At 36.1% G+C, this 144179-nt stretch overlaps 6 protein-coding genes and 1 pseudogene across 14 annotated transcripts; 3 read left to right on the forward strand and 4 right to left on the reverse strand.

Moving 5' to 3' along the window:
* Nucleotides 1-25397: 25397 nt before the first annotated feature.
* Nucleotides 25398-30273, reverse strand: LOC108985851 (ferredoxin, root R-B1-like). Its single transcript, XM_018958295.1, has 2 exons — nt 30165-30273; nt 25398-26195 (listed from the first exon to the last, which is right to left on the reverse strand). Exon 2 carries the CDS (start codon nt 26185-26187, stop codon nt 25714-25716), a length of 474 nt encoding a protein of 157 aa, XP_018813840.1. The 5' UTR covers nt 26188-26195; nt 30165-30273; the 3' UTR covers nt 25398-25713.
* Nucleotides 30274-32257: 1984 nt separating this feature from the next.
* On the reverse strand, nt 32258-38098 carry LOC108985850 (60S ribosomal protein L10a-like). Its single transcript, XM_018958293.2, has 6 exons — nt 37993-38098; nt 37691-37745; nt 36668-36887; nt 35536-35701; nt 32650-32855; nt 32258-32535 (listed from the first exon to the last, which is right to left on the reverse strand). The coding sequence occupies exons 2-6, from the start codon at nt 37693-37695 to the stop codon at nt 32482-32484; spliced, it is 651 nt and encodes a 216-aa protein (XP_018813838.1). The 5' UTR covers nt 37696-37745; nt 37993-38098; the 3' UTR covers nt 32258-32481.
* Nucleotides 38099-43549: 5451 nt separating this feature from the next.
* Nucleotides 43550-44800, forward strand: LOC108985843 (annotated as a pseudogene).
* A 13421-nt stretch (nt 44801-58221) lies between these two features.
* LOC108985836 (F-box/LRR-repeat protein At1g67190-like) lies at nt 58222-62268 on the forward strand. 4 transcript variants are annotated; one of them, XM_035685256.1, is made up of 4 exons: nt 58222-58441; nt 58710-60446; nt 61070-61272; nt 61712-62268. In XM_035685256.1, exon 2 carries the CDS (start codon nt 58940-58942, stop codon nt 60254-60256), a length of 1317 nt encoding a protein of 438 aa, XP_035541149.1. In that variant the 5' UTR covers nt 58222-58441; nt 58710-58939; the 3' UTR covers nt 60257-60446; nt 61070-61272; nt 61712-62268. The 4 variants fall into 4 exon arrangements, 3 of the variants coding, with proteins under 3 accessions (XP_035541149.1, XP_035541148.1, XP_035541150.1); XR_001995262.2 differs by lacking the exon at nt 58710-60446; XM_035685255.1 differs by having other exon boundaries at nt 58710-61272.
* A 13059-nt stretch (nt 62269-75327) lies between these two features.
* On the forward strand, nt 75328-83699 carry LOC108985859 (transcription factor TGA9-like). Of its 4 annotated transcripts, XM_018958309.2 has the most exons (13): nt 75328-75575; nt 75667-75825; nt 76001-76092; nt 76452-76534; nt 76828-77079; nt 77979-78032; nt 78115-78174; nt 78317-78394; nt 78502-78550; nt 79508-79779; nt 80077-80301; nt 82612-82754; nt 83407-83699. In XM_018958309.2, exons 2-13 carry the CDS (start codon nt 75710-75712, stop codon nt 83504-83506), a joined length of 1524 nt encoding a protein of 507 aa, XP_018813854.1. In that variant the 5' UTR covers nt 75328-75575; nt 75667-75709; the 3' UTR covers nt 83507-83699. The 4 variants fall into 4 exon arrangements, with proteins under 4 accessions (XP_018813854.1, XP_035541151.1, XP_035541152.1 ...); XM_035685258.1 differs by lacking the exon at nt 75328-75575 and having other exon boundaries at nt 75608-75825; XM_035685259.1 differs by lacking the exon at nt 75328-75575 and having other exon boundaries at nt 75608-75825; nt 76452-76531.
* Nucleotides 83700-91526: 7827 nt separating this feature from the next.
* LOC108985854 lies at nt 91527-109734 on the reverse strand. Of its 3 annotated transcripts, none has more exons than XM_018958300.2 (16): nt 109619-109734; nt 108425-108733; nt 101522-101759; nt 100774-101051; nt 98418-98585; nt 97495-98259; nt 97290-97384; nt 96742-96804; nt 96282-96370; nt 96119-96187; nt 95291-95917; nt 95043-95111; nt 94754-94824; nt 94581-94638; nt 92942-93206; nt 91527-92685 (listed from the first exon to the last, which is right to left on the reverse strand). In XM_018958300.2, exons 2-16 carry the CDS (start codon nt 108697-108699, stop codon nt 92003-92005), a joined length of 3813 nt encoding a protein of 1270 aa, XP_018813845.1. In that variant the 5' UTR covers nt 108700-108733; nt 109619-109734; the 3' UTR covers nt 91527-92002. The 3 variants fall into 3 exon arrangements, 2 of the variants coding, with proteins under 2 accessions (XP_018813845.1, XP_018813843.1); XM_018958298.2 differs by having other exon boundaries at nt 101516-101759; XR_004798307.1 differs by lacking the exon at nt 91527-92685 and adding an exon at nt 94287-94392 and having other exon boundaries at nt 93137-93206; nt 101516-101759.
* A 27714-nt stretch (nt 109735-137448) lies between these two features.
* LOC108985856 lies at nt 137449-140862 on the reverse strand. The gene is made up of 5 exons (XM_018958301.2): nt 140310-140862; nt 139949-140202; nt 138447-138658; nt 138081-138342; nt 137449-137919 (listed from the first exon to the last, which is right to left on the reverse strand). Exons 1-5 carry the CDS (start codon nt 140539-140541, stop codon nt 137584-137586), a joined length of 1296 nt encoding a protein of 431 aa, XP_018813846.1. The 5' UTR covers nt 140542-140862; the 3' UTR covers nt 137449-137583.
* Between the last annotated feature and the right edge of the window lie 3317 nt (nt 140863-144179).

The following is a 144179-nucleotide window of genomic DNA, read 5'->3' on the forward strand; positions in this document are numbered from 1 at the left end:
GTAGACGGGGAGCAGGACCAACTGGAAAATCGGAGACCACCATTCAGAGGGATCAAGCTGGAGTTCCCTCACTTTAATGGAGCATATTCGGTGGGATAGATTTTCAAGGCCTCACATTACTTTGATTTTCATCAAACACCTAGCCCTCAAAGACTCCTCATGGCTTTTTACCATATGAATGGTGAGACCCTTGTTTGGTATCAGGATGTTGCTGACACTGGCCAGTTCACATGCTGGCAAACTTTTATCCAAGCTCTTCAACTTAGATTTGGGCCTACAGCTTATGATGACCCCATGGAGGACATTACACGGCTCAAGCAAACTTCCACAGTAGCAAAGTATAAGGCCAGATTTGAAGCACTCTCCAACAAACTGAAAAGACTCCCAGATTCCCACAAGTTGAGATGCTTCCTCAGTGGTCTTAGAGATGAGATTCGACTCCCTCTTCGTATGTCAATCCAGTAAATCTAAAGAAAGCATTTGGCCTCGCACGTATCCAAAAAGAATATATTATCAGTTCAAGGAGATCAACAAAAACATGGGGGGACAAGGGCAGTACACCTTCTTTCAATAATAGTCATGGAGACTCATCCAGTGAACAATTTTCTAGATTTACCAGACTAGCAGTACCCACAAAGAAAATCTCATCTATGCAAATGAATGAAAAAAAAAAGGCCTATGTTATTTCTGTGAAGAGAAATGGAACCCATTGCATGTGTGTAAAACCCCTAAGTTCTACTTCCTACACGACTCAAAGGATGCACCAGAAGACATCACTAATGAAGTATTTTATGATTCAAAGGAACTTGAAGAGAAGGGCCCTAACTTACTACTGGAAAATAATCCAAAAATTTCCCTCAATGCCCCCATTGGTACTCCCTGCCCGAATACAATGAGGTTGTGGCAGAAGATTGGCACTTCTATGGTGGTCATTTTGGTGGACATAGGCAACACCCATAATTTCCTTGATCCTCTGATTGTGGTAAAAAATCAATTACTTATGGATGGAGTTGGACAGCTCAAGGTAAGAGTTGCGAATGGAGAGCTCTTGCAAAGTCAAGGTTGTTGCAGCAATGTTGTCACTAACATACAAGGTACCACTTTCTCTCCCTCATTTCATGTTTTATCCTTACCTGGATGTAGTGATGTGCTTGGAGTACAGTGGTTGAAGGTTCTTGGACGCATTACATGGGATTTTACCAGTTTAATAATGAAGTTTCAGTGGAGGGGTAAAATGGTGGGGTTGAAGGGCCTGCAGTTAAGTGGAACTACTTTTGTAAACGAAAAGGATAAGTTTATGTTGAATACTATTCACAAGGGGAAGGGACTTATTTTACAGTTAGTAGATACTAGAGTGGAACACCATTCTGAGAATTGATGCCCAAAAATTGTTCAGTTGTTAGAGCAATTTCACCAGGTCTTTCTAGCCTATAGGACTACCTCCTACAAGGTCTCATGACTATAGAATAGTGCTGAAGGAAGGAACCAGTCCAATCTCTACCAGACTCTATCGATATCCCCACTACCAAAATATTGAAATACAAAAAATCGTGTCTGAATTGCTTACAACTAGGGTTATTCGACCCACCTCCAGTCCCTTTTCATCTCCAATATTATTAGTCAGAAAACATGGTGGCAGTTGGCGTCTATGTGTAGAGTATAGAGCCCTCAACTAGGAAACTATCAAGGATAAATTCTCAATTCTAGTAATAGATGAATTACTGGATGATTTATATGGCTCAGTGGTATTTTCCAAGTTAGACCTAATGTTTGGCTATCATCATATTAGGGTGGTACCTGAGGATGTCCATAAGACAGTCTTCGCACCCACAAAGGCCACTATGAATTTTTGGTAATACCCTTTGGGCTTACCAATACGCCCTCCACATTCCAATGGCTGATGAACACAGTTTTCAAACCATTCTTGCGAAAATTTGTGTTGGTTTTTTTTTACGACATACTAATATACAGCATTAGCATGAAAAAGCACCTTGATCATTTACAACAGGTCTTAAGGACCCTAGCCTATCACTGTTTGTATGTCAAGAAGTCTAAATGCTTGTTTGGGGTACCTGAAGTTGAATATTTGGGGCATATTGTGACTGGTAGAGGGGTTAAAGCAAATCCAAAGAAAGTGGCAGCTATGCTCGACTAGCCAGTAGCTAAGAACACTAAATCCTTAGGCAGATTTTTGGGTCTCACAGGGTACTACTCTAAGTTCATTAAGCGATATGGACCCATTGCATCACCACTCACAGAGTTGTTAAAATTAACTCATTTGTATGGAGTGAAATGGCAGCCAAGGCATTTCTAGATCTTAAGGCAGCAGTGACTTCACCACCAGTATTGAGGCTACTAGACTTTTCACAACCTTTTACTCTTAAATGTGATGCCAGTGAGGGGGAGGCATAGGAGCTGTCCTAATGCAAGGGGGTCAACCAATAGCTTTTTTAAGCAAGGCTTTAAAGGGTAGAGCTCTAGCCCTATCTACTTATGAAAAGGAGTTCCTAGCACTTATCACAGCAATTCAAAAGTGGAGACCTTATCTACTAGGTCAGGGCTTCCCTTTCAAAACTGACCAACAAGCCTTAAAGTTCTTATTAGAATAGAAAGTGGGCATTGTGGCCTAGCATAAATAGATTATTAAACTTATGGGGTATGAATTTAACATTCAATACAAAAAGGGGAAAGAAAACAAAGTGGCAGATGCACTTAATGCAAGCATGGGTCTGAAAAAAGTCCCTAAAGGGTCGTTGGCTGTTATTTCCTTTCCTCCCCACTATGGATTGAGGAACTTAAGCACACTTATACCACCAACAGACTTGCAATAGCTGTTAGCCAGTTTTCACAATAATCAGGAGGTACCTAAGGGTTACACACTTCAGCAAGGCTTAATTTTAAAAAAATGGAGAATAGTGGTGGATCCTCACTCTGCTTTCAAAAGCAAAGTTCTAAAATTTATACATGAAGATCCTCAGGCTAGACACTCAGGATTTCTTAAAACTTACAAAAGGGCCAGAAGATATTTTTTTTTGGAAAGGTATGAAGAAGGATATAAAAAAGGCAGTCAGGGAGTGTGATGTTTGTCAAGTAAATAAAACTGAGTCAATTTTACCCCCAGGACTTCTGCAACCACTCCCTATTCCTGGATAGGCTTGGGAAGCAATTTCCTTGGACTTTGTGGAAGGTTTACCAGTTTCACAAGGTGTAAGTGTTATACTCATAGTAGTGGATGGATTCACTAAATATGACCATTTTATGGCCCTATCCCACACATACACAACTATTGGGGTGGCTCAAGTCTTTCTAAAGGAAGTTTTCAAGCTTCACAGGTTTCCTAAAACAATAGTCTCAGATCGAGATCCCATCTTCCTAAGTTCCTTTTGGAAGGCCCTATTCGAGCTACAAGGGTCTATCCTAAATTATAGTTCAGCCTGTCACCCTGAGACAGATGGGCAAACAGAAGCACTTAACAAAACCTTAGAGGGGTATTTAAGGTGCTAGGTGGGGGTTAAACCAAAAACTTGGATCCAATGGTTACCAATTGCAGAGTTATGGTACAATACCTCCTATCATACATCAACCAAAATTTCACCCATTGAAGCTCTCTACGGGTACAACCCTCCTAGACTCACCACATTCATACCAGGCACTTCATCAAATGTTGCAGTGGACAGTTTATTACACATAAGGGATCAGATCAAGGCATTGCTTGAACAAAATTTAGAGGCGTCACAAGCAAGGATGAAACTTTATGCAGATCGTAGAAGAACTGAAAGAGAATTTACTGAATGGGACTAGGTTTACCTCCAACCTTATAGAAAAAAGTCCATAACAGCTCATCGAAATCTCAAACTTTCTCCGCGATTTTATGGGCCCTTCAGAGTGATCCAACGTTTGGGAAAAGTGGCTTACCACCACTGAATGCTGAAGGTGAAATCTTACCAGAACCACAAGCTATTTTGGACCGTCATCTCAAGAAAATAGGCCACCGGGCTACCATGGAAGTGCTAATCAAATGGGTCAGCACCACCCATGAAAACAACAGCTGGGAATCACTCTGGAAACTTAGAGACCTTTACCCACACCTTGTGGGCAAGGAGCTTTAAGGGAGGGAGATTTCATACTAAAATGGAGACAGAGGGGCATCGATGAGGGATACAGAGATATGCGAAGTATCAAAGGGAGGAATGTTGAAGTAGAAGTGAAGTGATGAGTTAGGGCTTTAAGTCTGGGAACTCACAACGCTACATTTGGAGATGAAGATGAAGCTCACCGTTTCATGGGACGGAGAGCACGACGTCGTATAAAGACTAGAGACTTAAATAAGTGATGTCGTTTATGCTACGTGTCTTATAGTGTCATTTGAGTCTTAGCGTTGTCGTTTAGTACATTTGCATTTTGTTTTCAATTCTGTTATTACTTTACATGTGTTTTAATTTCCTTTGTTAAGTTTGTTATCCCTGTGTGGATATGTAGTGGAGGAAATGTCTGAAGAATCATCTAGTAAATTGGAGCTTAAGGGCCCTCAAAAAACCCTGTGGCAATCTGATTTCCTCAGTTGTTTTTTATCAAACAGTTGTCTTGTTATTTCTTCCATTACATTTTGTGCTATATGTCCTTCCATTCACACTGAAATTCATACATAATCCCAAAAGACTACATCCATAAACCCTAAAAACCCTTACATATATCTAATTGATTCTTGAAGTCACACCTACTATAATCCAATTTCTCTTCAAAGAATCACTTAAACAATAGAGTTAGATAAAAGTGCATTGCAATTTTGTAATTTTCAATAGAAATATACTCCACATTGTTGAGGACATATTTCGCACACCTCTCTTATATATGCTCGGTTTAACTTGTAACCAGAGAAAGGAAATTGGCTCGAATTTCGGTGAGAGATGTCTCTGATGCCTAAGTTAGTATAGTTTTACTATTCTCCAATGTTATATCAGCTTAAGTTCTTTGGATGCGTATCTTGGTCAATATTTATACAAGGTTTGCTGACTTAGCTTGATAATTCCTTTTTTTTTACGTTTGATTCTTCCTTCCTTTCCTGATGTGTGGGCTATTAGCATTTAATCTTTTCGTGAATAGTTTTCCCATGAGGTAGATATCTTTCAACATCCGTTACTACCCCCACAATATTCGTTTCCATTGTTGATGCGGTATCAATTTGGAAGGCCTTAAAAATGCCTACATGCGTAGATTTTCTCAACTCGCAAATCCTTTTTATCTTCAAGTCCTATTTTTCAAATGGTCCCTTGGGCTTAGCCAAAGCCACTCCTTACTATGTATGGCTCAATTTCCAATTTAGGAAGGGGAAAAGGAGCCTAACAATTATCATGCAAATTCCTATTGCGTGTGGGCAGCAGGAAATTCATGCTCATCATTTCATTTTTTTTTAAGCGACGTTTTGATAGTCCCTAGTTCATCCCATCTTCTTTTGCAATTGGGTTCCAACTGTAGAGTGACATCTATCGATTCGCATCCCCATGTTTGGTAATGTCGATTGGTCTATACGCATCCTTCGTGCAACGCGAATCGCTGTATTTGTCCATTTTGTCTTCATTGCCAGTGACACTTGTCACTTTCCTATTGGGAGTTGTCTAACTGTCAACGTTTCTTTTTTAACCATTTGTTATTTTTCCCATGCTTTGCTTTTTGTTCCATGTCGTTGCATCCTCCTCAAATCCTGGTTTTCTTTCTTTTCAACCCATGCCTGTTCTTTGTTTTCTCCCACTATGGCTTCTTTTTTTCTGACTTCTCCTTCCTTTCTCATCTTTTCATCGCCAATGGATCCTCATTATACCTCTCGTTTTGGTTCCCAAATCTCTCTCTACATTCTCGCAAGTGTCTAGACAGACCAAGTGATGATGGTCCCTCTCGACCAGAGAGATTCGAGGGACATTATTGGTCCGCCAGTACCACCCAGATGGATTTGGATTCGACGAGGAACTTGTATGGAGCTCTTGACTCCTTTGATTTGGATTTACCTGATGCTTAGCATGGTGTTGTTGATTCAAAGGGGTTTGATGAACAGGTGGCCTTATATATCATCATGTTTCCAATAGGACTTTGGCTCCCTTTTTGTAATCCCATTCACAATGTTCTAGACTCCCTAGGTTTAGCTCCTAGTCAACTCCATCCCAACGCCTAGAGGATCCTGTTATCATGTTGTGTGGCGTGGCGGTAGGCTTTGGAGCTGGAGTATCCTAACCTCATGGCCCGTGAGTTCGTTTATACTCATGGTAGTCGGTGCTAGGAGGGGAATTAGTGCAGTTTCTATTCTCAAACGAATTATAGGGTGGCTCGTTTGGAGTCTCGTTATTCTCACGTTAAGGACTAGCTAGTTGCCAAGAGTTTTCGATTTGAGCTTTGGGTAGTTTGCCATCAAGCCCATTTGGAAGAACAGATTCGTTCCTCTCATTCCTTCATGGATAGGACTTGGCAGACTATCTTCGAAGTAGTAGCGATGAGAGACAAATGGGAGGCGGCTTACTCGCAACTAGGTTCTCACTCTCGTATGCAAGAGAACAAGATAAACTCTATGTGTCTCTACGAGGCAAGGTAGCTGGCCTCCACCAAGAGTTAAGGAGATAGTCCAAGAGCATGGGGAACAACATACCTTTGATGTTGTGTCTTTTTAGGAGGAATGGGACACTGAACGCTCTCAGGGATATTGGTTTAGGAAGGAGTTGGAGGAGGCAAGGAAACATTGTGAAGAGTATGATGGCATGGTTGTTTAGGCGAAATAGTCTCGTTGGAATCTTCAGTTGGACTTCAAATCTGCTCGTAGCGAGATCGATCAAATGGAGGCTTGGCTCTGTGAGTGTGGACCACAAGGAGCACAACAAGCACTATTTACAACTCAATGTCGTTACTGAATCAATGAAGAAAAAGCTTGCCTTATTTGAAAGGCGAGTTGGCAAGCTGGAAGCTAAGCTGAGGTTTTCCAGGGAGGAGGTTGTCCACCTTTCCCCTAACTTGCGTTGGCCATTGGAGTATGCAACAGAGCCTGGGGAGCTGGGTACATTCTTGGATTGCGGAAATTGAGAGACTATCTGCTAAAGCATCCTGTGATAAACTTGAGAGCCTTAGATTTGAAAGAAGTCTGTCCTGACCCTATCACTTTCCACTTTCTTGACTCAGTGATGAGAACATGATGCCAGATGCCTTTCCTCCTCCTTCTGTTGGCAGTCTTTAGCCTGAGATTCAGATGTAGCTATTTTTTTTTTTCTTTTTTGTTGCTCTTCTTCTCTTAAGATATTGTAATGTTTTATTTCCAAAAAAGCTTTGCTTTTGATGACTTAGTTCTTTTTTTTACTTGGTCATTGTCCATTATCTTTGTTTGATGGGTGAGGCGCTTTGACTATGATGGAAGTCTAGCCTATATAAGTGTGGGTTGTCTTGATCGTCAGACATGATTATTAGCCTTGATTGCTGGCACAGCTTGTGAGACGAGGACTATTGCACTTGTGCAAGTGCTGCTAGATTTTGGTCACCGAGTGCAAGTGTTAGCTTTGACTGCATGCGCATTTTTAATACTCAACTTTGAGAGTGGCAAGAGAGATGCTCGACCATGCTAGCGAAAACTAACGCACTTGTACAAGTGATACTAGTCTTAGGTCATCAAGTGCGAGTGTTAGCTCAAGTCGCATGTGCATTGCTAACACTCGGCTTTAAGAGTGATAGGAGAGATGCTCAACCATGTTGGCGATGACTAACGCACTTGTGCAAGTGCTACTAGCCTTAGGTTGTCGAGTGCAAATGTTAGTCCCGGTCGCATGTGCGATGCTAACACTTTTCTTTGAGAGTGGCGGAAGAGATGCTCCACCGCGCTCTGGGTGAGGGCTAACCTCAATCATGCATGAGGTTAGTCATTTGGTCGCATGGTGGATCAAGATGCTGCATGAGATAATCAACAACTACAACAGCGAACCTGACACCTCCTTTGCCTGGCGGCATAGGACCCACTATGTCAACTACCCATTATGCAAAAGGCCACGATGCGACAATTGACGTTAGTTCCTCCGGTGCGTATAGTTGGCATTTTTTACATTTCTTGATGAATTCTTGTGCTTCCTTAACTACGTGCGGCCAATAGTATCCCGCCCTTAAGACTTTCCTCACCAACGCTCTTCCACCAGAATGATTTATGCACATTCTTTCATGTATCTCTACCATCACATACGGCACTTCTTCCAACAAAATACATATTGGGAGGGAGTTAGAGAAACCTTGCTTGTACAATATCACTTCCACGAGGGTGAACATTGCCACTCTATTCTTCACTTTCCTTGCCTCCCTCTTTTCGCAAGGAAGTTCTCCCATGGTCAAGCATTCCATCACATCATGTGCCCATTTGGGGGTTCTTGATCTTATCTCCGATATTCTAAGCCTAATTGAAGGAGCTTCCAACACTTTGGCCATTACGTCCCATGGTAGAAGTGAGTTGTCCATGCACGAGGCCGATCTTGCTAATTTGTCCATTACGTCCCATCGTGTGCCCATTTGGGGGTTATTGATATATGTTTGATGCTGAAGTATTGGAAGCGATCACATCATTCTCACACCTATTGCAAGTACATCTCAAGCTTCTCTCCCTTGGTCAAGTATTCTCCTATCAGCTAGTTTGCCATCAGTTGAGAATCAGCATGTATGTCTATTTCACTTGCCCCAAATCCTTCTACTATGGCAAGTCCTGCCAGTAGCGCCTCATATTCTGCTTTGTTATTGGTGACTTTAAAAGAGTGTTTTATTGCGTAATGGATTTATTTGCCGACATCGATTATAAGATATATGCCTAGCCCCCACTGGAGTGGTAGGAGGAGCCGTATACTCACCAGAGGTTACTCGTTGGTGTTGCTTGTATCTCTTCAGGGAAATTGGTGAATTTTGTGACAAAATTTGCCAATACCTGTCATTTTACAGTGGTCTGAGTTTACCAGGCTTTCGGACTTTGTAGTATCTTCTTCAAAGGTGTCTCTGTCAAGACTTTTATTGGGTGTGCTTGGGACTAGGGTCTCAATCGGTAGGCTACTATTACCAGAGAGAATTCCAATAAGTTGATTCGTGGGTAACGAGCCTCAGCTCCCCTCAATGCATGGCTCGTATAGAAAATCGGTCTCTATACTTTCTCTTCCTCCCTCACTAAAGCAACAGAGACTACTTCTGGTGTAACCGACAAATACAAGTATTGGATCTCTCCCTGATGGGTTTGGCTCAGGAGATAAGGGTTAGACAAGTATTCCTTCGATTCAGTGAATGCCCTATAGTACTCATTGTCCCAATCATGGACCTTTCGCATCACACAGAAGAATGGCAAGTACTTATCCATGGAGTTAGATACAAACCAATTAAGCACTACTATTCTACCAGTCAGCTTTTGCAATACATTCAAATTTTGGGAGGTTTCATATCTAGTTTGGCTTGGATCTTTTCAGGATTAGCCTCAATCTCTCTTTTTGAGACCATGAAATCTAAGAACTTGTCTGATCCCTAGCTAAATGCACACTTGGTCGGGTCGAGCTTCATCTTGTGTTTTCAGAGGATGGCGAAGGCTTCTCGTAAGTCCTCGATGTGTCTTTCTAGTCTTTTGCTTTTTACAAGTTGATCAAATACATAGATTTACATGCTTTTTTCGATTTGATATTTGAACATGTGGTCAGCCAGTCTCTAGTACGTTGCCCGACATTTTTCAACCCAAAGGGAATTACTTGATAGCAATACAAGCCCCAATCGATGATGAACGAGGTCTTCTCCTGGTCGCTCTGGTTCATTTAGGTCTGATTGTATCCTGAGTCAGCATCCATGAAACTCAATATTCGGTGGCCTAACTTAGAGTTAGCTATGAAATCGATGCAGTGCAGGGAAAGCTGTCCTTTGGACATGCTTGTTTTAGGTATGTGAAATTCACACACATTCTCTACTTGTCATTACCTTTCTTTACCAGGCCCACGTTGGAGAGACACTCCGGCTAATGTGCTTCTCGTATAAACCCTATAGCCAGAAGTTGTTCAACCTCTTATACAATCACAACGTACTTATCCATGTTAAAGCTCCTTCATTTTTTTCGAACCTTCTTAACCCATGGGTCACACACATGCGATGCTCCTTCACTTCAGCATCGATGTCAAGCATGTCTTCATGGCTCCAGGCAAACACATCATTGTGCTCAACTAGGAGTTGATTTAGTTCCTACCTGACCTTGGGTTCCATCCTAGTCCCAATTCTTACTGTCGCTTCTGCTCTATTCTAGTCCAAGGTTATCAACTCGAGGGGCTCGTCTACTTCTCCTTACTTCAGACAATGTTCATCTCGTGTCTCGATTCCTTGTTCGACAAGGAGGAAAAACGTCTCTCGGTTTCTTTGTTTTCGCTATGGACACATCTTTTCCTTTTTCTTGAGTTCTTTCACCTAAGATTCTGATCTCGTCAATACCTATTCACCTTTAACTTCCCCAATACCCGCCTCTATTGGAAACTTCATTTTTAATTTATGGGTGGAAGTGACAGCCCTCATACTGTTTAAAATTGGGCATCCAATGATTGCATTGTACGATAAATGGGCTTTTACTACTTAGAAATAGAAAGGTCAAGTTGATCGCGTCATGTAGGCGTCTTGGTGGTGGCGACGCATGGTCCCCTTTGGGTCGACACAAGTAATATAATGGTGCTCATAGGTTGGACTATTACTCCCGAGAAGCCCTTCAACAACATTGGTGATTGGCGCATTCGGTCTAGGTCGGTTCCCATTTTGGTAAAAGCATTCCAGAATAGGACGTTAACCGAATTGTCATTGTTTATCTGGTCGGGTGGTATAATTGAAGACAATAAATGTTAACACTAAAGTATCTTCATATGGGTATTGCACGCCTTCACAATCTTCATCGTCAAATGAGATTGGGGTTTTCTGGTTTCTCATTTAGTTGGGTGTCCTCCCCACTACAAAGATTTCTCCATATCTTGCCCTCCAGGCATATGTCTCTCTACTAGATGAGGTGGACCCCCCACTATTAAAGATTTCTCCATATCTTGCCCTCCAGGCATATGTCCTCCTATTAAAGTTTGGATTTTTCCAAGTGGTGCATTGCCTTCAGTTGAGTTGTGTCAAGAATTGCCCTAGCGTTGTCTCATGTAGTTTCTTCTTCACTTTGGGCTCTCACTCTTCTGTGGCGGCTCCCTAGATTGTTCTCTCCACCTATTCACCACCCACTTCGGTAGTGACTTATGTCGAGCAACCAGTCTCTCTAGCTCCCCACTTTCCTACATGGTCTCTATTCTTATTTTGAGATTATGACAATCTCTCGTTCTATGTCCCCACACTTTGTGGTAAGTGTAGTAAGGGCAAGCATATCTCCTTTATGTATCCTAGCAGCCGTTTCTTCATGGTCAATCTTCATTTAGCACGTGCACATTCAGGCTCAAATGTACTATCATTGAACTTGCGCCTCTAGAGTGGGCGTTCACATCTCCCTTTCTTTTGTATTGGCGATTTTTTGCCTCACCATCTTTTCCATGACTTTTGTCACCCCTTTTTTCCTTCGACTTTTTATCTACATGATCTACCTCGGTTGTTCTTAGTGCGGTTAATTCTTTTAAACTGTCTTCTACATTGAAGAAGTCGTCTACCCTGTCCATAAACTCTGGCATGGCAGGTGTTCTTCCCACTAGTTTGGCCATACCAGGGCTCTAGGGCCAAACTTATCCTAGGTGTTCTGCAAGTGTTATCTTCTTGTCTTGGTCTTCCATAGTCATATGTTCTTTGTTAAATCTCGCAAGAGATGCTTTCAAACTTTATCTTCCTATTGTTTTGCGGTTAAGAGGTAAGCAGTTGGTCACCTCCTTCTTTTGCTAGCCATGAGTTGAGTTAAGGATTGTCTTCCCAACTCTTTAAAGTTGTCAATAGAGCTTGGCTATAAATTCCCATACCACTCTCTAGTTATCCCTTTGAGGATCAAAGGAAAAGCCTGTCATGCAATTTCTATCAGAAAGCCATGCAACATCATGTGCACCTTAAACGTTTCTAGATGTTCAACAAGGTCTTTAGACTGGTCGTACAATTCTATTTGTGAGACCTTGAATTTTTGTGGGAGCAAGATTACCATGATAGATGTGTTGTATGGTAGATCCGTGCTACTGAGGCGGTTATCAATGGATGATGTTGTTCCTATCTTTCAGGCCATCTCCTCATATTTTCCATGAGATCGTGTCCTCGTGGCTTAGGTTTGGCTCCCCTTCACTCTGTGAGTTTCCCCTGTAGTGCTCATCTTGGTTCGGCACAGCATCTCCTCTAGACCCCAGGTATCTACGTCTCAAAGCCTCATCTTCTTTTTGTAGAATCTCCATCTCCAAGGTCATCTTCCTCAATCTTTCCTCCATTTATGCAAATCTCTTCTCCATCCCGTCGTTCATGTGTTCGTATGTAGTGGTAGTTCCCTAATCGCTAGTTGCTTGGGAGCGTGTTGTGCATGCATGCAAAATAAACGTTGAATTCTATCTGATCCCACAGACGATCCCAGCTGTTGAGAATGTGTTTCTCACACCTTTCTTATGCTCTGTTTAATATGCATGCAAAGAAAGGAAATTTTCTAGGGTTTGGGCGGGGGACGCCTCCAATACATAAGTCAGTAGAGTTTTACTGTGGTCTAATGATATATTAGCTTAAGTTCTTTGGATGCATACCTTGGTGAGTATTTATACAAGGTCTTCTAACTTAGCTTGGTAATTCCTTCTTTTAGGTTTGGTTCTTCCCTCCTTTCCTAAAGTGCATTTAATCTTCCCGTGAATGTTTCCCCCATGGGGTAAATACCTTTCAACATACATTACTACCCCAAATATCCGTTCCATTGTTAATGCAGTATCAATTTGAAAGGCCTTAATAACGCTTCCATGTGTGCCCTAGGTTTTCTCAACTGGCGAGTCACTTTTATCTTCAACTCATGTTTTTCGAATGGGCCCCATGGGCATAGTCGAAGTCTCTCCTTATTGTGTAGGGCTTATTTACCAGGTTAGGAAGGGGAAAGGCCCAACATGCATATATAATATTATTCTTTTCAATAATTCATATTTATTATTATGAGATCCTATGTGAAGTGAGAGAGTTCCTATAGATCAAGAAAATATATGTAGGATTTTGGGACATTTAAATTGACAAAGAATTCTATTAGTAAAATCAAAGTCAGTTAAAAAATCAAAAAAAGACCGGAGATATATCATTAGAAATATACACATAATATTTAAAGATCATTACCCTAGTTATAGAAAATAAAAAAATGAATTTTTTATCTCGAATATAAATCAAATAAAGAATAATAAATACAACGAAAAACAAGATAGAACAACCATATAGGCATCTTTATTTTTTGCGCATTGCATACAGTTCTACAATGGAACTTACCTTTTCCAAGTAGGAGTTGAATCTATGACCAGTCAATTAACAGCTGTCACTCTACAATTGAGCTACTAAGGAACAACAGGAGATTAGATCTTATAGAGTTCCATTCTCATTCTCATTCTCAACCCATGACCAATACGAGCTTGAAGTTTCTTCTATAACTCTAGAAACTTCTTTGTAGTGGTTTTGTTACATGTCTCATTTCACATAGTGCCCACAAAGAGATGAGCTTTAGTAAACTACATTTTATGTACCAATTTTTATGCAAGAAAAGGTCACCCCATGACTAGAGAATATTGCCTAACTTCTAACGTAGAAGCCATTTCTTCCCAATTTTTCCCAATTTAGTATTGACCGCCAACAAACATAGTCCACGGGCCACCTGATCAGCCTCAACACCGAACAATAAGCCACCCCATCAAACAAATTCAACAAAGCTACATGTGCATGTGGCATGATGTGCCGATGACGTTGGTGAGGCGCTTCGGCCACACACGTAGCCCAACTAGTGTTGTTTGGGCATGTTTTCTTCACTTTAAAGAAAAATTCCACTATTTTTGGATTTGAAGTGCAGTGCATCCCAACTCATCCAGGTCTCCAATCACGACGTCATAATTTTAGAAAAAGATGTTGAGAATCATAATTTTTTTATAAAAGCCTATATTTTGTGAAAAAAATTTCTAAGTCATGTTAAAAAGCAAAATATTAACATTGTCCAAAATAATAAAAATATATAAAAATGAAAAACTAAAATGCATGCAATCCACTACATATTACATTATTTTGTTATTTATGCATTACATTATAAAATACAAAATTACAAGATATAAATTACAAAATCATATGATCTGATATGAAAGATATTCCATCATATATCAAAGATAAGCTAGCATGGTCTTCCATCAATGATTTAATTCCACACCAAGTAGTAACTTCATGTGATCTGATTGAAAGAGATCCTGCAAAAAAAAAAACAAAAAACAAAAGTTTTGAATAACTTTTGCAGAGACTTTAGCTCAATTATAGATCTGAGAAAAAAGTAATTGAATGAAGGAAACACAATTCTTCTCTTTATGGAACAGCAAGATAAATTACATATCCAAGCTATGTTCCTCAGAGCTCATAACAAAAATATGTTATAAAAACTAATTTGAAAAGAACATGCAATCCATATGATCTCTAGTGTGAATGGCACTATGAAGGATACGCTTGAACCACACTCACTAGGAATCCATAAATACCGACCATAACAATAACTTCAGCGCTATCTTTTTTCTTAACACAGAATTCCTGCAATGTAGGAAAATGTTATAGAATTTATTCCTCCTCAAATGATTTGAATAGTATTCCTCCCCCATCGATGATGAACTTTTAGAGATGAGAAAAGAAGAAAAAAAAGACCCAAAAACAAAATCAAATGTCAAAAATAACACAAGAGTGGGAGCTTAAGATTTTATATATATATAGATATCCAAGATTTTAAATCCTGAACCCAGGTTGTTATACCCGAACCTGGACCGTGTAGGTCTGGGTTTTGCAATTTGGGTTCCAGCCCAAATTTCGATCCAAGCTGGAATCTGTAACCAGATTCCTTTTTTCAGACTCAGATGAACAGTACTACTAGTTTCTTTGAGAGTGCTACTTGAAAATTGTCCAGCTCACTTTCTATGGCCAAACCAAAATTTTCTATTACAAAAAAGTGGAAAAAAAAAATCATTTTTTGCAGATTCAATCTCAACTTCTATTTTGACCTTTTATGCATTTAATTTTTTTAAAATTTTTTTCTTTTATTTATTGATTAAAGAATTGACTATTAGTTTATTGATTTTTTTTATATTTTTAAAAAATATTTTAAAATATTAAAAAATATAAAAAAAATTAAAAAAGTGAATTTTGCCTGGGGGGCACGCCCAACAGTCACTGTTAGACGGCACCCAAGCAGCACTCTAATACGTATATAACTCTTTTTATAATCATGTTTTAAAATGAGAATATTATGTAAATTGATGTTATTTTTATAAGTTATTTTATAAAAATACACGTTATTTAAAATATAGTTGTATAAAATATTATAAAAAAAATAATATATCTATCATTTTTCTAAATTATTTATCTATCTCTCAGAAGTAGAAATCAGCTAATAGCTTTCCCCACTGATTTTGTAGAAGATTCTTTTCCAACAATCTATTTGGTCTCCCTATCTTACGGATAAATTATCTAATGGTTATTATAAACTTTTTTTATTTTTATGATTAAAAAATACATAACTGAATGGAAAAGTAAATTACTTTTAGTAGGAGTAATTCTAATCAAACCAATGATGTTTTCATTTTTTTTCTATTTTAACTTCTCCAAAAATGTTTATTGAGGTTATTCATAGAGCTTTTTCAGAATTTTTCTAGGATGGTTACGAGGGTCATGTAAAGCAAAAGTAGATTTGTTTCGAAGAAAATACTCTTACCTTTACAGAAAAGTAGTGGTGATATTCGAAACCCTTTTAATATTCTTCAATTTAAACAAGCATGGAAAAATATTCTTTTTAGATTCTTATCTGGAAGTCTATTTGTTATCTTCTCCTGTCGTTGTTCAAGAAAGCTAATGGTTGGTGCAAGATGGGTCAATTAACTTGGAACAGTTTCTCTAGCAAATGAGTCTTTTGGGCCTTGTTTGTTTTTATAATTATTCTCATTTAATCATTATAATTTTTTTAATTTTTTATATAAAATAAAATAAATAATTATACTTTTTTAATGAAAAATTTTTCTTATCAGTCACTATTCAACACTCCACCCTCTATAAAAAATACCCACATATCTTATAAAAAACACTCTCATATCCTATGAAAAAATTATAAATATAGAGTGTGAGAGTAAATAGTAGCTGATGTATAGTAAATCTCTTATCAAATTTTACAATAAAAATAATATTAAAAAAATATTTTATAATAATATTTTATTTAATTTTTCACTTTTATCTTAATTCATCTCATATCGCTATTACTATTTCCCCTTCATTAAAAGTTAAGACATATTCAAGGTCGGGTGGGAATGATACAAAGTTGCTTTCATTGGGAGAGAAATGTAGACACCCGTTGATGGTTCTTTCACAACAGTCGGCATGGAATAGCATCAGGCAATACCATCGATCTAGGAAAGGGGTATCAGACTTCAAGTTTGGGCTTATTTCTCTAACTATTTTGTTTGTAGCAAAATGGAGAATGATACAAAAATAGAGAATGGTTCTAGAGATGTAATCGGTCCAGTTTTGAACATTTTTTAAAATGAAAGTAGTATATATCAATTTTAAAAATTTATAAACTAATACCGGACTGATTTACTATCGAAATCAAAACTTCTGATTTCTTACGTAAATATATATAATCAAATGTGTAAAAATATATTTACAAAAAGAATATATATTATAATTTATTATACCATTGATATATATATTTATATTAATAACTTAATATTAATGTTTATGTTTAAAATTAAAATTTTATATTATAAGATTAGAATTTATATATTATTTCAAATATGGCAGAGGAGAGATATTGAGAAATGTGATGGATAATAGTATCAAACAATAAGATTAAAATTTCATATTATATAAATTAAAATTTTAATTTATAATATAAAAATTATGTTCATCATTGCGTCTTTTGTTCACTCTTATACTAACTGTTGCACAACTGTGCAAGAGGATTAAAATGGAGAGTGATACAAAAATGAAGAATGGTTCTAGGAGTATAATCAATTCGATTTTATACATTTTTTAGAATTGAACCGATGTAATACCGAATTGATTCATTACTAAAATTGAAACTTCTAATTTCTTATATGAATATATATAATCCAATGTGTAAAAATGTATTTACAAAAAGAATATATATTATAATTTCTTATGTCAAAAATATATATATATCATTGATATATATATATATATCTATATTCATAACTCAATATTAACATTTATGCTTAAAATTAAAATTTGTTATATTAATTTTATATTATAAGTTTGTCTTCTAGTTTATATTGAGAAGGGTTTCTGTTGTCAACTTTCAGACTTCATTTGGTTACGCAGTTCAGATGAAATGAGATAAGATATTTTGTTGAAAGTTGAATAAATATTATTATAATATAATTTTTTAGTATTATTTTTATTTTAAAATTTGAAAAAATTGAATTATTTATTATATTTTGTACAAGAGTTTGAAAAAATTATAATAATAATATGAAATAGTTTTGTTTATCCAAATCGGACCTCTGTCTTTTGCTTTTTTTGTAATACAGTTAAAGTGATACTCATGGCAGGGTAGATAATTGAGAAACGCGGCAATTTCAAGCTTACAGATGGAATTTTATGTTATATGAATTAAAAATTTAATATATAATATAAAAAAAATTATAAATATATATATACGGATCTGATCCGATTGATTTTTTTTTCATAATATGGATACGAAAAACTTCAGATGAGGAAAAAATGATGGTTCAGCTTGGACAAATCCATCGGGCCTTTATCGGGTCCGAGAGACACTGACCCGTTATCCTTCCACTGTCAAGAGCGGGGGGTAGTCGCTGCTCTGTTAAACCAGCCTGACGCTTTGCCCCTAACCTCTAGGAAACAAGTAACCCAAGAGCCTTCGCCCAAGCCACATGCCTCAGACTCTCGACTTGGACCGGGCGGGCCAGTAATAAGCCGACGGAGGCCCAACCCAGATAGAATATGCCAACGTCCCAACAAATTGATGCCCCCACTTGGGTTAAAGGCTCGCGTTACCAGGCCCGGCAAACAGCCCAATCTCATTGTAGCATTATAAAGTGCCAAATTTTGTTGCTTCTAATCGATGTGGGATTCAGTTTTGGACGGAGAAACAAGAAGTAGAAAGGCTGGGATCAGTGCAACTGCTCACAACGAAATATGGGGACCCTTTTTTCTCATCTGTCTTCCACTAATTGTGTCGCATAAACCTGTTAAGGTTAATTGAACAATCAAAATCTCGTTCAGTTTTAGTTCCAACTCTGCACAAAGAATCAAGATAGCAAACCTGTGTTTAAAAAGGAACAACAAGCAACAAGATCAGAAAAATGGAGCCCAACCTTTACCAGAATTTCAACACCCAAAACTTATTCAAAGTTTCCCTTTAAAATTTAACAGAAATTAGACAATAAAAGAAAGGAAAACTTGGGGCCATGTACAAGATTCTGACTCAACTTCAACAAGATATCAAACTAGCATTGTTTGGTCATACATAAGACATGACATGAGATAATTAGATAAAAGTTAAAAATTGAATAAAATATTATTATAATATTATTTTTATTTTAGAATTTAAAAAAATTAAATTCTTTATTATATTTTATATGAGAGTTTAAAAAAATTATAATGATTATATGAGATAAGATAGTTTGAACTGTGTAATCAAAGATTTCACCAATCAATAATGTAATTATTATATGAGATGATTTTCCAGTGCTGTTTTAAAATCGCTGCAAATAGATTTAATTCTGGCGGACTTGAAAGCGCCGCAATTTGAATGCAACAGCGTCGAAAATGGTGGCTCTGCCTTCATACGTATTTGTTTGGGAAAAACATATTTGCGGCGATTTCAATTTCGTCGTAATAATTGATTGTCGCCGAGAACATTGCTTGTCTACAATGGCGATGTAAAATTTCCTTCGCAAATTAGATTTTCAACCATTTATATTTGTCGAAAATGTTAAGTAAATCGCTGGGAAACAGAAAAAGCGGAACATTTAGCAGCGGCAAATAACTCCATGGTGCGCTGTAATTCCTCAAAGGTTGAGTGGCGAAATCAGACACTGTAGTTAACGTAATGCAATTAGCGACGGTTTAGTTAGTTGCCACAAAAAGAGCAGAGTTAATTTCCAGCACACGGTTATTGCCGCAAATAGACACGCTTTCAAGCTAGAATGCAAAGTTAATCACTTGCGTGTGTCACCCACGTATCGTCGCCGGTGAGGCGCTTTCCTTCCTTTCTGAGGAACATTCCCTTATTTCTCCTTCACCAAAGATCTGGAGGAAAGCAGGAAGTCTCTCTATCAAAGCATTAGCATTGGTCTATACATATGTATATGTAAAATCACCTCTTTTGCATATCCACTTTACCATTCAAGCAAAATTTTTACATTGACTTATGCATATTTGAGATAAAATAATAATAAAATATTATTATTTTATTATTATTAATTTTTTACTAAAATCAATTTTTTTATATATATTTTACAATTAGCATTCACTACATACATTTGACATTAATAATACAAATGCATTAATAAAAAATATTTTTTTTATATATTATATTAAAAATATAATAAAATGAAAAATATATATAATATATTATAATAATAAAATGAATGTGCAAGTGAAGGTTTGTTGTGTTGTTGAATGAGAGAGAAAATGAAAGGATTATGAGAGAGAGTGAGAGGAGAGAGAAATAATAATTAAAATATGATTTGTAGGGTGAATAGTGATTATCTAAATTTGGATAAGCATTGTTCATAGGTAGCTAAATATTTAAATATGCATAAGTCAATGTGGAAGATTTTAAGATCATATTATACAAATATGACTTTACATATACATATACATAGACCAATGCTAATGCTCTCAGTGCACCCCTTTTTAGTCGGGCTCTAGTTCTAGTTCCTGCCTTTCCAATAAAGATACTATAATTTTGAGTTTTGTATGACTTTGGTGGGTTTTAACTTTTTTCTGCCAAATCTGAAGGGAGCTCGATAAATCAAGTTGAAGAAGATCCTGGAATGTCACATCTGGGAGTTGTACCAAAGAAAGATTGTAATTTAATTTGTAGCCACTCTTGAATCATAGATTGATGGGTCATTCTTCAATTGAGCAATGTCTGCACATAAGACCTGTTCACATGAAAAGATCGTTTTGCAGTGGTGGGATGTTTTTGCCCTCCAAATATAACCGTTTCTTGATTTAAATTCTATCATTGTACGGTTTTCACCATTTTTTTGCATACAGCTTGAAGTTTGAGAGTTGAGATACCGGAATGTCGCAAATTAATGTACTATCAATAGGTTAGGGGTGTACCATTGCTGCTTCTGTCGCCATGTATAAACAAAGCCATAATGAAAGTTGACGAGGACATCTTTTTATTACTGTTATTTTAGTTATTTTTACTTATGTTCTCTTTATTTTAATGGGCTTGGGCTTGGGCTTTAGCCCATAACCTTTTAAAGGTTTACTTGGGTTTTGTTATTTTCTTATTTAAATACTTGTAATGAAATATTGAATATTAGTTGTTGAAGAAGTAAGAATTGTGTGCTTGTGCAGCCGCCTCCTTCCAATCTCCATTTCTCTTGCTTTCGTCTTCTTCTCTTCTCCTTCTGATTCTTCTTCTCTTCTCTTTTTGGTTCTTTCTTCTCTATTTGCTATTATTCTACTTCTATTTCTATTCTCATTTCTATCCTACATCATATTGGTATCAAGAGCCGGTTCTATTGTTTTCTCAAACAATACCGAACCACGCTGACAAAACACCCAGCGCTATTCGTTTCATCTCCTTCCTCCGAAAACCAGCGCCGAAAACCCACCCACCTGAGTTCCCTTCGATCCAAGCCAAAACACAACCAAGTGAAACCGCCGCACCTCCTGAGCAGACCATCCCGATGAAACAAACCACACTCTGTCTCGGTACCTCTGTCCATCTCATCATCTAGGTCTCGCTGCATCTCTTCACCGTAAATCTTTCGATCTCGGTTCCGTGAGTGCTACTGTCGCTACCTCTCCCGACCCTGAGCACACTGCCGGTAAGTCCTTCGGCTTCTCCAACTCTGTGTTACTCTGCCATTCATGCCAACCCGATACAGCCCCTGCTCGTTGCTTCCTCTGAAACCCAGTGCTGAAATGCTCTACCGAAATACTCAGTGACTTGTTGTGAGTTGAGACTTTGAGAAGTGCCGAAATACCCAGCGCTGGAAACAAAAAAAAAAAAAAAGACTTGAGGCAGACGACGTCGGACACGACATCTCAGCTCCGATTCTTCTCCCTCTACCAGACGTCTAACTCTCCCTCGGTTTCTCCTCTCACGCGACTTCCAGCGCAGAAATAGCCGAAATAAAAAGAAAGAAAGAAAGGGAGTCAGGGTGGCTTGTCCGCGTGACTTTTCAACGATTGTGCACAGTTCTCAAAGAGCAAAGGGAGTTTTACTATCTCTTTCTTTGGTTTTACACTATCGGTTTGTTTTGAAAATGTATTAATTGTTTCTCTGTGTTGCTATTACCATAGTGAATTTAGCCAAACCCGCATTTGCTACGGCCAGATTTATTCAACACTTGGATTTTGTTTACTTCCTACTTCTTGTGTTCCCATTCTCACTTCCATTGCCTAAAGCTTTACTCTCATTTTTGCATTGATTGTCTTTCCAAAAAAAAAAATTCTTAAAACAAAAATATCAGCATTGCTATGTGATTGGATCTATTTGATTGGCATTTGACCATTGCTTTGTTATTTTAAACATTAGCATTATTTTTTTGCCGTATTTTGGATTTACTTAATCCCAAAAAAAAAAAAAAACTTATTATTATTTGGCTCAGTTGATATTTTTCATTGCTTGCATTATTGTTCATTGATCTCTCCATTGCACTTCATTTAGCGGGTGTTGCATTGCATGCAGTTGCGTAGTGGTCGTCTTGTCACCTCTAGTTCCAGTACCTTTACCATGGATCCTTCCCAATTTGATGCCCTCACTCGACAATTAGCTCAACTAGCCAATAACCAGCAACATGTACAAACTCAATTAGCGACTGTCCAAACTGAGATGGCTGCTACTTGTGAGGAGAACAGGGACCTAGCTGCTAGGTTGAACAATTTTGAGGAACTCCCTCATTCGTCTGACAACTCTGAAGTGTCCCAAAATAGACGCTATCGTCGTCGACGAGGTGATCGACAACATGTCAGACATGATCGTGGGGATAGGGATTATGATCGTGAGCGAGAACCAGACCATTACCGCCAAGGTACTCAGTCCCCTACTCACCATGAAGAGCGTTTATTCAGAAACATTAAGCTAGAGGCCCCTACTTTTGATGGTTGCCTAGATCCTCGAGTTTTTACTCAATGGATTAGGGATATGGATCGTTTCCCTACCTGGTATAGAGTCCCTGAAGATCGAAGAGTTCAATTTGCTAGCCTGAAACTAACTGGCACTGCCCAACTCTTTTGGGAAAGTGTAGAGGATCTTCTTGAGAGGAGTCATGCGCCTCATATTGGGAGTTGGGAAGAAATGAAACGTCGTCTTCAAGAGAAATACCTGCCCCAATCTTAAAGGGGTAATTTGTTGGACCAATGGAATGCCCTTACACAGGGCAATCGGCCAGTGACTGAGTATGTCACTCAATTTGATGAATTCCGAATGAGATGTCATATTGTTGAGGATGAGGCCATGACTTTAAGTAGGTTTAGACAAGGCTTAAAAGATGATCTTAGGCACGAGTTTGTCCTTCGGGGTGTTGCTACACTTGACCATGCTTACTCTTTAGTCCGAGACTATGAGTCGATTATGAGGACTCCGTATGGAAGGCGTGGTGATAACCGCCCTTCCATCACCCCATAGCCCACCCTTTCCCCTAAGTCTCTCTTAGGACCTCCACCATCTAATGTTTCCCCCGCATGGGAAAATAAGGGTAAAAGTTCTGAAATTTCAAGTACTTCCTCCCACTTGCAGTGCTTCAAATGTAAAGGTTTTGGCCACATTTCTTCCAATTGTCCTAGTCGAATCCTAGTCATTGAGAAACATGAGGGTATAGTTGATGAACCGTTAGAAGATCAAGTCTATGAGCCTAAGCTTGAGGAGTTTGGTGATTTAGGTGATGATGAAGATACATTCTTAGGTTGCATTCGGACCCTTCCTATGGGTCTAGGTTCTATGCCCTTTGTTCCCGACACACTCCGGTTAAGTATTGTTCGTTGTACCCTTACCCAGCCCAAAGATACTGATGATTGGCGTCGTCATGCCATTTTCTATACTTATATCAAAATCAATGATAAGGGTTGTAAAATCATTGTGGATAGTGGTAGTTGCATTAATGCAGTTTCTGTGGCTACTGTGTCACGTCTTGGGTTGAAGCGAGTTCTTCACCCTCAGCCGTATAATGTCTCTTGGGTCGATACTTCTTCCATAGCTATAAAAGAGCGTTGTTTGGTGCCCATCCAGTTCCTAGAGTATAAGGATCATATATGGTGTGACGTCATTCCTATGGATGTCAGTCATATCATTCTTGGTCGACCTTGGTTGTTCGACTTGGATGTAACCATCCATGGTTGATCCAATTCATGTTCCTTTGTGTTTAATGGGAAGAAGATTCACCTTAATCCGTTACCTCCAAAACCTGTTGGTTCACAGAAAGCAAAGAAAATTGTGGAACGAAAAGGGCCAAATATCATTAGCCCTACGGAGTGTGAGCATACACATGTGGGTAACTCTGTTGTGTTTGTTGTGGTTGTTATGGAGGTCCCGTTTGAGTCTCCAATAGTGGCCCTTGCTCAGACGGGTGGTCAAACTGAAGTTGTTAACCGCAGTCCTAACAATTTTAGAAGATGTTTGGTCCAGGACAATCTTCGGGATTGGGTTTTGATCCTCCCTACCACTCACTTTGCATGTAACATTTATGTGAATCGGTCTTTAGGCATGGATCCCTTTGAAGTCGTTCATGGTTATAAACCTAGGAAGCTTTTAGATCATATTCTTATGTCCCTACATGCTAGTGTGTCTGCATCAGTTAAGGCATTTGTACAACATTTTTCATGATTCGCATATTGAGATCAATAAACAACATGAAGCCAATAATGCATCATATAAACTTCGAGTTGATTTGCGTATTGAGGATTATGTTGTGATCCGAATTAGATTGAAACGGCGTCCACCTGGATCCGTTCCAAAATTGCAAGCACGTAGTGCTGGTCTTTTAAAATTTTAAAGCATGTTGATCCAAATGCCTATGTTATTGATTTTCCATCACATTTTGGTTGCCACTCTACTTTCAATGTTGAGGACTTAGTTGCTTACAAAAACCATTTCAATTCCTCCAATGATCTTTTTCTGCCTCCATTTGTGAACCTTGACCTTGACCTTGACCCTGACCCTTTCGTTATTCCTACTCCAATACCATCTATCACAGCACACATGATGCTATTTTAGATGAACAGATGGTATTGACCAATGATGGAGAGGTTCAACGTTTCCTTGTTCGTTGGGTAGATCCCAGAGAGACACTTCAGCAACTTGATTCAGATTTATTAGAGCTCTATCAGAGTCAGCCAGATCTTCTCCTACCCGGAATACTGTCCACCCATTTCAAGAGAGTTGATGGGGATACCAGATTCAGGCCTCCACTCATTCGTGTTTATGGACGTCAGAAGAAGCTTGCTCAACCACTTAGCTTATGGTTGGGTGATTGATTGCAACCTTATTGTGTTTTGTTCACTCAACGGAGTCAAGTTTTTTTTCCCACCCCAGGAGAGTTGATGAGGACATCTTTTTATTACTGTTATTTTGATTATTTTTACTTATGTTTTCTTTATTTTAATGGGCTTGGGCTTTAGCCCATAAGCTTTTTAAGGTTTACTTGAGTTTTGTTATTTTCCTATTTAAATACTTGTAATGAAATACTGAATGTCAGTTGTTGAAGAATTAAGAATTGTGCGCATGTGCAGCCACCTCCTTCCAATCTCCATTTCTCTTGCTTTCGTCTTCTTCTCTTCTCCTACCGATTCGTCTTCTCTTCTCTTTCTAGTTCTTTCTTCTCTATTTGCTATTATTCTACTTCTATTTCTATTCTCATTTCTATCCTACATCAAAAATAGATGAGTTCTTGCAAGAAGCTTTGTTTCTGCAAAGCGGTGCATACCTATGCATAGCATAGAGAAATGATAGTTATAGTTGTGAGTACGCAAGCGCCACGTAATAATTTTAAAAAAAGTGAATAAATACAAGACTCACGTGAAAAGAAAAAATATTAATTCTTTAATAATGGATCCCACTCTTTTTCAAAACGACTGCAATGCACTTGCACACTCCACAACCGTATGTAACATTACTCTATCCTTATTCCAAGTCCCTACTTTCAAGATGACCTTGTAAAACATAGAATTCACTGAAACAGAGAGGATACATCATCTCTCAGACCAAACAAGAAACGCAACACCTACATGCCGGCCAGGCTCAAGTGGATGTGATTAATGGGGAAGGATATGCAGTCAAAACTATTCTAGGCGACTATATTTTGAAACCCTACTCAAACCCCAACAAAATAATCACACTCAGAAAAGATCTTCTTCCTTGTGTGTGTGAATCACACAGTCAGAAGTCGGGTATGAGACACAAGTCAGCACATAACCTTCCTCCATTTGTTTGTCATCAAGGAATGAGCCATCAGACTGGTCCACTGAGCCTGACACCTTCTTCCCAGCACAGGTACAGCAAGCCCCAGCCCTGCATGAATAAGGCAACTCAACTCCTGCAGTTTCAGCTGAATCTAGGATGTAAGCATCATCAGGGGCATCGAACTCGTTCTCTTCACCATTTGGTCCTATAAGCTTAACCTTGTATACTGCCATCGCGGATGCTCTGAAAGAGGGGGATGCTTTCATGCCAAAAGCTTTGGAGATGTTCTTCACAGATCCAACAGATGATGGGCACTTGATAATGGCACTGGTGAAACCGTTCTGAGGTGCAGTTCTAAGCATGCACTGGGAGGGAAGTCTCACAGTTGAGATGGTTGGCATGGTCGACATGGTTGCCCCTGAGTTTATAGCAAAGTTCAGCTCGTCTACTAAATAATTTGCCTATCTAGTAGAGAATTTAAAATAATGCCAAAAGCGATATTAAGGTAATAACATTAACATTATCAGTAAGAACATATTTACTGATGATTAATATATAATGTTAATGAATATGAATTGAATTGAATTGCTAAAGGAATATGGATTCATGGAATTGTCGCACAAAAAATCCCCCTAGATGTATATGACAACGATGAATGAATGAATGCCCTCCTCAGACATTTTTATTTCTTCATCTGGCTTTGTTCTTGTTATGATCCTCAATGGTATACAAAGATTTACCACTAGAGCCCAGGAGAAATTTAAAACAGAACTTCTAAAATCAGGATATAAGAATATCTTTGTTATGGATATATTTTCCTTTTCAGAATGTTCAGTTCAAAGTGGCTCCTAATCACATCATTTCATCTGTAAAAGTATTGGATCCGTTAGGTATGACTATAAAGAGAACAAGCCAGAGATACAGGCAATTCTGTTTGCTAACACGGTAGCCGCACATATAAGTGCTAAATCGGGACTAGGAGCTTCCACTGCATCAGGTAGCTGAAAATTAAGAGAGAACATCTGGACCACAATCCCCCATCCTTCCCACACCACCCACCCATCCATCCACATAAACACATATGAAATAAGAATATATTAGAACAGTTTTGAAGTATCAATTTCTCTGACCAGTGAGGCAATTACTGCTAAGAATTCCACAAGGATGGAAACGTGCTGATCACTTTTAAACTTGAAATCTATTTCCAAACAATACACTAAGGCAGATGGGTGAACATCCCTTGTAGCCAAGGGGGTAATTTGTATGCCCCTTAGAACTTCACAGAAAAATGGAACCAGGATTTCCATTCTGTAAGAAAAGGGCAATTGTTATATGGAGCACTATGAGAAGATGCAAGCTAAAAGGCTCTCTGCTCTTCACTCGAGGCTCCAATTTCATAACCACCTGATAGTAATAGTCTCTCTCTAGAACTTAACCAACGCCTCCATGTAGTTTGAAACTTCACTCTGTTAGGTCAAGGTCCTCTCACAGCATTGTCTCAATCCATATTGGCCCAGCACAGAATTGCAACAGATAGAGTTTCCAACTATAGAAAGGCCACTTGTAAAATGATTTAGATGAATCGCCTAAACCTGCAGCAAGCATATATGTTTACCTCTTGATAGTTGATAACATAGTTACCACTTGGTTGCAGTATGGTGCACCATACAGAATCCCAACAGCTTTCCAAATGTCAGGGTTTGACTCAATGATGATGGCCCAGTGAAAGTGTGGTTCCCATTAGAATTAGCATAGTATGTTCGTCAATGTAAGTTGGTTCTATTTGCAACATTTTACTCTCAAATAAACACCCCTCTAGTTATCAAATAATTAAATAAATATCCCCTCTAAGAGTTTATAGGGGCCAGACTTTCCATTCTGTAAGAATGGGACCATTAGTGTCCAGAAAACTATGAGAAGACGCATGGTAAAAGTTCTCTGCTCTTCACTTGAGGCACTAATTTCATAACCACTCAAGGCTCAATTCATAACCACCTAAGAGAAAATAGTCTGTGTCTCAATTATAGAGAAATAGTCTCTATGTAATTTAAGTATTTTGAAACTTGACTGTCTGTTAGATCAGGACTCAATCCATGTTGGTCCAGCATAGAATTGCGCCATACACGAGTATGAATTGCCTACAATTGCATCAAGCATATATGTTCGCCTCTTGATAGCATGATTCCCAATGTTTATCTAGCAGTATGCTGCACCATACAGAACACCAACAGCTTTTCATGTGCTAGGTTTTGACTCTATTATGACCCAGTGAGAATGCGATTCCATTATAATTAACATCAGCAAGTTGGTCAGTGCACACTGGTTCTATTTTCTATGTTTTTTACTCTTACATAAATAGCCTCCTCTAATTCTATCTGACAGGCATCTCACACTCCTATGCTTCATATTTGATAACTAAGCATATATAGGGACCACATAGGCCTAAACTGCAAGTCACAAAGGCTGCGTTTGGATTTCAGAATTTACAATCAATGGATTTGAAGAATGACGAAAGTATAAAATGCTTGAGATGAAGTTGAACAACCCATAATGGATTTATCTATGAGTATTTTGGTCCAACAAAAACAGTTGTATGGTAAACTCGAAATTACATATACACCAAATCGGTTTTTGATAAGCAACATTTTACACCAACTCATTTCAGATACACACAGTAATGAGATTGAAAGCATCCATGTGATACCCCATATGATATGGATAAGGGTAGGTGGTGTATGGGATCCCACATTGCTTGGGAAGGAGAAGTTCTTGCACTTTATAAGGTTCCAATGGGGCTTCAATTGTATCATTGACTAGTCCTTTTGGAGTATAGGCCATGTGGTTTGGGCCTTCCATTGGGGTGTTACAAATGGTATCAGAGCTTATTCCAACTAGAAATGTGGGACTTGAGCCATGCCACCTACAATCGATAGGCCCGACGAGGACGTCGGGAATTTAAGGGGGGTAGATTGTGATACCCCATATGATATGGATAAGGGTAGGTGGTGTATGGGATCCCACATTGCTTGGAAAGGAGAAGTTCTTGCACTTTATAAGGTTCCAATGGGGCTTCAATTGTATCATTGACTAGTCCTTTTGGAGTATAGGCCATGTGGTTTGGTCCTTCTATTGGGGCGTTACAATCCATGAGCTTCTTCAAAAGAAAAAAATGGAGTTCTCCATACTTTACTCAATACTTCAAAAATTAGAACTACACTACAATTGCTTCTTTGGTATAGTTGGGCTGGCTTGGATTATGCCTAGAAGGATACTAGACCTCTTGGAAACTGAAGAGGGTTATATGGCATCCCACTTGCAAGGTGTGTAAGATCACTCCTACTCCTATTGGTCATGTAGTGTATTTGGAGGGGAAGGAATCATACAAATTTAAGGACCACGAGAAGACCTTGAATGAGCTTAAGATATTCTTCAATACTCTGTTTCTTCAGGCAGTTGCTATAGATTTTACTGGGCTGAGAACCGAGATTTCATGATTTTCTTGTATCTTTGTCTATTCCTAATTATTCGTTTTTCTTGTATTCATCATGTGTACTTGGTGTATGCCTTTTCCATTATTCTATTTACTATTACTCAACAAAAAGCACAGAAATCCAGTTATCCAAATCCTTTTCATTAAGTACTTCCATCCTAATGCACTATGCAATTGAAGCAAAACTCAAATGTAAAGGGGCACTTAAAGAGTGTTTGGCTCAATGAAGAGCGAGGATATTGGAAGACCTAAGGCCTTAAAAATAAAGAAGAATAATGCTTCAAAAGTTCTAAAATAAATAATAGAATTTTGAATTCTTCAAAGGAAAATTACGATGAGTGCCTTACTGAAAAAAGAATCAGTGGCAATTATTGTAGACAGAGTTTACCTCCAAACCGCAAGGCGAAATTTTGTTGAGACTATTGATGTGGGCTCTAAAATCACATGACTCTTAAATGGGATCATTTAAGTATACATTAGTGATTAAGCAGGTCATACAAAATATTTATAGCCTTAAATGACCCGTTAAAACAGGTGCTGAAACCCAAAAGTTCTCACTGTATTTTTTTTTATTAGCCACCAAGAAATTAGGCAAAAATAAACTCACGAATTGATATAACTTGACATAATACATCACATTATAAAATTATTTTTATTATAAAGTAACTCTATCGGATTCTATGAAATCATAGCATTTTGTGGGTTCTTTTGGGGGGTTTGTTTCTTCCGGGAAACCTGAACGGAGAGAGTAAAGTCCCCGATCTCGCATCATATATTAATTCCAGTGAAAGAAAATTAAAAACATGAACTTGTAAAGAAGACCATGCAACAAACGGACATGAACAACATCCACAAAAAGCTAACATACCAACAGAGAGAGAGAGAGAGAGGGCTTACTGAGAGAGAGACCGTGACTTGAGTGTACTCAAAAAAGAGCTTTCAGCGGAGAGAACGAGGCGCACAAAGTTACTAGTGGGTTGTAAGAGGTAGATTTATAGAGTCTAGACGCACGCATACTCCGAACATGTGTTGCGTGGCGTGTTTTGAGAAAGCGACGGCCTTTGGCATCTGTTGAAAGGCGGTTTTACCGAAAAGACGCACCGACTTGTAGATACCTAGTTACCAAAAGCCATTTGATAAAGCCCTCTACCAACCCACGGACTCACCAATCACCGCTCTCTCTTTCTTGTTTATTTATTTCCTTGTACTTTATTCCTATGTAATTTAACTATGTATAATTAATTAGAAAAAATTTATTTATTTCTCCTACACCAATATGTAATTTTTTATTTATATGATGTATAAATATAGATTTAAATAAAAGAATAAAAATAACAAATCACATATTAATACGTGACATATAGTTAATAAATAATATTTCTCGATTAATTAACCAAAGTGTAATGCTAAATGAGGGAGACAGCCCACAAAATATAAAAACTTATGATACTACCATTAATTTTGCCATCCATTTTTTTTTATTTTGTGAATTTTTCCCTTATTTAAATAACTTCTCTTCTAAAATAAAATTATATCAATAATATCATGGATTTTACATGGAAAATAAATAGATATAGGCATTATCAAAACTAAAAGATTTCATGTTTGAAATTAATTTTCAAATGATTTTCTAAGAAAATGTCAAAGTGAGTACATTATGTACAATTGTTTTTTGACCTGACCTAATGGTACCACCTAATTATATATTGTTAACTTATTGGCAATTTATTGTTACTTTTACAAGGATTAAGGTACATGCAATCATTGTTTAAACATTGAATATAAGTTGTTACTCAAAAGTAAAAATCTGAAATGAAAGTAAGATCTAGTTTAATGCTCTTAAATTCGGAAAAAAAATTGAAAAATTTTTCTAGAATGTTATAAAGTTAAGGGTAACAACCCGTTCTATTGTATTGTATTGTTAGCAGTCGTCGCCATGGAAGAATGATAGATAGCTCAGCTAACATTCGCAGAATAGTAATACCACCCTATGTACCATATGCTAAAGAAGCACATCACTGCGGCCTTAACTTTCAATCATATATAACTTCCATCCCATTAAAGCATCATTAGTACCATTTGATTCAAAGATTTGGATAACTGCTGTCACCAATTTTCATTCCTCCCACGCCCACCCCACCCCCAAGAAAAATAATTTAAAAAATAAATCAATTTTCACTTCTTTTAAAATTTTCTTTTTAATAAAAAAATCATGCCTGCTTGTACTAGCAAGGCGCTCTCTCTTTTCTTTTTTTCTTTTTTTTTCGTTCTAACAACTTTCACATTTAGTAATACATTAAATTGCTTACAATTTATATGTTTAGTGCATTAACTTTCATATCAATTAATTCAAGTGAAAAAAATTATTAGATTATTAGTTTTAGAACTTATAGTTCATAATTTTAGAACTTATCATTTACATTTTAATATAGTTCATAATTTTAGAACTTATCATTTACATTTTAATAATTTTTAAAACATTTTCAAACATGTTTAATCTATTTAAAAACAAATTATAGATTATTAGTTTTTAAATAAAAATAACGATCATTTAAATTTTTAAAAATTATAATCCTTAAAAAATTTGAAAATTATAATTAAAATTGGATTAGATACTTTCGTATGACATTCTTTTTAAAATTTGAAATGCATTCGAAAAAGCAGTTTAGAGAAAAGTATCAATTTTCCATAAACATACATTTTAGCATATTTTAATATGCAATACCTAAATAACTTAATTTTTCTATTAAAGATCATTTGACTATTTAAACACTTTATAAAAGTCCTAACGTAACCCAAACAGGCCCCAAACCCAACGTAGGCTTCCAGATAAGTTTTCTTGTAGGTGTAACAATAAACATTTTGGATCATTTCTTTTCCTGGCCCAATGTCGGAAAGGCTGGAGCGTCGTTTTTCCGTCTACCCATTGTCCTATAAAGAGTGGGCTTATATGATGGGGGCAAGGGTAGAGGAGAAGCTAAGCAAAACAATAGAGGGAATGAAAGTGCCAAAACGTTTAGACTTGATATTCAACAACGCATCATGGCGCAAGTGAAAACGAAAAAATAGGCCTCACTTCTCCAACGAAGTGCGACATCTACGCATTTAACCAACAAAAGGTAAAACAGCCTCTAAACAGCAAGAAAATGTGACAATTGGAAGGGAAAAAAAATAAACTTGAAAGTATTACAGAACTCCCTTGGCCAATAACTCCTCAGTATATGCGCACTGGTCTCCCCATGGTGGTCTTAAGAGACAAGCTCCTCACCTGAAAGAAAAAAGAATAAAAAAACGTCAAAAGACAATCAGGCTTGCAAAACCAAAAGGATCTCATAAGCATGATTCAGTTGCCTAAACAAAGCAAGACGGAGAGAGATCTTACATTTTGCCAGTTCTTCTTCAACAAGGAAACAAGGAAATTAACACTCATTTGAACATTTTGGAAGACCTGCTTCTCCTCCATGGCAACATTCCCAACAGCCACTCCCATGCAAAGCACCTTCTTCAATTGAAACTTAACCATAGCTTTCGTCTCATTAACTTTAGACTCAATCGTTTCTTGATGCGTAACAAGAGTTGGGAACTTCCCTGCATTACCGTTATTAAATCAGTCAATAATAAACATTCACAAAATATACAACCACCCCACAGGTCCAATTAAAAAGGCTGCAGAACAATAAACAGAACCTTCAATTTTATTTTTATTATTTTTATAAGTACCGATATACAGAATCTTCAACTCCCAGGAAGATCTTTTAACAAGTAACAAAGACACAAAAGATATGTACAAAGACCTTTCTTATTGTTTGCAAGAGAATAGATTTATCTCCATGCAGAGAATATGTATAAGAAAGAAAGGAACTGGAATTTTTTAGATGCCCACAAGAACACGAGCGCTATCAAACTCTTTAGGTGGCTGCCCAGTTCTCTCAAAAGGCAGAATGTAAAAATTTCAATACACATCTCACATTGTGGAAGAAAAATTTTAATATCTGCAAATCAAATGCAAGCAACTAAAAACAAGCATCAAGGCCAAAATGGCAGAATGAATCAATTTCCACCTCTTATTGTTTACAAAAAATCATCAAAGGGATGCAATAGTAAACATACAAGAAATATACAACACCCCATAGGTCCAAACAAAAAAAGACAATGTACAAGACCTTCCTCAGATTTATCTACATGCAGAGAAAATCAAAATAAACAAAACCTTTAAATCTCAGAAACTTTTTTTTAAAAGTGATCAAATGAGAAAAGATATGTACAAGACCTTTCTTAGACTTATCTACATGCAAAGAATATAAGCATGGAAGAAAGGAATTGGAATTTTCTATATGCCCGCAACGGAACACAAGTGCCATCACACTTTTCAAGGGCCACCCGGTTCTCTCAAAGGCAGTGAAGATCTTCATTCTCAAAAAATTATTCATAAAATAGCCAACAAAGATCCAAGGCAGAAGGTCAAAAAAATACATTACACATCTACCACTGCTCAAGAACATTGTATAATCTCAAATCAAACACAAGCAACCCAATGAAAAAGCAACAATGCAAAGATGGCAGAACGAATGAATTTCCATTCCACATTTCTTCTTGTTTACAAAAAATCACACAACATAAATCGTGAAAGGGATTATACAACAAACACCATATGTCCAATGAAAAGACTACTCAACAATAATCAGAACCTTTAAATCTCAGGAACTTTTTTTTTAAAAAGTGATCAAATGAAAAAAGATATGTACAAGACCTTTCTTAGACTTATCTACATGTAGAGAATATAAACATGGAAGAAAGGAATTGGAATTTTCTATATGCCCGCAACGGAACACAAGTGCCATCACCTTTCAAGGCAACCCAGTTCTCTCAAAAGGCAGTGAAGATTTTCATTCTCTTAAAATTATTCATAAAATAGCCAACAAAGATCCAAGGCAGAAGGTAAAAAAAAATACATTACACGTCTACCACTGCTCAAGAACATTGTATAATCTCAAATCAAACACAAGCAACTCAATGAAAAAGCAACAATGCAAAGATGGCAGAACGAATGAATTTCCATTCCACATTTCTTCTTGTTTACAAAAAATCATACAACATAAATCGTGAAAGGGATTATACAACACACCATACGTCCAATGAAAAAGGCTACTCAACAATAAACAGATCCTTTAAATCTCAGGAACTTTTTTTTTAAAAAGTGATCAAATGAGAAAAGATATGTACAAGACCTTTCTTAGACTTATCTACATGTAGAGAATATAAACATGGAAGAAAGGAATTGAAATTTTCTATATGCCTGCAACGGAACACAAGTGCCATCGCCTTTTCAAGGGACACCCGGTTCTCTCAAAAGGCAGTGAAGATCTTCATTCTCCGAAAATTATTCATAAAATTAGACAACAAAGAACCAAGGCAGAAGGTAAAAAAATACATTACATGTCTACCACTGCTCAAGACCATTGTATAATCTCAAATCAAACACAAGCAACTCAATGAAAAAGCGACAATGCAAAGATGGCAGAATGAATGAATTTCCATTCCACATTTCTTCTTGTTTAAAAAAAATACACAACATAAATCGTGAAAGGGATTATACAACAAATATACAACACATCATATGTCCAATGAAAAAGGCTACTCAATAATAAACAGAACCTTTAAATCTCAGGAACTTTTTCTTTTTTTAAAAGTGATCAAGTGAGAAAAGGCTACTCAACAATAAACAGAACCTTTAAATCTCAGGAACTTTCTTTTTAAAAAAGTGATCGAATGAGAAAAGATATGTACAAGACCTTTCTTAGACTTGTCTACATGCAGAGAATATAAACTTGGAAGAAAGGAAATGGAATTTCTATATGCCTGCAACGGAACACAAGTGCCATCACACTTTCAATTGCCACCCGGTTCTCTCAAAAGGTAGTGAAAATCTTTATTCTCAGAAAATTATTCATAAAATAGCCAACAAAGATCCAAGGCAGAGGGTCAAAAAATACATTACACATCTATCATTGCTCAAGAACATTTTAAAGTATAATTTCAAATCAAACACAAGTAAATGAAATGGTAACAAGGCAAAAATGGCAGAACGAATGAATTTCCACATTTCTTACCTTTTACGAAAAATATACCCAACAAATCATCAAATGAATGCAAATGACAAAAAAGCATGCCAAGTAACAAGCTCAAAACAAAAACATTATAAAAGATGTGCTGCATATAAAACAACTATAAGAACAGCAAATGCAATAAATTAATATAGTACACTTGCCTGCCTTATTGAGTCCAGGGCCCAAAAGTCGGGGAATCTGCTTAATGACAGCTTCAGATGCTAGAAAGGCATGGTATTTCTTGGCAAGCTTCTTAACCAATTTCTTGTTTTTGTTAAGCTTTTTCAATGCTTCAACATCCATATAATCTAAGCCAATCTTCTCTGCCTGCATGACATTGCAAAATTTCGATCACTGAACAAAATTCCGATCATAAATGATCAACCTCATCAAAAGAAATGAAAAAGAAAAGCAACTTACTCTGAAGAGGATACGAGCTAAAAAAACACAGGAAAAGAAAAGTATGATGGTAATAAATATGACACGTTCAAACACACAAATACAACTTGCCATCACAAACTAAATACAATTACAAAAAATTTATAAGTTCATGCCAATTAGAAAGCTTGAATGTAGACGAATCATATCAGTGCACTCAAACCCAATAATCAATAAAAACTCATAAATCTCTATACTAAAAGCAACCAACTAATAATGCTAGTACAAGGAGTTAAACTAGGGACAATACCCTTATTATGTGGTTTCCTAAGAGTAGCACATCCAAACATGTAAACAGACCACCACAGATTTATAAAATAATTTCTCACCTTCACCCTCTAAGAAATTCATATCCGTATGTCATGCACAATCTCCACAAATATATCTTCCCTTCTCACTTCTAATAGAAAGTGAAACTTTCATTTGACCACAGCAAATTTGGGATTGCATAACCAGAGAAATTAGAAAGTATAGTATTTAACCGTATATAATATACCCATCCACAAATCTCAAATTGTAAAAAAAATTTTCTGCATGAGCACAAAATCAAACTGAAAAAATAGGTGCAGAAAATAAAAGTAAAAGTCTTTAAGATTTCTGAACAATTTATTCACAAAACATTTGACATTACTCTTATGTTTCTTGTAAATCATGGAGCTAAGAGTTGTAACAGGTCATAATAAACCTCAGAGAACTTCATCAGTACTGCCTTCAAAGAAATTAAAAGAATATAGGCATTTAAATCTACGAGACATCAGGAAACATAAAGGTTCGATCAATATAAATAGATACCTAGACACTCATTTGAGATGGAAACTACAACAAACTCTCAGCCAAGTATAACAGCATCACTACCTCTTCAACATGTTGTGCATCTCCAAGCATGCAAACTTTCATCTTTGGACGAGGAATATGTGGCAACTTAACAGAACCACTGAATCGCTTATCCTTTTGGGGATCATAATTTTTTAGCCCAATCTGGAGCTCAACAGTCTCAGTGAAATTACGCTTCTTCTCTCTGGATCCATTAAAGAGAGTAGAGATGGCCTCTCGTACGGCATCACTCTGAAGCTTACTGTTGAAAGAAGGATCGAAGAAGTGAGATCACAGAAACTGAAGTGCATCAACCTGATGACTTCATCGTTCATCATCGTATAGGAAATATTCTACATATTCAGGGCAAAATAATGAAACAATCTGAGACACCGAGTAAAATGGCACTGGTTTTCAATGTTCAGTTTATAAACAACACTATCAGACATCAATCCTAATCAAATGCATTATTCAACATCACAATCATGATTCTGCCTACACACATTCAACAGATCACATTCTTGAGAAACAAAACGGTTGAGTTACACATATAAACAACCACCACCTATAGCTTTACTGATTAGGAACGAAATAATGTTGATATAATGAGAAATAGTCTACAGTCATTCATGGGTAATCAATAGGGAAATCGATCCTTGAAAAGCACACCAACTTTATACATCATGTGAAATAGTAACATTTAAAGTTTAGCTTTGGTGAGAAATGAACAAGACATGCTCCCCATATAGGCTAAAGTTTAAACTTTCTACCAATACTTGCAACAAAAATAAGAATGCCACAAGGTTCTTTGACAACAACCATAAAATGAAAAGATTCAACCAAAGATGATATACCATGTCACCAATCTTAAAAAATCACAGATTCTTCCGAATTACAAAAATAAATGAACTTCGCATTGCGAGCATTACAACTTCAATCATACAATTGGCACTGCTAATCATCACGGAATTTCAACATATAATACTTCCTAAAACCCTAAAAGCGAAAGCATCATAATATGACAAGGCCTATAGAAAAGTAAACACAAGTCGATATTACATATACCTCATGTTCGAATTTTGAAGGCCTACTTTCACAGACCCACTAACAGCTTTTCCTACTGCAAACCAAACCAAAGCACGTCAAAAACAAAAAAAAAAAAAAAACAGCCACTCACATACTTACGTAATGAAGTATTAGAAACGAACAGAAAGAAAAGCTTGTAACCAGTATAAAATCTCAAAATTTAATACATTACCCGACTTTCTCGGGAAACAAACAAGGATTACAGATCTAGAAATAAAGCAAGAAGGCAGTTTTCAAAAAGACAAGATCGGATTCAGATACTCAAAGTCAACGAGAAAAACCTGTTGCGGTTGCAGATGGAGATAGCACCAGAGGTCCAAAAGAAAGAGGAACTCTACCTAGGGTTTCTGGCGGCTTAGCATTCAGTATATATAGCAGTTAGCAACGGTAAGAACTGGCATTATCAGCTAAACCCTAAGAGAAATGTACACGTGTCGGAACAATTGTGGCCCACTTTGTAAAAATATTTTATTATGGGTTCGAGCCTTCATCAGGCCCACCAGGCCACCACAAACTGCCTAATAATAATAATAATAATAATAATAATAATAATAATAATAATAAAAAGAATAGTACTACTACATATATTAAAAAAAAATAACTTTTATAAAAAGTAATTTTACTATCTAATCAGTTTATAAATTTATTTTTATATAATTCATTAATAATTAAAGTATTTCTCAAAAAATAAATAAATAAAATAACAGAAACACTTCTGACCATATCTCTTATAAAGTGGCTTTATCGAAAACCAGTAGAAAGCTGCCATATAAGCCTTCCTCAATTCTCACTTTGGAGACGCATAGTAGGGGATTACATCTTCTCATTCCCACTCAAAGCTCTCTCTCTCTCCCGAACTCCTTTCGATGTCGCTCGAAGCACGCTCTCTCTCCTTCGATCTGGAAATCCCTCCTGAAATTGAAATCCCTAATCTCTCTCACTCATTCCCTCTCTCTCCTTCGATCTTCAAGAAAGCAAACTGAGGCCAAAAAGCAAAAAGAGGCCAAGACAATACAACTACGTGACCTGCAATTTCTAATATCTGCCATTGAAGACATCCCCTTGCTCTCGTTGTTTAGTCCCGCCCCTACGTCCTTTCGGTCTTTACCTTATGCAATATTTTTTCTTTCTCATTTTCTTTTTTCAACAAGCAATCCAAACACATTTTTAGTTTTCACTACCTAATTGTTTTTTAAAAGTAAAAAAACAAAAATAGAGAGAAATTTTCTTTATTAGGTATGCTGCATCTATATCTATATCTGTGTCCACTTTGGCATTTTGTTTTGGCCTTTGCATGTTTAGTTCTATCCGTGTGAGTCATTTTCATTGATCTTTAATTTGTTCTTGTCAAAAAAAAAAAAAAAAAGAACAAGAAGATAGTGGTATAGGAGTCATAGAGTCGGTCTTGTTTTAGGCTAGGAAGCAAATATTTCATGCAAGATTAAATGTGTTATTTTCTGTTTTGTTGCTTATATGTTTATGGTTGTGTCTTGTCTTTCCATATTGAAGTGTATCGTCTGCTTGCACTATCCCCAATCATTAGAACTCATGATTTTTTGTCACAGAAAATTGAGATTTTTGAAGTCCATATGGTGGATCAAAGGCGCTCCTTCGAATTTGGGACAATCTACTTTCTAGTAAGTTTGGTGTTGAGTTCAAGACTCTGGATGTTCTAGTTGCATGCTGTTTGTTTTTTATTCATTTAAATTTTGCGCTCCCTATGCACTCTGATTTATCATATGCTACCTTCAACACTTGAAGAATCACTAGAGTTTTTTATGCATCTGCAGTTTACTCGACTCAGCACTCACATGTGTAGAGAACAACTGCATACTCACATGGTCTCCATCTTTCGGATCAAGAGATAGAGAGAGTGAGAGAGGCAGCGTGAGGGTTTGGGTTTTCTTGGGAGGCTCAGGAGAAAGAAAGAGTGAGAGAGAGGGAGAAAAGAGACAGAGAGAGTGAGAGAGTTATTCTCTGTTTACGCGGTTGGCATTTCACTCATGATCTCCTGACGTGGCAAGCTGGCATTGGTCTCCGATATATGAGGTTGATAGGAGACACCGGTAATAAGTTATTCTTATAAAATAATCATATATTTAAAATTACTTTCCAACAAGTTGTATTTGTTTGAAACAATATAAAAATAGTGTCATTCCTATCCTTGATTTTATTTTTCAAAAAGGTAACTGCACTATTATTCGAACTTGTATTATCAAGTATCATTGCAAGATTTTTGGTCGCCCCCAATTAATTAAGCATATTTCTATGGTCCTATCAAGTGTATCACCCTTATAATTTTCAACTAAACAAAAAGAGAAGATCTTCTTTTGTAGTTTTAAATCATTATCAATAAAATGTGCAATGCGACACATGTATATATGTATTTGAGGTTTTACATGGATATCCATGTATCCATGATAAGGGAAATTTGTTGCCTTTGAAAAACACTTTTCAACTTATGTTTTTACCTCAAATATACACTATAACAATCATTGGCAACCATAACACGAGATTGGATTCCTAATCACTTAAGTTGAACAACAAGCATAAATCGTTTAAAACACTTCTCTTCGATAAACCTAATTGACAACTCATCAAGAATAATTATTTATGCTAGGACTTGTCTACAAGATTCAACACTAAAGGTTATAGGAACAAGTCTTTCAGCCCAAGGTAGTTTAAGATTATCAATCTCATTAAATGGACATTTCTTACATTGATGTTCAATATGATACTTCATAGATTTTGTACCTTTTGCCTTTGTATCATATGCATAATTGATACCACAATAATTACATGCAGTCCTAGGTTTACTTGAATCATATTTTGGTATTCTTGTGAAGTAATCACAAACCATCGATATAGTTTTAGCCCACCACTAGGTCCACTACTACTCGATGTAATACTTACATTGGGTGGAAAGGAGGGAATGACTTGCCCTTATGTTGAATTAGCATTATTCGTGGTAGAGTCTCCTAGAAGTATTTCTTTTGAAGTGTCTATTTAGAAAACAATCAAACAAAAATCAATTAACAAGTAAGCACTATAAACTAAAAATAAGTAAATAATCACATTGAAAATAAAGCATTCATTTTACTAGTTCTACAATAGCTAGCACACATAGAGAAGTGCTAATATTAAAAAGAAATAAACCGAGAGGGCTTTTCAAAACTCTTGAACATAAAGTGAGACAGAGGCTTCATTTGGTTTCATAGACCACCTCATCTCATCTCATCCTATCTCATTTCATCTTATCTCAACATCCAAATATCATTCAAATACAAACAATTTTCAATTTCAAATTTTTAACTTTTAACATTTTGATCTAATTATTATATAATTATTACAACTTTTATAAATTTTCAAATAAAATACAAAAAGCAATTCAATTTTTTCAAATTTCAAAATAAAATTTATATTAAAAATTATATTATAACAATATTTTAACTTTATAATAATATTTTTATTTAACTTTTTCTCTTTCATTTTTTAAAATTCCATAAAACATCTTAAGTCAAACTATTTCATTATTATTCACAAACTATCTCACTACCTTTCATATATTTTTTTATCTCATATTATCTCATTTATGTAACCAAACAAGACAGAGTGTTTTAACCCATTAAATCACAAATAACAACAAATAGACATGCTAAAAAATTGAAAAACTTCTGGTCCTCTCTACTATGAAGCTTGATCTGTTTTCACTTCTGAAGACCTTAATCTAGTCTAATAATATATACACCAATTAAAGACCCAATTGCACCAGTCACATATATTTTACCCACCAAATTGCATACGGGACAGAGTGAGAGAAATGGTGCATTTTATATTCTAATTTGAATTCAACACCCAAAACTTATGAGCAAAAATTGAAAATACAGGCGATAGCATTTGCTGCATTCCCTTTTCTAATTTGCATTCAACACCCAAAATATCTTCTCTTTTTTTCTTTTTTTCTTTTTTATCACTTTCATTATACATGCTAATCTTCGAAGGCTAACCCCAATTTTGATAAAAACATTCATCATCCCTCTATTTCTCTCTGTGTATGTGTTATTGTCTTTGAACTTGAAAATTGAACAGTGAATCTGGATTTTGCACCTTAGATGCAGTGGCAGCGTGTGGCGAAGGAGCTGGGAGCTATGGCGGGGGGGCTGAAGAGAGGAGGGAGCGTGTTGTAGGCTTGTAGCTATGGCTCTAGGGTTTGTATCTGGCACGATGGGCAAAGTAAAGAGACTAAGAGTGAGGGGGGGAGGGGAGAAAGAAGGGTAGATTCATCATTCGGCTGTATTGAAACAGCGCCGTTTAGATTGAATTTGTAATTGGATCTAAACAGCACCATTTAGATCTAATTTCACTCTAAACAGCGTTGTTTCATATAATATATTACAAAAAATTTACCTAATTATTTTAATTAGGTTTAGATACTAGAGTATGTATCATTGTATATAATATTATGATTTATCATGATTCATATAATATATTAATTAACTGATAACATATTAATAATTATATATTTAACATTTTATATTATCAATGGTGATAGATTAGATAAAAATTACATAATTAACTTAAACGACTACTATATAAAATAATATGTATAATATATATATAATTATATTCGGTCACTCTGGGGTGAAAAAACCCCATCTTGGGACCGAACCAAAAACTAAAATTTCTCACATATTAGGATTGAAACCGTTTGGTTTCACTATCAGTCTGGTCCAAACTAATTGAAAGCATTTGGTACGGTCTAGTTTTCTGGTCAAGATCAAAAAATTTACACCCTTAATAAAAGTTTTCTTTTATTGACAAATACATAATATATTACCTCAAATTACATTAATTTATAATTATGTTTTTTAATTTTCTTTATACACGTAGAAATTTTATTTTTATTTCTACTTTATCCCTTAATTTTAAACAATCAACATATCTTTTTTTCCCTTTCCAAAATTGTTCAAAATAAATAATTTCTCTGTGCTCCTCAATTTTCCCTCCTTTCAAACGAACTTATATATATATATATATTTATATATATACATACATATATATATATATGTATGCATCTGTTTTACTATAAACGAACTTTTATATACATGCATCTGTATGCTCCTCAATTTTCCCTACTTTCAAACGAGTCTTCCCTCTTCAATCAGTTACATGAATCATTCTTGATCTAGTCTTGATCTAGTAGTGCACACAATGAGACGCCACAAATATATTCATTACTCCATGATCACCATTGTATTCTGTTTTGGGTGCTATTTGTATTATTGAATTAAATTATGAATCCAAGATCAATTTTAGATTCTACGGTGTGATGGGAGAGATCCACAATAGCCTACGCATGCGATCAAGATCTTCCTGACTCACTCATACTTTATTGTTGGAGTTCTTTTATTTCGATCCAAACCATATTCTTTTCTTTTCAGGTAATCACTGTGATTTTGGGCTTTTTTTTTATTATATTTTAATTCTTTAACTTTTTTCGTTTTACTGAGATTTTTAATTTTTAATTTCCTGGGATGAGTACGATTTTGGTACAATTTCTTGAATTCTTGTGGATATCCATATACTTAATCTTGTTTTTTTTTTATGTGCTTTGTGCATATATTTTGGGTTACATTTGACTTGAATTTGTTACAGCGTATACCACTTGAATCTTTCATGCTTATAATTTTCCCTTTTGTTTATAGATTGTTTTGTTTGTGGATTGGGCCAACCTTTTATTATTACCTGTGCAAGGAAGATATATGCAGTGGTTTCAAAGATTTATCAAAAGTTGTGAATTATATTTTGAAACTCTTATTAAAAAAAAGATTTGGAGATATGGAGCATCTTCCTGTTGAAGTTGTTGGAAACATATTATCTAGGCTCGGAGCTGCCCGAGATGTGGTAATGGCTTCTGCAACTTGTTCAAAATGGCGAGAAGCTTACTACAAACATCTTTAAACACTTTCATTCAATTCCAGTGATTGGCTTGTTTATCGTGATTTGCCAAGTCGTGATCTATAAATCTTAATAACTCAAACCATATTTCAAACAACGGGATTAGAAGTACTATATATTCTGATAGATGCTGAGTTCTCGGCTTCCACCGTCATTTCTTGGCTCATGTATACTAGGAAAAAATTGCGGCGATTGTTCTGTAATGTTCAAACTACTCCAAGTGTAAAGATACTTGAAATGTTTGGCTAGCATAAGTTGGAAACTTTGGCATTGGCACATAATTCCATTAGTGGGGTCTTTAAAAGATTTCCTTGTTTGAAATCCCTATTTTTAAGATTTGTTAGTATTGCAGCAATGGATTTAAGTCTTCTTCTCATTGCCTGCCTGAAAATTGAAACCTTGGAACTTATCGATCTAGAGATTGCAATGTTAGATGAAAATGAGGAATTGACAGTTGAGCTGATCAGTCCCGCATTGAAGACTCTTTATGTTGAAGCAATCAGTTTGGATAAGCTTATATTGCAGGCAAATAGCATTGAGCATTTGAACTTGAAATTTTGTGGCTTTGAGGATTTCGAAATTGTCAGAAAGGGGTCTTTAAAGCAGCTCAAGACTGATAATGTCAGTTTGTTCCATCTTAATACTGTTGAGACTGCAGAAAATCTTAAGACTGTAAATATAAAAACACTCTCAATAAGGTGGCCAAAGCTCTACAAGATGATCTCAAGATCATCAAAATTAAGAAGACTTCGGCTTTGGGATATGGTGATTTTTAAAGAAGATGAGATTGTGGATTTGGAAACAATTGTTGTTAGTTTCCCACAGCTGACCCACCTTTCATTGTGTTATTATTTTAGTGTTGGAGTGGTTCACTATGGTCTGCAAGAAGGGTCTTCTCAGTTGCTGAATTTGACTTTTTTGGAGTTTGGTTGGATTGTAATTAATGATTTCTTCTCAGGTTGGGTTAAGGGGATGCTGAGACGATGCCCAAATCTAAAGAAGTTGGTCATTCATGGGGTTATTCCAGAGGTAACCCATAAGGAATGCCAGATGCTGGCTGATTTCACGTCTTCCATTGTTGAGCTCATGAGGAAATACATTCATTTGGAGGTGCAATTTTATTTCGGGTAGAACTCTGTAAAATTCCATAGCGGGAAATCCATTTTTGGCTCAATTATGTCGTGTACAGGGTCTGTAGGCACATGTATAGGTACATTTTACATCATGTAGAGATTGAGCGTGCTAACGAAAAATGATGATAATTACAATCTCTTGCATTTGACTAATTTTGTAGTTTTTTAGCAAAATATTTTTTCCTTGATTGCTACTAAGACCTCGGTTTGCTCTCTCTCTCTCTCTCTCTCTCTCTCATGCACGCACGCACACAGGTGTTTGTGCATGTGGCCTGTGAGTGTCTGCACACACGCAGCCACTCGTCTTGAATATACCCGTTCTTCACTTTCTCAACAATTTTCATACTATATTTTGCTCTGAGTCACTCGTATGAAGTTGTGCTCAACATTTTGATGGCCAATCTCTTCATTTATGGACACCAAACCCACCATTTTTGCTCCAAGTCTAGCGATTTCATTTTTGTTTGAGGCCCTCATTCGACCAAGTATGAAATTTAAATGGAAGAAATGACTGGAAAATCACCCAAAATCATCAACAAGAAAGAAGCCAATTGGAGGAAAAGCCATAGATGCTCAAAAGAGGCAAGCTAATAGGGTTAGAGAGAGCTATTGTAAGTTAGTGAATAAAGGTATAATGTAGCTATTGAGCATGCACTAGCACTAGCCATATCAACTCTGCAATATTGAGAGAGAGAGAGAGAGGGGGGGGGGAATGGAAGAGAAGTGTTAGAAGAAGAGATTGGCTTATGCGGTTGAATGTATCCTTTATCATCATTAAACAATTTTTTATATAATTTTTTTAAGGAAAATGCTAAATTTAGTTTAAAAAATTTTACAAAAAATTTACTTCGCATGTTAGTTATTGATATGTTGAAAATCATGAAATTTGAAATTTAAAATTTGAATCTCATATAAAACTAACAAAATGAGTCATGTAAGTAAAATTGTAAATAAAAAATGTAAGTAAATAAAGCACTACTCATTTTTTTAAAGAGTAATGTTACATACAGTCGTGGAGTGCGTAAACGTCACGCAATCGTTTTCCCACAAATACCTAAATAACTGGCAAATTATAGTGTTGCACAAATCATTAACTTATTTATCATTGCCATAATCTTGATTAAAAACCAGGTTCAATTGTTTGAGTTAAAACCTAAGTAACAACAAAATACATTTGACTATTAATGTAAACTATGGCCACTTACTAATCATTATAGATATAAGCCTAGTACTTACACTTGTAAACTTGAAACAGATCTCATTTCAACTAAAAATAGTCTAGTATCATTTAGAAGCCAACCATAGATACATGCACAGAAAACTGTTGGACAGAAGTGTATTTCTTCATTCACGCGAGTGATATACCAATGACTCTATACATATAATTGCAGTACCAAAACAACATCAAGTTAAATAACTTCTTAATGTTCTTCACTGAAGTAATATTGTTTGGACATTTAATAGAAAGCAACTATAATATGTGCTATGCACACTATGTCATGTGCCAAATAACATTGAGTCATTTTTGTGATGGAAGCATGGTGAGAATTTGCCCCAGAACCAATTGACCCCATCTCTTTAGCAATCACCTATTAGCTTTTATGTGATCTACATTTTTCTGCATCGATCTAGTTATTGTTATAGTTGAATAAACCAAGTAATATAAAAATGAATGAAAGACTAGTAATCTAACATCAAAGAAGTCGTTTAACTAATAAAATGTATTACAACAACAGCATAATCACCTCATCAGGTTGTTAAATAAATTATCAATGACTCATTTAATAGCATGTATATGTTAAAACCTAGGTTATACCTTGTTAATGTACATGTAATGGACATAGCCATTTTCTTGGAACATACAAGGGGTTCTTACATGCATAAGTGAATTTTACATTACTACACAAATCAGGAAGGTTAAAATACTTGTAGTTATGAAATTATGGAACCCAAAGCACTACCCAAAAGAATGTCTAAGTTGGTTTTCCAACTTTTTGATTGATGTAAATCAATTTCATTCATCAATTTTAATCCCAACACGATACTTACCATATACATGAAATATACACCACTTCATTACTAACTCCCAGAAAGTTCATTCCATCAATCTGAGAAACACATAAATTATGTGGGGAAACTAAATAATCACAACAACAATTACCTAAACATAATAAAAAGCATTGTACAAGTGCTATACTAACTCCCCCCAAGTTGCATCCTCTATATATATATATATATATATATATATATATCATTGAACCATTAATAATCTTCCAACATATTAACTAAAATAAACATTAGCTAATAAATATTTTCATGCCTACCCATTATGATCAGAAGCCAATATATTAACTAAAATATATTCATGCCTACCCATTCTCATAAAGATAAAATAATACTGGAGTCTACAGATCATATAAAAATGTTTTTAGAATGAAGTAGCCAAAAATATTAACCTAAATTGCAAACTAACATTACCATATTCGACTGTGTAGTTTTTGAAAGGTACTTGTTTATCGGGTTGTCACCCACACAATAATTAATATGCACGTATCTAACCACAAGTAGTATGCCAACGACTGTCCCTCTTCACTGGTCCATTGCTACAACAGCATTTCATAATAACCCATTACAAGAGTAATGTCTATGATCTTTTCATTGATAAGAACTACTTACTCCAAGTCCCTCTCGTCTATGGCTTGGTTAGTGCTAGTAAAGCTAGGCCACTGCAGTGCTAGTAACTTGAAAAATGTATCCTTATCTTTAAACAGGGCAACCACTCATCCATAATAACTCTAGAAAGCCACTCACAAAATACATGTCGTTAGCCAACACTAGTACTTTATCCCGTTGCCTCTCAAAAGTAAAAAAATCCCAAAAAGTCATGCATAGCAACCTTAGACAGCTTCCGGAATCTCCCTCAGAGACTCTCCTTGGGGTAGCTACTGTGACATTGTGTATGTTATAAATTTATCAAATTCCGCTTGTTTTACCAAAATCTCCTTAACATTTTCCTTTAGTATCTCAAATTGGGTCTTGTAAAACTGTGTATCCTCTGACAATACACCTCCATTATTGCCATTTTGCGCTCTTCCTGATGTTATGGGCATTAGCTTCTCGCCCAAACCCCTTTCATATCCTGATCTTCTCCCTAGGACCTCCCCGAACACTACAGTTGTTGCCTCTTTAGTTTGCTTTTCCAGTTCCATTTCATTAAGCTTCTCCACCATTTTTTCCTTTCAAAATAATAAGTTTTTAGTATGTTCAGTTTTAATCATGAAACTATAACAAAACTTTGGAGGTATAGATCAGTGATATTAAGTTAATTACAACAGAAAAAATTATGTACTTCCCCTAAGTAGTCATGTAACTTAAATACAACTATTCAGTTATGTTGGTCACAAACCCATTTTTATCTTTTAACCATCGAGTCTCTTTAAAAATTTCCACCAAATTAATAACACTCTCACGCTGAAACGTCTAATTAAAATATCAACAAGTGTAGCACCTAATATGGGTGCCATATTTGAGAGACAACTTCTGATATTGTATTGAAATTAATTTTCATAGAAATAAGCACATAATTATTACCTGCTATTCGAGTATTCGAACAAAGGAATTTCTATCATCGGTATGGTTGTTCACTGTTTTGCCCCATTCGTTTTGTTTTGCAGTGACAAGGTCTGGTCTTGAAAATTCATACAACACGATTAAACCAATAATTAATGTCCACATATTATTGACAAGCATCACACATATGAAACAGAACTTTGTTGTTTTCTACTAAGCAACCAACATTAAAAAAGTCATGAGCAGTACGAGGAGCACATGTTTTACCTTGAACTTCTTGCTACCCCAGTGCAAGCATTATTTTCTTTACACTGCTTCATCCATCAAATAAGTCTCTCTTGCTAGAGCAACTTTATGACTTCCATACCCAATGTAGAGTTTGTCTAAGTTGTAGTGGGAATAATTGAACCTCCTACGTAGTTGCTCGATAGCCATCTTCTAATGGTTTTGTTTTTCCTATTCTATGATAAAATCAGCCTAAACACCCACAGAAAAACATTAATATATCTTAGGTAAGCATACAAAAAGACCCTCATTACAGCCCACACTACTTGATACTCAATCTTCCTTACCAAGACACGACTACACAACTCCTCATGTTTAGCTTCTGACACTTCATTCCAACATTGGTAACCCATGTCAGCATAAAAGTTGATGATCCATGTCACTCCTTCATCGAATATGCTTGCATTCTGGCATGAAATCTTAGTATCCTGATCCTTGATCAGCTACGGAATCGATCTCATCTTTCCAAGCATGTCAAATTTGGTCATCTTTGCCCGTCCACGGCCTTGTTTCTTACTTACAAATACTAAATTGACCGAAATCAACTTAAAAATATCAATACTATATATATATATCCCAAAAATATATATTGCCCACCATATTACTGCAGTTTTGTATGTAGGAAAATTATGATGTGTTGCGTTATAAGATTTAGTAAAATGCTACATTATTAAATAGCAACATATATACCTGTACAATCCAACTGTTTTGGAAACTCAGTTTCAAATACCATATTGGGTGGTTGGGTTGAGTTGTTTGATGATGAGTCAATATCGTCTCTTAGTGTCAATCCATTTCTTGGTGGTGATTGCGCATCTTGTATAATTTGGCTTGTGCACTAAAATCCTCCTAAGTCCTTCCCCTTGTCCACGTATTCCTCTTCTTATACTTTGCACTATATCTATCGTGGCTGAGAAATTAGCTACCCTTAATACTGCAGTTTGTTACATTCATAAAGTCATTATATCTATAGGGAGACATAGAATTCTACGCTTCAAAATTACGTTAAAAAATATATATATTTGATGCTTATGACATGCTTGAACAAGTGGACCGAGTTCTCAACTTGTACCCTCTTGAAGCTATGTTCAACAACATAAAATGAGGTCACATATATTAATAGTGAAAGAAATAAGTAACATGTATACCTTGCTCCTAAACAAGTATGAACCCACACAATGTTAGAACATGCACAGTGGAATAGTCTTTGAATTTCCTTAAGAGTTTACAGAGTTTAGATATCTAACATGCTTTACTCAATATTATGATTGGTTTTTCTAGTTTATTTTATATGATGTTGATGTGTTAAATGGATTTAACTATAGTCTAAGTGAAAATGTAGTTTAAACGTACTATTAAATTTGGCTAAAAAACTATATTTAGAAGTCAGCTAGGATGGTAACGCCTCAACTCCAATGTTTGAACTATAAACCTTAAAGAAGTCCATGTAAATTTATGCTTCTAATCATGGGTTTCCTATACTCAAGCAACCCGCACATGGCTGCATTTGCTATCATATAAATATAGCACAATAATGGCTCCTCCAAAACTCAACACTGAAACATCTGACCTTGCACAGCGTTGGTTGTAAAACCCACAAACTTATTTAAAATCTTTTTTGGGTACTAGGATTATCTTTCAAAAATCAGTGGTCAAAATCTTTGTATTTTGCATCAACCATAGACTAAAGTGGGGGTGAGGAATCTAAGGACACCATAGTAATGAAATAAAAAATTAGATGACTTTAACATAAGAGTCAGAAAGGAGATTTACTGAGCGTGAGGTCCGAAGGCGCAGGTTGCACCACATGTTTATTTATCCTTGTGTCCTTGCTCAATGGGGTTATTCCACCGCTTGAGATAGATATGCTCTGCATGGTACGCGTGGGTTCTCTACAATAAAAAGTAGAGGATAAGGACTTCTATTGTTTTAGAATGATAATTATAAACCCTTGAGAGATGAGATTACACATTTGCCCTTGAACAAACTTCCCACCTCGCCAAACTCATTAAAGCTTCCCGCATATGAATTGTTGGAGCCCATCATATAAATATCAAGCGTGAGAGTTTATTGAACTCGATTAGATTGCATGTGCATTTTACCCACAAACTTTTATTCTCTTGATGCTAGTACTTATTCTAATTCCAAAAACCATTTCCATATTAGAGCTTAATTAAAATACATCTACCATTTTAATTCAATGAGCTTAATTGAAGTACGCATTTTTAAATTTATGAGATTTAAGCTGAATATCATAAGAGTGACAAGTTTATGTCACTAATAATGTTTCGAATAAAAATAATTCAAGGTTTATTCCAATTGGATACATTTAAACACACACGTCTGTGTATACAACATATATATGTATGTATATATTTTATATCCGCTGCATATTACTTTTAATAAGTTTGGTGGAAACACGTACATTAGGAAATTTAGTGCAACAACCAGCAACATTATAAAATGAACCTCCCTTGGAGTAGCACCCAGAATATCAATGTCAAGTCTTTAGAAACCTTAACATGCAATAGAATGACTTGATTCAAAGTATATGAGAATTCAATGCGGGTGATAGTGAAGAGTGATATCAATCTCATTTGACTAGAGTAAAGAATGTTTTTAAATGATATTAATTCCTAACTCTTTAAGAGTTGAATAATTTCATATATCAGAGTCACAACTAATAATAAAAATCTTTCCTCTTCTAATATATAAGTTATCTAACTCAACAGAATAATAGACCAGTTATATAAATTACTTAACAGAAAATTCCTAGGAAATTTCGAAGCTAGGGCAGGATAATATATATGTAAGCTATCTAATTTCTCTGAAAAAATCTCCAACCTTGCCCTAGCGATGAGTATCCTTAGACAAATTGACTTCTCGTACGAGAACAGAACAACACACGGTAGTTTTTGGCAAAAGATGGCCAGCTTTGAGTAAATTTCTTCAAGCCATGGCTGCAAATTGTGCGCAATCTTTTATCCACTATCAGATTCTTCAACTGTTGCTGACCTAAACTCATTTCATCAGAAGGTTAATGTAGCAAATAAAAAAAATATAATGTCAAAAAACCCAATAAAACTTGATAATGATCATTTCTTGAGAAGTGGTTGTTGGATGATCTAATAAGATTAATACAAGAGTAATGTTTAACTCATGACAAGCAACAATTCAAACTTAATGAGATTTATACATAACTAGCAAAAAGCATGTCATTCAAAAATGGCTTGACATTTCTAAGCAACAAAAGAGAAACCACTTCTTCCAGAACATAAGTAACATGTTGTATGCATGGTACACTATAGCAACAGTTGTGGTAAATTAAAGAAAATTTTGATATGTCTTTTAAAATTTCTTCTAGTACTAAAAAACCACAATTGCTCACAAGCTTCCATTATAAAATGCCATACTTAATAGAACAAGCTTATTCTAAAACATAAATAACTCACCACAAAAAATAGTTGATGCACACTTGTAATATAACTTATAATAATTAGATCATTCAAATACTAAACCGAAAATACAATGCGATGTCATATTAATAATTAGTAAAACTTAAAGACAGAAAAAATGAATCCTTGATTGATTCCCTATACAACATATAACAATATCCCAACAAACACAACCAATATACTTGGTATGAAACACAACTAAAACTCCACATATCAGTCATATTATCATAGACACATTGTAATCTAACAAGCAGCCAAATGAAAAATTTTTATATTTCAGAAAATAGTTATTGAAAATATTGTCACTAATAATATTTAGAAAGGAATGGCCAGTCCAAGTTCAAGAATTTGACTTAAAGAGTTACAATTCAGGAAAAAATCATAATGGGCATGTGTATATTTTTTTAACATATATATGAGAATCGTACTGTAGATATTATAAAGTAGGTACAGTACGATGCATACTCAACTAGAAGCTCTATAATTAAGACTGTGTTTGGATCTTGAGCTGAGCTAAGCTGATTTCTTTATGAATCGTAGTGAGTTGAAATGGTTGATTGAGTTTTATGGGTCCCATGTACGATGAGTTTTAAATGTATTTGGATGTTAATGTAAGTTTAAATATATTTATGGGAAGATGTAAAACTATGGTGTCCCACCATTCTGTTACTGTACATATGTCAGACATGTCCCCCCACAAAACTGGTGCCAAACCTGCAACAAAAAAGAGAAAAACTGCAAAATGTTCATAACGGACTGCTTGTAGCCCAAAATCTCAATGCGGTGTCAGCCTTCAGGTGGGGCCCAACCATCAATGCAGTGGAAGAAAGTAGCACATGTATGGGGCCCACACTAAGTTCACATTTGAAATCTATTGAAAATGGCTTGAATCATGCATTTGGACGTTGAACTCATTCTAAAAGTAGACGCAACTCAACTGAGTTTGGGAATCAAATGCAGCCTAAGAATGCGGTAGGTGGAATTAGGACCTTAGTTTGAACCCCATCCTTGACCAGTATCATCCATAGAACTGGTGTCACCATCGGTCTCTGCATCAGTGTCACCAAGTAGATCTTCATCATTGGATCCGTTGGATATGTTATCACTGGAATAAGATTTTGAGTTCTCTAATATGTCGTTCATATTACTCTGGTCATTCAGAATGTCAGTACTTCCCCCAGCTAATGCAGCAATGGATAAGGTGTCGGGCTAAACATCTGGCCTTAGCCATGGGGACTTATGGCCATTGTGTTCGATGCTCACATCTCTATAAACATCAGAAGATTGTTCTTCTTGGAAGACATTGACCTCGCTAGAGTCATCTCTATCATCATCTAAATGCAATTGTGGAATGTCATAGACATTTTTATATATGATCTTCTACACGACGTGCCAAGAACCAGAAAATTTTGTGTCTTTAAGGTAAAATACTTGTGAAGCTTGACAAGGCAATACGAACGACTCATCCCTATACCAAGTTCTGGACATATTGACACTTGTAACATGCTCACCAATTTTGATCCATCGAATTTCATCACCAACATCAAACCAATCGCCACTAAATAACCATACACGCCACCAGCCCATGTACCTCATCTCCATGATGTCATTCAGAACACCATGGAAATCAACCATAGTCGATTGGTGTTCACTTGTAACTAGCACACCACTATTTTGTGTCATACGGTTCATTTTCTGATATTTTGTATGAAACCATATACCGTTCATTATACACCCAGAATATGAATCAATCTAAGGGTTAGGCTCACAAACTATTGCATAAAGTTCATCAAATACATTGTCAGGATTCCTAGCACGCAGCGCTCGAATTTAAAATGATGACCACAAGACAAGAAAAACAATGCCAATGAATAAGTACCAATGATTAATGGAAATAAGGTCGGGTATATATAACGATCAATTGAACTTACACGTTTCTTGAACCACGATGAAAATTCAGTTTCATGCCTAATTTCAATGTTAGATATGCTCTGCTCCTTAAAGATGTTGTAGTGCTCCTTACAAGAAGTAATAAAATGTTTTAGTTTCAATTGATAAAAAAAAGATGATGCATAATGGTAACACTCATTGTTAAGTTCATGTCAATTATTCAATGGGTTCTTACTCCAAGTATTGGACAATCTTGGTGTAGTTGTTGAGGGCATACTATTTGGCATTTGTAAATACTTTCTTCTCTAACTTGATAGGTATTGAATTAATGAATGGGCACAGTTTTTAAGAAAGATATTGAGAAAACATATATCTCAGTTTTTTGCACACCAACATCAATGTTTCAATTCTCTCAAGTGAATCTAGTTGGTACATCATGCAAATACAGTGACGAGAATGTCAAGCATTCTACACGAATATATGTCTCCATAATGGATCCTTCTGGGCATGCTTTCTTTTTCACTTACTGTTTAAATTCTCCTAAATACCTCTTAAACAGATACATCCACTTGTATTGAACTGGTCCTACAAACAACAACTCTTGGGGCAAATAGACAGCCAAGTGGACCATTACGTCAAAGAACTTTGGTAGAAATATTGTTTCCATCTTGCAAAAAATGAATACAATGTTAGCCTTAAGAGGTTTCACTGCTTATTTCTTACACGTTCGTGCACATAATTCCCTGAAAAATGTGCTAAGTTCGATTAGTGTCAAACGTATATCATGTCTTAAGTACTTTGTGATTGCTACTGGTAGTAGCATTTGCATGAATATGTGGGCATCGTGAATTTTCATACTAGATATTTTATAGTCGATAACATTAACACATCTCAAAATTTTAGATGCAAAGCCATCATGAAATTTTATAGTTCTTAGCCATACATAAAACTCTTTCCTCTCATCTTCATGTAACAAGAAATAGGTACGGGGGATAATAACTCGATCACCATCTTTTGTCAAATGTAACACTTTTCTTATATTGAGAAGTCCTATCAGGCATTGATACCATCTTTTGTTTTACCTGAAATATTCATCAATGTGCCCAACACATTGTCACAAATATTTTTCTCGATGTGCATCACGTCGAGATTATGTCTAAGTTTCAGAGATGACCAATAAGGTAGATCAAAGAAGATACTCCATTTTGTCTAATTTAATTTCTCATGGGTGTGGGTTCTTCTTTTACTAGCTTTACCAAAATCTACATGACCAATGCTATTTAATCGGTGCATTATATCTTCTCCCAAAAGCTGTGTAGGTGGCATCCGGTGATCTTCTTTGCCACTAAAAATATTCTTCTTAGTTCTCCAGATGTGACCTGCTTGTAGGAAGCGACTATGACTCATGTAACAATGCTTACGCCCATGTCTCAACAACAAAGATTCTGTATCCAAATTGCAATAAGGGCATACCAACTTCTCTTTAGTGCTCCAACTAGAAAGGTTACTGTACATAGGAAAATCATTAATAGTCCACAATAAAGCTGCATGCAATCAAAATCATTGGCCAACCATGGAATCATAGGTATCAACCTCATTTTCTCACAAATCAAGTAGTTTATCAACTAAAAGGAGTAAGTAAATATCAATTTCATTCCCAAGTAATTTAGGCCCAGGAATTAGCATAGACGACATGAAGAACAAATCTTTTATTCATAACCATGGAGGCAAGTTATATGGAACTAGAATCATTGGCCATATGATATATGGTTTGATCATATTATTGAATGGATTGAATCCTTCACTAGCAAGACCGAGCCTTACATTTTGAGCATCTTCAGCAAACGAATGATGTTCTCTGTTAAATGTGGTCCACACCTCAAAGTTCACAGGATGCCACAAAGTGCTTTTATTCTGTACATTTTCTGATTGATGTCACCTCATGGATATTGCAGTTTTTTTGGACATAAATAGTCTCTACAACCTTGGCTTCAGTGGAAAATACCGCATTAACTTTTGGGGCAATGGCCATTGAGAATGTGTGGAGGATAACCACTTGGAGGCTTTGCATTTAGGGCACTCTTGCTTGTTGCTATTTTCCTTCCAAAATAAAATGGACTTGTTTGGGCATGCATAAACTTTAATTTATCTAATCCCCAACGCTCCAATGATCGTGTCTCATGGAAAGATTATGGCAAGAGTGATTCAAAAGAAAAATATTTTCAATAGTTTAAGCAGCATGGTAAAGAACTTTACACTACATCGGCCAACTGTTTTGATGTGGAGCAACTTTATAATTAGGAGTGTAAAAATTAACCGAAAAACCAGCCCAAATCGGCCCAAACTGGTAGAACTGGTTCAGTTTTGGACCGGTCTAGTCCGAGACCCGTTCCCTTAGTTTCAAAATCGGCAGGTACCGGTCTAGATCCTGTTCTATGCTTTTTAGGATCGAACCGGACTGGTTCACCATATTATATATTTTAAATTAATTTTTTTAATATTATATATAATATTTTTAATATTATATATAATTTTTATATATAATATATAATAATATAAATTATAATTATATATAAAATAATATTTTTATTATTTATAACATAAAATTTTAATCTTAAATTTGAAAATTTATTTGATCATATGCTTTAAACATAATATATATATATTAATAACATTTTATGGCCTAATAAATTCTCAACATATTCTTTTTGATAAATATATAATACATCAGTAACACTAATATACATTAGTATATTAATTATATTTCGCTTTAATTAATTAGTATACTAATGCATATAAGTATATTAATTACATTTTATGCCCAAATACTAATACTATTAAACTGAAAAATCGGAACGAACCGAACCGGAACTAGTAAAACCGAAGATACCGGTTTAGAAGGGTAACCAGTGCTTAATCTGTTTTAAAAAATGTAAAACCGGTGCATACCGATTTGGTCCAGACTAGTTACACCCCTATTTACAATAAATAATAGTTTAGAAAATGTTGTGCAACCATCCTAAAATGGATGCCGAGCATCTTCCAATAGCTTCTCAAAAGTGGTTGGTTCGGATTCAACCATGCTAGTTTCCACTAAATGTGTAGCCATGATAACTCCCAATGTTTAAAGTATGTAAGGGTTACAATGTATAACTGGTAAAGTGAACTACTTTCCAGCCAACTAGTTGGTATCCATGATGCCTCCATATGTATGTATGTTTTTTTTGTGTGGCAGTGGGTGAATTTGTTTAGAGGGCATAAGGTTATAAAAAATGTTGGAGACAATTGTGAATGAACCATAAAGAAATACAGTGCTTCAACGAAATGATTTCCTCAACATTGGTTTAGGTCACAACCTAAGTTGACAAACCTAAATGTTTGGGAGCATATTTACCTTGTTCAATGAAAGACAATTTTAAGGGTGCAACTCAATCTAACACACTAGTACTATAGCCAACACTAGCATCAAAGAGATAGAGAGAAATAATTGTTGGCTAGGTGAGGCGGTGACGACGCGGTGTGGGAGGGGGGTGGCATGGGGCACTTTGTGTGATAGACACATATGTTAGATTGTAGGGTATTAGGCTGGGCGAGAAGAAAAACAAGGGAGTATATAATTTCCCTCTTTTTACAGTGACAAAAATTGCTGCAACTAAATGGGTTGTAGCATATTTTATTGCGTCGAATCAACATTGCTATGAAAAAAGAGAAATCGCTGCAAAATTATTTCTCGGTCAAGATTCTATGCGGCAACTTAATTTTAGTTGCAAAAGCCAGGGTGGGCAGCGGGGGCGTCCCCATCCGCCACGCCCGCACATGGGTGGGCGGGCTACCCCGCATCGAATAAAAGATAGTAACAGGGGCGGGGGCGGGCTGACCCCAGCGAACTTATATATATGCTCGCGCGTGCATCCGTTTTACTATATACAGTTTTCTCTCCTATGGGTTTTCTTTAGGCCTTGTTTGTTTTCCAAAAACATCTCATCTCATCTCATCTCATCTCACCTCATCATTACAACTTTCTCAAATCTCCACACAAAATAAAATAAACAATTCAACTTTTTCAAATCCTAAAATAACAATAATATTAAAAAATATATTTTAACAATATTTTATTCAACTTTTTAACTTTAATCTCATCTCATCTCATCTCATCTCATCTCTGAAAACAAACGGCCCATTTCTCCTGCGATTCTACTAACTATAAAGAAAAGAAGAAAAAGATCAGTTAGGTGAGCATCTTGATCTTGTAGTGCACACAATGAGACGCCACAAATATATTCATTACTCCACTCATTACGCCACAAATATATTTGTAGTGCACACAATGGGAGAGATCCACCATACCTAACGCCTGCGATCAAGATCTTCTTAACTCACTCGTACTCTATTGTTCGAGTTCTTTTATTTCGATCCAAACCATCTACTTTCCTTTCCAGGTAATAACTGTGATTCTGGGTTTTTTCTTTTTTGGTTTTCATATTCTAATTCTTTTTAAGTTTTTTTTTTTTTTCGTTTTACTGAAATTTTTAACTTTTAATTTCCTGGGAAGAGTATGATTTTGGTAGATTCTTGTGGATATCCAGATGCTTAATCTTGATTTTTGATGGCCTTTGTGGATATATTTTGGGCTACATTTGACTTGAATTTGTTACAGCGTATACCATTTGAATCTTTCATGCTTATAATTATCCCTTTTGTTTATAGATTTTGATCGGTCTCTCCGTTGGGTAGTTTTTTTGTTTGTGGATTGGGCCAACCTTCTGTTATTGCTTGTGCAAGGAAGTTATATCAGTGGTTCAAAGGTTTATCTAAAGTTGTGAATAATTTGATAGTTTACTTCTTGCAAATTAAGCAATTCCCTTTTGTGGGAATCCCAAGGGTGGATTATTTTGGAGCTCTTATAGAAAAAAAAAAGATCTATATGTTTTGGAGATATGGAGCATTTTCCTGTTGAAGTTATTGGAAACATACTATCTAGGCTCGGAGATGCCCGAGATGTGGTAATAGCTTCTGCAACTTGTTCAAAATGGCGAGAAGCTTACTGCAAACATCTTCACACACTTTCATTCAATTCCAATGATTGGCCTGTTTATCGTGATTTGCCAACTAGTGATCTAGAAATCTTGATAACTAAAACGATATTTCGAACAACGGGATTAGAAGTACTATATATTCTAATGGACGCTATTGAGTTCTCGGCTTCTACCTTCATTTCTTGGTTCATGTATACTAGGGAAAAATTGCGGCGATTGTTCTATAATGTTCGAACTACTCCAAGTGTTAACATAGTTGAAATATTTGGAAGGCTTAAGTTGAAAACGTTGGTCATAGCACAAAATTCCATTAGTGGGGTTTTTGAAAGATTTCCTTGTTTGAAATGCCTATCTTTAAGCTTTGTCAGTATTTCAGCATTGGATTTAAGTCTTCTGATCATTGGCTGTCGGAAAATTGAAGCCTTGGAGCTTGTCGATCTAGAGATTGCAATATCAGATGCACAAGTGACAGTTGAGCTGACCAGTCCCACATTGATGAGTCTTTATGTTGAAGCAATCAATCTGTATAAGTTTATGTTGGAGGCAGATAGAATTGAGTGTTTGCACTTCAAAGATTGTGCCCTTGAGGATTTCGAATTTTTCGGAAGGGGGACATTGAAGCAGTTGAAGACTGATGATGTTAGTGTGCTACACCTTCATATTGCTGAGAGTGCAGAAAATCTTGAGACTGTAGATATCAGAAACTTCACAATAATGTGGCCAATGTTCTACAAGATGATCTCAAGATCATCAAAATTAAGAAGACTTCGCCTTTGGGATATGGTGCTTTACGGGGAAGATAAGATTGTGGATTTGGAAACAATTGCTGTTTTTTTCCCAACTCTAACCCACCTTTCACTATGCCATGATTTAAAAGATGGAGTGGTTCATTATAGTCTGCAAGAGTCTTCTCAGTTGGTGAATGTGACTATGTTGGAGCTTGGTTGGACTGTAATTAATGGTTTCTTCTCACGTTGGGTTGAGGGGATGCCAAGACGATGCCCGAATCTTAAGAAGCTGGTCATTCGTGGGGTTATTCCAGAGGTCAAAATCCATGAGGATTGCCAGATGCTGGCTAATTTCACGTCGTCCATTGTTGAGCTCATGAGAAAATATATTCATTTGGAGGTTCAATTTGGTTGGAAATCCAGTTTTGGCTCAATTCTGTCATGTACAGGGTCTATAGGCACATGTATGGGTACATTTTACATCATGTAGAGACTGAGCATGTTAACGAAAAATGACGATAATTACAATCTCTTGCATTTGATTAATTTTGTAGTTTCTCAGCAAACAAACACCTCTGTTTCCCCTCTTTCTCTCTCTCAAGCACGCATGCACACACACATGGGTGTGTGTGCACATGGGTGTCAGCAGACTCACACGCAGCCACTCGTCTTCTTTACTGGTTTGCCTACTGTTTGATTCTTTTCATATGTGATGTTGCTCCATGTATGTTCAAATGATGCTGATTGTATTTCTCAGGTGTCTCTCTTACTTGATAATGAGTTTTTATAATCTTTGCATGAAAAATGCAGATTTAATCATTAAAACTACTTATAATTAAAAGGGGAGTGTAAAATGCATGTACATGTGTTTTGTTTTATGGAAATTTTTTTTGTCAAGTGTTTTGAGGAAAAGAGATCGAAAACATATCATAGTTTTAAGTGACAATGAAAGTGGACACCTCGGAATTTGGTTGCTTCTTATTAGTGTAAGTTTTCTTTCACCTGGTTAGTAATGAGGTGAGAATGGCTCATCTTTGAATTTGGTATCAGAATAGGTTTTGTGCTGTTGTTAATATGTGATGATGATGGTGAAATACTCTTCCTGGGAAGTTTATGTTTTAGTTATTAGAACTGCATACAACTGTTTATATCTGATTCAATTTACATTCATATCAGGGAATATATGAAGCTCCTTATCTGAATTATTTTAACACCAGTATAACTGGCATGCAATTTCCTTTAGTGGCTTGACTCAGATACTACTTTGCCATCATTGTTAATTTCTTATGCCCCTCATTTCCAGGTTGAGTAGATTTTTTGTTCAAGATATTGTAGTCCCAAAGCTTGCCACTGAAAAATCCAGTTTCATACGTTCCTAGCAAGTTAGAAAGTCGTTCGAATGTTTATGTTTCCATTCTTGGAGGACATAATTTTGGGTGGAATATGAAGGATGTTTGCTAAACCTCTTTCCTGATATGATGGAGTGAGGCCAGTAATGGTTGTTAGGTATGAGTCTTCCTGTTTCACAGCCATCTCAAATCAGCTCTACTGAATAACCTGAGCTGTTACTTTTGAATTTATGATTCCTATCATCATTCTCTTCTAATGAGTGTTCTCTTTGGCGTACAGTAGAAGCTCATTCACAATTGATTCAAACAGTGTTGTCTTTTCTCTACATTAGTTCTTTAGTTTTTGAGTGGATGGCTGATTGTTAAAGCCATTCCAAAGTCTTGGCATTGAGAGCTTAACTTGTGTTTAACTATAACTATTAATTCTGTTATAGCAAATCTAGCTTTCAAGCCAATATTAGCTAAATTGAGTAGCATTGTCGTTGAGTCTCTGTGAGAAGTTTGCTTTACTTGTAGTCTGAAACAGTAGGATGTAAGGAAGAGAATGTGTTTTGCTGAACTTCTGAATCATTGTTGTCTAACCTTTGTTATCTTAGTTACGATGCAGACCATAAACAGCGATGCTTGCCATTTTGCTGCTTCTGTGAATGTGTTGCAGCTATTGGAGACAGGCAGGGGCAATCAATTAGAATGAAGATGAAGGCCTGATGTGTAGCACACTCTTGCTTCTTGCAGACAGAATGAGTTATAGAGCTGAGTAAACAACAGCATGAGACATATAGCTGAGTAAACACTGCGTGACCCATCCGATCCAACATATTGCCTGGTCCTCATCGGCTTTAGGGGGCTGGACCAATCTACTGACCCCATTGGTTCAGCCTTTGTTGACTGGTAGACAAATTTAGGGGGAAATATAGTGACTTTTGATGATGAAACAAAGGGTTCTTGGCTATTTGCTTGGAAACAAAATTGAATCTCGAGTGCCTTTTAATTGCTTGAAACCAGTTAAGTCAGGAATTTTGGAAGCTAACTCACAGGAAATCTTTTATTGGGCTTGATGAGTGAAATAGGAGGGGAAAATATTTTGGTTTAAATTTTATTTTTGTGAACAAAAGAGCTGTGGTTATGAGTTCAAAATAAGCTGCAAAGAGAGAAAGGGGGGCCTTAGCTCCTCCCACTTCACTCCCACCCAAAAGGAAATTTATTATGTTATTGTGAACACACCTAGGAAACTATTTGGAGACTTCACTCTTTTGGCCAGGGGTAAAGTGACTGCAATGCTGCTTTCGAACTGTGCGCGCACTTCCGGGATTAGTCGGGACACTATTTTCAGACATTTGATGTCAATAAAAAAAATGATTACAAAAAAAAAAAAAAGGATTGAGAGTGACATAACAAAAAAAATGGATCAAGAGGAAAAGGAGATTAATTACAAATTTGTTATGTAGGTCATCAAACATTTTAGCTACAATAAGTCAAAGAAGTCACATATTTGGCTAGCACTATTTAGCTACAATAAGTCAAAGTAGTCACATAAGTCAAAGAAGTCACATATTCAATTTTTTTTTTCCTTTTATTTTATTTTTAACAATTTTTTAATATCCTTAACAGTTAAGAAAAAAATAAAAAAATTCACAATTTTATTAATAATTATTTCTTTAATTATTAAGTAAAAAAATTAAAAAATTAAAATAATTAAGCGGTAACTTTGAGGTGGCTCCACTGTCATTTTCTTTTATCAATTATGTTACTATTTTATTATTGTTTTCATCCTAAACGTTTCTTCCCTCATGTTTATTTCCTTTTCCTCGACCTTTTACTTTACGTGGCTTCGCAAGTAAGTCCATTTCCTTCAGTTTTGCTAAATATTTTCCTCCACCATTGGTTCCGTTCGGTCAAACAATATCGAAAAAGTGCACATTATATATTATAATAATTAATACATAATATTAAAAAATAAAATATTATCGATAGATCTGTAAAATATAACAAAAATATATTAGACAAAATTAAAAAATAAATAATATTTTATTATTATATAAAATTTAAATAAATATTACAATTTAAGATTTGATTTTGAGCGAGGCAGACAAAAGATAAAAATTATAATATTAGACAAAATTTAACTAATGGAATAGAGAAGATGATGCTAATGCTCTAAGTGAGCACCATTCATTTAGGCTGCATTTAGATGTAAGATGAATTGAATTGAGTTATAAATAATAATATTTCGTAGATCTCATTAAGATAAATTTAAACTTAGTTTGAAAGTTAGATTAGTTCAGTTTAATTTTAAACTGAGTTTAACACCTAAATACTCAACTTTCAAATTATTAAATTCATGTCAACTCAAAACCTCTTTACACGTGAGATCCATAACATTTTTAAACTCAACACCTCTTTACATGAGGGACCCACAATCTTTCTTAATTTCTTATAAATATATTTAAATTTATCTTAACATCTAAACTCATCTTAGGTAGATCCTACAAAATTCACTCTACCATCTCAACTTACTACTATTCATAAAGAACTTAACTCATCTCAACTTAGCTCAACATCTAAATAGAGCTTAAATTTTTTAAATTGAGATGAGTTTAAACTTTTTAAATTGAAATGGATGAAATAGATTAAGATAAGTTTAATTTTTTTATAAAAAATTAAAAATATAATAAATCCTATTATTAATTAGTTTGAAATGAATTGAGTTCAGTCTAACAATCAAAAGCAACCTTGCCTTAAATGTACCATTATTATTTATCCGTAAGAGAACCAAAAGCAATTTTGGCAGCTATGTTCAAAATGTCACCAATGACCTTATGATAACTGGCAGCTTCAAATCTCAACAAGGTTGCATTACCCGTGGAAAAAAAAAAAAAAAACTACATTTAAAATATCACAAATCAAATAATTCCCAAATCTTGAATGTATCTCTAGATTGAGACGCCGCTTGGATTGTAAGATGGTTTCATCTCATTTTATCTTATTTTAATATTTAAATATTATAAATATTTTTTAATTTCAAATTTTTAAATTTTTCATCTAAATATTTTCTAATCATTACAACTTTAAAAAAAAAAACACAAAACTTTTGAACATAAACTAACAGCCTGTGTGAACTGTCTGCACTGTGGGCATTGGAAACACTATAAAAAAAGTGAGTATTTGTGATGATAATAACTATTTACAATGAAAACCGACTCATTTTAACAAGAAATAATTATTTTCATAAGAAATAACTAACCATAAATAAATAGTTTTCTTATAGTGAAATTCAATAAACAAAAACCATCAAACTTAGGAGAGCACATGGCGCCAGAGGAGATGTAGCATGTGATGAGTACCACAAGGTTTATTCTCCACATTTCGATTGAAGATCCTTTAATAGGAATAATTTATGATTGCTATGATTGCCTATTGCCATGTTATGTGTTTTCTAGCTTCTGATGCAAGAGTAGCAGAAAAATTGGAGAATTTTGCAGGACACTCCACTACGTAATCCTTGTCATAAAGTTATGGATATTACATCATTCACTCACTAGGATTGAATTAAAATGCTCGTCACCTATTAAATTGGTAAACTGTCGTATTGTTTCTATAAATATACTTTGTCTATATGTTTTTGTTTCCTCTAGATGAGCTAAGCTGCTCCGATTTCTGTATTATTGCTCTCTAGACCCTTAGCTCTTATATCATGTACTCTGTGGAGTATAAAAGCAATAGAGTTTCAAATATTGTAAACCACTTGCAAGTGGTGCATGAAAGCCTCTCTCTTATGTCATGTACTTATAGTATGCTCTATTCTTGTTCTCTATTAAGTGATGAATGAGTCCCTTGCTCTATTATCTTTCCATCATGTAAAACTGATATTTGGTCTGCATTTTTTTTTATTGTTGACAGCCTATGTGCTACTACAACTGTTGTCATGTTCTTCATCAATCTGTCTAGAGTTTGTTGCACCACACACTCTGACTCCACACCTAGAGCATGAGTGGCTTCATCTAATAACAAGATTTTCGGGTTCTTGAGAATGGCTTGGGTAGTTGCTCTCCACGTTCACCCACTTTAGTAGAGTAGCCTTCAGTAAGTGAACTAACAAATGTATGAGCATTAGCAAGCTTTGTTCCATTTTGACTTTGATGTCATATTTTTTAAAAGGTAAATCCATCGATTAGGGGGATTTGTTGTGGTATGTGCTTTTCACACTCAATTGATTTTTCCTTCGTACAACTTCTCTGTTCTTTGTGTTTTAGACCTACTATTCTTTTTTATTTTTTATTTTTTATTTTTATAAAGAGTCGAAAGTCACATATCCAAGAGTGACCTACTAGTAAAACATCACTTTTGGCAAAGGAATACCTTATACACTAGACTGCCAACAAATAAACCCAGAAATAACTCAACTAGTATAACATCAACTCAGTGAACCTCACCCAACTTTCTTAGACTTACGCAAATAAGGTAAGCCGCTGCGATCAGTCTGAAGGATTCCTTTAAGCGAAATTGGAATGTTCTCTAGTGAAAATCATTCTTCATTACATCCATTACTTCCCATCATAGCCAGAAAATTTGCTATCCTATTTCCTTCCCTGAACACATGCTGAAACCGGAAATTTATTCTTGATAAAATCTCACTAATTTCCTCCCAAAAATCCTCCAGATACCATAAGTTGCACTTCCCATCTTTCAGCCAATTGATCACCAATAAAGAATCAAGCTCCAAAATAATGTTATCAACACCCAAAGCACGACATTTACGTAAACCCATTAATAAAGCCTGAAGCTCCATCTGCGTATTAGTCCCCCTGCCCAAACCAGCAGCAAATGCAAACTTCATGTTTCCATGTTCGTCTCGAAGTATGCCACCAGTGCCCAACTCACTTGGATTTTGTACACAACTTCCATCAGTGTTCAATTTGACCCAACTAGTAACTAGTTTATGCCAAGAAACTGCTCTGACTCTTCCCTTATTTCTTATCTTAATCGGCAGTTGCATCAACGTAAGGATCTGAACATCCCTCTGTCCCAATCGATAGCTCTCCTTTATTTTTAAACCAACCCAGTTGATCCAAAATTTGACAGACCTCCACAGCGCACCACATGAGTCCTTCTTTCACTCCATTCTGGCCGAACATCTCCAACACCACAACCTCCACCTTATGATACTCGAAACTAGACCAAGTAAATTCCCCACCGTCGATGACCTCGCTGAACGTCTAAACCAAGCCTCAACCATTCCTCTCCATGACCTATTAACTACGTATGGGACACCTAGAACATGAGAGCAAAATTTTCAAATAGCTGTAACTATCTCTTCCCCATAAAGAACATGATTCAAATCCTCCAATGCCCCCTATGGACAACACTTGCACTTAGACACCATCGGAATCCCAAGTTGCCTAATTCTCTCATCCACACTAAGACTCTGGGACAAAGGTTTCCACATTAGCACTGAAATCTTCTTTGGTAATGCTGCATGCCAGATCCACTCAGACCATTAAGATTTCAGAGCCACTATGGATGTTTCTAATTTATTGTGATTGTCTGCCTAGGAATTAAGTATGTCTCGATTTAGTAATTGCCTCTCTTTTTTTGTTGAATTTTGGAGGTCCGGTTTTTTCATGCAAAGTGAGTTTATGTTTGTGTTGAGAAGATGCCAACACAAACATAAACGTAGGTTGAGGCAAGATCAATGCACTAGGGGAACATCACAATATTATTGGCTGCTTTAGACTTTTTTTAAGATCGTTCTCCTATCATAGTCTTTATTCTATGTAATTAATGATATATTTTGGTTGTTTTCTTGGATGGATCAAAGTTGTTTGGATAATATTGAGTTGGTGAAATCGGTACCACAATTTATACATATTTGTTTGAAATTGTTATATAATGTTTTGCTGAATTTGGATCAAAATTGCGTTCATATTTATGTTTTTAGGCTTATATTACACCATTCTTGGATTCATTCTCATTTCATCAGTTTTATAGTTTGTAATTTTTTTATTTGGATTTTTTTTGGATTTTTGGCCACACGTTGTGGCCTCAAATATATATATTTTTATCACAATATATTATTTTCGGCAAAAACCCTTATTGGAAATAACTATTTGAGACCATATCCTTCATCGCAAATTATCATTTGCAGAAATAAATTTTCTGCAAATAAGTATTTTGTGACAACTTATGCATCATGTGAGATTCGATTTTGCGGCAAATATTTAACTTTTGCAGCAAAAATATGTAAGCTTTTGTGACCAATTTTCATTTTGAGGAAATTGGCATTTTACTATCGGCGAACTTGCGACGGTAAGTTCTTGCCAAAAAAACCCTTATTGTAGCTAAAAATCTAATTTTTGCTGCGACATGTTGTCGATGCAATAGGCCAAATTTGTTGTAGTAATATGGGGTCCTAGACTCAGTTGTCTTGGAGGTCCCTGGTTTCCATCTCAGGGCTGTTGACTCAGAGGGACTTTCTGAAAAGGTCACTTTGCACACTAGCGCCTTTTTGCACGGTTGAAACCCTTTCTGTCACATCGTTCTAGACATCTTGGATTTTTTGGGGATGACCCATGCTCAGCTTCACCCCAACGCATGGAGGATCCTGATTTCACGCTTCATTGTATAACCCATAGTCATGGAGGCTGCCTACAAGAAATATCTAGGTTTGACCACTCGAGTGTTTGTATTTATTCACGGGATCCAATTCATGAAGGGTAACATTTGCGGATTCCATTCTTGGTCTAAGTATCGAGTGCTCGATTTAAGGTCCGTTACTCCAATGCCAAACTTGGTAGCTCAAATTCTTCTTTATGTCTGGTAGTGAAGCCGCCAAGGATGAGTTCCTCGTCCAAGCTATATGGGGGATTATCCCCGATGACAAGGTGATTACCGTGACTCTTTCTGGGTACCGGACTCCTCGCCCTCGGCTTTCTAGGACGTATCTTCTCTAGCCCCTACGTAAGGCAAGAAGGAACAGACAGACAAGCTGGGTCCTGTCGATCCCGCAAGTGTTGGATCGTCGTTGTGGTTGGGTGGGGAAATGACTAATGATCCTAGACCTAGGGGAGCCTCGGCGTCGACGCCGCCACCTTTGCCACCGCCTCTTCTTCGACCACTTTCCCTTGGACCACATTGTGGACACGGGGTCGGCTCCTCAAAGCAAGGAGTGCACTTCCTTGGGAAGCTTCGGACCCTCCAAATCTCATCGTTCCCGATCTGGTATCGATAGAGTCAGGGTCGAGTCTGTATGTAGGATGGACAACTAGCTCAAAGATTTTCTCTCTTTGGTAAACTTTCTTGCTATCTCTCTTTAGGTTCTCTGACTCTTCGCCGTTGCTAATTGGTTCGCTTTGTTTGATAGGGGGTTGATAATCTGGTAGCTTGGAGCATGGACAGTCAAGCCGAGTTGGAGGAGGAGGCCCGCTTGCTATGGATCTTCAGTGAGCAGACCTATCACGAGATAGTTAGGCTCAGGGTTGAGAGAGACCAAGCTGAGCAGGCTTTTGCCATGGTTGACAGTTACAACCAGTCTTTGGAGGGAGACATTGCATGCCTTCGTGAAGAGGTGCTCGCCTTTCAGAAGGACTTGGGCCAATCGAGAGAAGAAGTGTCCCTGAAGCACTTTGAGGTTGAAGCCTTGACAAAGGAGCGAAATTCAGAGCGGATTCAACCGCTCCAGAGCGGATTAAAGCCTCCAGTATGGACAAAGAGCTAGAAGAAACCCAGTAGCGATGTCTTGACTATGTCACCTTCTTGTCAGAAGCAGAGGATGCTCGACTGGATATGACCATGGAGCTTGACCGCCACAAGGTTGAGAAAGAGAATCTCGAAGTGTGGCATGCGACGCTCATGAGGGACAAGGCATTCATGGGTAACAAGAGTGTCGTGGCTAAGAAAAAGATGAGGTCCTGCAAGAAGCAAGTAAAGGGACTGGAGTCTGAGCTCGCCTCTGCCAATGAGGAACTTGCTAGGCTTTCCTCTCAAGTCATGGCAGCCAAAAGGGTTTGTAGTTGAGCCTGGGGTTATGGTACCCTCTCGGCCTAGAGAAAATGTGGGAGTACTCACTAGCAAACCCCCAAGCCAACTTGAGGACCCCCAGGCAACCTCGAGGACCCTGGACTTAGGGATATTCAAGCCTACTCGAGAGGCCCGCGAGTTCCTTGACTTCCTTCAATCGTGACCTGATGCTTGTCACCTTCCCTCACCTTATTGCCCAAAGCTAATTTTTCATTGTTGTTGTTTTTTTTTTTCTTGGATAATATATACAATGTAGATATATCTTTGGCTCTTATCATTTTGAGTGATATTCGTCTTTTTTGATTTAGAATCTTGTTGGTGTCTACGAATATGTACACTTTTTACTTCTTTTCTTTCTTGTCCACTTGCCTTGCGAGTCCCTTATTTTTTATGCCTAGGGTCGTGTCCTTTAATTTGAATGAAAGCGTTATCGACCATTCTCTGGGTGAGGAAATATGTAGGCTTATATGACCAGGCAGGTGCAAGCGCGGAGCATTGATTTAGATAACCATGCAGTAGATGGACTCCACCACACTGGGTGGCGAGGAGATATGTGAATCTTAGGAAAGGTGTTTCCTCCTTTGTTCATCGAGTGCGAGCGTGGAACATCAGTTTAGATAACCATATGGGAGATGGACTCGACCATGTTTGGTGGTGATGATGAAAGATGAGGCTCTTAAGAGAGGTGTTCCCTCCCTTGGTCTAGGCTTGTTTTGTTGGTCTACCAATGCTAAAAATTTCCTCACATCTTGCCTTACTGGCATACGTCTCTCTGTTGGATGCAGACGTGCCTCCTCTGGAAAATCCCCCAACGATAGTTTGGATTTTTCCTAAAGAGACATTGTTCTGATTTCAATGTGGGGTGTTCTCCATCCCCTCCCTGGAGTCCTTCTTCCCCTCGAGCTCTGGCTCCTACGGTCTTTCCTTCTTCGCTCATTCCCTTAGTTGTCTACTCACCTAGGTGGCGATGAATGTTGGTCTATTAGCCACTCAAGCTCCCCATCTTCTTGCATGTCTTCTATCATTCGCTTCAAGTGATGGCAATCCTTGGTTTTGTAGCCTTCTATATTGTGAGAACTGCAAAACCTGCAAGTCCTCCAACCGCGATGGTCATTGCCTCGGGGTCACTTCTCGTTCTTATATCATTTGTACACTCATACTCGAGTATATTTTCTTCGAAGAAGTACCATTATCTTTCCTTTTCTCGTACTTCCCATTCTTGGTTTTTGACTCTTTCTCACTGGTTCCCCTGCCTGTGCCTAGGGGTGAAAATTCAAACTGAAAAACCAGAAAATCGGTCCGGACTAGACCGAACCGGACCGGTTTTACGGGTTTTGAACCGGTCCGGTCCGGAACCGGTTTTTAAAATGTAAAAACCGGCCGGTTCCGGTTCCGGGATTTTTTGGATTGGACCGGACCGGTTGATTAAAAAAAATAAAAAATAACATTTTTATATATAAGTTTTATACAAAATATTATATATATATATATTAAATATTAATATATATAAGTTTTATATATAATGTATAATTATAAATTTTTATGTGAAATTTTATATATAATATATATATTCATATATGAAATAATTTCTTATTATAATTTATAAATTATTACATAAAATGTTAATACTAAATCACTAAAAGTTTATAACTAATACTAATATATAACTTATAACTATACTAATAGTCTAATATTAATACTATTATATAGTCTAATATATTAATAAAAGTATAAAACAGTTTTTTTTAAATAAAAAAAAATTTATAAACAAATTTTTAATGATAAATTGTGAAACTTACATTTTAAAAAAAATCAGAAAATTGGACCGGAAACCGGTAAAACCGGAAGTACCGGTTTAGGAGGGTAACCGGTGCGTAATCGGTTTTGAAAAATACAAAACCGGTACATACGGGTTCGGTCCTAGATTTTATCCAAAACCGGACCGGACCGGACCGGTTACACCCCTACCTGTGCCTCTTTTGTCCTCGTTTTTTGACTGCCTCCCCTTGGATCTTCTTGGGGGTGGTTAAAGCCTAGAAGGTTTCCTTGGCATTGATAAAATCATCTGCAGATCCATGAATTTTTGTAGTGTTGTAGGGGTCCTTCTTCTCGCTAGTTCAACCACGAACTAGCTCTTGAGCCAAATGCGGCCCAGGAGCTCTGCTCACATGATCTTCTGGTTCTGATCATGCGTTCTCAGACGCTTCTTATTGAATCGGGAAAGATAACTTTCAAGCTTTCATCCTCTCGCTACTTCTTGGTCATGAGATAGGCTTCTGACATATTTTCTTTGTATTGGTCATGAATTGAGTAATGAACTGTCTGTCCAGCTCCTCGAAACTATCAATGCTGATTGGCTAGAAAGCTTCGAACCATCCCCTTGCTATTCCTCTAAGTGTTAGGGAGAAAGCTCGACATGCAATCTCCCCAGGAAAGCTGTGGAGCGTCATGTGAGCCTTGAACTACTCGAGATGTTCGGCTGAGTCTTTGGATCTATCCTACATCTCAATTTGCAGAACTTTGAACTTCTACAAGAGCAGGACTGCCATAACCTTCTCGTTGTAAGGGAGATCCGTGTTTCTTAGCAACTGATGGACCGAGGAAGATGCTCCTATTTTCTTTGCCGTCTCCTCTTACTTTCCAATGAGGCTACGTAGTTTAAGGTGCATCTTTTTCATTTCCTCATCGTCAGCGAAGGCCTCGCCTGCGCTCTGTAAATCTATTTTGTTTCGCTTGTTCTGGCTTGTGCCAGTGCCTTCCTTGGATCCCTTGTTCTTTTGTTTCAGGACCTCATTTTCTCGCTCGAGATTTTCCATTTCCGATGCTATCTCCTTCATTCGCTCCTTCATTTATGCAAACCTTCCCTCCCTGTTGGTCGAGGTAGCTTCTTGTTCTTTGGTTGCCAGGGACTATATCATGGCAAGCATACGAAAGATATGTTAACTCTACTTAATATAATCCCACATATGACGTCAACTGTTAATGATATTTTTCGCACCTCACCTGCCTCATCGTCCAACTTGAAACAAGGAAGTTTGGTGGCTCGGAGTGCCATAAAACACCTCCGATGCCTAAGTTTTTCTGAGAGAAAGAGAGAGAGAGTTTGTAATCACATGAGTTCGAATTGTACCTATATCAAGGCAAGTATACTTCCCTTTTTTAGTGGGATCATTGTTCTTTCTGTGCTTGGGGTGTCCACCCCCGCTCTGGGCTGCATGTCATCTTATTTAATGCGACAGTTTCTATTAGGGACAAGGTCTCGACTCGTACCGAGTCTCTATGTCTGGGGGCAGTATCATATCACATTTAATGCGGTAGCCCCTGTCAGAGATGAGATCTTGACACATATCGGGTCATTTAATGCAGTGGTGCCCGTGAGGATGTTGACCCATCTTTCCTGTATTGGTCTGGGCCTTCTGCTCGCCATTCGCTGAACCTTTAACATTTGGGCTTTTAGCCTTGGTAAATCCAACCGGGCCCAACTTGGCGAGGGACGAATATGTCCTTCTACAACTCATGCACATAACTCAAATTTTTGGATGGCCAGGATTTGTGGATTTCTCTCCCTTTAACAAAGCTGGAGCAAAATCATTCTACAAAGTGCAATCACAACGTTAAAGAAAAGGGAAAAAATAGTAGGGTTTTCCAAATTCTAATGAACAAGGTCAAATGCTTGAACTTTCATTTTGTAATTGGTATTTTTGTACAAGACCCTCTAGTTAAGAGGTATCAAATAGTACATTCAAACCCACTAAGAAACTATACTTGTTTAATACACCAACAACAGCAAGCGTATGACCCATTGTCATGCTATGTAAAGAAGGATATTCGTTTCTAACTTTATAATATCCAATTTAGTCCCTGACTCCCTACGAGAAAATATAGTGGGAATGCCTGCATTCAACAAACAGCAAAAGGAGAGAACTCTAAAAGAGCATTTAGAACAAGTTCATGTTGATAATTCAATGAGATTTCGATGAACAATTAAATGAAACTAAGCACTAATTCAACAAGAGGTAGGATTGAACTTCTGGCAACATCAAGTTAAAATACTCAATCCTGCAAATTTTACTCTTATTCTGTTCTGTAAGTTTTGCTGATTCCCCCCCATCTTGACAAATTGTATTGCTATCATGTATGCTGGCCCCTCTCCTCCGCCGACAAAATCCTGACTCCGCCACTGCTTTCACAGCATTAGGATCTATTTGCATCGCCCTGTGACTGATTTGGTCGGTGTTCTGAATTAGCCACATGACCATTCAACCAGCCTAATCAAACATATGAATAATTCTTAGATGACTAAATTGCATGGAATTGACTCTGGACTCATTACTTGTTGAAAATTTTGGAATTCATGATTTTGATGCAGATTTAACAGTTGGGCTACTTGTCTCGTATTTTGTACAAAAACCTATGTTGGATTTTTTTTTCTTCAATCTGAGTAATCATGATTTTTTTTAAAAATAAAAAATAAAAATCATGATTTTATACTGCCATCTGGGGTCCATTGCTAATCATTGGGCACCCAGATCTTTCTTATTGGTGAATGGTCAACACGATGATCCATCTTAAATCCTTGCTTCTCTTCCTTTCATTCCAGCTAAATTTGTAATTTCCATACACCTTTTGAGGAGTAGAGATGCTGATACTTCCACAAAATTAGACACCCAAAAGTGGTATAGCAGGAAAACAATTGATATTATAAACTTAATTTCCTTGCTTAGAGGATAATCAATGATTTAATGCAGTTAATCAAAACCTTTAAAGAGAATAATCAATGCTTGGATTTGATCCAGACCAATTACCTTTCCACATATGGTAGGAAAGGAACTCGTAAAGAGTACTCATGTTTGATGAAGCGCAAGATCCATGGATACTGTAATCTAAGCCTTTACATATCTTTACATTAGAACAACATGCTTGCTGTAAGGTTTATTGGGAACAAAAGTTGCAGTACTTGAAAAAACAAAGATTTTTATCTAACTCGTGTATATTTCTCTATTTGCATCAAAACCCTTTTTTAGGCCAATCATTGGCATCATAAAAAGCCCACAAAGGTAGTAGATGAACACAACATGAACTATTTCCATCCAATCTCTCTAGGGCTCTCTCTCTCTGTGTATATATATATATGTGTATATATATATATATATATATATATATATATATGTAGTCCTCCTCAATAATGCTGGTCATGTATAACTAAAATATATAACTAGTCTGAAAATAAAATAATTAATCTCTCCATCTCTTTCTATACCCTCTATAGTTTAAACAGCAAATTAGTTAGACTTTTTGATAAACAAGGATCCAATTTGAAAGATTAGTCATCAGGTTTCTGGCAAAGGAAACACTGTTTAGAGCATGGAAAGCAATCAAAACCAGGGCTCTGATGATGCAGGAATCACAAGCATTTAACAAGAAACAAGATGACAACAGTACTCAGTCTGCCATGAACCTGCTTCAACTCAGGACTGTAGAGGGACAACAGAAATTTCTATTAATGGAAAGGAATCTTAATGTAGCATGGAGGTATTAGGTGATGACAGGGAATGGATGTTGACCCATCAACAAAGGGGATAATACCAATCAAATACATGTCAATAGCAAGGATTATATAATACAAGTGGGTTATTATTCTAATGTTATGGTTGAAATGGTACGAGCAGAACCTTCAAATAATAATTAAATAGCTCTCCCTCTCTCTACTTGTCAAAAGTAAACTCAAATCACTCTTTCGGGGGGAGTAAACGGGATTAAGAGAACATCATTTTTAGAGCTTTTCGTTTGATCTTCTTTTACCATCGTTTGTGAAAGATAACCTTGTCTTATCTCCTATTCATTGTTGAATTCTTATTGTTCTTTATCCATATATGTATTTTTCTGCTGCAAGATTACTTGCAGCTCCGCAGAGACCTATAAAGGAACCAATCACAGAACACAGGCGGTTAGGAGAGAGAGAGTGGAGTAGGACTTGGTGATTCTAGTGGGTTCTTGCCATAGACCCCACCCTTATATCTGTTTGTTTTGTTTATTTTTCACTTTCTGTTGTTTTTGAAGCCCCCACACAGGCAAGAGGGGCCTGAGTCAGGGCTGCAAGGACAAGAGTTTCTGTACCGTGGGATGAGTTCCAAAGTCTGATAAATATTTACAATTTACATGAGAGGGTGATAAAGCAGCCTAAACAGACTAATCACTCAGGTTTTCTTCTTAGAGAAGGAGAAAAGAAACAGACAGCAACACCCCGAATGAAAGATCAAAAGGTGCAAAAGAAGAGATAATATATCTGAGAAAAAGACTCGACCACCGGCCTCTTGAGGCTACTTAAAAATACTTTGACAAGATATCTTCGATCCTTCGCTCTCTCTCTCTCTCTCTCTCTCTCTCAGCGCTTGCTTTTGGTGCGAATAAGAATTCCTCTTGCAACTTCCAACACAAACTGAGGTAAACCAGAGGTGAATTCTTGGAAATAGTTCTCCAAGTCCTCTGCTTTTGTTCTTATGGCTTTTGGTTTCTGCAACGTTTTACCTTTCAGTTCCTTCTTGGATGAAAATGAGAATGGTCTGAGGTGGTCTTGCATGGCGAGCCATAGAGTTGGCCCAGTTGGGGAGACTGGTTTATCCGACTCAGGACCTTCGAATCCGCATGTCCCTTATTCAGTTTTTCATGGAAGTAATGTTCCTACAAGTTTCATGTATGTGAGACAACATCTTTCATTGTTCAGCCAAAATTTCTCTAGTAATGCAAAATCTTATATTATCTACCAAAACTAGTTTCCTTCATTTTTCTTAAAAAAAACTTGGAATTGGGTTTGTTGCTTATCTGCTCATACCTGACGTGGGTCATTTAATTCTCTTTTTCTTGTTTAGCAATCAAGAAGGATCTGCTTTCGATTTTCGAGAGCTAGAAGAAGCAATTGTGCTACAAGGAGTTAAGATAAGAAATGATGAAGCTAAAGCACGTATGCTCCTTTCTCTAAGCTATCATTTCTCCTTTTTTCTGACGTATGATTGGAATAACCAACTCCTAAAAGCATAGAGAGAGAGAGAGAGAGAGAGAGAGAGAGAGAGGTTTGAATATGTCTGCAGAAGGCACAGGAGGGGGGGTTACCATTTCCAATACTGTGATGATTCAGAGACGAGGGACTCGAGTGGCGTGAGGCTACAAACTTAGAAACCTGACCTCCCCAGCATGATTTTTACTGACTCCATAACTGCTGAAAAGGGGGATTAGGTTCCTCCACCTTTCGAAAATTTGAAAGTCTTAAAGAGTATTTATTTTGGTGATCCTCTGAAGATTTGGCTTTTGTGATTCTTGCAGCTTTATTCACAGGCAGGCCTGCAGCTACTCTGGAAATGTTCCCTTCATGGCCAATGAGATTCCAGACCACTCCAAGAGTAGTAGTAGCATCTAACTTTTCTCCATCCTTGACCAATCTATTGTCATATGGGGTTCTAGATTAGCATGCTTAAAAGTTCAACCACAGTACAGCATCCCAACCATTTCGCTTTCACGAGACAAATTTTCAAAAATCTCGTTTGAAAAAGTTAGGACTTCTTTAAGTTCATTTAAATTGTTTGGGATGATTGGCTATTCCAATTCACAAACCGAGTCTATTGTGGGGACTATGATTATTTTTGGAATGATTCCTTGCATACCCCCCGTTTGAAGGATTTTTTGGTTTGTTTTACATCAGGGAAGTTCAAAATCAGGGGGCGAGAGCACTGACTCAGGATCAGCAGTGAACACTTTCTCAAGCAAAGCTGAGGTCCAGTTGGAATCAGAATCCCCTATTAGTAACAAGGCATCTTCCTCAGATCATCAGGCTTTTGATCATCAGAAGCATCTGCAGCTTCAACAACAACAAATACAGCAAGAGATGGCAAATGATAGATCAAGAGCAGGACCATCACAGAATCAATCAGATGTCAAAGCACCCCAAGAAAAGGTTTTTAAACTACTACTTTCAACTGTTAGTCTTCCAGTTAGTTCTCTCTCTTCCCATATCCCCAAAACTCTGGAAAAAGTCGGTATCTTTATTGTTATTTTTACTGTTTTGATCTCTCCCTCTCTTGGCATATCTTCGTATACAACAGCACAGATCCCAACAACTCTGAACAAATCAAAGTGCAGAGTTTCCCTGATTTCTGAACGATTTTCTGATGAATCATGTCTGACCTGGAAGAGAGAGAGAGAGTACTGTGCACAGAAAAAGCAAAGCGAGAATCTTCACAGTAGTTTCTACAGTTTTCTCATTAGAATAGTGACCCACTGTTGCTCAGTCCCTATAAATCAAACGACACTTCATGTTTAAAGCCTTGAATCAGTTTTGGAATTAGGAACCGAATCACAAAACTCACCAAACTCAAGTGCAAACCTTCTTATTTGTAGCCTTACATAAGTTTTGGGATTAGAACAAACCACAAGATCAAAACATCAAACACAAATGGCAGATAAGGATGTCTTTTGCTACCCTTATTATGTCGATGATCACTTGCCTCATCAAGAGCAGTGCTCCAATCTGTATCAGAATGCAGAAATGCTTCCAAGATATTCTGTGAGCTCTCTAATAATCACCCACGAAATTATCTTCTAATTATTTCGTTTTTTTCTTCCCATTCACCAAAGTCTAGTTGCTGAATAAACTTCATATAAAAGAAAGAAAAATCAAATAAAAATATTTTCTTCTTTTTCGTCCCCAGCAATTAAGATTAGCTAAAGAATCTGAAAATGTTTTAGTTCAGTTAGTATTTCTATATGTTTTATTATTACGGGCTATTCCCATATTGCATAGATTTTCTCATCATTTGATATTTTTCATATAATCTTTTCCTTAATTATTTGCAGAGGAAGGGATCAGGTGGTTCAAGTTCAACGTCAGAGAAACAACTGGACGCTAAGGTCCTGTAATACACTTGTATTTTTCTTTCTTTACAAAAATTTCATACTTAATTAGTGTTGAGATTTTGAGCATTTCTTTCAGACATTGAGACGTTTAGCTCAAAACAGAGAGGCTGCAAGGAAAAGCCGCCTCAGGAAAAAGGTATGTTTGTCAAAAACTTTGCTGGGAATTCTTCAACTTTGAGGTTGAAACGTTATAAGAATGATGACAAAACATGAAAACCCTCTAAATTCTTAGAATCCTTCCTACACATGCATCTCTCTCTCTCTCTCTATCAAAACAGGCTTATGTGCAACAGCTAGAGTCAAGTAGAATGAAGCTTACTCATATTGAACAAGACCTGCAAAGAGCACGCGCACAGGTTTTAATATTAGAGCATTTGTGAAATTTATATAAATTATTATTATTTCAATTTATTGACAAGATTAATTAAGATAATTATTTTTGGGTTGTCTAAATAATAAATAGGGGCTATTCTTGGGTGGTTGTGGTGGTGCTGGTGGAAATCTCAGCTCTGGTGAGTTTTCTTAAAGATACATGGTTATACATAGTTCATGAAGCTGGTAATTAATTTGCTTTAAAATAAAAGATTTCTGGAAATTAAATCAATTAAAAGCATTAATGCCCTTTTGTCATGTATTTTGTAAGAAAGAAAGCCATGTGGTGGCCAGTGATTAGGTAAAAGGGGGATTGCGTGTAAAATAATGCCAACATAAAGTAGAACTTGACCATACCAGCGTCCAGATCAACTGGAAAATGCTCTTTTTTCTTTGTTTTTGTTTTTTTTTTTCACAAAAACTAGGCACAGACACCACCATTTACTATATTATATGAGAAGTGTTACAATTAAAATATTATATAAAAATAAATTTATAAATTGATTTTCATATGATTTAATATTAGATTTGTTTTATAATAAATATAATAATTTTACAATCTAATAAATTATATCAGTTTATAAAATTATTTTTATTTAATTTTTTTGTGACTAGAATATTTTTTTATATTATTTTTTTTTTTTACCGACATTTGAAATATGAAACTATTCAACGAATTTGATTATATATTTCGCCGACTTTTCCAAATTCGACTAAAAAAAACCCTTTTCCTGTCTCTTTCTCTTTATTTTTTTCAAATTTCAAACAATATTTTTAAATCTCGTGAGGTTGTTTGGCTTTTCTCAAACATATATATATATAAAAGACATCATTATATTTTGTTCAACTTTCTGTGAATTATTGATCCAATAAGGTGACAACTTTTCCACTTATAGCAACATAAAAAGCGCTTTAATAATATATAAATTAATGCAAATTATTCTTGACATTCATATCATTGCTATCTAATTTGTGGTTCTATTAATTAACATATATCACATGATTGAAGATAATCCTTATATATAAATATATATAGTTGTGATTGTGATTATAATATATTAATATATAAAAATATTGCTGTATCGATTTTGTTGTAGGAGCTGCAATATTTGACATGGAATACGCAAGATGGCTGGAAGATGACCACAGACTCATGGCGGAGCTCCGGACAGGATTGCACGCACATTTATCGGATGGCGATCTTAGATTGATCGTGGAAGGATATATTTCTCATTATGATGAGATTTTCCGGCTGAAGGGAGTGGCCGCCAAATCTGATGTATTTCACGTCATTACTGGCCTGTGGATGACTCCGGCCGAGCGTTGTTTCCTCTGGATAGGTGGTTTCAGGCCCTCTGATCTCATCAAGGTATAGACGTACATATATATATATTTTTTTTTAAACATATTTCATCACATCACATCTTATCCTTATAATTTTTCTAAATTTTCGTAATATACAATTTTATTTGTGCCATTTTGGCCGTAAAATGCTGAAAAACTTCAAAATGTAAATGTACAGTTACCATTGATTGGACTGCAGCAGCTCCACTATTCCTGAAAAGGAAAAACTTTATCTGCTACCAAAAAAGTTACATTATCCTAATTGTTTTTTTGTTTTTGGCTTTTTGGGGTACGTACGTACGTGTTGTGTTGGAATAATCAGATGTTAATAGGTCAATTAGAGCCATTAACAGAACAGCAATTGGTGGGAATTTACCGATTGCAACAGTCGACACAACAGGCTGAGGAGGCTCTATCTCAGGGTCAGGAGCAGCTCCAACAGTCTCTGATCGAAACCATTGCTGCTGCAGGGCCTGTCATTGATGGCATGCAGCAGATGGTTGTTGCCTTGGGCAAGCTTTCCAACCTTGAAGGCTTCGTTCGCCAGGTACGCACGTAGTAATTAAACTAAGGCCGAAATGTATGTTCTTTTCGCCTCTATTTCTACAAGTAATTGGCTGACAGGTTGGACCTGTTTGCTATATATACGCACTAGCATATATATATATATAGCAACACAGTTAATTTAACGATGAAGATCGACTTAGCTAGGGACATTTGCATGAGTCATGCACATATACGTGCACCTCATCTATATGAAAGTACTCTTTCGCTATATAATTTTTTTTTTTTTGTTTTTTGCTGATTAATTAACACAATGTTTTTTGCTATATATTTAAACGTTAAAATGATATATAAGACTTAATTTGCTATGAAATTTGGTGGTGGATATACGTATGCTTAATTATTTGTTTAGGAAAAGAAGTGTGTATATATATATATATATATATATATATATATATTCTTGTTTCTCATTATGAATTAAAGAAAATTTGGGAGGCCATCGAAGAGGAAACCGATCGAGTAATAGAAAGGCAGCTAGGACCATCTAACTAGAGACCCATTCATGCATATATATTACGTGTCAAGGAGAAAGAGCAGTTTTTCTCCGTATTCTGGCCAAGTCGAGTTTAGTGAACTCTGAAAATGATATTTCATCATGTATGTGTATATATAATATATAGATCTGATGGCGCCGGCTAGGGTTGAAAAATAAGCCCGGTTTTGGGTAATTCGTGATCGATCGATATATATGGACTCGGAAAACCAAGAAAAATTAAAGGCTGCAAGTATTCAAATTCTAGATGCTGGCCTTATCATGTACCATTAATCTACTTTGCATGCCAACACTACTATCATGTGTATTAATAGATGACCATTAATTTCACCGGCCGCCATAGAAGCATTGATCTGATCAACTCGCAACTGGTTTCCCATACATAGTCAATCTTCCACCCCCACCTCAACCCTAGCTAGCTAGCTATATACCTGCAGGCCCTCTTGATTAATTGCCTCGTTTGTGTCCCCTAATTACACTAGAAAGAAAAAAAGAAAAAAGTGTTAGATCTCACCTAACATCTCATGCCCAGTACTTGACCTAGCAAGCTAGGTTTAGGGTTTTTTGGCTTAAACCATTTATATAATATTCCTGTTTGTGTGCATATATGCATGCATGTGTGGCTCCGCAATGAGTTGTTCAAGATGATCGATGAGGCCGCGTCGGTAGGTTAACTAATTAAGGTAGATAAAATGTTTCCTTCGTAGACTGATCCTATAGACCGACCATTCAAGTTCATTGTATATCCTCGTTTGTCTCCTTGTTTTGTTCCGCAATTCAAACTTTGCAATTTACTCCCGATGACCTTAACCTTAAGGTTAAGAATCCGATCCTTTGAACTTCATGCAGCATGACATCAACTTGATTTAACCTTTGCATCGAGTATATTTGACCTTTCAGCTGAAAAATAAAGAATTAAAACAACAAAGGTGAAAACACGCCTCTCAATATTAAAGTTTTCGATGCTGATCCAGCCGTCCAATATTATCATGAACCTTATTATATATATGGTCTTCATGATCATGAATATCCCGGTTGACTACTTATATTAATTATAATGCGCCTTAATTTGGTCAACTTGGAGACATGATCACGTACGTTGTATATCATAGAAATTTGTTTTCATTATTCAGGATTGATCATCAATCATTGATCATCTCCACTACATGTCTGCCATGTGTACGGTGGTTTGTCTATTTCTATGGGGGAATATATATTGCTTTGCTGCTAAGAAGTCCATTCAAGCTGGTGTTGACTGCTAGGATTTTGATGTGGAATTTTCATCTAATAAGGTTTCTATCGGAAGTTGGTCTGAAAGTGATGCATGCTGGCCTGTTGAAATAAAAAAATCCTAGCCAGACCTAGCTGCTATCATCAACAAAAATTTATAAATAATTTGGGAGTATTATTTACCAATTAATTAATTAATTAACTGAAAATCTTTATAAAAATGTTCTATTTTTTTAATATTCTAGATTGGAATGGTACTCCAAATATGTAGATAAGATCCATTCATCATGAGTTTCAACCTATCTATCTCAATGGATATATATGTTTAGTTTATGTCCATCCATGCATCATGTGCCCTTGCAGTTCTATACTAGCTAGGGTTCCCACATCTCAAGTACTCTAAATGGTGGTTGTGGTTTGAAATAAATAAATATATATATAATATGTTTTTGTCTATATATTAATTATAGGTCAGCTTCTTGTATTTGGTAATTAATTTGATTACATTTATTCATATATTTCCTAATTATTAATATTGGTAATTCATATATAATTAATTTCAAAACTCAGGCCGATAACTTGAGACAGCAAACCCTTCATCAACTTCGTCACGTATTGACTATCCGACAGGCAGCAAGATGTTTTCTTGTAATTGGAGAATACTACGGCCGACTTCGAGCCCTCAGCTCCCTTTGGGCGTCTCGACCACGAGAGTAAGATTATATTTATATATAGCTCTTAAATATTCCTCTTTGAAATGGTAGACAGTTTCAATCTCATCCCACGTATATTTCAAAGAATTGTATATAAATTTGTCTTGTACGTGTGCATGTTTTTCAAGATATATAATAACTCATCATTTTTCATTTCGATTTTTTAATGTGCTATGTGTATGATCACTTCACATGATCGAATCGAAAGCGAAAGGTGGCATGCAGTACTGCAGGCTGCATTTGGGATACCATTTCAGCCTAACTTTTTAAAATTAGTTCTGCATGTGCAAAACTAGCGTAAGCATGCATGTAAATTACTTCGCAAACTCATTTTGAAAATAGTGGACAAATCTGAGATCCACGTAAAAAAGCTAATGGTGGATTGAAGTACAAGTGATATTTTTTCAAAATTGTAAGTGTAATTAGCATTAGTATGCAAAATGGTAGATACTTGGTCAGCAGTTTACTTCGTTTGCAATTCAAGTGTTTTTTTTTTTTTTTTTTTTTTAAAAAAAAAGTTCTTACATTCTATTGGCTTTTTTTTTTAAAAAAAAAAAAGTAAAATACAAGGTGGAAAGCAGTACCTGCATGGTAGCTTTTACGTAAAAAAGTAACCAGCTATTATAATTATAATAAATATGTCTGCATGCAGGAGCTTGATGAGTGAAGATCATAATTCTTGCCAAACAACAGCCACCGATCATTTGCAAATTGTTCATCAATCTGCACACAACCATTTCTCAACCTTTTGAAGGAGATGATCATGATGATTCCACTAGCCACAGTAGTAGTGATGCTGCCCGGCCCAAGGAAATCGATCCTTATCTTGATCTAATTGCTTTCATGGCGCTAGCTAGCTTTTGGCCGCCAGATATATATCTTCAAAGATATATATACTTTAGAGGAGATAGGACACTTCTTCTTTTAGCTTCTTTTTATCCTCGATCTGCCTTTTAATTAATAGTATCTTTATATATATATATATATATATATATATATATATATATATTATTAATTACTACGTACGTTATGATCTTGTACATGTAATTAATTTCATCTAGCTACTTGCTTAAAGCATGAGAAAAAAAGATCCAAAGTTTTAGTATACATGATATATAGCTGTAAATTCATGATGAGCATGTTGTTCTTAATTCCTTCCAGTACTACTGGATCCTTCCTTTCTCCTTTTAATTTTTCTATCTCTAATCTCTCTCAAATTAATTACCAGCTTACCTTCTTCGATCTAACTGGCTATTGAATGATAAATTGGGCTAGAAATTGAAAAGGCAAAGATCGATATATATATAGAAATTAGAGCTGCAATATTTATATGAAGTAGTGGTTGTGAGGGAGAGTATTCTATTAATAGAACAAAAATTTAAAAGATTTGTCTTTTCTTAATGCATGGGTGTTGGAGGCCGAAGACCTTCATGTAGTGGAGAAGGAGATGGAGGTTAGGTTGCATGCTGAAGTACTTCATACAGATATGATCAACTGGGTCAAATAGGTATATATTATATATAGTAATGCAAACTGACAATCTGGGAAGGATATCAGAAACTCTTTAATTTTATTCAAATTGTATAAAGATTGCCTAATATTCTTCATATATTGTCTAGTAAATTAGATATATATATATATATATATATATATATATCAAGTACTACTACAAAATGTGATAGTATTACTGGTTTTTCAGTACATTAATCAATAGAGTAATACTAGATACAGTCTCCATTTAGAGATTACAATACAAGTCTAGGTAATTTTATCATTAAAATTTTTTAAAATTATAAAATTATCCTTCTTAAAAAGATGATTTTTTTCATTTAATAAAAAACCTGCATATATATATATATACACTGCAAATAGAATTTCTCTAATCAATATATATGTTAGGTAAGAAAACTAAGCATTGCACAGGGAAGGATGTCAAGCATATAATATATATATATATATATATATATATATTTATATATAGCTAGCTGACCGTATGATCCTTAATTGAGAAGAATGAAAAATATTTATGATAATATATATAGGCGGTGTCTGGCACATGGTGGCATGCACATAAACTAGCTAGCCTATAGCCATTCCGTTCCGATCGAGGTACGTGGCTTGTCAGATTCACCCCACTTGGCCCAAAAGTCACCTCGTGACGATCGACGGTGGGGTGGTCAATAGGCTCAATACTAGCCCCGGCCCCTTAATTGGGATGCATGGCCAGTCTATCAAGGCAGGTTGGTCTGCCAATTCTAGTTAGCTAATTTTTTTTTCAAAACCAACTGGCAATTCTACTGCAGTCAGATTATGTACTAATTACTTGACAACGTATGTGTTTGTGTGTGTATATATATATGCATATGTATATATAGAATTGTCACGTCAATTTTTATATGAATCTTGTACTATATATATATATGTGTGTGCGCGTACGTGTGTCCCTGATTCTTACACAACATATGAGTTTTATATGATCTCAGCATCACAGCACGCACAACATATGAGTTTTATATGATCTCAGCATCACAGCACGCATGCGTCCATGCATGGGTTTATTGTGAGAAAGATTATATGCATGCAGCATGCATCATCCGGTGTGCATGCCTTTCTTGTTTGTGTTCATGCATGTGTGTTTGTCAAAGCAAGAAATTAGCTTTCTACTTACGTACGTTTTAGCGAAAAAACAAGAAGACAAGCAGATCTCAGTAGCAAAAGCCAATAAATCCGAACCCCCAACCCAACATATAAGACAGACCTAACTGGCTTGACACAGAGACAAGCTCTAGATCTGTACGGTGGGTAAAGCTTGCCACAAGTATCATGGGTTTCGCGGCGACTATCATTTTCGATTTTTTTTTATCATCTAGTGGTCACAAATGTTAATAGAGAACAAAATATAGCCATAAATGGCAATAATCATCGTAAAAACAGCTTAGAGCTATCTTTATATATGATATAAATTATCGCAAATACTAAAAAAAAGAAAACCATCGACTAAGATATTGTTCCACGTACCCTTTTATGGGACGATATCATGATGCAACCAAAATCATCTCGCCAAAAAAGACTTGATCAGAAAACCGATGTTTGTTATATTGGTAAGTGACATAATGATATGCATGCATGCTTGTTTTCATTTAATATTTTTTCGGGATTCCGAAATTTGATAGAGTTCTAGATCTTGCTTAATTTTCTTTTCATGAGCACCAGACTTCTAAAACCATTACACCCTTCTATTCTAGCACACTACTTATTCTCTTAGAGTCTTCAAAACTTGCTTTTCGAAGTACTCCTAATGACATATAGAAGAATTCTTTGAGGTTGGGTGGTTTGGTGATCTAAAGTCTACTGAGACATCTATCACAAACTAATCTAGCTTGTTGATGAACCCTTAAACTCTCAGTGACTAAAACCCACAATAATCTCCTCACATAAAATGATGTCTCCTTTCCTCTCTCATGAAATGATGAAGGTTTTCTTCTGGTTCAGCACAATTTAGCTCTTTAATAGGGAAGCAAACTTCGGAACCACACTTAGGACCGGACGTAAAGTATATATATAATGGTATAAAAAATAAGCAAATTTTTATTGGAAGACCTTGATTATGCGTACTGTAATGGTCCATATATAGTGGTAAGTTATTGGTTGACTTGTAGTACGTACACATGGGTCGATACGAGTTTGACTATGTAACCACCACACTATTTAGTCCTTAGATCTAGTTTTCCATTGCTTAGGCTGCTAGCTCATTCCTTTATCGGGAAGCTCGGGAATTCACGGTTCAAGGAGAAGGGAATGGCTTTTTTTCTCTTTCTCCAGCTGCTAGCTTTGCCTCTCCTCCCGTGTCCGCTTCCGGGTATTCTTCTTTCGTGTAGGGACTGAGTTTTTTTATTGTGGATTAACCAACACTATTTTAAGTTCCAGTATGGTGCATCACTACATCTCACAGTTGCCTACACAATCAACCATGTTCAAAGGTCTTGAGTTCTAGTAGACTTCATGTCCTTACATACAATCGACTACACTCAGGGTATAATAAATTCTGATCAGCAAGGTTTTCCATATTTTCTATTTTTTTTTTCATCCCAAAATCTAGTTTTTCCAGTCATGAACAACCATGGTAGAACAGTTGTCAAGCTAACCTCCTAAGGTTATTATATAGTTTTTAAGTCACATATATTGTTCCCAAGACTACTAGGGTTGGGCAGTGTTGCACCGCCACCCCGCCCCACCTTGTTCGGCATCCATCTGGCCGACGCGGGGCCCCTGTTCGTAGACAAGGGATATATATATACACTTAAACAACAAGTTGTTTTATTTAGGTTTTATTTTTTATTTTTAAATAAAAATGATGTAAACGATTTTGTTTAGGGTTAGGTTCTCCCCCGTCTCTTTCTTCCCATCTCTTTCCTCTCTGTCTCTCTAACTCTTACTCCCCCTGTCTTTCTCTCTCTCTCTCTCCCCTCCTCGGCTCCTCTACTTTTTCTTCTCCTTCTTGATGCACGAAATAGAATGGTCATGTGTTTGCAAAGGGAACCACAACCACGAATGGTCATGGGTTTACAAAGAGAACCACCCCCAATCATTCGTGGTCGTGGTTGTTTGTAGAGTTAGCTCAAATCTATTGTTTTGGACTTCTTCTTTTTTTTTCCCAATTTGTTGTGGATTTTTGGTTGTTTTGAATTTTTTGGTATTTTCTGATTGTTTTTAGCTTTCTCGTCGTGGGTGGGTGGTGGGGTGGACGGTCATAAGGGCCACACTCTGGGAGTCCAAATGAAGGCACCCACCCACCGAGGGTGGTGCCAGGGTACAGTGGCCCAAACTAGAGCAAACCTCCCCAATTCTATAAACTTAGCGGCATACTACTCAACAATCATACCACCTTGAATCGTACTTGCAAACTCCCTTCCTTTCTATTGCTTCATGATGGCAGGGAAGAAGCAGTCGTCAAACTCTCTCTTAAACCATTGCCTAGTAATAGCTTCCATCAATTCCAACTCCATGACAAGTAGCTGCCTCTTTGTGTCCCACCAAACAACAGCTTCTCCTTGCAACAAATAGCTAGCATACAACACCTTTTGGTTTTTGGTGTACCCACAAATCTCGAAGGTCATCTCAAGATCCTTAATTCATTTCCCAGCCATCATAGGTCCTTCGGTTCTAGAAATCTTGAGTATCGGTACGCCAGGAAACATTCATAAGAGTACCCTCTTTGCTCAACATGTTGGTGTGGAGCCTGTTGTTGTTGATCCATGTACGTCCTTTGTTGTTGAAGCTGCTACTAGAAAAGTTCTTGCTGTCATTACAACATGCCCATCATGTGGTTGATGGCTTGAGCCATAACGTAGCTTCCAATTCCGTGCGAACATGCCTCCTCACATGTCTCCTCGGTTTGCTCATTGCGGGGTAGCCTTGGTTGTACCATGATGTCTTTCCTCTCATAAAATCCAAACTTTATCATGCCCACATATTCCGAGACTTCAAAAAATTCAAACCTATCATACTAAGATTAAAGCCTAACTCTAAAACCATACCTAGGTGACTTGAGGATTTATACAGAGATGTAATTGCTCTAATACCACCAGCTATGACGCCCTTGGCCCCCGCTTGTGATTTGGCAGAAAACAGCGATCTCGAGATGTGTTCCTCATGGGCCACACCCTCGCAAATGTGATAACTAGTGTGCTTATATGCTCAGTATACGGGTGGATAAAGATTCCCAATGGAAATATATAAAGGGCATGAATAAATGCTACATGCATCAGTACCAGAGAAAATTATTAAAACGCATCAAACTATCTATAAGTCATAACTCCACAATCATCGAGATATTACTGGAATTTGTCCACCAAATCGCTAAAACTAAAATAGTTGAATATATATAAATAGCCCATTCGAGGACAGGTCCTTGTCCTAATCCTCATGCTGCACTAGATCTTCTTGCTCATGATCACCTTCATCTCCTACATCTACACCAAAGTTTATGATTTTGCAAAGCAAAATTGTAGTGGGACTACCACATTTCATTCATTAACGTGTGTGCCACGGTTTCCCCTAAAAATAGCCTTTCACACACCCTGGTTCCCTTCGTTGCATTACGAATAACGACCACGCGTGTGACTTTATTACAAGCAACACTTGGCTTCACACCCCGTCGTTCTCTAGCCTCCGCCAATAGAGAGGCAACAATGTCAACATGAGAGGGTTATCGTCTCATATTAGTCAGTTGTTTGCCTATCGACAACCTAAGGAACGTCACTCAATTCTTATACACTCCCGAGTAACTAGAGGAGCTCCATTGAGATAATGCTCCATCTCAGCTGGGGTCGTGATTCACGCACACACCCACTTACTCTTCTTTTGTTTAAAAATAGAAACCATACACTTCACAAAAATATAATAATGTCTTGTTTTAGTAAAATTTGAGAGCAATGTTGCCTAAAAGGACTAGCTTTTATTCTAAGATAATTCTCCAAAATAGCTTACACACCATGTTAAAAATTTGGCCAAAAACCGAGTGAGGCAAAATCAAAAAAGTCACATAATGACCCTTTACCCGAGAGATATAATAACCAAACAAAAAGAACAACAATACCAAAAACTACGTTGAGGACACATCAAACTCTCATCCATGTAATCCAAAAACAGTGGCCCAACTTCTATTCTATCTTTTACTAGATTGAGACTATAAGCTTAACTGATAGGTTACATGGATACGACATGATCATTTTTCGGTAAGCGCTATCAAAGAGGTAACTTACCTTGAGCAGTGTCATTTATTGTCCGGTCGTTGATGCGCCCAACTCCACATTGAGTTTGCTAGTTCAAATTAAGGTGCAACTTAAGCTTAAGGGGTTATGACTTTCTTCTTTGGGTTAGGGGTTACAATAGACGAGAGGGAGCGTACGATTGAAAGAGAATGAGAGATTCTGGGTTTCAAAAAATAGAGTGTGTTGAGATCAATCGGCGTGGAGCTATATATATGGAGGGGCTTGCTTTCACAAGACTAACATTTCTTGACGCAGGTTGGGTGGTTGAAAGGTTGAACGGTGAGCATCCAATATAATTGTCTAGGTGTTTAGTGAAATAAAGGTACCAAGTGAACACTTTGAATGCTCCCGAGCACTTGGTCAAATTCTACTAAATCTCTCGGACTTCCTCATTATCGAATATCGCTCAACTTTGCTCACTATCACATATTTCTCGCTTTTGAGTTGCTCGAACCTGGACTTGCTTGCTATCGCGTGCTACTCGGCCTTGGTTATTGCTCAACTCTTTACTTTTGCTATCCTGAATATTGCGTTCTCTTACTCTTTGTCACCTAAATCTTAGCTCACCTTCCTTGCCCAAAACCACCTTCTGGCCTCCATATGCGATCTTGAGAAATAAGATGCTACCATTTGGGGTGTTCGTACCTTCGATGAGGGATGTTCTCACACCCAAACCTTATTAAGGACAACCCTATCTCTATTATTCATGTCATGTTCATGGGTTGTATATATTGCCCGCTAGTTTTACTAATCCTAAACGATTATAATTTTCCAAAACATGGATTGGGTTGGCTCTAGATTACTTACATGTGCACCAAACTACATTTCCATGATCAAAACTGAAAATCCAATAGGCTTAAGGCTCTAAGTTGACTTCATTGTGTCCCAAGAAGCAACTAAGCTATTTTGTACTCTATACATAGCAATACCCATAAAAATCACAATACTCCTCCTTTCAGTGCTTTTACCTTGATATTTTCCTTTTCTTCATGCTCTAGTTTTTGGATTCGTACTAATTCTTTGCACTTGCTTTCATTCTTAAGAAGACGACGATTTATATATAAACTAGTAAAGTTCTGCCCTAAATCCCTGTAATGTTTGTCAAGAACATGATGAATATTTACGTATGCATTCACCATTAAGGAAATCGATAAAATAAAACACATCGAGGCCGTATAAATGTTTCCTAGCCTTTTTTCGAAGCCATCTTTTCCATCTTGGAAAAGAATTAATCTTTTCCATCTTTTCCGAGCCATCCTTTTTTCCAAGCCATCTTTTCCATCTTTTCCGAGCCTTTTACATCTTTTTTCCAAGCTTGGAAAAGAATTAAACCATCTTTTCCAAGCCTTTTTTTGTTCCACCCAATTTTTCAAGGCCGTATATATAAATGTTTCCGTGCTTGATGCTTCATGCATGTCCAAGCAAATGCAATAATATATCTTTTTATTGGAACTCAAAATGTGTCAATTCTGTCGCAATGATGCAAGGCAATGTCATATGAGCAAGTAAAAAGGGTAGGATAGGGATTTTTTTTTTAAATTTTATTCTGTTTGGAAGCAAAAATTCAGATGTTGTGAAAATGCAAGAGCTCTATTACATCATTGTAATAGATGTAAAAGATGCCCTTGAGATCAGATGATGATCAGGAATTACGACTTCTTGCCATGATTGAGGGACAATGCCAATGTGTTTGGTAAAGTTTTGATTGTGAACTGTGGCCACTGCAAGTTGAGATATTTGGGGGACCAAATACTTCTGATTTGTATATCATAATCCGTCGGTGGAAAACAGTATCGTCCCTTTGTTTGTCCTACATATATCACATTTTCAGCCGTACTAATTATGTCAATTGTTCAATTATCTCAGGAAACATAACCACTTTGCCGTGTAATTATTTTAAAAAAAGTGAATAAAAAAATTAATTTTTTGATAGTCGACTCCACTTCTTTTCAAAATAATTACGCAGTGATTACGCACTTTATGATTGTATATAGAATAATTTCTCATGTAAAGATTTATCAAGCACGTAAACTGCTCCCACAGAGCATCAATGGACATTTACACTGAAATATTGCCACTCAAATTTCTATCTTCTCTAACAATAAACACAACAAAAAATACCATTGTTTCAGTTGGTTGGAATTTACAGTGGTTTATCTTCAGCCATGTTTCTGCAAATTAACAACTCAACTGTTTCTTTGACGAATGAGGTATTGACCCTATTGACAAAAACTGATAGTAAAGACCATTTATATGAACGAGAAACCAGGGGAAGTGGAGATATGTACCTGACTTGGAGAGAAATTAAATGTAATAAACTTTTGGTACTGGGAAGGAACAGTTATAGTTCAATCTGTAATTACAATTTTTTATCAGCTTCCTTGGGCCCGACCAGTCTTGACCTTCCCCCTCAAATTTGGTTCTAGAATCATAATCTAACGACCAAACAGAAAGGGATTGATCGAATAGTTGTTGTCAGATAAGCATTTTCAAATCTGAGAGATCATCCATGGGTATTTCAAGACCTATGGAATCATGGTCTTGCAAGGCATCTTCGTCAAAGTCTAACCAAGAACTGAAATCTTGATGTCCATCTACACCCAGTACATCCATTGAGTCAAGTTCATTAGGTTGCAAGTTTAGGGGAAGGGATTCCTCCGCCTCTTTACGTGATTCCTGAGGAATATTACTGGGCAAGAGTGACCCTACTTCTTTGCTCAGTTTGTTGCCGACCACAGCCGCTGGTTGATGAGATCCATGAACTGGCGGACAAGCAGGATCTATCACTTCCATTAATGACAGATGATTGTTCTTTTGCCTGGGCTTTGCTTTTGTTTTGCGTTCACTGTGGAAGTTGTCCAATGAGGAACGACCTGCTCCAGAGACACAGTTACTTAAATTATCTCCTTTCCAATCTCCGTCTCTCTCACTTCTCTTTCCCTTTGATCTACCAAGAACAGGGCTGTCAATAGCTGATGTCACCCTTGACGAAGCGCTCCGAACAACATCATCAACCCGCATTTCCCTCTTCTTTCCCCTAATGAGCACAGAGCTATGTTCAAAAGTGTGAATGACACTTTTGGGGGCATCTGTAGAACCCCTATCAATATTATGATCACTAAGGGAATCATATCTCTCAAAAGCGCTAGTAACAGCTCCTGTCGCAACACACAGATCCAACAGCTCATTGTCAAATGACAAACAAACAAACAAACAAAAATTGCAGACACTACAGTTGAAACAGGTTTTTCTTAAGAAGGAAACGTTGCTCAAAATAAAAGAAAAGGTCAGAGCAAGCCACATTCATGTATATATTGCAGTGTAGCTATTAGGATGTATTCTTACCTAAAATAAATTATGCGGAAAGCATCAATGGAATTCCAAAAAATCATGTGTAAATTTAACTTGACATACCCGATCCCCTAGCTTCGGCTTGGTGGGGAGCTTCATTGCATGTATTACTGGCAGTTCCTGAACCAACACAGTCGACTGATTGTGTGTCATTATTGCATGGAGGTACAGAGAAGATGACTTCCTTGAGTGCAGGCTCACTAAAGCAACTATTGCCGGTATCTTCAAATTTTTTACATCTAGCAAGAGTGCGCTTGACAAAAGCTAATGCAACTTGTTTTGAAACCTTCTGGACCACACTTTTTGAAACACAACACCTCCGGCTAGCCTGTAATAGATCAATTTTACAGAAATTAATGGCTCATGATCCATGAAACACCACTAGATCACATACTTATCTGATCAGATAACCACCTAGTATAATACCATAATGCTGAAACTAGGTTTCAGATCCCCTAGAGTACAAGGCATAGAGTGAGAAAGAGAGAAACACATGAAGTTGGCCGTACATCATTTACTAAGGCAGCAATAAATGCTGTGGGGCCTACGTCATGTGTCTCCAGTAGGGGATGCCCGTTCACACAACACACCGCTACCCAAGCACCAAGGGGGGAGGGGGTAAAATATTTTCCCTTCTTGTGATAACTTACTAGCATGAGATTATATAACGACACTGATGCCAAACTCACTGAATGAATAAACAAGCCATAATTTCGGTCTTAACTTAGAAGAAAAGTTAAGGCCAAAAGGCATAATATGTTAACCTTACAATTACAGACAAGCAACATTAATTATGTTAATCTTTAATGATAACCAATGACAAAAATTTCCCCCAATCCACCTCCAACATACAATAATCAATTAGGACTTAGCATGATGGACTACATTGCCAACCGAGCTAGATTGACTACAACAGATTTATACTGTAGGATGCTCAAAATTAAAATACAAGAAATTGCATAAGACCATTTAAAAATTGAAATTCCAATCATCAACCATATATAAAGCCATGCTACTAAAATTAAGACAATCCAATAACGTGACATATATTAGATACAAAAACAGATGCATGTCTCGGACACTATTACACAACTCCAAAAGTAATGTTGGAAAACATTCCAAAAATTTAATTATTAGTGCCATATTAAATACAATTACAGCAGTAGCACCACTCAAGTAACCCATTATCTAGCTCTACACACCCATGTTGAATTCACATGAACCTAAATATTGAACACAGTCCAACTTTTATATTTTCTGAACACCCAATTTGGACCCAGAGTGGAAAATAATACAAAAGGTCCACAAATATCAAAATCATAATATGCTTTATGGCTCCAGGCACCATAATAGACTACTATGCCCATGAAGTGACCAAAAAAAACCCCAGACTACCCCCACTACATACCGTTATCATCACAATGCTACTGCTACACCCCTTCAGGCCAAAGAGAGAGATAGAGTTACAACAAGACAGCAACAAGACTTCTTCTCACAGTAAATGCTATTACAACCTGACCATTTGTTCCAACACACGCGCACACACACAAAAAACATCAAATGCAAAATTAATCTCCCGATTAGAAAGCAATTCTAGATGTCTATATCTTAAGAACCCACAAAAAATTAACTCATATTTGATGGACTTAAAACTTTATCAATATAAATGATGATAGAATAATAAAGGGACAGAACCAATTACCATTCTTTTTTTATAAGCTAACTCAATCAGTTGGTCCAGTGCAACTTCCTCCATTATCCTGTGAATGAGGCTTTACTTTAATAAAAAAGAAATTAAGAGGAGGGAGGGGGATTTCTCTCAATATTGAAAGAAAAAATAGTTTTACAAATATATAACATCAATTCGAGTCTTACTGTCTTTCGACATCTCTCCCCTTTTGAACAGCATCATTTACTTTTCCCAAGTTTTTCTTCTTTATCCCAATCTACCATTTAGTCAAAAGCATTATTAAATACAAATGAGGAGGCCAGGAGTAAATAGAAATTGCGGGAAAACTCGAGTTAATCAAGACAGAAACTGTAAAATAAAGAAAACAAAGAATCTTGAAGACACATTCTTACGAAAAACACTCTTAACATATGCTTAAATATGTTCAATAATATACGCTGAAGAAATTTATATATATATATTGAGCAGGCCAACCTGTTGGTACAGTCCTTCATTAAGTTCCATGATGTCATGATTAATCACTTCTCCCTCAGCCAGATTAGGCTGCAATCAACAAGAAAGAAGCACCCACAGAGAAAGAAATAAAAATAAGGAACATAAACATATGTAACATCAGGAATTAGTGCCAATAAATTCATCAAGAAAACTTTTCAAATGTATCAAACACAATTCCTCCATGAAGCCTCTAAAATGAATTAATATAAGATATCAAGAAACCCTACCAATGTTTCTGGATACAAGCCAATACTCTGCAGTTCCAAGAGAAGTCTATCATCTAGGCTTAACAGCTGGTAATGGCAAGTAGAGGGAGACAGGTTGCCAGCACTTAATTCCCCAGGATGCAGCTGACCAAGATTATCTAAAGAAATTTCACTGGTGGGTCCCAGATCAAAATGTGAGAATTCATCATCTCCCCGCCACTGTTCATTGCTATGTAAAGAACTGGACATGGTTGGGTTTCTTAGTGAGTTAGATTTGACACTACTGTCACAAGAGAGTCTGTCTAAGTAATTACTGTGAGTCTGAGAATCCACTTTCGACTCAACCTCAGATTCCATTTTGTCCCAGTCTTTGGGTTCAATATCAATCTGGTAACATGAACCACAATGAGAATCATCACTAGCATACTGCAGAGACAAAGTTTTTCCTTCACTGTGGTGGTAAAATTCTTCAATTTCATCTTCTTCTATCAAAGCAGAAAGAACTCTTTGGTACAATGGAGTAAACTTGTCCGACTTTCTAGTGTCAAATCTTCCATTTAAAGAATCTGTCTCAGCTGATTCTTGATGGGATTGGCTTCTTTGTCTTACACCAGAAAATTCATTGACTTCTTTAAGCTCATCAACACCCTGCGAGATTGGAAGAAATTGGCAATCCGTCAATATTCAAAGATTTTGGCTTCAGTTATTTGTTTTAGTTACTTTGAAATTGACATAAAATATATCAGTCATTTGAGGTGTAAGGTATCATATGAAAGCCTTACTATTTTAGCAAAAATCGTTTTTTTAATAAAAACAGCAAGTTGAGGAAATATACTACTAATTGCGTACCGAGACATTATTATATGCAATGCCAAACACCTGAGGCATATTCTCGTCAAGCTCCTCTGCAAAACTTAGCTGATACAATATAACCAGAAGAAAGAAAATTGTAAGCCTCATTCCCAAAGATACTTAAATAAAGTCTCAAATTCATCTGTGTCACAACAATTGCCTGTTGCTTCAAGTAGGACAAATCCTCAGAGCTGACAGAAGCAAAAATAGCTTCCATTTTATTCCAAAATGGACCAGAACAAGCAAGACCTGCATAAAAAAAGCTAGCATATGTGATAAGTACAAACAATACAAAAAATACTGCTTTTCGAAAGTGAAATCGCCACTGGTCCCAAAAGCTTAAACCAATGGGAAGAGTTAGATTTTAATATCTATATATTATCCTCACGTGTGGATTAGACTCCCTTATTCAGTGGGTCCAACACGTGGAATATTTAACTAATGGGGTGAAGTGTAGAGTCCTAGTTCGAACTCAGGACCTCTGTTTTGATACATGTGAAATCATTACTTGTCCCAAAAGCTTAAGTTGATGGAAAAAGTTAGATTTTAATATTTATATTCTTAATACCGGAGAAGAGCTAGAATTAGGATACATAAATGAATAAAGTCAAGAGCCATACTACTAGCATTACGAGCTGCATTTGCAGCTACAAATAGTTCTTCACGATCATCATTAGATTCACCTGGAAAATTATACTACCATCAATTAAAACCATGTATAACTGTGGTAAATTTAAATCAAGGAGATATACAATTAGCCTACAATATCTCACACAGAACTAAATTGCTCAGACACTCAGCACTTGTGCATATACTATTGAAAATGGAACAATCAAAAGATAATCCAAAAACCTATGAATGCATAGAAATGATAAGAAGAAGAACAAAAAAAAAATAGAGGTTTTCTTGGTTAGCTAGACTACAAGCATGAAAGCAAGTCTAAAACGCATTACATTGAAATGCAGTAACAAGATGCGAAAATATGTCAAATCCAGCCAGACAGGTTAATATAATTCTGATGTTGCAACCAAACTTTGATATTTGTAATGTCTAAAAAAACTTTCAAATATTAGAAATCATTTTGAATAGATTTAGATCCTATGAAAAACAGAAATCACAACTTCTGTACATGAGCAAGATGAAGAGTCATGGTTTAATTCAAAGTTACCTGTAAAATTCAAAGAATTACTGTTTACTATTGGCCCAACATGAATTAAAGCCTTGCGGTCTTTCAACTTTTTCGAAGGTGGACGACCTGATTTACTGAGATCCAAGAAAGCAGTGATTGATTCAACAATGAGATTCCTCACACATTATATAGATAATTCATATTCCCAAATCCTTATTGCACAAAAGTGAAAAGTTGAATGAACCTTCTATTCTTATCAGAACTAGGCCTCAAGCTTTGCAGTGGCTTTGTCATTGTTAGAGTCTCCAATTTCTCCACAGCTGGAGGAATTCCTGGCCTTGTTAAGGATGAACCCCTTCCACTCCTTCCATGTCTCTGCACACTATCTCCAATATCATTATTTGGCATTTTATTCTTTTTTGTGGGCAATACAAAGGCACCAGCTTTATGGATTCCAACCAAGCCAATGTTGCCATTATCAAACCCTTTCTCTTCCAATTTGTTTTCAATACCAACTGATTCTTCACTTTCAGAAAGTCCAAATGGAGATGAAACATTTTCAGGTTCCTTCTTAACTTTTAGGGTACCGTTATCAACACTGCTGACCAGTAGTGATCCCTTGGTCCCAAGAGACGAAGTTTTTGCACAAAAATTAGTACTAGCAAGGCCTTGAGATGAAATCTGAGCTGCAGCTTCGTTTGAGACAGTTGGAACTAAAGTTGATCTCCTTGTGCGTGAATTTTTATGCGGTCTCTGACCAACCCACTGGGCCATAGGATGCATCGATGAACCTGTGGACATTGTACGCCTTTGGTTATTGGTCACACCTACAACGGGACCTTTATTTAAACCTGCAGTCTGTTTCCAAGCTGGTAAGGCTCCAGATGAATGGTAAACATTAGGAGATGAATCTAGCCCCATGACAGAACCAGTTCGTGGTGCCCTAGAAACCTTTCCTTTTACCATAGTATTAGGACTGCTAGCTGGAATATCCTCCTGAATATTTGACCTAACAAAATAAAGCCACAAACAAATCAACATCACCATAACCACCAGGATGAAAGCATGAATATTAAATATGTCAATGCAATCAGATCCAGATCATGATAGCCTTCTCTAATTATGTAAATTCTGATTCTGCAACTCCACTAGAAAAGAAATACAAACTTTTTGTTTCCTTTTGCTATAAGTCTCTGTTCTGATATAACTGCACGGTCCCTTGGAAGAGGGGCACGCTCCAGCTCATTCCTGACTACTGTGCACGCATCTGAACTAGCAGCTTCAAATGAACCATCCAATTTGTTGATTCCACTAACTCCAGGGGAAGATTTCAATCTGTAACAGATGAAAAGACCAAGTACAGATGTTCATTCTTTCTATTCCTTTCACTCATTATTTATTTCAATACTGGAGAATTATATGGAACGATTTTGACTAACAGCACAACAACGCCTCAACAAAATTCTTACCATTTACCAGTGAGAACAAACAAAATAAAAAGGCAACAAAAGAAGTCCTTAAGCTTCTCCACAATATTCTCACGATCCTCAAAGCTCCAATCATTCTGCTCCCTCAAGTGAACCACATGAAGCATATCCAGATGGGGAGGGATGAAGGAGCAAAAATAAGATTATCCAAGAATATCCACATAAAAAAATTTTTGGATAGCTTGTCCTTCATTCCCCTCCCATCTGGCATGCCAACCAGATGGAAAGAATACAGAGGGATTTCTTATGCATGGATGGAGGAGGAGCAAAAATTCCACCTAGTAACTTTGTCCAAGGCATGTGCCCCCATATCAGAGGGAGGCCTAGGGATTTTAAAATTAATCCCTTTTAACCATATGTTAATGAGAGAGAAAGCCTTTGAACTATGCTGGGAGATTTGGAGCTATGAGGTTTTTTTATGACCTGGAACCTCACCTAGACAGGGCCTTCCAGACCCACCCTTGGAGAGTAAACCTGGGATGCATGACCCCATTCATTAGTATTAAGTAATCCAGGAGAACTAGTGCAGACTCAAATCCAAGATGTCTCAATCCATAACTTAGGGAGATTGATGGGGACTATGGGATCTGCCTATGCAAAAACATTCACAGAAGTTGGAAATCTCTAAATTGATCAGATTCAAGGTGGAAATTTGCTCCCAGATCGGGCCTATGCACCCCTGGGATTAGTTGGAACACTTTTCAGGACACCCAGTGCCAATTAAAAAAAACAAACAATTGCTCCCAGGTCAAGTTCTAGCACAATGTATTGTGTGGATAACAACCTCTCAAGGGGTCTTCCTAGTCTTGCTCAATATTACACGGATTAAGGGTGCTTTGGTGGCATGTGTGTGTGTATATATATATATATAACCAAAATATAAGAGTTTTATTAATAGGTCTCACTTATGGTGAGGAAAACCATGCCAACCACCTTGGTGAAAATCCAAAAACCAAAGTGGCAAAAGAAAAAAAGAAACATATTTTTTTTATGACAAAAACTTGTGGGATAAAATATATATATATATATATATATATATATATAAAACATATAAACCTCTATACTTAGAAAGAACAAGCTAAACTTTGTCAAAACCTCATTGGTAGATATTTACAAACTTCAAATGACACCATTCAATGGGAGATAGAATTTATTAGAACCGCACAAGATTGAAAGAAGGATCTCTTTTCCTCATTCTATGTTGCCGAACTTTCAATGATGCCTATACACATCATAAGCAATGGGGCCATGTTACATCCAAGAATTACCACCAAGCCATCCAGTCACACACCTTGTCCACTTGAAATGCATGTATTCAGGGTTCACTACACTAAAGATCATGGTGTCATCTGCAAATAGAAGATGCAAGATAAGAAGTACTTCAACATTATCACTCCCTACCGAAAAACCTGGTAATGAAACCCCCATCACCAAGGCCAAGATCATCCTACCGAATGCCTCCATCAACATAACAAACTAGATAGGAGATAATGGATCACCCTATTGTAGATCATGGGAGTTGTTTAAGAAGTTAGTGGGCATGCCATTTATCAAGAAGTTAGTTGGCCAATATTTATGCCATTTAAAATTTGTCGCATTAGTTTGACAAGAATGTATACTTACCAAAATTCTACGAGAATATGTCAATAATTTTACATTTCTAAACAATCATTCATGAACTAAGGACAAAGTGTATTGGTCTCATAACAGAAAGAACAAAAAAAAAAAGGCTTTTTCCAAAGGTTCTGTCAGCAGCAAATAAACGTAGACATTTTTTCTCATAAATTAGCAAAGCATATCAAATAAAATGAACTAAAACGATCAAAGAATAATAATAAAATGAAAAAAAGATTATACAAACAAAGCTTGGAGAAAAAGAAAAAAACTCAATTCCAAAAAGCAGCTGAAGAAAGTGAAAAAGAAACCACAGCACAATCAATAAATCTAAAAACAGAGACCAATTTTAGCCCAAGAACGACTTTAGCCACTTGCCAGCTATATCAGAATGAAGAATTGTTCCTTATAGAACAAAATACCTGAAACCATGAGTGTCACAAGATTGTAACTTAGAATCAGCATTCAGCTTTGAATGTGCGGTTCGTTTTGTATCCCGCTCACCAGTCACCACTCTATTTCCTACAGCTCCAACAGAACGTTTCTTCTTTATTTTTTGATCCAAGCCTTCACCACCAGCAAGCAGTCGTCGAGTCTTTTCTTCAATCCGTACAGAACCCGCGCTAACTGCCTGGAGCAGATCTCCATCCTTTTCTGTGACCATCTGCTGCCTAGAGGTTGCAGAAGGCCTACTATCCACCTGGTAGTATGAACAAAACAGAAAAGAATCTTAATAAACTAAAGAGCAAAAGCAACTTGTAGTGATAACTTCAGAAAGCACAAAGGCTAGAAATAATAAATGTTCCTGACTCTTATATTACTTGCAGCAGGGGGCTGGGAAAATCTCAACAATGATCAAAGAACTTAAACAATTTCACCTTGCACAAATCTTCAGTTGTGTTTATGTGCACAAAATAAAATTTATCATTTAAAAATGCAAAAAACATACCCCTCAAATTGAAAGAAGACTTGAGAGAGAATATTATCTTCATTACTCAATGACTCTAAAGTAGATCAAAACGAATGGACAGTAGAGTAAGTAAAAAAGACTTGAAAAAAATCCATATATTATGTCACTCCTGTTAAAATAATTTTCAGAAAAAAATTGAAGGCTGAATATTAGAGAAAAAGATGAAACTTGAGTATTAGTATCCAAATACAAACCCGCACATCTGCCACTGACGTACGAACACGCTTATTCATCCCAATAATCTTTGATTTATCCTCCACTGTTTGAGTCGCAGTGTCAATAGCGTTTCTGTATATCTGGTTTCGCATCTTTGCTAAGTGTTTTCCACTGGACCTCTCACTTGATGAAAGATCACTACGCTGTCGCTTCTTGGATATTAAGGCATCCCTATAATTGTCTATTTTGAGAATTGATTCGCGTAATAATTTTGTTCTATCCCTGGTAGACACCATTGCAGCCTCATCAACACAATACAATGTATACTATATAACTCTTTCATAGCATTATAATACAGATACACAACTTTACATATAACCACTGTCTAGCATGCAAAAACAAGACCTACAGGAAAATAAGGTTCTCTTTTATTCCTAAAAGGAACATACAAATATAAAATGTACACCAAATAACCACTAATGAATATCTAGATAGTACCAAGGGTGTTAAAAAAACCGGTGTGTTCGTTTCAGTTCCTAACCGGTCCAGCCCGTAACCGGTACTAAACCGGTCCAGTACTTCAATGAGAGCAAGTTATCTCGATGTGCTTAGCATTTCACATTTGTTGTTCACGGATGATATCCTGATATTTTGTGAGGCGAACCAGGCTCATCTCCACTCTTTGAGGGCCCTTTTCCATGGTTTGAAGTTGCCTTCGGGTTGAAAGTCAATTTAGCTAAGGTTGTGTTTGTCTCGGTGAAAGTTATTTTTGGGGAAAACATTTTCATCTCTTGCCTTGTTTGGAAAGGGCAGAAAAAGGAGGTCAATAGAAAAGGAATAGTGCCTCAATAGGAAAATAATGAATGAATTACTCCTCTCCAAGGTTGTAAGTCATTTTCCTCATTTTACATCAAAACAAACGCAGATTAAGTCAAAGCTGGTTCTGGTAGGTAATGTCCCCAATGTGGATAATCTTGCTAGTATGATAATCTTGGCCTCCTCTTGGATGCCTCTTTCAAGGAAAAATCCATTTGGGATAGTGCAATAAAGAAGATTGAGAGTTGATTGGCTGATTGGAAGAAGACATATTTGCCCAAAGGTGGTAGGATCCCCTAGATCAAGAATATTCTCTCTAATTTGCCTATGTATTTTGTGTCTATGTTTTCCCTCCCCATTAGCATGGATAATCGACTAGAGAAGCTGCAGCAGGTGTTTTTACGGAGTGGGCCAGGTAAATAGTTCAAATTTCTCTCAATAAACCGGGCCAAGATGTCCTCTTTGTTTTCAGTTGTGATTTGGGAGTTTAAAACTTGCTTTTATTCAACTGTGCCCTTCTAGGAATTGGCTATGGATGAACCAAAATGAGAGGGAAGCCTAGTGGAAAGCCATGATGGATTCTAAATCTTGGTGCGCTAACAAAGTACATGAGCCATATGGGGTGGGGTTATGCAAAATCTCAAGAAAGAATGAGTTTCTAGTCATACTAGACTGAAGGTGGGTGACAACTCTAGAATTAATTCTAGCATACTTTATGGTGTCATAGTAGGGCCCTCAAGGTAGCTTTCTCAGAGATGTGTAGTATTGCAAGTGCATTGGAAGCTTTAGTGGCTGGTCTGCTAAAGTTCTCCGGCCGCACCCCTTAGTGGAATGTTCCTTTTTTGCAGAATGGTGCATGTTGGGTTATGTGGAGCTGGTTGTGAGCTGAGAAGACATCAAGCTGAGAGTTCGCCCAACTCTCACTCAACATGGCGCTTGAGCAAAGCACAGGCAGAAAGTTCACTCGAGTAGTGTTCAATATTGGGCTCGAGTGAAGCTCAGCCCAAGAGTTCGCTCGAGGTGCACTCTATGGTTGGCTCGAACGAATGTCAGATAGAGAGTTTGCTCGAGGCTCACTCGATAGGCCACTCAAGCAAATGTTGGAAAGAGAGTTCGCTCGAGAGAATAACCCAGAAAGTTGTCGCCTTAGGGTTTCTTGTGTCGTGCTATATATATGTAATGTTTAAAAGCAGAAAAACGTGGCTTGAGTATTAGATTAAACAGAAAATAGAGAGAACGGAGATTTTGTGAGCACAAGAGATAGAGAGAGAGAGGCTAGAGGCTACTACCTTCCTATGTTGGGACAGAAGCCAGATAGCATGGATGATACTAATTGGAACCTGTTAGATCAGCAAGTCTTGGCGGTTATATGGCTCAATCTATCAAGATCAGTGGCGCAAAACGTTATCAAGGAGAGAACCACTGCAGATCTCATGACCGCTTTGTCAGGTATGTATGAAAAGCCATTGGTGAATAACAAGGTGCATCTAATGAAGAAATTATTTAATCAGAAAATGGCAAAAGGTACGTCTGTGGCTCAACATCTAAATGAATTTAATACTATCACAAATCAATTGTCATATGTTGAAATTAAGTTTGATGATGAGATTAAAGCATTGATTTTGTTGGCATCATTGCCAAATAGTTGGAATGCCATAAGAATGATTGAGTAATTATGCTAGTAAAGTGAAATTAAAATGTAATGATATATGAGATTTGATCCTTGTTGAGGAGGTGTGCATGAGAGATTCTGGCAAATTCTCGAGTTCGGATTCTACCTTGAATGTTGACGATCGAGGCAGGGGACATGATAGATCAAGTTCCAAAAACAAGGGCAGAAGCAAGTCGAGATCTAGGCAGCAAATCATTTGCTGGAATTCTGGCAAACCAGACCACATCAAAAGAGACTGCCGAAATCAGAAGAAAATTGAGGATGACATTGTGAATGTGGAGGCCAAAGAAATACAGGATGCTCTATTTCTTGCAGTGCACAACCCAATTGATGATTGGGAGTTAGATTCAGGGGCTTCATTCCATACCACTTCAAATCGAGAGATCATGCAGAACTATGTTGATGGTAAGATGTACACAATTGTTGGAGAAGCACTAGATGCACTGGGAGTGGGAGACATCTGCATTATACTCCCAAACATGAATGTGTGGCCTTTGCAGCAAGTAAGACACGTTCTAAACCTAAAGAAAAACCTAATTTCTGTGGGACAACTTGACAATAACGATCATTTAGTAGCGTTTTCAAGAGAAGCATGGAAGGTCACAAAAAGCATGTTGATCTTGGAGCGTGGTAAGAGAACTGACACTTTGTATTTGACATCAGGGTCCAATGATGTGCAAGAAAATACAAAGTTGCGGCAAAGTAGGTTAGGTCGCGCAAATCAAATTGGGAAGCAAAAGGGAGTCAGTTTTGCAATTTTTCATGTATCTACAAGCCTGGGGAAATCTCCTGAGACCGCAGTGCAAAGTAGAGACGTGAGAAACAAGGATAGAGTGTCTGGTGATCCAGGATTGTCTACACCTACAGTTGCTGCTCGCAAAGTTGCCAGGACAAACAGACCTCCACAGTGGTATTCACCTACCTTGAATTATATCCTATTGACTGAAAGTGGTAAACCACGGAACAACGGTAAAATCTTGCGAGAAGGGAGATTGAGCAAGTGGGAGTTAGTTGAGAAAAAGATGACTGGACTTCCAAGGAGGAAGCAGAAACTGCACAAGAGATGGGCACGTTGACCGAAGACAGAACAAGTTGGCAGTAGGAGGTGGGATCAATCGCCCAAATCAGAGAAGGGGACCTCAACAACAGGTTCTCTTATGTGTGCTAGGGTTACGAGACCAGATATTCCCAGTGCAATGGGAGTTGTGAGTCGCCAAGCAGATGTGTTGACTGAGGGCTTTATATGTGACGAACTAAAGTCGTGCATGACTTCAGTTGGTCTTATGGCTTGAAGACGGGGGTTGTGAGATGCAGAGGTGATAGGGCTTGTGCTGGAGACTGTGGCTGGCACTAGGGGTGTAACCAGTCTAGTCCGGTCCGGTTTTAGACAAAATTTAGGACTAAACCGGTATGTACCGGTTTTGTAGTTTTCAAAACCGATTACGCCCCGGTTACACACCTAAACCGATACCTCCGGTTTTACCGGTTTCCGGTCTAGTCCGGTCCGGTTTTTCGATTTTAAAATGTAAAAAATATAAAACAAAGTGTTACTTCTTATGATAAAATGTTATTAATAATTTAATATATATATTATCTTTAAAACATATGATCAATTAAATTTTTATCTTTAAGATTAAACTTTTATTTTATAAATTATAATAATATTCTCTTATATATAATCATATTAATAACATATGATCAAACAAATTACAAATGTTCATATTTAAGATTAACATTTTATGTTATAATTTATAAATTATAATATGAAATTATTTCATATATAATATATAATTATATATAAAACTTATATATATAAATATTTTGTATAATATATAAAATTAATTTATATATTTTTTTTTTCCAACCAATCCGGTTAGGTTCGGTCCGGTCCAGGAAATTACGGAACCGAAACCGGACCAGATCCGGCCGGTTTTCATAATATAGGAATGGTCCCGGACCAACCAGTCTGGACTGATTTTTCGGTTTAAATTTACACCCATAGCTGGCACGTTGATGAACCAATCTCCAAGTGGGATATTATTGGGTTATGTGGAGCCTGGTTGTGAGCTGAGAGGACGTCAAGTCAAGAGTTCACTTAACTCTCACTCGATATGGCGCTCAAGCAAACCTCAAGCAAAGAGTTCGCTCAAGTAGTGCTCTACATTGGGCTCAAGTAAAGCTCAACCTGACCTGAGAGTTCACTTGAGGTGCGCTAGATGGTTGGCTTGAGTGAACGTCGGACAGAGAGTTCACTCGAGCCACGCTTGACACTATGCTCCAACAAATAACCCAGAAAGTTGCCGCCTTAGTCTTTCTAGCACCGTTCTATATGCATGTAATGTTTAATAGTAGGAAACGTGGCTTGGTATTAAATTGAACAGAAAACAAAGAGAACAGCAATTTTGTGAGCACATGAGAGAGAGGCCCTAGAGAGAGAGAGAGAGAGTTGAGATTATGAGTAGAGGGAAGCTCTTGTAACTCACTATGTGTTGTAAATCTCCTCTAAATAAAATCTCCTGCAACTCCGTGGAGGTAGGCAAGTTGCAAACCACGTAAATCTTGTATTGCGTGATTGTGTGATTGATTTTTGTGTTTCTGCATTTATCATTTCATTGTCTTTCTTGCTATCGTTGTTTGTGGGTGTGTTATTCCCCCAACAGTGCATGACGAGGAGGTTAATGCCTACAAAAAGTTCTTCAACCTCTTATACTCTACTAGATTACGTCTTGAAGGTGCAAATAAAATACTTGGCCCGTACCAAGAAAGGAAAGCTCATTGTCCAATCTTTCTATAAGACTCGTACTTCTTATGCCTCAAGACAATAACCATTTCCCTTGGAGGAATATTTGGAAGACTAAGGTGTCTCTAAGCAACCTTTTTGCCCAGACAACCTCCTTAGGGAAAATCCTCACCATGGACCATCGAAGGAAATATCATATCGTTGTGAAAGATTTGCGCCAAATGTGCTAAGAGAGTAGGGAGTTTATAGCCCACCTTTTACCCCATTGTGAGATTGCCAGTACAATTTGGATTAACGTATTCAATGGAATTGGTTTGGTTTGGATTATGCCTAGAAGGATGGGAAAAAGCTCTTCGCCAATTGTAGAGGGTTGTACGGCATCCCACAAGTGCAGCAGTGTGGAAAGTGGTCCCTAATATTCTAGTGTGGTATATTTGAAGGGAAATAAATGATAGACATTGTAAGATCGTAAGCAAACGCTACAGGAGCTTTAAACTTTCTTATTTAATACTTAGGCCTCTTTTGTTTTTGCAAATGAAATGAGATGAAATAAGATGAAAGTTGAATAAAATATTGTTAGAATATATTTTTTTAATATTATTTTTGTTTTGGGATTTGAAAAAGTTGAATTATTTATTTTATTTTGTGTGAAAATTTGAAAAAGTTGTAATGATTAGATGAGATGAAATGAGATGAGTTAAGAAGAGTTGTGAAAACAAACGAGAGCTTAATTCCTTTGGGTAGCTTCTATAGATTTTATGGGCAGCATTTCCATTATTTTCTTGTCTCTTTTCCTATTTCTAATCAAGTGTTCCTCATGTATGCTACTTGTGTATTTGGGCTACGCCTTTTGCACTTTTTGATGGTCAAGATATTTTGATCTTAATGTTAATCTCCATATAATTTGATACTTTTATATGTCATGTATGAAAAATTTTAAATGGAAAAATCCTAATGATTTGAAGATAGGGTATAACAGCTGTTACTGTGTTATATGTCAATCTTTAAAATATGTTATACCCTATCTTCAAACCATTAGGATTTTTCTGTTTAAAATTTTTCATATGTGGGATTCTTTAAGTCCCAATGTTTTACTCAAAACAGCAACTTACCAATACCATGTTTGCACTCACTTTATGTTCCATCCTCTTACCAAATTTTCAATATCATTAAACCATTAATTATTTTTGTGTGCATATGTATCTTTCTTGTCACATAATTGATTAACAACCTACAGCATAAAGGTCTTGTGGGTGCTTCATTGAAAATCATATTACATATAATCAAGTTTTTAGATCCCCAAGCTATATTGAAACATACAGAATCCCACAACACGCAGCAATTATTGATGAAGGTCTTTTGTGTGTGTGTGTGTGTGTGGATTATGCATCTATATATGTCTTCAAAGGACATATTTCAAGTGCCATGTAATGGTGTCCTATTTGTAATATCAAAGTAGGTGATACATTCATTTACACCATGACGAATGGTATATGCCACACATCATAACTCGTCAAAATTGCTCTCTGCCATTACCAGATAGATAAGTGCCATCATCCCATTAATTGCAAAGTTTCCACCGCTGTCTCAATCATGACACATTCTCATTCTACTTCAATCACGAGGAATTGAATTCGTTTCTTTTCTAAAAAATGGCATGTCACGTCATTAAAAGAAAAATATGTGATAGGATTTAGTAATAAAATGAGTAGAATATACCTGGCCTTTCTAGACGCATCTTGGACACTTTCTTTGAAGTGCTTTAGCTCCTCTGTAGCCACCGGAGGTGGAGGTTTGGGGTGGGCAACTCCAAAGGAATGGTCCTCTGATGTATTCCCAAGAGGAATGCCAAGAACCCTTCTTAGCTCTCCTGTGCGTGTATATTTCTGATTGCCTAATACAACCGGGTCCAATGGCAAACATTGAGGCAGGGGTGGCACATCAGGTGATGGTGTTGCACTCCCCCGGATTATAATATTCCCAGAATTAAACATTATGCATTTAATGCCCTTGCTACGACTTCCAAACCTGTACAAATAGCTCGCAGACCATAGTCCAAAATCAACTTAAATCTCTTACTTCATACACAAAACGATGACATATGGGTAATAAGGATTTCAATTGACTCTCCTAATTAGTGTTGCTACAAATGCAGGTCTAGTGCAGTGGCCAACAATAACCACAAGGAGTACTTCAGAATGCTAGGAAAGAGTACTCTTTGTTTCAATCTAACACTAGGAACACCAATAAAAAAATCTAGCACTAGGAATGATTGATGAGAAAGTTAAAATGGAAAAAATGCTCAGATCTTGAGAAATAAAAAAAGCAAAATCAATTGAGCATTAAACAATTACAATCTCTAGGCTTGGTTGAGTTCGTTGAGTTTTTCATATTCAGGAACAAAAATAACAGAGAATCCAAGACAACTCCGCCCGACAGCCCATCTTGTCCTTTCCTCAAGCATGAAGCTTGTTTCATCAGAGATCAAACCTCAGTGCATTATACAAGATGAGATAAAACCAAATTAATACTCGAACGAACATGAATATCTGACAACCTAATAACCATAACTAGCTGTAACTCTATTGCCAAGGAACCGAAAAAATAAAAAGACAAGAGACAATTATAAAATTATTCAAAATTGAACTTTTAATATCACTAAAATTTACGACAGATTAGAAAAGCATTTTCGCGCTTTTTTTTCGAAATTTTTAGAGCATACAATCTGGACTTTTCTTTTCCTCGGCTTTCCGGGAAACTAAACAGATGATACTAAATAAAATTGAGCGCTTTCAACTACAAATATTTAAATACAAACATTCTTTATGGGAAAATTAATGGACAAGATCAACAGGGTTCGAAATGAGGTTAGATGAAAAACGTCAAAATGAGAGCGAAGTGTGGGAGCAGTACCTGAGATTCAACGAGGTCGTGTTCAGATCAAACTCTCAATTTCATACACAAAACTAAAGCAATGAAGCGGGAGGGACGAATCCCACTTTATAAATTTGTATTTTGTGTTTGGAAAATCATACCCATCTCATTTGACAATTTGTTTTTCAGGATTATAAATAAAAATGTGTTTTTCTTTTTCCAAAATTTAGGACCATTTGAATACAAAAATACTCTTAATTTATTATATTTTATCATTATAACTTTTTCTAATTCTCATTTTACTATCTAAACGTGTCCTTAATATTTTTGTTAAATAAAAATAATTTTATTAACATTTTTCAAATATATTTTAAAGAAAAATAAACAAAAAATATTATTATTGATGATTGTGAAAAATGATTTGAAAATGAAATGTCAAATAGCTTGATCCTTTATTATTGATGATTGTGAAAATTTTAATAAGGGCCGAAGGATGAAAAGTTATAACCTTTTTATTTTTATATTTTTAGGTTTATAAATTTTTTTTAAAAAAAATCTAACCTAATTCTTGAACTAACACCTTTGACAATGTATTTAGAAAAAAAAAATATTTTTAATTCTCGAATTTCATGTTTAGAAAAATATCTTTATGCGAATTTCGTTTAGTCACATGCACATGATGTTTCACGTGTCTAACAAAAAATAAAATAAAAAATAAAAAATATATATTTTAAAAATTGAAGTAAAAATTATTTAAAATCAAAATAAAAAAATATAGAAAAACCATATATTAAAAAAGGAACCATTTATTGAGGCCTAAAGCAAAAGTCTAAAATGAGGATTTTCTATAGTTATAATATAATGATACACATTACGTTAAATAATATATTTATAAATTACTTAAAATCAACATTGACGACTCTATAGGATGCAAAATCATAATCAAGTCTTCTATTCAAGATTCAATAAGATATTAATTTTAATTGATAGTTGATCATAACAAATTTTTCTTTTTTAAAGAAAATTGTCATCATTCATTCATCAGAAAAATTTACATCCATGATCGGATACATACAAGAATATCTTCATATCAACCATTACCTCAAAAACAAATTAGTACATTTAGAACTCTATCAGTACACTATTTTCTTTTGTAACCGGTTTGGTATTCATTACTGTTGATATTCTCTACATACAAACGTCTAAGAGAAAATATTTTATCTAAATAGAGACTCAACATCACCCTTCATAGAAATAGAGGACTCAACCTCTATAGACAAACATCTAAGAGATGAACTCATTTTTTATTTTTACTAAACAATAAGGAAAGCAGTAAGATAGATGCGAAAAAATGGATTACAGTTTGAACCAACTCCGGTAAATTTTAGAATCTGTGACGGCGCATGAGGGCAACATGCTTGTCTCGTGGCGATTTCAGTGATCCAGCACTTGTGGCAAGAAAAGCTGTCAGAATGGGTAGCAAATGAGGACCACGCACAGTTGTGAGAGGCACATGAGGACCACAAACAGTGATTTTCATAAAACCACTACTATCCTCTGAACGATTTGCGGCCTGAGAGTATTCTTGTACTACGTATGTCTCTCGAGAGTTGCCAAAAAATTGTAGACCTATTTTTTTCGACCTTAAAGTAAACAAAATAAACTAAGAAAAGAGAACTACCTTGATAGATAGAATGGGTAGATGGAGAAATGAGAGAATGAGAGAGAAGGAGGAGTCCTCCTCCGGCAAAATCAGACCAAAATTTATTAGATTAGGCTTGAAGAATTTGTTACAAGAATTTTTAATAACATTCCAACTGTTATGAGAAATTTCAATAACATGTACAAGCAATTTATTCATTTGGTAAATATACATATCAATGCTTCAATTGGAGTATTAGTTTAATTATAAAAATATATTTAAGCCATAAATATTAGAATATATGTCATTTTAAAAATTTTATAAGGTCGAGGCTATCTTTTTTACACATCATACTTTAAAAATCTTAGAAAATATTATTTATATTATATCACCTTATATCACATGTTTCTCCCCATTTATTATACTCTCAAGCATTAATTATACTCGTTTGAGATCTATTTTTAATTTTTAAGTTGCAAGGGCCTCATTTTCAGAAGCAAAATATAAAATAAACTTGCACTTTATGGATTATTTTTCTAAAAGAACATATAATAAATTTATGTGGATTTTGTTCAATTGCAGAAAAGGGCCTTTGCATTTTGGGGGCCTTTGGCAGGAACTAAATTTTTTTTTTTTTAAACAACCTCAGTATTCATTTATTGATCTGAAACAGAATTACAAGTTTTTTCCTTAAACAAAATGCTCTCAATACAAGTTGGAACCTCTTCTATCCAAACTACTTCAGAATGTAAAAATAGAGCTTCTTTGGCTAGAACATGTGCTGCTTCATTTGCTTTTCTATAAACAAACTTAACACTCCATTGGTCTATTTCCCTTTATAGATTCTTTGCATCTTCAATAACGTTACCATAGCTGGAGTAGTCTTCCTTTTCTTCATTTACTTCCATGCACTATAACTTGAGCATCACTTTCAAACACAACTTTGCTAAAATTGAGGTCTCTACAAACTTCCAAAGCTTTTCATAAAGCATAAGTTTCAGCTGTTGTAGGATCTGATACAAACCTTCTCTATTCACCAACAACAACCATGATTTTCCCTTCCTCGTCTCTAATAACCACCCAAGTCCCACCTTTCTTTCTTTCTTTTTTATCAACAGCTGCATCCCAATATGCTTTAACAAAACTCTCCCTTGGTATGATCCACGAAGGATCCCCACCTGCTGCTCTTGTATCTACACTCTGCCTTACATTCTACTTGACCAGATGGAAAGGTCTTAATTCTTCTCTAGCTAGATTCATCAATTGACTTGGACTCTTGAAGATGCCTTAAAAAATAAATTCATTTCTTCTCAGCTAGATACTCCTCATAACCATAACTATCTCTTCTAATTCTTCTGTACTAACCTTTTACACCAACCTTTCCCACAATGCTAACAGATCAACTTCATTTGAGCTCCATTTCTGTATCACAGTAATTGATCCTGACCAAACATCTGTTGCTGTTGGGCAGGACCATATTGCGTGCATTGCTATTTCAACACCACTCTTGCAAATTGGACACACTTGATCTTTTATAATTCCCCTCATATATAAATTGTCTCTTGTAGCTAACAGTTCTTTTGTAGCTTTCCACAAAAAGAATTTTACTTTCCCTGGAATGTTCAGATTCCATATGCCCCTCCACGTATTCTCTCATTCTCTTCCATCTGAGCATTCACCCTTCATTGCCTCTTTCCTACTCATTTCCAGCTAATAACCACTATTGATAGTAAATTGGCCTTTTTTAGTGTAGCCCCATATCAATTTATCCTCAAAATCCATTTTACTAATAGGTATACTACATATCTGTTCTACTTTTTCTTGACAAAAAATACTCTTGATCAGTTGTTCATTTCATTCCCCACAAGAGATCAACTCAGAGACTTTGGCTTCTTTGTCCAGAATTGTGCAATGAGATTGAATACAATAAGAAGAAGGAGTTGATAACCGCTTCTGCCCCCAAATTTTCATACTTCTACCATTCTCAACCCTCCATCTTAATCCTTCTTTCAACATATTCAAAGCTCCCCATACACTCCTCCATATATATGAAGGCCGATGTCCCAAATTTGCTTCCGTCAAAGAAACTATTCTGAAGTATTTCTCTTTAAATACCTTTGCTGCCATACTCCTCGGATTCTGTAAGAACCTCCACCCTTGTTTAGCCAATAAAGCCATATTGAATGACGTTATGTCTCTAAAGCCCAAACCTCCTCTTCCTTTTGATATCCCTAACTTTTCCCAACTACACCAGTGCAAACTGCTACTTTTCTTCTAATTACCCCACTAGAAATTTGCTAGTAAAGAATTTAACTCCTTACATAGATTTTTTTGTGAATACACTCATAGTATATAGGTTGGTATTGCTTGTATTACAACCTTGATCATCACCTCCTTACCTCCTCATGACAAAAAGATATTTTTCCAATTATTAACCGTTTTCCACACCCTCCCTTTTATACCTTTAAAAGCATTGTACTTGGATTTCCCAACTACAGGGGGTAATCCCAAATACTTCTCATAGCTACCCTTCATAACTGTACCCCCTAGTTCCATAATCTTCTTATTGTCCTCAGCCCTTGAGTTTGATCTAAAAAACACTACTGTCTTTTTCTTTTTTAGGAACTGCCTGAAGTTTATTCATATGTAAGTAACAATTCTTGTATCCTCACCCATTCTTCTATTCTTGCTCTTCCAAAAAGTATGCAATCATCTGCAAAGAGCAGATAGTTTACATGTGTTCCACCCCTTGACATAGTTACTCCTCTTGTACTTCCCTTCATATCAGATTGATTTAGCAAAGAATTGAGTCACTCAACACACAAAATAAACAGGTAAGGAGACAAAGTGTCACCCTGCCTCGGTCCTCTTGATGGATAGATCTTAGAACTTGGTCTGCCATTAATAATAGTAGCATAACTAACAGTTGAGACACACTTCATAACAAGTTCAATCCATTTTCTACAGAAACCCAGTTTTCCCATTACTATTTCCAGGTGACACCACTCAATTCTATTATAAACTTTGGACATGTCAAGCTTGATAGCCATATTCCCCATTTTGCATTTTTTCCTAGCTTTCATGGTATGTAGTACCTCATACACCACCATAATATTGTCTGTTATTAGTCTCCCTGGTATGAAGGCACTTTGGTTGGGTGAAACTACTTCATTCAGAAACTTTTTCAATCCGTTTGCCTACACTTTTGACATTAACTTGTAAGCTACATTACATAGACTATTTGGCCTATAATCACTAGCCACTTTAGGCTCCTTGACTTTAGGTATTAGAGCAATGAAAGTGTAATTCACATAGGGGGTTAGAGAATTACCATTAAAGCCAAAACATAATTGTTTTGCTCACTTCATCACCAACAACATACCAATGCTTTTGATAAAAGCAAGCCCCAAAACCATCTAGTCCAGGTGATTTTAAAGAAGCCACTTGTTTAAGTGCTTCCTCATCCTCAGCTCTAGAGTAAGGCTTAGACAAATTGTTATTCATGTATTTTGTCACACAAGCATCAATATCCTTTTCACTAGGGGTTGTGGAATTAAAAAACTTCTGCAAATAGTCTTTAAACACTTTGTCTACCATCTCAAGACTGATTGCAGCTTATTTTGATCATCGTAAATCTTCATTATGCAATTCTTCTTCCTTCTTTGGTTGGCACAACTGTGAAAGAATTTAGTATTGCGATCTCCCAATTGATACCAATCCAGCTTGGCTCTTTGCCTCCACTTCAAATCATCCATTTGAAGGCAGGCCCTTATTTCTCCTTGAAGTTTTTTTTATCTCCACCATGTTATGACTTCCTTCATTCTTCTGTAGTATTTTTTAGCAATTATGTTTCGTCCTTCAAGACTTTTCCCTTGTCATTCTCTAATTGCTTACTCCATTTTACAAAAGCTCATTTGCTGTCTTTCAGCAACCTCTAAAGTGTCCTCGCAGAATCCCCCTACTGACCTCATATTCCAAGCACTTTTTATAAATTCCTCACAGCCTTCATCAAGAGACCATTTAGCCTCATATCTAAATAGCCTATTTCTCCTCCATTCTATTACAGGTTCCTAATTCATACACAGTAAGAGAGGACTATGATCTGAACATCTTGCTACTAACACCTCTACCCACCCTTCTTTGAAAGTCTCCTTCCATCTTAAGTTGGCTACTGCCCTATCAAGCATCTCACTTTCATGCTTATTAATCCAAGTGAATCTATCACCCCTCCATCCCAAATCAAACAGACCTCCCCTTTCCAAAACATCTCTGAACCGCGCCATTTGTTTCTCCTGTCTTTGTTTCCATCCCACCTTCTCATCCTGTGTTAATATTTCATTAAAGTCCCCCACCACACACCAACCCGCCCCATCAACAGGTTTCAATGAAGCCAACAATTGCCAGGATTCTTCCCTCAAACTAGTTTATGGTTGCCCATAAAAACCACTCAACAACCATCTCTCTTTCCCTTCCTCATTTGTAACCCAAGCATTAATGTGTTTATTAGAATAATTCAGAATCTCCACTTCCACTTACTGATCCCAGAGTAGCATTAGTCCCCCTTTCATTCCCTCTAGTTCTACTACAAAACATCCCTCACTTCTCACACTTCTTTTTATTCTATCACTTTTTCCACTCCTCAGCTTTGTTTCCATTAGAAAAATTACACTTGGCCTCTTCTCCCTTACCAATTGGCAAAGGTCTTGAACTGTCCGAGGGTTGCCAAGCCCTCGGCAGTTCCAACTTAGTGTTTTCATAATGGTTGGTGGGGCTGTCCACCAGCCTCCACCAAAGCATGTTATGCCTCATACACCTCACAACTGCTACCTTTGGCTTTTTTCCTGTCCCTTTCCACCTCTTTCCCTTCACCAGAATGTTTAAGCAACCTCTTTGATAAACAAGATGCACTGTTAAAAACATTTAAGTTACTCTTTTCTCTTGCTCTTCTTTTCCACACCCCTTTGATTATTCCTTTGCCCTTTTGCAAGCTTTCACTTTTTTCAGCTCCTCCCAGCACACTTCCTTCCTCCCTTAACTCCTCACTCATCTTTTCTTGACTCTCTGTTGAAGGTTCCTTCCATTCTTCAGTAATCAACATTTTTTCATTCTCTCTATCATCTTTTTGGACCTCTTGGCTTTCCACTCCTCACCTCCTCACTTCCTGTATATGACTCTTCCTCCCTCTGACCTTCCTTCTGCTTCTGTTGTCCCTCATTCTCCATCACATTGATATTCTTTTCTCCCCCTTTAAACCATCTGCTTTTCTTGTTAACATTCTTTGTTCCTGTCTCACGCTTCTGCTCTCCTCTTTCTTTTTCATTTTTACTCTCACCCTTGCCCTCATCCAAACATCAAATTGGGCCTCTTCCTCCTCCTTCCCCAAACATCCTCCATCCCCAAGAATAATGCAACCACAATTGAAGCTGAAGTGTGGAAGCTTCTCATACTTCAGAGGGATCCAATATGCCTTCCCATTTATAGAAATGGTCTTCCCCCTTGCCAATGGTTTATTCAACTCTTTTTCTAATAATATCCTCAGGTATGATCCCCATCCATTCCCATCACCCTGCGTCTCCACTTCCATAACTCTTCCAATAGTCTCACCTTGTTTCTCCCATCTCTTCTTGTTCATGCATACTAGTGGTAAACCATGAAACTGAATCCACAACCTCTCCCTACTAAAATCCATCTTCTGTGGTGGGATAAAACCATCGAAATGCATTATCACAAACATCTAGTTATCAAATAACCACGGTCTGCCATCTAGAATCTGCTGTTTATCAGCTTGATTAGCGAAGGTGATCACAAACATGGTTGTTCCCACCTCTTGGAACTGAGTCTTCCTACTTATCCTCCACACTTTAGCCATCATTGCTTCTACCACCACCTGACTTATATTTCTCTCCATCCATACCTTTCCCATCAGACTACATTCACCCTTGTTTTTCAACTCCTCCGATATCTCATCGCACAAATCTATAAACTGGGTTTCCTCCTCCGTCAGCTTCAAATAATCCCATCTTTTCTCAAGATCATTCATCCTTTCTACCTCCTTTCTCACTAATTGTTCTGTGGAAAAACAGGCTACAAGAACACCACCACCACCTTCCTGCCACCACAATGCTACGTGAACCAGACTGTACAAATGCTTTCCACCACCTTTCTACCACCACAAGCCTACTTGGTAGCACTCAGTTGCCGTTGCTCACACACCTGCATCCCTTTACCACTTTCCAATTCTGTTGTAATATTCGTGGACCCCACTTCACCTCACACTCCACCCAGAGAGAGAGAGAGAGAGAGAGAGAAGACTCAACAATTTTCTTTCTTAGCCATTCATGACTTTGGCGACAGGAGCTAAGTTGTCTTGCCTTTGAGATGCCCCTGATTAAGGTGGGGTTTGGATAGTGATATGAAATGAAATGGTTTTAAATGAAAGTTGAATAAAATATTGTTAGAATATTATTTTTTAATATTATTATTGTTTTAAGATTTGAAAAAGTTGTACTGTTTATTAAATTTTATGTGAAAATTTGTGAAAATTGTAATTATGAGATAATATGAGATGAGATGGATTGAAATGGTTTTGGTATACAAACTGAGCCTAAAAACATTATACCAACTTACCAAAATATTATAATGTACATTCTATTTTGAAATTTGAAAATCAAAATTATGTTGTATGACGTGTTATTTCACCTAACAAGCCCAAGAGTTGATAGTAGGATTTTTTTTTTTTTTTTTTTTTTTTGTTTCTTTTAACTTTCTAAACTTAGCACACACTTGACCTGTCAAGAGTCAGAAGTAGGGCTGAGCAAAAATCTAAAAATTTGACTCTGTCTCTGACTCCGCACCGACTCTGCTCCGCACTCCGACTCCAATATTGTACATATTTTATAAAAATATATGTATTTTTTATATATTAATCATATATATTTTATATAACTATAACTTATATAGTTAATTAAATTCAATAATATACTAGTACGAGCATTATAAAATAATATGCTTATACTATAATATAAATAGACTAAATTCACTAATAATGGTTTAGTATATGCAAACACCATACTATTAACTATTTCTACCATGTAACACTAATGTAAAATAACAACTAATGTATAATAACATGTAATATTATTTATATAATAACTAATGTATAATAAAATTTAATACTAATGTATTGTGTATAAACACAAATATATAAATTTATAATAACATGTAATACTAATATATAATAACTAAAGTATAATAACATGTACTAGTAATGTATAATAATCAATGTATAATAACATGTAATACTAATGTATAAACATTAACATATAATATTAATGTACAATAATTTGTACAATGATTTATTTTTTTAAGTTTGGTTATGTTTTAATAAAATTGAAATTGAAAAAATAATTTTAAAAAAAAAAACTGAAATCTAGAAGCCCAAATCCAATGTGAGAGTCCAAGATTGTCAAATTGAAATTTCAAATGGGCTAATAAAAAAAAGTCCAATAAAAAAGTCAAAATCTGACTTCGCTCAAACAAGTTGGAGTCAGAGTCGGATCGGACGTTATGCGAATTGGAGTCAGAGTCGGAGGTCGGATTTGATCTCCAACAAAGTCGGAGTCGGAGGTAAGTCACTTCGACTCTGACATTGTCGATGCTCAGCCCTAGTCAAGAGATGTCCCAATCAACCCTTAATACTAATGGTATCTTTCAAACTATTTACCAAATAAACGGTAATGAGAGGCATTATAATTTATTATGCAATTGAGGGAGAAACAAGTTCAACATGAAAATGTAGGTAACATTATGCTCATCAAACAAACCATAAAGATAATTTTAAATCAATATCCCCTCAAATTTGAGTAACCTTAAGTGAGTAAAAGTAGAACCATGAAATCAGTTCTACAGTATTGATTGAATATTTAATATTATCAAGAGATCATTACACTGGTCACGGGTTAGATTGTAAGATGAGGCCATCCTAAGTGACTCCTGAATGATAATTGTGTGGATGGCACTTCACTAAGTAGTTTTTTAAGAATACCCCACTAGTTAATTCCAATGTCTCCACATTGAAGTTTTGAACTCTCAAATTTGAAAGCGGGTGTTTGTGCTACCTCCAAAGATTTTGGTTGCACAATGATCTCAACTGAATTTTCAATCAATTTAAAGTTTGTTCCAACAACTCGAAAGTGAAATAGAGCCAATTGAAAAAGACTAGATAGGTTTCAACTGTGAGTCTCTTCTCTTACTGAATATTTATCAATGTTCTATAAAAATCTACTCAGATGATGATAAATGTAGGGCCTACTTATGTGTTTCTGTCAATCACTTGAAGTCCTTCAATGAGAATAACTTTTTCCAACTATTTTAGTATTTAACTCCATTTATGAATTTTTAGACTATTATGTAAACTTTTGAAAAAAAATAAAATAAAATAATCTATATATAATAAAAGAGTAAGTTTAGAGGCTAAGGCGTAGGAATTCATGTGATGGCTTGGACCACAACGCCCCTCTACAAATCCCATGTCTGGCTAAAATACCCCTACTATAGATACTAATATGACTCAAATACCCTACTACAAATCCTAAGTTAGACTAAAATACCGCTGCTACATATTCGAATGGGCTAAAATATCCCTACAACATATCAAATCAGATAGGAATATCCCTTATCAAAATCAAACCAGATGATCAACATCCAAGCTATGACCCACAACGATTCAATATCGACCCACGGCGCCACCATGGTTACAGGTTGACCCAAGGATGGACCACGACACCGTCGTGCATCCAGATCGACCAAGAGACGGACCCTTGCACCGTCGTGCGTTTAGATCAACCTAGGGATGGACCATGACATTGTCGTGTGTCTAAATCGACCCAAGGATTGACCATTTTGCCCGAGTGAATAGAATTTTACCTCCCATGGTGCTCACCAAGGTAGAGAGCACTTTTGCTCTCCATAATGCTCACTTGGGGGTGGCAATCACTTTTGCTCTTTGCTTCCAATGATGTATGCCTAGGTGACAAGCATTTTTGCTCTCTTTGGTGTTGGCATGGGGTGCGACCAATTTTGCTCTCATTTGCACGATGCTTGCCGAGGTGGTGAGCTTCATACTCCTTCACATTACTAGCCACAATGTCGTGCTCTTTTCCTCCCATGGTGCTCGCCGAAGTGACAAGCACTTTGCTTCCCATGGTGCTCGCCTGGGGGGCAAGCACCTTGCCTCTCGTGGTACTCAAATAGGTGGCACGTTTGTTGTCCATCATGCTTTCCTAAGTGGAGAGTTTCTCCTTCACAGTACTCACCAAGGTGGCAAGCACTTTTGAACTTTTGCTCTCCCTTCTTGGTTCTTTATTCGAGAGATATTCTCCATCTACCTCCTTATCTCCGACCTCTAGTATTTCCTTCGCAGTTAGGTGGACAAGGAAGGGAACACCCTAGATGTTCCCAAAGGGCATGGCCAAGGATGCTAAGGTGCACGTGCATTTAGCTACCCCTGATGAATGCTAAGGAAGTTTTGTTGGGCACTAGTACCGATGTAGGAGGTGAAGTGATGCCTAAAGAAGAAGTAGCCTCCATTGCAAGTGCCAAAGTGGAAGAAAGGTAGCTACGATCTTGACTGACGTTGGTCCCGACATGTGTGGCACCTCTATTGCTAGCCAAGGTAATGATGGTACTTCAACCGATCCAGTGAGTGAGGGTGCTGATCCTGCTGGTGAAGGAAATTCCCCCATCACCTAGGAGAGTGCCTTCTCCCATGATTTGTCCCCCAAGGGAAGTCTCTCGTGAAGGAATGTTGTTGTGTTGAAAGCCTCATTGTAGGTTTAGGGTGCCTCCTTGCAGGGTAGGGGTACCTCCTTCTTTAAAGCTGTCCCTTAGGTTACCCCACCCCGTCCCAAAACTTCCAACACGAGCGGGATACCACCCTCTACATTCGAATCTAAGGCAGGAAAGGCCTCTGGCCCTATAGCTGCCAAGATCGCCACTTACCCATTTAATTGAACTTCTCTTCTTTACTTGATACATCTAACAATCATTCTTAGGAGGGCTTATCCATTCTGGCTAGGTGGGTAGCCAAAGCTACTCTGACTTGGAAGAGAATGTGAAAAACGTTCATTTGTTTATGGAGGGGGAGTTCAGGCTGTGTCCCAGGCGCTGAAGGAGAAGTAGTGTTGGGAAGAAGCTTATTCTCACCTGGGCGGGCACTCACGTGTGTAGGATGCCGAAATCGCCATCCTGAATGCTGAGGTATGGAGTTAAAACATGCTTTGGCCTTAGAGCGGTCTTTGTTCGCAAAAACCAAAAACGAATTAGATCAAGCTTTGGAGCATGAATGGAAGGTTTCCCAGGCCATCTCATTTCTTGAAGAGGAATCGGCCACTGAGCTCAAGCTTACTGGAGAGCTGCAGGTTCAACTCGAAGAGGTAGTGACACAAGCAGAGAATGATCGATGCTCTACCTATGTGTAGATTGGTGACTTCAAGTGAGGAGTCGAGGGCCAAAATGCTACATTAAGCTTGACACTAACTAGGGCGAGCTGAAGCTACTTATGGCTAAGTATCAGTCTATCTAGAACAATTTTTGCAAGGCCGATGCCAATTACCTTAAGTTGGCAGAGTTCACCAATTGTTATGGGGGAAGCTCGTAAAAGATACTTATTGGGCTAATGAAGTCGCAGATCAACTGCAGGAAGCATGGGATGAGTCAACCTACCTTTATCCCCAACTATCTGCAGCCCTTCAGGTTCATAATTGAGTTGGGGAATCAGCTGCAACCTTGGTCTTTGAACACTAAGGAGATTCTTGCTACCTAACTCCAGGACAAATCTGAGGGCTTTCATTTTGTACGGTCTTCTCCCTGAAAAGGCTTCTTTGGCAACTTGGACTTTTTGAGGGTCCATGTGATACTCAATGCTTTCTCTGCTCAACAACTTCCACCACCATCCGTTGATGACCTTAGGGCTTACTTTTAGGCTTGAGCTTCTCATTATGTAATTTTTTTCATCCTTTTGTTCTGGATCATTGATAATGGGATTTGCTATAAATTTGCTTTCCCTTTGCATTATGGTATTTGTGTTTCAATGTCTGTCATTTTTCCTCTGGCTCTTTTTGTCTTGGTGACCTTCTTCTCGATGTTTGTTTTCCTCTTCTTCTTCTTTTTTTTTTTCACATGGCATATTGCTGGTGTTAGGATACTTTAGATCGGGGAAGGTTGTACCAATTGTTACTCTGTTGCGTAGGTATCAATTCGAGCACTTACTTGCCATTGTGGTGGTCTTGTGTTAGGGTAACCTTAGATGCCCTACAACACGAGTGTTGAGCTCGATTTTCTACAAGTTGCTTAACTATTTGACTCGATCGCTTTTATGTAGTAAGTGTTGAACTCGATTGTTTGGTTGCCTTAGGTGGGATCCATTGAAGGGGTAACTTCAATCATTACCCTGTGGAGCGAGTGTTAGACTTGATTGCTTGTTTGTGGTAGGAGTTTTAAACTCAATCACCTACTTGCCTTAGGCGGGTATTGGCAAACTGAACCAATTCATTCGGTTTTGAAATTATCATAACCAAAAACTGGTCCAACAAAAGAGTCGATATTTTGGATTTTATCAACTTTTTTGGTTCAGTTTGATTTTGCAGTGATAATTCGGTTTTGGGATTTTTGTTAGGCTGGCTAGTTTTTCTTACCAAAATCTATAATATTTTTAGCCCAAATATGATCTTTAGAATCCAAAACATTATTTTCAGCCTAAAATATCATGCATAACTATATAAAGGCTAAAAGAAAATTAGCCAAAATGCACTAATTAGTCTAATACATGCATATAAATGCCTAAAAAAACCTATTAAAAAATATGCATATAACAACATACCTTAGGGCTAAAAGCATAAAACATACATATAAGTACATATGATAAGTTTGATAAATACTATGTAAAAGTCACTAACTACTATATAATATACATATATATTATAGTTATACCATATTGTGTACATAAGCATGTAGCTTAATATGTAACGATAAATCATTTATTAATGAACCGATATTAATATTCATGCATAAGAGTAAGTTTATATCAAGGAAGCATGAATAATAATTTTTAAATCTCATACTATAATTATTTATTTTATAATATGTATAATATATGAGAAATGCTACAAGGAAGCCTTACACCACACACCTCCAATGTGTGTCAATCTAATAGGTTCCAATCCGCATTTTCCAAGTTATCGGGGCTTCTTCCCCAACAGAAGAAGATGAAGTATTTTCCTGTAGCGATAATCCTCAATTAGCATCCTCCAATACACGAAAAATGTGTCGCCAACCTTCTCGATTTCAGATACATTCACTTCTTCTCCGACCATAACTCTCACTCAAACCCAAACCTGAATGAAAAAACTTACGTGGTTTAGCAACATGCCTACGATAACGGAGCTGCTGAGGATTTTATTTAAGATGATAATTAAATATACAGTGTGACAGTTGTACAAGGGTTTAATACAATATATAGTAAACCCTAATTAGTGGTTCAAGTCAGATTAAAAGCCCAAGATTTATTGGGAATCTACAAAAAATTGCAAAGGATCCTTGTTGGGTCGGGTCATTAAACCGAACTTAGAACCAGGCTTCACACAAAGAAGCCCTACACTGCCCCTTTGCACATTCATGTGCTGACTGAAGGTGTAGGAAGCCTTTTCTCAGCTTCACTCATCTCACCCGCTTCCTTCTCCCCCTCTCTAATTTGTTTGTCGGTTGCTTTATATTTCGACCGCTTGCCTTCTTCTTTGGGTCGTCCACCTCTGCCCTACTTGGATTAGTCAACACTTTTAGCATATCTTCAACATTGACAAAACCGTTTACTTGATCCATGAACTCTCACAAGGTCGTCGGTGTCTTTCGAGCTAACTCCGACATATGGAGACTTTTGAGTCATACTCTGCCCAAAAAGACGGCCAATGTTATCTTATTGTTCTATTGTCTGTCACCAATCACTCCTTAATGAACTAGGCCATTAGAAGTGAGCAGTAACAAATGAAACCAGCCAGTGGTTGTCAGAACTAGCTCAAAACCAGAGAAGAACCAGTCGGTCCAGGGTCCAAAGCGGTAGAAATCGACATTGGTTGGTTCTCAAACTCTTCAAATTGGTGAACTGAATGATTATATATATTTATATTTTTTTTTAATCTTATATAAGAAAAACGACGTCGTTTTAGTTGGGGCTGAAACCCTAACTCAAGTCCCCTCCCTTTTGTCTTCTTTATTCCTCCTCATCGACGTCGTCTTCCTCTCTCTCATCTATTAGATTTCTCTTGCTCTCGGCTCTTCCTCTGTTCAGTTTGACTATCCACAGTTGATCACCTTGACCCAACGTCGTCTCTATCTCTCTCATCTCTTAGACTTCTCTTGCTCTCGGCTCTTCCTCTGTTCGGTTTTACTATCCACAGTTGATCACCTTGACCCGATGCCATCTCTGTCTCTCTCTTGCACATCCTATCTCTCTCTCTCTCTCATCTCTCACACTTCACTTGCACTCAACTCTACCTTACCTCGACACCGTCTCTCTCTCGTGCATCCCGTCATGAACAAGTCAACGTCACCTGTTGCCCATTGATGTCTCTATAACGGGTAAGTGTCAAACTCGATTTCCCTTAATTTTGATCTGTATTAAATGAAGAGTTAAATGCTAAAATAAACCTTGTCTTTTGCTTCCAAGGTATATTAGTCCCTTTGTTTTATTTTTAAACTCTTTACTTTTTATACTTTCAATTTCGATCAAATTAATCCTTCTATCACTATTTCCTTAGTCAACTGTTAAAAGTGTCAGGTCGATGCTAATAAATATTTGAAAATTAAAAAGAACTAAGAAATAATAATAAAACAAATGTATCCATTTAAAATAAAAGTAAAAATTCTGAAAAACAAATTTCAATATAAAATGAATAGCTATATTTTTCTAATGAGTTGTATTTTTGTATAAAGAAAGCCATATTTTGGCACCTATAGAGGCTTTTTAGAAGTTCAGACTGTTCAGTTGTTAGATTAAAAGTTTTTATTACAAGTTTTTTAATCTTTAAATTCAAATTAAATCCTAAACATGTTTAAACATTTTTAGAAGATTAAATAGAAATTAAATCCTAAAAATGAAATTTATTTTAAATTGAAATATTTTTAGAAGTTTTTTTTTTAATTTAAATGAATCTTATTTTTTTTTATAGTATTTCTATAATTTTTTGTGATTTTATTTTTTGAAAGTAGGCCCCTGTTTTGAATACCACCCACATTCTAATGGACAAATGCAAGTCATTTTAAGTGTGTGGAAAAAAATAACTATGCAAGCATCTACAATGCTATGAAACCTAAAAAATAGGTATCTTGGCTACATTTAGTCGAGCATTAGTACAACACCAACTTCCAATCAAGCAGTAAATTAACACCATGTGAGGTTGTATATATATTGAGTTCCTCTCCACTGAGGATTGGCCTCTATATACCTGGTACTACTCAGGATAAAACCCCCACAGCCTTTGAAAGCCAATTCAAAACAGAATGACAAAAAATATATGTTGATTATAGGCATCAAAATCAGAGGGTTTTTTTAAGTGAATGATAAGGTTTATTTATTTGAGACTACAACTCTACAAACAAAACGAGTTGAGTCAAAAGCTTCCTCTAATATAAATAAAAAGAGAGAGATGTTGTTTATCATCCTCACACAATACACTAACATGTAATTTATTATTTTAATCATTCTATTTAAATACACATATTTACACATCAATATGTGTGTTTAAATAGAATGACAAAAATAACAAATCACATGTTAGTGTGTAATGTAGGGGATGATTAGTAGAATTTTTCATAAAGGGGAAGGGGGCTCCATGGCTTAATGGCTGGATCTTCCAGTCAAATTTCAGATGCATCCAAGTGTTTCATGTTAACTTGTCTGAAGTACAATTTTGGTACCTCTAGATATTTACGACGAAAATAACTTTTTGCGATAAAAAATTTGGTCCAAAATAAACATTTTGATTGTGGTGAGGCCACGTCGGAAGCAATCCTAGAGGAAAAAATGAACGAGAGATGTAGCAAAAAAGGGCTAGCTGGTATGAACTCTACGAACAGAAGATTCGAAGCTTGAGGACATTCTTTATTTGGGAAGAGGCTGAGGGGTAGGAATAGCCAGTCAGTCACGATCCCAGTAACCGAGAAGGAAAATGATAAACTTACAGTTAGTTAATAATTATTTTATAACTCTACTTAAGATGAAGGATAGTCATGTACAATTAAAATTATTTTTTAATGAAATGGTACAATTATATTGGTTGATTTAAAATGAGTTGTAAAATAATTGTAAAAACGTTGTAGCCGTATCATTACCCCATGGAGAATACTTGTTTGACAATTGGATGAAATATGTGTAATAAGTATTATTTTTGTTTAAATTATGTCATGATTGTTATTTGTAAGGCTTAAGATTTGGTCTAGACAAGATGAACCAAAAGTTATTAGGAGTTTCTTCAATTATGGGAGTTACCAGCCCATCTAGAATATTTTACAAAAATAATTTTTTATGATTATTTTACTGTTTCTTGGGATGTTTTATGGATTAGAATAAAGTTTAAATTATATCATTAAAGCTATGACAGTCAAAATGTATTTGGAAATGTCACATCATCCTTATTCATAGTGATCATCACAAAAGATTCAGCTTTATAATGGGTGATATATTTATGACTCAACTTAATGATGAAACTATTATAAAGGGGCACTCATAGTGGACACCCCTTCCTCTTCATATGTCCATAGGATATGAAGTAGCATTAAGTCACTTCCGATGGCTGGCCAGCCAAAAATTTCACTTATAGGGGTTATTTATATAGCCCCTCCCCTCTTTGGATAAGACACTTGCACTACAAACATAATCTCTCTCAGTGTGTTTGTTCTCTTTAGTCTCGATATTTAGGCTGTGAAATATGTGAGTGTTCCTTTGGTCTTACCACGTAGCATACTCCACCACCGACGAGGATGATTTTGGATGAACAACGATTGACGAAAATCCATGGAACAACCGCACTATATCTATGATTTGCGACACTTGGTAATATCGTCTCCGTCATGTACTCTAATCTAGTATTTCTAACATTGGTATTAAAGCCACAAATTGGTCGTTCTCAATTTATATTTTGTTGCGTGTGATGTGATTTTTTTTAAGAAATTAATTTTTTTTGTAATAAGAGACTTTTTTTTTTCTTTCCGCAACCATGGCTACCAAAATTTCAATGAGTTGAGCTTGCGAAATTAAGAGCTGGAAGTGCACCTCAGTGCATCACATGTGTTATGGCACTGTTGCATAGGCAGTGACTGTGGCCATATGTAGTGGTTGCGGCCACACAAAGTAAAGCGGACCTGGGCATGTGGAGAAGCTCCAAATCTCGACTATGAGACAACAACATGAACTAAAGGGTGTTGTACACCCAAGTGCTACTAGCATTGCGTGGGTGCTGCATCGTGTTCACTGCCTTAATGTAGCAACCACTTGGAGGTTTTGTACTCCTTGGTGTGGATTGCACATGAGGTGCAACCACCTTGGTGCTATGAGTATTGGAAGGCTGTAGTGAGAACCCGAGGTGCCTAAGCATCTCAGTGCAGCACATGCAAGAGTAGTGCCTTGCACTTGAGAGGATAATGCAAATCCGTGTACTAGGCTACACAAAGAGCTATGTGCTCTACCGCTGGTGGCGGCAACACTGCAAGCAGTGCCTTGGGCAAGAATGACTGGTGGAAGTGCACACATAGGGTCACGGACTACGACGTCACGTACCTAGAGGTGCAACGAACACCCAATGCGGTGTAGTCGTCGCTACATGCATGGCTGTGCACCTGGCTTGTGTGGCAAGCTTTGCAGTGGGCAGAGCTTTGCATGTAGCCCGTGCAACAATCTCTGCTTCATGCGAAGCCGAGCACATGGGCGGTGCAGCAATCTCTGTCTAACATAAAGCTTTGTGCCGAATGTTTGCAACGTAGCCCATGACATTGCGCCACCTAGGGTGCTACAACAACCATTGTCTCACGCACCAGGCCTAGCGGTAGTTTCTGCCATGTAAAACGGTGAGCCCTTGCTGCACACTGCAACAAGCAAGGCCGTGACTCGGGTGTAGTGCTACCAACTGCTAGGATGTGGTGGTGATGAAAAAGGACAACCATAAGCCACTGTCTGCCATGGTGGGTAGAGCCCCGCGGAGTGGACGAGAGGGTGGTGGTGGCTAAAAATTTTATTTTATTTTCTCTCAGCAAGAATAGTGCCCTAATGGAGGAACAAGAAACAATTTTTTTTTTGTAAAGCCTGGCTCAAATTTAAGAGAAAAAAAAAACCCAAACCTGTTTAAAAAAAAGTGCTCCATGTGGAGTGGGCCTAGAGTCCAACAAGAAGAGGCCCACGTAGCAGCTGGGCGCCCAAGAAAGGCATGACCCGCCAGCTATGGGAGAGAGCCTAGTGCTTTGGGCACACAGCCCATCCAAATTTTGTGTTCTTCTATCTCATTAGAGGCAAAAAGTTCTTTATGGTGTTTTGAACTCAAGAGCTCACACACAAGGGCAATAAACATAACCATTGGGCTAGAGCTTATTTTTGGTGTGTTTGCTGATTTTATTTATTTAAATCAACATGTCATTATGGCACAATAATATAATTTTGAAATATTTCTTGCATGTGATTATGGAATATATGCATGACATGATATTATGAGATTATTCTTGTCACATTAGTTAGGTATTTTATTTTATGGTATAAATTGTGTATGCTATTATTTTAGAAATATGACAATTTTCTGTAGATGTATTGTGATTGCATATAATTGTGTGAGCTTATTTTATCACTTGTATTTGTTAGGTTAATTTTAGAAATTAGTCTTTAATTTTTTAGAATGTGATAAAATAGATGATTAAGTAGCATGAGTTTGTACTGTCTATCCTTTTGATTGGCTCAAAATGCATTTTTTCAATTTAGGAAGAAATTGTTTTTTGCATGTGATTGACTCAATAGATTTTTTAATCTAGTGGGAGTATTGTTGAGATTGATCTAGAATTAATCTCCTATACAATATAAATTTGCGCAAAAATTAAATTAAAAATTAATTATTAGGCATTGTGGCGTAAGAGATTATTAGGAAGCTTAGAAAATTTTCAGTCTTGCAATGAGTGTTAATTAATTTTGTTCTAACTTATATTGACACGGTACATTTCTTAGATGTGTTTATAATTAAATGCACATAAGATAGTAACTTTGTGATAACAAAAAAGAAAACCTAGAGATTGGATGTGACTTATATGTTGCATTAATCTCCTCAATGAGCAATAGTTGGAAACAAATGAAGATTATTATGAGTGTCAGATAATCTTAGACCATCATTATTGTAAAAATCTCATAAAGATCTAGAGTAAAATTGGAAGTGTGCGTGGGACACATGCATTATAATTTTAATAAAAGTTAAAAGGATCAACTATTAGATAGAGCTAAACCACAATTTTACCTTTGAGAATCTTGTGGGTAATAACGGAAGTTGCACGTTGTTTTTGTAATGCAAAGATTGATTGCTCCTATATTTGAGGTTGATCATTATAATCTTAAAACAATTTAGATTAACTAACAAATAAGCACATATTCTCTTTAACTTACTTGTATGTCTAGTTAGTGTGGGCATTAAAATTTAAATGTGCAAGAGTATTGAAGATATTCTTGATTGGCACATTCATTTTAAAGGTTGTTATTAGTGCACCTCTATGTGGTATTAATACTAGTAATTTTCATCAAGTTTTCTTTCTTTTTGGCAAGAACAAATGGATTCTTGCAAATATACAATTTTTTTAGCATCCCTTGAGAGTAATATATTAAGCACATTGGAGGTTTGCATGGTCACTGTGACAAAAGTCTGAATAATTAGGTACGACTTAATTAAGGATAAAAATCTTGCATATGGTTGCAATAATGCAAGATATGTTTTATGCTAAGATAATTTTTCGCAAACTTTTATTTTATCTCCTATAGTGAATGAGAGAATACAAAAAATATCAAGTAAGTGAGAAATAGGGATATCGCTCAAAGTTTTGAATAATGTTCTGATGACCGTTTCAGTAGAGGTATTGAAACGAAATATTTCGATATCAGTATCATTTCGGGATAGTCTGTATATGGATAAATTAATTATATATATCTAAATTATATTCAAAATAACAATAATATAAGTCTTAAATATATTTACATTACTACATAAATATTTACAACAAAAATAAACACTGCATAAATTTACAACAAAAATAAACAACACCATCATCAAGATTGAAGATAACTAAACAACAAAAATAATAATCTCATGTTTTCACATATGGTAGGACGAGATCTCTTGAAACGTCAACGTCGTACAGTATCAAGGTGGGAGTTGTGCAGTAGGTAAAATTTTGAAAAACCAAAAAAGCCCTTTGGGCTTTGAGTTTCAGAATCACTCAATTACAAAATGGCCCTTTGATATTAATGCTATTTACAAAATCGCCATTTGCTAGCAATCTTCATTTTCCATTCCGAACCAATTTTTGTATATCAATCGTAATACCGAAAATCGGCCAGTATTGACCAAAACTTGCCGAAATGATCGGTATTTAACCTAGTACAGAACATCCACCTCCACCATGCCTAGTACTATTCTGGTATAGCAAAATTGCGACCATACCGGCCGATACGAAACAGTATTAACAATTTTGATATTGCTAGTTAGCTACTAAAATGTCATAGACTGCATTTATTGCACCAGGATATGTTCTTTTAGCACTTTTAATGCGATATTAGCGAAGTATATACCTAATTTGATTAAAGACTTAATAAAAACAGTGATGTTTGTGAGAATTCCTAAAGGTTTAAAAGTCGGATGGTCACTCATTGACATAGTGATATTATTTGTCAGGTAGAAAGATGATATGCTAAAATGTACCTCGGAGGCATAGAATGATGAGAGTGAAGCTTGCGAAATTGTAAGTTTTCAAGTTAATGAGATCCCTCTCCATTATTTCGTAGAGTCAGCGAGAAAATGTAATACAAGTATTTTTTATGCTAAAGTTCCTATAAATGCATATTAAGGACATGAAATAAGAAATATTGTCTTATCATATAAATGCGATTCCAAAGATCTTTTTTAACCAGAAGGAAAAAATCAAATAAAATATTTTCTATTTGGCAATGGTATGAGTTATATCATGAGAGTAATTAACACTTATTTTTTACGAGGGTAGGGTATTTTGGATTTTATTAACACTTATTTTTTTTAAAGAATGTTTTATCTCACATTATCTTAACCTTAATATTTTCAAAATTTATATAAAAAAATCGACAAAAATAGTGGGAGTAATTCACCAATTAGAGGGTGTACCACTAGTGATAGTGACTCTCAAACCTCACTAGAATATAAAGATCCTCATAAATAGCGTGGTAGCTATATATTAGTATTCTCTCATCTTTTAGATACTAGAAGAAAATATTTGTAATATGTGCTCCTCTAAAGTTATTGAATTCACATAGTAGGAATCTTAATATAGAATTTTAAATTCATTCCACTTTTATGATCCAACTTGGGGTTGCTGATCTGATTGATAAAGGAAAAGTGGAGTTGATAGAGGTATAGATCCATCTCTTGGCATTACTTGGAGTTGCTTTTAGATGACTATTGATCCCATATTTGTTAAAACTTTTCTTGAAGAAGTTAAATAATTGATTCTCGTAGGAGAATTAGATAATTAACTTTTGCGATATTTAGGCACGAAGTACTTGAAGTGCATAATTGTTGCTTGTATGTTTGGGTACAAAAAGCATATGAATGCAGCTGGTACTATTTTCATAAGGCCTAAACCAATCATCTATTCAATAATACTCAATATACCTAATCATTTGTTATTAACGACATATTGAATAAAATTGGTTCTTTGAACACTATTGACAATCCTAGAAAAGAGTCTGCCTATGCGAGTAATGTTGATGAAGTTTTGGTTGTTTTAGATTATTTATTATGACCTAATGAATGACTTTCCATACTACAAGGTAATGGACATGAGTTTGTGAAAAGTAGCTTAGATTTCATGTCTTGTGAGATTGTGTATAAGAAAAACAGTTTCTATTAGTTCTTATTCAAAATCCATTGACAACTAATGAGATGGTGAATACCAAAGAATCTATACTTGCATATACTTATTGGTGTTTCCATTATGGTTTGCTTATGTGAGCTAGATGTTGTAATTTCGTTAATGTAAATATGACTTAATTGATTAAGTGGGTTTGTGATGCTGTCGAACAGACTCAAGCAGATTACATGAACAAACAAGAAATTTAATTATCTAGAAAAATAAACATAAGTCTCAGGCAACCTTCGCACAGTAAATAATCTAAAGAATTTCATTATCCGACGATCTTCTTCAAATGTTAATCCAGTCAAGGGTAAAACATTCGGATGATGGATATAATGTACGCAAAATAAGGGAAATAATAAAAGATATTCTCAATAAATCCCTATCATCCCAGTTTCAGTGACCACATTCAGAGAAATGGGGATTTCACCTTTCAAGCATCCAACGTGCTCTCAATCAATGAAAGATCAAAACAAGTGAAAAGAACCCCAAATCTTGACTTGATTTGGGAATGATAAACAAACTTAAAGAAAAAAACAAATCACCACAATCTGGGAATCGAACCCTTAAAGAAATAAACATTGCTCGACGGTTTCCCTTGACCTAGGGTTCAGGAATACTCCCCCTTCATCTCAGGATTCCCAAGTTCAACAAAATAAAACTCAACAACATTCCTAAAGAAAACTCCAGCAAGAAAATAAATCCTAAACTTTTTCCTCTTTTTCTCCCTTACCAAAAACCACAACCCCCTCCTGATTCCACTTCCATTCCTTTTATCCTCACTCTTCCCATCCTTTGCTGCGCCCTCAACTGAATCCTCTCCAATTCCATTCGATTCCTTCTAGAGTGTAGAATCTATAAGCACAATGCAGAGAGTTAGGATTCGAGTAATAGAGCAGCTGAAAATATCCCAAGTGTAGTGCGAAGGTGTAATGTGTATCTTGAGTGTAAAATGACCATATTACCCCTTTATCATTTCTTATTGACTTCGGACTGTCCCTTTAATAAAAAAGTGATGTGTAAGTGAGTATTTGTAGTGATTTCCAGGTCAAAAGTCTTAACTTAAATACTCACTTAGTACAATTTTTTCACTTAATTAGATGCGATTTAGGTAAGTCATTAAAAGTAATGGCTAGATTGTCGTGATTGTCCTTGAGGCAAAAATCCTAATTGATTTACCCTTAATGAAAAATAAAGGATGGTTATCTCACATGATTTTGTTGAGTACAAAAGATTCATATGAAATTCTGAAATTGAAAATTAAGTTTGCTAAATGAGATTTATGGTCACCTTGTAGATTCTTAAAAGTCACAGCTAGACTTGCTGACTAGAATCTAAGGCTTATGTTATGAGTTTGACCTTAAGTGAGAGTTGCGATGAATCGCTAACTTCATGGTTGTGCAAAGGCTTTTTCATATAAAAACAAAGTCTCTTGGTAGAGAAATGTTATTTTTTGGGAAGGTTACTACATATGAGATTGTGCATGGAGAGAATCATTAAATACCATTTGAGAGTTGTGGTTTAATTTTTTTGTAGTTGACCATGTGATTTATCTCCCTTATGGTATTGCTCGTCTTGCTCATGATAATGATGGTGAGCACTATCATTTGCATTTAGTGAGCGCACACATTCACTATCAATTTTGGGATTATGGTGAAAAATGTTTGTTGACAGGCTTAGATCGACTTGCTCATTCACACGAGTAATTGCCTCTGGCACTTAGGTAGCGAGCAAAAATGAGACGTTGTGTCTCTTGATGCTTTTGTAGCATATAGATATGGTTGGCACAAATATATATATGTCACCTTAGTTAAGTTAGGATGAGGTATTTATTTTTTGTTACGACCATATTTGGATAGCCCACAATCTGTGTAGCATGTGGTTTAGCTAGATGTGAGATCCTATTTGGAGTTTTGAATAGCAAGCAAATGGAAGAGATTCAGGTTATGCACTGAGATATCAATTAGACTAAAATATGTATGGTATTGAGAATAGACATACGCTCCTTTTGGAAAGATAACTCCACCGTAACATATATTTCATACTACATATACTTTTACGACCAACAGTAGAGGTGAGTGAATGGATCCATACTTCCTCACTGTGTGAGTTATGTAGGTCATGATTAATGACTTTAATTTATTTATGCCCTTTTGGAAACCTTTGACAGTGTCAAGAGGTTGAGATTTTAGTGTCTACTATTTTGGCATATTGTTTATAATCATGAATGATCCAGTCTAAAGATATATTGTTGTGAAAGCGACTGGACTAAAACTGAATAACATGTGGATGAGGGGAAGAATATTTGGTAACACATCAATATTATGTTTGTACTCACTACCACCAAGTTATGTTGCTTCTTGGATGTTGTGACATAATTGTGGATACATCATGTTTTATGGAGATTAAATATTACTTTGAGTCATTCGGACTCGAGAGGGATTATGGATGCTTAGTATGATGTGACCAAATGAGTTGGGGTATAACGAGACACTTTTAAGAATGTTGCTATGATGGTCTTCTGTAACGCCCTGCTCCCCATAGTTCATAAAAAAAAGTTATTATTTTTTTTAGAAAATCACGGGAGCCGGAGTATTACTACTGAACTTACTTAAAAATATATTTTATATTTTTTTTATAGAAAGTGTCAAGTACAAAAATATATATAATAAATAAAATCGTTTCGACTTAAAATATTGAAATCATAAATGAGAGTGCACAAAAGCATTTATTAAAATTTTTCAAAGTTCGTGCCATAAAAAAATCATAACTTAAAATCTCTATACATGATATAGGCCACTGTCACGCTTCCATGGACTAAGTCTCGTCCTACAGCTCTACCTTCATAACTTTGTGTGCGAGGATGTGCATCGGCCCCACATCTCGAGGCCGTAAGGGGAGCCCATGATAGAATTTTGGCATTCTATGGTGGACCATGCTTGAGTCTGTGCCTTGCACATCATCCCTGAAACTGCATTAGTACCTTGCATCTTAATGACCATATGATCAAACTTATCTAGTTTTTATCTTGCACTTGAATTTAAGAAAGCTTACATGTCTTATGCAACGTGAGATGCATAAGATGCATAACATATACATAATATGTGGAATGAAACATGATGAATGACGTGCTTGCAAATATCATGACATGTGTAGTACGTAAACACTGACTTCCAAATAACTGGCTTTAATAATATATATATATATATATATATCTAGCTAACGTATACTAATCTTAATTTATGATCAAGTTACTTACCTCGTAACGTTAATCCAATATTTCCAGCATGAAATCGATTGATCACGTGAACTAGAATGAGAGAGAAAACGTGAGCGATGTTGGTGGACTAGAGTTGTTCTGCATGATTTTGGGTAAACAGAAACTACATTGGGGCTTGAAAAGGAATGAGATACACGTGAAGTGCATAGGGCTGAGCGTATATATAAGGAGTCAATTTAAGAGTTTTATGTGGAGATGATTTGTAAAATTATAATAGAGTTCTATTGGGTCATAAATTCTAGTAGAAGGTGGAGACGTGCATGGCTTAAAGTTTGAGGAGGCAGTCGGTTAAAGAGTTATGGCATGAATATGACTTGTAGAGTTGTATTCTTGTTGGAATGTATACTAATAGGGCCCACATATAATGAAGTATTTATTTAATATAAAAACATAAGTTACATAAGTTTGTTTGGGAACGCAACTGTTCTCAAGTATTCTTTAAATATTTTCAAATATTTCATTATCAAATATTACTCAAACACAAAATAATTTTTAATTTTTAATTTTCAACTTTTTCATATAATAATTATTTAATCATTATAATGTTTTCAAACTTTCAAACAAAACACATAAAACATTTGGACAAACATAACTGAATATAGGCACTTTTTTATAGAATAGAAGATTCTATATATATTTGCCTTATGGTACGGATAGAATAGAAGATTCCTTTCAGAATCAGGATGAGTTTCTACTTGTGATTTCTTATATATATTTGGATAAACATAGCTGAATGTAGGCACGTTTTTTCACATTTTTACTGCACATTCACACTTGGATTTTTTTTTATGTGATCTTATGCTTTAATTAGCTATATCATGATTCTAACTTCGCTATAATGCCAACATATGCAACTGTGACAAATTTAAGCCGATGATAATGGCGATGCTCTAAAATCCTGTCTTTTTACAGTAAATCACTTATTGCTAGAACACCAGTATTAATGGAGAGAGATCTTAAGATTGTCTCGATTGTTTTCAGAGATGAGATGAGATAAGTTGAAATTAAAGTTAAAAAATTAAATAAAATATTATTATAATATATTTTTTAATATTATTTTTATTTTAAGATTTGAAAAAGTTATAATTATTTATTTTATTTTGTGTGAAGATTTAAAAAAATTGTAATGATAAGATGTGAGATTTTTAAAATTTTTAAAATTTTGAATTTTAGTCTTGAAAGCAAACCAAATAGTATAGAATGAACCATCAAGAGATATTCTCTATGAAGAATCTTTTGGTGGAATATTCAGACTTAATATTCCAGTCGTTTTATTTTTTATTTTTAATCGAAATTGATGAATAGTGACTGCATCTAAGTTCCAAACTGCATATCCAATTTCTTAAATGGCACCATCGGAATCTTTTCATAGAATATTCAGGGCTAATATTCTATATTCCTCCTGTTAGTGTTAAAATTAGGCATGTATGATGGGAGACTAAAATTGCTGATTATGAGGTTTAAAAACTAACATCGTTTGCATAGCCATACATGTTTGTAAGACCTGCAGAAAGCATGAAGCCCAAGCTCAACCTCAACAAGTCTACTGTCATGATCTTTAGTGAGTTCTGGTTTTTTTTTTTTTTTTCTTTTCAAATTTATGAGGTGCTCCAAATTATGAAACTTCATTGGAAAGTTCAATTTCAGTACTTAAGAAATCCAACAAAGATTCAAATCTCTCTCTCTCTCTCTCTCTCTCTCTCTAAGGCCATCAGTCCCAGATATATGAGGTCTATTACAAAAGTCTATTGGGCCCAAGGATATATGTATAAAATCTATTGAAACAGGGATTATAACATTCAAATTTTCCAGTAACAAATGTAATGTACATATCTGTCAATCTCTGAAAGAAGAAAAAAAATCAATCACCTACACAATCAACAATTTGGATGATGAGAAGTTATGACAACTTCATGGTAGAACTTTGGCTTTTCTGGGTCTATATAAAATTGCTTCTTCTCCAAGTAAAAGCGCCCTTAAAATGGCCTCACATACACCATTGTAATGCACAATTAAATGTCCACCATCTGGAACTTCATGATATCGAATCCAGGGTAGCTTCCCAGAAACAAATCTTTGGAGTTGAAAAGGCACGACCTTGTCTTCGTAACCTTGCCATATGTGTACAGAGCTTTCATTTTTAGGGTATGGATTCCTTATATCCATTGGGTCAAATTCCCATTTGCCAAAAGCCAGCATAAAGTCATGACGAAGAGTATCAAAAACACTTCGTTCTCGTATCTTATCCTGTAGGTTGAAATAAAATGTTTATCACAATCATCATAAAACACAACTTCCCAGTATAAAACTTGGAACTTATAAATTTTCTATTTATTTATGAATCACTTGACTACAGGACCAGGAACCTCTCTCCTTCCAGCTTTTTTGCAGATGGAAAATGCAGTTACCTGGGTGAGCATTGGGAACCCTGATATAGTCTTCAAAATATCGATGTCTCGGTCATTGAAAAATAATGGGTTTCTTTCAAGGACAGAAGTTGAAGGGAGCCATTTCTGAGTCACCCACCAGTACAGTAGTCCAGGTGCATAATTTGCAAACCAGATTGACCACCGAACCAGTTTCCTCCTGTAGTCCTCCCGTATCAGGCTATGAGGGAGTGAAGGCCACCAATAATTCACAACTGGGACTACAAAGGCCACACCAGCTAGCCTGGAAAATTGGTTTTGAGGCAAAATTTAATAGTTGCTTCCTGACGTGACTGAGCAGGAGGGAAGAAAACTATTGAAACTAGAAGTTTAAAGAAAGTGTTTTACCTGTCTGGTATGTATTTGAGGCAACTCCATGTGGTGTATGATCCCATTGAGACTCCGATCACATAAAACTTGGATCCCAACTCTAATTGGTCAGCAAGTTCTTGAATGTCAAAAGCTTCACTCTTTACTGTGCGCTTTGGGTCTGGATCACTTTCTCCATATCCCGCCCGATCATATAGCAGAAAGTATATGCCCAACTCATCTATTAGTTCCTGCAAAACGATTAGAAACAAGCCGTGTACAAGTAAAGCAACCTCCAAAAGAAAGAGTTTCAAATTTGAGAGTCCCAAAAGCTGTGAAACACAAACCCCAATTCCTCTTCCAAACTACTGACACAAAACCCACTAATCCATGCAATAATGACAACATAAATAAATTATTTTTCAGCTGTTCTTTTTTTATAAAAATAAAAAATAAAGTACCTTTTTATGATTGGTTCTAAAAATGGGTTTTTTTTTTGGCTAAGTTGATTTTAATTTTAAGTTAAGATTGGACTAAAAGGTACTCAATGAGGTTACAGTTGAAATATACAATGGAAGTTCAGGACTTAATGAGACATTAATGACATCTATGAGTTTCCAGCTAGTCAGTGGGAGTTTCCATTTTTCTTGACAGAGAAATTAGTGGCTTTGACATTTTTATTCTAAGTTGGATTAAGAATATTAATTTTAAGAATTCATGCCTTCTATATAACACAAAATACTAATATTTCCCCTATTAAAAATGCAAATATGAGCTTTAAGAATGAACTAGACAAATTTTTTGCAACAGAAATAGGCTTAGTATCCCAGAGGCAGATAGGAGGGAAAACCAGGTGACAATTATGAAATAAAGCATTTACCGCAATTCAGATATCAATTACTTGCAAATGAATAAGAACCCATTTAACCTAAGAACTCAGGTTTCCTCTAGTACTGCACCATATGCTTTAATATAAATACTGAACAATCAGGTGACACCACTGCTCATTGATCAATTTCATTTGAAATTGATATATTGAGCAGCTACAGAGACAAGACACACAAGAATAGAGCTAAAATAAACGCAAATTTTCAAGGTTGTCTTTCCATAGATTGAACTGACACCTTACTGGTAGATAGATCCGGATTCAATTGTAGACCTGGTAAGAATTGATTATAATAATACCTAATCAATCGGAAACAGTTAAAGTATCTTTATAGTATAGATTTTGTTTGATATACACACCTTGATATGTACATAAGTGTGTGATCAAAATTACTTCCCAGGCCTTTCGGCCGCTATTTTCCTTTATATTCACATATGTGAAAGGTTGGTATCATTGGCGTTTCTTATATGTTTTCTGAACAGCTTCTATCAGTTCCGAACAGCTTCTATCAGTTCCAACAGTTTTCTGTCATTATTTATCCAACGCAGACAGTATACTAATACGAACCCTAATTTTTCCTTTTTTTTTCTACCGAGAATGTCGAAAGCTTCAGATTCTCAGGAAGTGGATTGAGAAGAGAGATTGATTAACGTACTTGGGGTACCAGAAAATTCATCTCTTTGGAGCTTCCAAGGCCGTGCACAAGAATGATTTTGCACTTTGCCTTCTCTTTGGGGACACCTCTCTCTCTGTAAGCCAGGTACCTTCCATCTTTGAGCCTGATTCTTGTTGAGGTCGAAGGAGAATCCTCCACCAACCCAGTACCTAGTGGCGGGGGCAGTTGGGTTGCCTGATAAACCATTCCCAGAAGACCCATCAGCAAGACAACGGCCGTTTTGGAAACCATTCCTGAGGGAATAAAAGGGTAGATCTGGCTGACATCTTTCCAACCGAAATGATCATACAGAAAAATCCCAGAAAGAAGAAGACAAAGGGGATAGAAGTGAGCTTAATACCTGATACAGACTTTGTTTTCTGTTTCAGAGGATCCCAAAGATTAAAATGATGTCTGATTTCTTTTTCCTTCTCTGTTGACTTGCCTATGGAAGCTGGTTTTTCCAAGTTCTTCTCACCGCGGGCTCGGGGGTGGCAAGGATTTTGACTGCCTGCTCTCAGCCTGTAATGTCCATTCCTTACAAATTTTTTAACTTTTGTGGACACCCTGTGAAGGGTCTGGGGAATGGGCATTTTTTATGGCCTCCTATTGCAAATATTATGGTTGCTCCGTTTCGTGGACAGATGACTCAGATCTACCTTTTAAGGTTGCTCCGGTTTGTGCAGCCAAAAAATAGGAAAATAAAAATGAATAAAATAAACACACAGTATGTATTTATATAGCAAATCCTTTCAGTTCCCTTTACCTTTTCTACGGCCTGGAGAAAACCTCAAAGGGAATTTTAGCAAAAGACTAGTATTTTTGTGGGGGTTATGTAGTTTTTCAACCCCTACAAACAGAAAAAGCACAAACCCACTTCTAGTTCTCCCCCAAAGAAGCAGCTCTCTTGTTTTTTCCTCTTTTTTTTTTTTTTTTTTTTTTTTTTTTTTTTTTTTTTTTTTTTTTTGTGGACTTTGAGGATGTTTCAGCTGCAAAATATTCTTTCTAGCTGATTCTCACTTTTTCTATTCTAATTTATTAAAAGTGAACTGATTCTATCTCAAAGTTGGTGAGAATTAACCATTCTTTTTATACATATAGAGCTGGTTGACATGAATCTGTGCAAGATTTTGCATGTTAAACAACAGTCATCCACTATCTAAGGTATATATATATATATATATCAAGAGATTTATTATTAAATTCTACAAAGAAAAAGTTCGAACACAAACATAAAACAGGCAAGGAAATTTTTTTTTTTTTTTTCAATTTTTCTTATTTTTTGGCACGACAAGTTACTTTTCCTATAATTCTTTATAATTTGTGTGGTGGAGTTCATGCCCCACAATGACATCATGGGTTCTGGGTTTATACCAATATGTGGGAATATTCTATATAGAGGTTTTTTGTTCTAGATTTTTTGTTCTGGGTTGAGTAGATTTTTTGTTCTATATATTAGTTCCTTGCTGGCCTCTCCTACATATGATTGCAACTTCTTATTTTATTTCCATACGTTTTCTATAGAAGACGATATTTCTTTCCTAAGTTTCCTTAATACTTCAGCCCATGTTGAAAGGAATCTTCATCTTCTTCCTTAGCTTCCATTTTTTTTGCCAGAATATACTCCTGGACAACTTGGCCTGCAAACATACTAACAATTTATTTCCTGAAACTAAGGCCATGTTTAGAAATTGAAGAACTTTGTCATTTTTTTTTTTAATTTTTTTTTTTAACAAAACTTGAGATGGGTTTTGATTGGTTTTGGTAAAAGTGGGTGGGTAGAATTATGTTTGTGAAGTGAGTAAAGAAATTTAAAATTTTGTTAAATATTCAAGACTCATTTGGATATAGAAACGATTTTATCTCATCTCATCATTACTTTTTAAAACTTCCACACAAAATATAATAAACAATTCAATTTTTTCAAATTTAAAAATAATAATAATATTAAGAAATAATATTCTAATAATATTTTATTCAATTTTTAACTAAAACTATCTCATTTCATCTCACTATCTAAACAGGACCTAAAATTTTTGTGAGGAGTTTTTCCTTGGAATTTTTGTGAAAGTTATTTTTGTTTTGATATATTTCTTTTGCGCATCAGATGAAAAAGTTTTATTATATGCGGAATAAAGATTTTCTTGTCTTTAAAAATATTTGGTTTGATGTTTTTTTTTTCCTGGAACTTTTTTATGTTTGAAAATGACTACAATAATATGTGAAATTTTAAAAAAAATACACAAGACTTGTAAGGCCTGCACACTCATTTTCTTCTCGTTCTAAATTGAGAAGAGAATTTCACTTTTATCACTTAGCCGAATATCCTAGAGCATCATCTTCTTGAACTTTGATCAGGATGCATAAAGATTGATGGTCAAGATTTGAATTATTTCGTATTTTATAGTTTTGAAAACAAGTGGGTTTTCCAGATTTTTGGTGAATTGATTGCTTTAAGCTCATCTCAATGAGATCTACAAATGCAACTTTAATGATCCACAAAGGCAGCTTTAGGTTAAATTTGGATAATGAGTTGAGATGAACGTTAAAAATTAAATAGAATATTATTAAAATATTATTTTTTAATATTATTATTATTTTAAAATTTAAAAAAATTAAATTATTTATTATATTTTAAGTAAGAATTTATAAAAATTATAATAATAAAATAAAATAAGATAAAATAGATTGATAACATTTCACAATCCAAACTCAGCCTTAATACGAAACTCAAGGTTACTTATCAAAAAAATAAGAAACTCATGGTTTGATGTATAAAATAAGGGAGACTTTCTTGAACCATGTTTCAAGGCAGCCTTTCTGGCTCCTCACATGGCTTCTAATATACTATTTTTATGAATTTTGAGAGCACCTCTCGATTCTGACGCCTTGTAAATTTGTTTATTACATTTTGTTTCTTTCATTTCTCTTGTATTTATGGGTAATGGGTCTTAGATTTGAGGTCTTTGTCAAGTTAGGTCCAAGGCACTACTCCTTAAAGTAAATTAATTTTCAATTTTTTTCATATATTTACAGCTTTTAATAATTCTAAGAAATTACCATGTTTTTCACTTTTTGAGATTTTAAGCTTATCATGAAGGGTATTTATGTTAATTTTTAATGAAATTGATTAATTATAGATATATAAAAATAAACTTACAAATTGACATATATATCTTGAATCTTGACGTGGTGGTATATAAGGTTGTAAAATACTTTTTATTATAAAATATATCTAATGTATCATATTAAACTACATTATTTTATAAGATTTCTATATAGATCTAGCACTTCTAATAATTTGAGGAGCAATTGCGGATTTAGAAATAATTTTATAAAATCTTATTTATAATTTTCTTATTTATTATCTTAACCATACTACTTATCACATCTCAAATGTGATCCGTGAATAATATCATAACGTTAAGAATATGATCAATTATATATATATATATATATGTATGTATATAAAAGATCTATTTGTTTGAGACAGATATAGATGATACGGAGTTTCTATTCAAAAGACTACTGTTTAGATGAATAGACATATAATGTACATCCTACCGTATTTATAGTTATATGAATAAATTCTCAAAAAATATTAAAAATTAAATAACTATTATAAAATTTACTCTTTTTGTTTTTTGGAAGCATTATAAAATTTACTTTATATATATAAATAAAAAAAAAGGAAAACCTTAGGATTGGTTGGATTGATAACTTAAAAATAACAGCTCTCCAATAATTAGTTGTCATGTAGGCTTTACAACTTAGTGATGGTGTGATCGCACTTCATCCGATTCCTTCTTTTTACTTCAGTTTCTAAGATACTAAAAAGAAATTAACAATGATGATGCCTCAACATCTTTGCAAAAATCGGGATATAAAATGGTGCAATAAAAAGATCGATAGTAAGGATATTTTGAAAATAAACAGACAAATGATGGATGAAGTAATAATGGAAGGGTAGAGAGCGAACCAGATGCTGGATGTCATTGTGGTGTTTCATGAGATGCATGTGAATTTCGAATGGGAAGAGGAGAAAAACGACGATGATGCACAATGCTTGAAAAAAAAAATTCCACATCGGTGTACGATGGTGAGTTTGGAATCGAATCGAGACGGAAGGGAGGGGCTCTGGTTACCTAGGTTTGTGATTCGCTGTGAGTGCATCTATTATCTATTTGGTGTGATATCTGATGTGGCAACTCATAATAAAAGGGTTGCTTTT

Source organism: Juglans regia, chromosome 14 (assembly GCF_001411555.2).
Source record: "Juglans regia cultivar Chandler chromosome 14, Walnut 2.0, whole genome shotgun sequence".
NCBI classification, from domain to species: domain Eukaryota; kingdom Viridiplantae; phylum Streptophyta; class Magnoliopsida; order Fagales; family Juglandaceae; genus Juglans; species Juglans regia.

Bases quoted from the DNA above. Each gene is read 5' to 3' on its own strand.
- LOC108985859 (XM_035685258.1), top strand. From the start codon at position 75,632: ATGGCTTTTGGTTTCTGCAACGTTTTACCTTTCAGTTCCTTCTTGGAT. The intron at 75,826-76,000 runs GTATGTGAGACA...TTTCTTGTTTAG, and splicing joins AATGTTCCTACAAGTTTCAT to CAATCAAGAAGGATCTGCTT. The intron at 76,535-76,827 runs GTAGCATCTAAC...GTTTTACATCAG, and splicing joins AGACCACTCCAAGAGTAGTA to GGAAGTTCAAAATCAGGGGG.
- LOC108985854 (XM_018958298.2), bottom strand. From the start codon at position 108,699: ATGTTTAATTCTGGGAATATTATAATCCGGGGGAGTGCAACACCATCA. The intron at 95,918-96,118 runs GTACGCAATTAG...CCAATCTCGCAG, and splicing joins TTGCATATAATAATGTCTCG to GGTGTTGATGAGCTTAAAGA. The intron at 92,686-92,941 runs GTATGTCAAGTT...GTGTTGCGACAG, and splicing joins AGCCGAAGCTAGGGGATCGG to GAGCTGTTACTAGCGCTTTT.
- LOC108985851 (XM_018958295.1), bottom strand. From the start codon at position 26,187: ATGTCGACCATGCCAACCATCTCAACTGTGAGACTTCCCTCCCAGTGC.
- LOC108985836 (XM_035685255.1), top strand. From the start codon at position 58,940: ATGGAGCATTTTCCTGTTGAAGTTATTGGAAACATACTATCTAGGCTC.
- LOC108985856 (XM_018958301.2), bottom strand. From the start codon at position 140,541: ATGCCCATTCCCCAGACCCTTCACAGGGTGTCCACAAAAGTTAAAAAA. The intron at 138,659-139,948 runs GTACGTTAATCA...ATCGTTTTGCAG, and splicing joins TGAATTTTCTGGTACCCCAA to GAACTAATAGATGAGTTGGG. The intron at 138,343-138,446 runs GTAAAACACTTT...CCAATTTTCCAG, and splicing joins CTCAAATACATACCAGACAG to GCTAGCTGGTGTGGCCTTTG.
- LOC108985850 (XM_018958293.2), bottom strand. The intron at 35,702-36,667 runs GTAGTGATGCTG...AATGTCATGCAG, and splicing joins ATGCACAACATGTTGAAGAG to GCAGAGAAGATTGGCTTAGA. The intron at 32,856-35,535 runs GCAAGTGTACTA...ACGGTAATGCAG, and splicing joins CCCTGGACTCAATAAGGCAG to GGAAGTTCCCAACTCTTGTT.